The sequence below is a fragment of the Heptranchias perlo genome, chromosome 28, assembly GCF_035084215.1.
Source record: "Heptranchias perlo isolate sHepPer1 chromosome 28, sHepPer1.hap1, whole genome shotgun sequence".
Lineage (NCBI taxonomy): Eukaryota > Metazoa > Chordata > Chondrichthyes > Hexanchiformes > Hexanchidae > Heptranchias > Heptranchias perlo.
Window position 1 is genome coordinate 24,226,086 of NC_090352.1, and position 144,179 is coordinate 24,370,264.

Here is a 144,179-nt window from a genome sequence, read left to right on the forward strand (position 1 = left end):
GAGGTACAAATAACTTTATTTAATTTCAGTGGATCAACTGAATCCAATTTAATTACACAGTATATTTTTAAAACTACTTCATTTGCAAACAGCACCTTGCAAGGTCCTTCTGATTGCAGATTGTTTTTTTTATATTCGATTAGCCTCTAAACTAAATGAACGGGTTTAATTTTCAATAATGATACAATGGTGGTTTCTGGTCACTTAAGCATAAGGGGGAGCAACGGTTGTAAACAGGACTTTTAAACAAAGCACCCTTTGTTCCCTGTCCAGCACAGAATATTGCTGCTTTGATTTGGTGCCATAATGATACACAGAATAGGTTCTGAAATTTAATCTGATAAAAAAAATGGTTGTAGTACTGATAGAGTCAATGCCCTACAAATGCAAGTGTTGTTAAATGGCCTAACCAGCCAGTTAATTAGACAAAAACTCAGAGAGGTCTCAAGGAATGATCCGATTTACCAAAATTCCTTTCACGTCTTACTTTAATCCCTGCTGCTTATTAGCCTTTGGACAAGACTACACCACTACCAGTAGCATTTTTGTTCTCAGCTTGTACAGTGCTCATGTGATTAGCAGTGAACGAAACTGTATTAAAGATTTTCTTTAATGGCATGATCGTTGGTTCGATTTTGCACACATTATAGGAAAGTAGAGAGAGTGCAAGCAGGAGATGCGACATTCTATAAAACAGGGCTTATTATTTCACAGCAATAAATCATAGGGCACCATTGTAATCTTGGACTCACATCATCATATGGCATAGCAACCCTTAAAGAAAGAAAGAGTTGCATTTATATGGCACCTTTCACAACCTCAGGACATCCCAAATGCTTTACAGCCAATGAAATACTCTTGAAGTGTAGCCACTGTTGTAATGTAGGAAACATGGCAGCCAATTTGCGCACAGCAAGGTCCCACAAACAGCAATGAAATGAATGATTAGATCATCTATTTTAGGTGTTGGTTGAGGGATAACTGTTGGCCAGGACACCAGGAGAACTGTTCTTCTTTGAATAGTGCCATGGGATCTTTTACATCCACCTGAGAGGGCAGATGGGGCCTTGATGTAACGACTCATCCGAAAGATGGCACCTCTGACAGTGTAGCACTCCCTCAGTACCGCACTGGAGTATCAGTCTACATTATATGCTCAAGTCTCTGGAATGGGGCTGGAACCTACAACCTTCTGGCTCAGAGATGAGAGTGCTACCGCTGAGCCAAGGCTGAAAGAAGCAATTCTTCTTTCCAACGCAGGATGTGACGCTGTGAAACAAGATTCTGAAATCACAATGGGGGCAGTTAACCGCAGTTAAAAGATGATATATACCTTATACGCATTATGCTCCAGCCGCAAACCTTACCCGTTGCCAGCATAAACTTTCCGGCATGCAATGGTGCTAGGCAAGGATGGTCACTGATGGCATGTACTCGGAGTATATACCCCATGATTTCTGACAGTAAAACTCAAAAAGAAGTGAAAAACAGTCACTTGGTTGAGGCATTGGAGGGCTGTGGGTGCCTTTGGAATTATATCCCAGGAAAGGTGAGAAACAAAGCCCTACATATCATAAAATAGCAGATGCCTGAGATTACGTTCAAGCTGTAACATGTTCTTGAGGTTTGAATAGTGAGGGTGGACCTTACATTCTGGACAGTTGACCAGCAGAGCATGCTGCATGCCCCGAACAGGCTTCCCAGTGCAGCTCGCTGGCTCTGGGCTGGTGCCGTATCGGACGGACCAGAGGCTGACCCAGCTGAGAGAAAAATAGGTCCGGGGGCGGGGGGAGGAGGGGGGCTGGTGGGGCGGGAGTTGCATTTGCTGACGGGAGCAGAGCTCAGGGTGGCAGAGACCCATTTTATTCTTCTGGAGCCTGGAGGAGCACTACTGCTACTCCTGGCCCCACACAAATAATTTTAGCACTTTGTTTCTTCTGCTATTCTCCCAGGTTTTACCAAGCAGAGCACTCACAGTGGACGGTCCGCTCAGTTGGCTGTTAAAACGCTATCGGGGTCCCACGTACATCATAGGTCCCTGATTTGCATAGATTAAAGAGGCTTCCTGAGCACTTTGACCCCCCCAGTAGAGGGTCCAGGAAAAAATGGCGGCAGGGCAGGAATGGGGCGATAAGTCGCACATCTCTATTTTAACTCCCCTACTGCCCAGTTTCTACTGGACAGAAGGAGTTAAAATCGGCCCAATGCTGTCAACTGCCTCACAGTTTAAGGCATCATCTAATGCCCTGTTATATGTTGCAGTCTCACTAAATACTCCCAGCTATCGATGATTGTGTGTATATATATATATATATATATATGCACTTTTATTGCTTTAATAAAAAAATTCCCCCTTAGTGACTATTATTTCTTGGCAATCAACTACTGATTATCTATCATTCAATAAACTTGCGGTGATTATCTCACAATTGTTAATCCATCAGTGAGGACCTCATCCTGCATCAACTGTAAAGAGCTCACTGCTTATTAGTGTCAGTAATGAGAGTCACTGCCAATTAAAAGACGACCCAAAATGAAATAAGATTACCCTCATGAACCCCACAGTGTAAATCATAAAAAGTAAAGAAGGCTTGAGGGTGATTTCAAAACTATCTTTGTCATGGGTTCAGAAAACATCTGCACTCCTTTGATGAGATTATCAGCTTGTAGCTACTCTTGGTATCCATTATTCTTTATGAAGCTGAATTTTTTTTGAAATTGATATATACAAATTACTTTCACGTAACTTTAACCTCTGATACCCTATGTGATGTTGCATCATTTACATCAACACATAGAAGCATTGAATTTTACAACGTAGAAAAAGGCCATTTGGCAAATTAATCTCACAGTTTCATGAAAGGATTGAGAAAAGGAAGACTCATAAAATAGTGATTGGCCAGGGAAGAAAATGCACGTCTGTACTGGGCTCCTCATCAGTGACAGCATCATAATTATTAAAAGCTCTGCATGTACATTATTGTGTATCAGTGGTGTGGAGTGCACTGGCCACAGGGGTCTGAAAAGGATTCAAAATTGAATCAAACCACACCCATGAACTCCCCAATCAGGGACTTCACGGTAAAAAATGTTAAAAACGAGATCATTTTAAAGCTGGAACAAAAGTACAAGAAGTGGAACTGAATTAGAAAAGGGAGACTTAGAAAGGGATCTGGGGTTAATGTTTGATTCATCACTTTCAATGCCTGGGCAATGTGGTGAAGTAATTGAAAGAGCAAATAAAGTGCTGATACATATAGACAGAAGAGCGATGGACAAGATTCCAGAGATTAAGCTCAGGGTCTATAATGTGCTGGTCAGACCATGTTTGCAATATTGTGTTCACATCTGGTCAGCATACCACAAGATGTATATCCAAGCATTGACAATGGTACAGCGAAGAGCAGATCCTGGTTTTAATGGGGATGAACTATGAAGAAAGAATAGAGAAACTTAAGTTGTGCAGACTAGAAAGGAGGAGACTAAGGGGGGACTTCACAGAAGTATGCAAAATATTAAATGATATAGACAGGGGCCAAGGTTTTCCACTTTGGAGCTTATCAGCCCATTCGCTTCAATGGGCAAAAAATTGTAGCTTGTGAGTGCAGAAACCGAAAATCCCAGCCAGGATAAACTGGGATTATTAATCAAGAAAGCAGGACTAGAGAACATAAATTTAAATTAGTGAGAAGTAGTTTTATAGCAGATAGTAGGAAGAACTTTACTCAAGGAATGATAAAAGTTTGGAACAAAGTGCCAGGTAAAGTAATAGAGGCAAAAAGGTTAGGGATATTCAAAATGAAACTTAATGCTATAATGGGAGAATTAAGGTACTGGAGTGATGAACTTTGATGGGCCAAGGGATTCTTGTCCTTGACTTTCTTATGTTTTTATCTCACTTTGGTTTTCTAATGATAGTTCTTGAGCGTGAGTTTTCATCCCATTAAGTCCCACATTTTCATCACTCTCGTTCCCTTCGAGCTTCACTGGCTCCCTGTGCCCCGTGCCAATTTCAAAATTCTTGTCCTTGTTTTCAAATCTCTCCATGTCTCCCACTGCTCCACTTTAGTGATCTCCTCATGCCTTATATCCCAGCCTGCTTCTTTAACTCCAGACTTCTTCCGTGCATTTTAATGTAGCTCATGTGACATTAGCAAATATAATAGTGTGCTTACCACTACACTTGTAGCATTTACTCTCTGGTGTTTTTAATCAGCTTCTTAAAACCTTGAAGTGTGCATCTTTAGAACCCTAGAACATTAAATAGCAACACCCAGAAGACAATTGGGACTGATCTTCAACAATTATCATCCCCTCAAGAAACCCACTCTCAAACCCTTTGTCCTCATTAACTATTGCCCTACCTCCAACTTTTTTTAAAAATTCATTTTTGGGATGTGGGCATCACTGGCAAGGCCAGCAATTAATGTCCATCCTTAGTTGCACTGAGAAAATGATGTTGGGCCTTCTTCTTGAATTACTGCGAGCAATTTTGATACAACTGAATAGCTTGCTAGAGGTAGTTATGGATTAATCACTCCAAGGTGCTTGAATGTGTTGTTGCCTCTCATGCTCATCTCTCCTACAACTCGCTGTTTGATTCCCTCGAATCAAGTTTCCATTCCTGCCACAGCACCGAACCAATCCTAACCAAAGCCACAAATGGCATTTTCTATGACTGTGATTGTGGTGCATTAACCCTCCTCCTCCTTCTCTGCAGCCTTCGACATGGTCGATCACATCATCGTTCTCCATCGCCTCTTTTGTGCAGCTCCCTTGGACTGCCCTGCTTGGTTCCACTCCTACCTATCTGATCATAGCCAAAAGCATATGGAGCAAATATCTCTCCCCCACCTCAGAACCAATTCAGGAGTTCTCCAAGGATCAATCCTTGTCCCGCTCCTCTTTCTCATCCACATGCTGTCCTTTGGTGACACCATTTGCAGACAGGGGTTCAGCTTCTACATTTACAGATGACACGCTACTCTACCTCTTCACCTCTTCTCTCCACCCCTCCACTGCCTCTGTTCTGTCGTTCTGCTTGTCCGACATCCAGTCCTGGATAAGTCGTAACTTCCTCCAGCTAAACATTGGGAAGACCGATCCAGTTTGCAGCTTGTGCTCACGGGAGACCGGCTATACTTTCAACTGTAAATGCGGGAGAGCAGTATGCTTAGGCTCCTCTCCCTAGACCTGCCCAGCAGTATAACAGCAGCACGTTGGGGCAATTTTCCTCTTATTGTGCTTTGCTGTAAAGGATTGCCTGCATGCAGCGCATAGATTAAATCAGAGGGGGAGGATCACATGCACATAATGGAGCCTGCCCGATTTTTCATCCATTAATTTAAATGGACAGAAAGTCAGGCAGGTTTCATTACGGGCATGTAATCGTTCTGTCCCCAGTTTCCTCTATGCATTGCACCCAGGCAATCCTTCGGGCCAAGCACAATCTAAGGAAAATCTGCCCTTATGTGTTACATTGGCAGAAACCTCACTGAGTTACTTCATCAGCACAGTTACTTTTTATAGAACTGCTTTTAGCTGCAGTGCCATCTAATGGTGCCATATGGTAAACCCCACAGAGAGGTATTGAAATATTGGCCCCGACTTTGGTCTGGAGCATATACCGGGGGCGGGGGTAGGTGGAGTATTACCAGCTCGTTGACATCATCAGAAGGCCTGAACCATTCTGATGGTCAGGCCTCATTTAAATTTGACCGTCGAGCTGCCAACTCGAATCTTGCTGCTCATAGGCAGCTCATAGTTTGGGAGGACGGGAAATCTAGTGGCACCGATGCTTCTTAAAGACAGCCTGCAGCTGGGTGACTTTTTAGTGGTGGTTCGTGAGAAGCACATTGGCATAAGCTTTAGGCAGAATGTCGACAGCCAGAGGGCACCCCGTTTTTGCAATGCTGCCATGGCGGGTGCTGGTGGAGCAGGTGAGGTGCCAGGAAGGAGGTCCTCTTTCCTTTTGATGGCAGATGGGTCTCGAGACAAATCAGCCAACAGACGCTGTTCTTTATGAAAGCCGGTTCTATCAGTCTAAATCTCTGGGCTCTACAGCTGAGGAACCTAGTGAGATGGTCCTCCAGCCAGTAGTCTCATGTTCCTGTACTGCCACCTCTACTTGCTCCCCCTTACACATGCACTGTGACTCACCTGGTTCTACCTTCTCAAGCTTTCTATATAAATCCTTCAGGTTGGATGGAGCTGTGCTGGTGTTTGCAACAGATACAGTGAATGTCATAGGGTGCTGTGAGATGCTCCTTCCTTTTGTACCACTGGGACTCCTGGCTGGCCCCTTTAGCAAGCCTACAAAAACAGAAAAGGAACATATGTTACAATAGTGGCAGCAAGAGACTCCTTCAAACAACGCTGACACGACAACGTGCTGTATGTGCTTGAGTGTATGTCTCTGTGAGTGATTGAGTGAGTGAGTGAATAGGAAGACAAGCCAAAATAAGAGAATGACGGTACTAACTTTCAGCTTGTGGGACACCTCCAGCTTCATCCTGCTCCACTCCCTCTATGCTCTCCAACTCAATGATTTCTGCCTTGGTCTCATTGAAGGCTGTTAGTGGCCAGAAATTTGGGGGCTTTTGTCCAGTGCAGGTTCACTCCCTCCTGTTATGAGCCATCTTGTCTTGCAAGCATAGTAGTAGTGTTCAGTTACAATAGTGCACTCGGTCAAACCCAAATGCCCATCTTGCATTCCAATGTGCAAGAGTAAATGGAGATACATCATGCAGCTAGGTTGCATTGGAAGCATTTATGTGATGAAGCCTTTTTAAGTTATCATTGTTCCTGGAGTTGCAGAGGTAAGTTGCAGCTTCAATATGTTGCCTGCTGTAGTAACAGCATGCATGGTAATCAACAAAAGTGCAGTAAGGTAGTCTGAATGCTTTTTATTGGGCAGCATTAAATTTGTAATAATTTAACAGGCACAACACTGTGGCATGAATACTTGGACATGGTGTATGGTACTGATGTCTAGCTTTTTCTTGGCAGCTTTCTCAAGGTCTGTCATCTTCTTATGCATCTGGTCCCAGGTTGTCTGGGTTCTGGGCACAGCATTGGCCCTATCTGCCACCTCCTCACAGACATGCTACACCTAAGTCCTCTGGGGAGAGTGCCCTGCGGTCCTAAATAGTACACCTAAACTCATGCATTAGGACCTCCACCTTCCATCCATAAAGTGAGCTTCAGTTCCTCCAGAAGTTTATCAATCATCAAGAGGTTCCAAATGCTGGCAGTTTTTTTTTTGTTTCGTAATGGGTCCCTTGCCTTTAAATGGCTGCTGCAATTCTTTAAATAGTTGCAGCAGTGCAAGAAATCCAGCCTACCTGTGTTGAGCAATGAGAAGCTGCCCACTATGCAGATGGAATCTTAGAATGTATACCTAAGGAACACCCAAACCTGTAAAAAAAATATCCTTTATTAGTATTGGAAGCAGAAAGACCATGCTTGGAATACTAATCTGTTGAAATTACAGGCGCACTGACAGAAATCCATATTCCACATATGACAATGCAGATGCTGAGAAGCTTCACACAGATGCCCAAAGATTCATGGTCTGCAGTTTAAAAATTGGAGATAGAGTTTCAGCTTTGGGCGCAATCAGGAAATTGCACCCAAAATCCACTTGAAATTGCGCTGGATAGGTTAGGCCTCAAGGTTCTGCTAAAATGTATTTGCATAATCACAAAAGTAAAATCTTCCATGAACCAGCGCAATCAGGCAGCGTAATACAATGTCTTCACTTTTTTTTCCTTTCTATTAAAAAGTATTCCTTGATGTATTTAAGAGTGTAGTTTTATTAATACAGCTGACAATGGTTTTATCACCAAAAATAAACATTTTTAATAAGGGTGTCCAGTCCTCCACCTGTGAGTAGCCTGATTTAAAATCACTCAAAATGACTTTCAAAAAAGTTGTACTGAACCATTTAGTAGTTTCATTGGTGTACATTAATCAGTTTCTAAGTAAATACAATATTTTTTGATGTGGAAAAACTTTTAAAACGTACCCCTAGTGCCTGTGCGCCTAAAAAAATGAGCGCAATTTGAAAAGCCTTTCCGAACCAGCGCAATTGGCGGAATCTTGCAATTTCGACTTGGGGATGTGGCCAGTTTTGTAGATGATTCTGGCCAACTGAATCTTGAACCAGTGTAAAAGATTGTCCGTTTCAGCCCAGATAGCGATGATATGACTAACAATACAAACAAGCGGAAACTTGGCCCCCTACTGATGTACATAGCTTCAAACCTTTAAAGTTAATTCAGAGCACAAATGTTAATTTGTTTATCAGGGTTCCTTTGACCCCATGACAGTGCCTCACAGGTTAATAATACATAACGGGAGATGAACAAAGTCCAAAAACACAGGATTGAAAAACTCTGAGAAAACAAGTTTGAAATAACCAACAAACTGTAAATCAAACTTTCCTTGGTGAAATATTAATTGAGGAACAGCCAACAGTCAGAAAGGTAAATGATTTTAATCATTTAGTCCAATTGAGATTGGGATTTTAAAACATTACATGGTGGGGGGAGAAAGCAGATCACTGTCAATAGAAAAATTGAGTCTAGTTTTCAACAATGTGTGATTTGCTAGAAGGGGAAATGTTGTATTGTTTTTGCGTTGTATGTTTAAATTAAATTGTCCAATTGTCCAACACAATTGTCCAGTAGTTATACGGGGTGAAGATTTCCTCTGTGCCCTATTGCCTGGAATTTCTGCAGGGTTTCTCCATTGGGAGATCAGTAGAACCCATGGAGAAATGGTGTACTGGCTAAAAATAACCATTTATGCCATTTCTCCAGGCGCTTACATTAAAAGTACAGCACAGAAAAGGGCCATTCGGCCCAACTGGTATTGGACTTCCTGATTTAGAGTTTTTATCTGATAAGATTAATGGAGGTAATAATGTTTCTTTTTGAACTTTATTGTGAAATTCCTATCTGAAAAATAGACCTTTTGAAGTAATTTCTGGCAAGCGCATATCCAAACATATCTAAACTATTTGAGGGCTGGATTTCTTTAAAGTATTATAAACTGCAAAATAGTTATGGAAAGAGTCCAACGCAGCCTCCGTTGAGCTCTATATTAAGAAGCAGCAGATGATTTTTTTTTTCAAATCAGTGTATGTTACACTATTATTTTTAATAGCCTTGACAGTCTTGGCCAGCCACAAGGCCTATCTCAGGCCTCATGGGTGGAGCTAAACTATTTTTGCAGCTGACCCAAGATTAGGTATCAACTTTTGACACAAGTGTCAATATACCAGTCCCAAGGCACAGGAGTCGAACTAACCAAGTAATAGATTCCATTAACTTTTATCCAAGATAGAGTCAATATTTTGCTTGATATCCATTTTTGGTTTCACAAGTGATTAATATTAAAGTTACAGAGATGGTTTTCATACATTGGTTGCTCTTTGAACTCGTTTTATTTTTCCTTCAGCATGGAAGCATTGACTATCCCACCAGAACGTACACAAAGATGGTATTTGGCTCTCATGGCACCCAATGTAAAGGGCCCAAAATATGCCTGGCTCGACCCATCCAGACTCTACTGTAACCAACAGGTAGGTAGATGCAATAATATGCAATCCGTTACAACTAAACCATGTGTGTTAACATTCAATGGTACTAAAATAGTATATTACAGACAGTGTAATCTAGTAACGATCTAATGATAGCTCACCAGATAATTACTCCCTCCTAGTATAGGAAAACTAACACTATTCAAAAACTCAGGAAAAAAACATGTGCTTCAATTTATGTCTTATTTTAGGGAGACTATTATCTTGTTTTAAAAATTGTTCCAGTTTAGAGGAGCACTGCTGTCTGGTTAAAATGCATTTCAATTGGTCAGGTTCAGGTCAGCGCGAACTGAGTGTAGAGAACGATCCCTGTGTCGGAACGGGTAGGCCCAAGGCACACCCGATTTTAACTAGAGGCCTGAGCGGGGGAGCAGCGCCGGCTTCCCTGACAGGCCAAACCTGCCGGGAGCTGGATCGAGGGCCAGAAGAGGCCCAGCAAAGCAAGTTTTAAATTCTTTTTAAATTTCCTTGCGGGCCTGGAGGAGCAGGAGTGCTTTCTGTCCGGGCCCCACATGGAAACCTCAGGCCTCCCTTAATGTCGGTTTTCCCCCTTCCCCGGATTGCAATTGCATCCAGAGCCCACCCCCGGCTCTCCGCACCCCCACTTACCACTTACCTGACTGCCGGGGACCGTTCTTGTGGGTCCCCGATGATGGCTTCCTGCAGTTCTAATTTCCGCGCCCCCTCTGCCCACCGGACAGTGATTTCTGTCAGGGTCGGGTGAGACTCGGGGTCTGAGTATTAAAACGAGTCCCGGGAGTTAACATCTCTCCAGGCCTCGACATGCGAGCTTGTTGCTTACCCAGGCCCCTCGCACGGACCGATCCTGCTTTGCAATAAAAACGGGGCCTGTCTGTCTTTGCTACAGTTTACGTATCTATTCACAGTTAATAGATCTGTTTGGTAGCTTATAGTCCAATACATCTGCTAGAACATTTATTCTTCTGCTTTCCAAAGTCAAGGAAATCACTTATAGGAACATAGGAACAGGAGTAGGCCATTTAGCCCCTCTAGCCTGTTCTGCCATTCAGTGAGATCAATGCTGATCTGTGACCTAACTCCATATACCCTCCTTAGCCTCATATGCGTTAATACCTTTGGTTAACAAAAATCTATCAATCCCAGATTTAAAATTAACAATTGAGCTAGCATCAACTGCTGTTTGCGGAAGAGAGTTCCAAACTTCTACCACCCTTTGCATGTAGAAGTGTTTCCTAACTTCACTCCTGAAAGTCCTGGCTCTAATTTTTAGGCTATCCCCTAATCCTAGACTCCCCAACCAGCGGAAATAGTTACTCTGTATCTACCCTATCAGTTCCCCTTAATATCTTGAAAACTTTGATCAAATCACCCCTTAATCTTCTAAATTCCAGGGAATACAACCCTAGTTTGTGTAATCTTTCCTCGTAATTTAACCCTTGGATTCCAGGTATCATTCTAGTAAATCTACGCTGCGCTCCCTTAAAGGCCAATATATCCTTCCTAAGGTGCGTTGCCCAGAACTGAACACAATACTCCAGGTGTGGTCTAACCAGGGCTTTGTATATCTGTAGCATAACTTCTACCCCCTTGAATTCTAGTCCTCGAGATATAAAGGCCAGCATTCCATTAGCCTTAGTATTTTCTGTACCTGTTCATGACATTTTAATGATTTATGTACATGGATCCCTAAGTCTCTTTGGACCTCCACTGTTTCGAGCTTTTCACCCTTTAGAAAGTACTCTAATCTATCCTTTTTAGGTCCGAAGTGGATGACCTCACACTTGCCTACATTGAAATCCATTTACTTAATCTATTAATATCTCTCTGTAATTTTATGCTTCCATCCACACTGCTAACAATGCTGCCTATCTTTGTGGCATCGGCAAACTTGGATATGTGGCTCTCTATCCTATCATCTAAGCCATTAATAAATACACTTGGGGCAAGTGGTATTTGCAGCAGGCCAAATATAGTTACAAAGGTTTTGATTCAGCCCTTGGACTCACTGCATGTACCTGGCTTCTGGGCGGGTAAAGGCATACTCCTGAACTCCTGGGGAGGGGAGGATAGTAAGAAAGAAAGAAAGCAAGGAAGAAAGCAAGAAAGAAAGAAAGGAAGGAAGGAAGGAAGGACGATCTTGCATTTATAGCTTACTTCTGGGAAAGTATCTGAGGGAAAAATCTAAAACATGTAACAACCCCTTCAGTTTTCTGTCCTCTTTTCATGGTACGGACTCATGCAGGAATATGGTTACATGACACTGGGCACCCTTTAGTACCTTGTTCAAGTGACTATTCTTCTAAAGGGGAACAACACATCCAAACCCAATTCTGGCCTCATCCGACATCTTCACCGTTGCACTTTCCAGTAGAAGTCACTGGAAACTAATCAGGATCTGTAACCCAGGTTTATTTTCTCCTCCTTAGTTAGCACAGTGGGCCAACCGTAGTACTTTACCCTGGTTGAGATCAACCAACTCAGCACAGACCAGGAATCAAACCTAAGACCTTCTTGTCTGTATGGCTCAGTTACACACAACCTTTACCATCTGAATCACCTGAGAATTTATTTCTGTCAGGTTATGAAATCTTTCTATTTTCTCCTCATTTCTCCCGGGCTCCTCAGCTTAGGCAGCAATTACAGCCAAGAAGGCAACCAGGAAATTTGCTTCCAAGCTAAACCAATTCACTGTGAATAATGGGCTGGATATTAAAATCTTTTTAATTTTCTCTCTTTCCTATGCGGAGACACCCGAGTCTAAATTTTTTAATCAACATTATTTTAACACCAGCAATACTTAACATAATGATTTACCATTACCAAATAATGCCGTTCAGAAAATTTAGGCTCTGGTCTCCAATCAACACTTGGGGCATGAATTTCCATGAGGTTTCTCCTATTCCTCTGCTGTGACTCTGGCAGAAGAAACCCTGGAAAAACTGAGTAAATGATGTTTGTGCCATTTTTCCGGGTTTCCTGCAGTTCTTCTGCCGAAGTTACGATGGATGAGTGGGAGAACCTTTGTGGAAATTCATCCCTTTCATCGAGGTTCTGGTCTCCATTAGCCATAATCTGATCAAATGGCTGAACAGGCTCGAGGGGCTGAATGTCCTACTCCTGTTCCTATGTTCCTGTCTATCTGCAGCAGGGCAACTGGAATCAAGAATATGGGAAATCAAGCTAACAGGTTAGTAAAATGTTCCACAAAAAGATCAATTTTTATGTAACATTTGTTTTATGGGAGTTTAAGCTCCATCTTTTATTCATTTTTTAAGGCCTTTAAGGACTGCATTGAAGACTTGCTCCAGCCATTCCAGAATGACACCATAGACCTCATAGCTGGGATTGATGCCATGGGCTTCATTCTAGGTATATCTATAATGTAGGGATTTGGCCTTTTAGTTGCATTGCCTGGACAGGATTTTTTAAAAGTTATATCTCTGTAATGTTAAGTTCAGCATTTGTCTCAACATTAAGTTAGTAGAGCTGATACCAGGTTGGTTGCCATGATAATTCGTTACTCAGAGCTTATTTGTACAAGTTTCTTTAGCTTTGAAACAACAAGAAACATAGAAACATAGAAAATAGGAGCAAAAGCAGGCCATTCGGCCCTTCGGGCCTGCTCCACCATTCAAAATGATCATGGCAAATCGTCTAACTCAGTACCCTGTTCCCGCTTTTTCCCCATACCCCTTGATCCGTTTAGCATTAAGAAATATATCTACCTTCTTCTGGAATACATCTAATGACTTGGCCTCCACTGCCTTCTGTGGTAGAGAATTCCACAGGTTCACCATCCTCTGAGTGAAGAAATTTCTCCTCATCTCGGTTCTAAATGGCATAACCCGTATTCTGAGACTGTGACCCCTGGTTCTGGACTCCCCAGCCATCGGGAACATCCTCCCTGTATCTAGTCTGTCTAGTCCTGTTAGAATTTTATATGTTTCGATGAGATCACCTCTCATTCTTTTAAACTCCAGTGAATATAGGCTTAGTCGACCCAATCTCTCCTCATACGTCAGTCCTGCCATCCCGGGAATCAGTCTGGTAAACCTTCGTTGCACTCCCTCCAGAACTGTACACAATACTCCAGATGTGGTCTCACCAGGGCCCTGTATAACTGCAGTAAGACATCCCTGCTCCTGTAGTCAAATCCTCTTGCAATGAAGGCCAACATACCATTTGCCTTCCTAACTGCTTGCTGCACCTGAGTGCTCGCTTTCAGCGACTGGTGTATAAGGACACCCAGGTCTCGTTGCACCTCCCCTTTTCCCAATCTATCACCATTCAGATAATAATCTGCCTTTCTGTTTTTACAATCAATGTGGATAACCTCACATTTATCCACGTAATACTGCATCTGCCATGTTCTTGCCCACTCACCCAACTTGTCTAAATCACTTTGGAGCCTCTTTGCATCCTCCTCACAGCTCACATTCCACCCCAGCTTTGTGTCGTCTGCAAACTTGGAAATGTTACATCTAGTTTCCTCATCCAAATCATTGATATATATTGTGAATAGCTGGGGCCCAAGCACTGATCCCTGCGGTACCCCACTAGTCACTGCCTGCCACCTGGAAAAAGACCCGTTTATTCCTACTCTCTGTTTCCTGTCTGTCAACCAATTTTCAATCCATGCCAGTATATTCCCCCCAATCCCATGTGCTTTAATTTTGCACACTAACCTCTTGTGTGGGACCTTATCAAAAGCCTTCTGAAAATCCAAATACACCACATCCACTGGTTCTCCCCTATCTATTCTACTAGTTACATCCTCAAAAAACTCCAGTAGATTTGTTAAGCATGATTTCCCTTTCATGAACACATGCTGACTTTGTCCAATCCCGTTAATGCCTTCCAAGTGTTCTGTTATCACATCTTTTATAATAGACTCTAGCATTTTCCCCACTACTGATGTTAGGCTAACTGGTCTGTAATTCCCTGTTTTTTCTCTCCCTCCTTTTTTAAATAGTGGGGTTACATTTGCCACCCTCCAATCTGTCGGAACTGTTCCAGAGTCTATAGAATTTTGGAAGATGATCACCAATGCATCCATTATTTCCAGGGCTACTTCCTTTAGTACTCTGGGATGTAGATTATCAGGCCCTGGGGATTTGTCAGCCTTTAGCCCCATTAATTTCCCTAGCACTATTTTTTTACTAATACTGGTTTCCTTCAGTTCCTCCCTCTCACTAGACCCTTGGTTCCCTAACATTTCTGGCAGGTTATTTGTGTCCTCCTTTGTGAAGACAGAACCAAAGAATGTGTTTAATTGTTCTGCCATTTCTTTGTTCCCCATTATAATTTCCCCCATTTCTGACAGTAAGGGACCTACATTTGTCTTCACTAATCTTTTTCTCTTGACATATTTATAGAAGATTTTACAGTCAGTTTTACATGTTCCCTGCTAGTTTACTCTCATACTCTATTTTTCCCCTCTTAATCAATCTCTTTGTCCTCCTTTGCTGAATTCTGAACTGCTCCCAATCCTCAGGCTTGCCGCTTTTTCTGGCAATTTTATATGTCTCCTCTTTGGATCTAATACTATCCCTAATTTCTTTTGTAAGCCACGGTTGAGCTACCTTTCCTGTTTTATTTTTGCGCCAGACAGGAATGAATAATTGTTGTAATTCCTGCACATGTTCTTTAAATATTAGCCATTGCCTATCCACTGTCATCCCTTTTAGTAAAGTTCCCCAATCTATCATAGCCAACAAGAAACCCCCAGGGAGTCATTGACCGGCATGTTTAGGTGTTCAACAAAAATTGTTTTCATTCAATGCTGATAAATAGCCATTCTGGGTTCTGCTGTTTGCTCTCAGTTCTAAGAGTAAACCCAATCTAGAGTCCCTAGTGATTGGCAGCTTGGCAGGCCAAACTCCCGATGTGAGAGACAGCCCTAGCAGGCAGTAACAAAAAGCTTAGATCAACTGGCCTTGGAATAGTTTTGTTTGATAGTAGACCATATGCTTAGAGAGACAGTAAGGTTACATCTTTATCATTTTTTATGTGAAAGCTGTATTCTGTTCATTCATGTATTTTATTCTAGGCAGTATTTATTGCCCTAAGGGCATTAAGGGTCAACCACATAGGTTGGGATTGGAGTCACATGTCAGCCAGCCTACATGTGACTCCTTTCCTGATGAATATTAGTGAACCAGCTGGGTTGTTACAACAATCCAGTAGCTTTCCATGGTCACTTGTTCTGGTGCTGGGCCACAAATTACCAGATTTATTAAATTCAATTTCATAATTTGTCATGGTGGGATTTGAATTTAGGACCGCTACTCCAGTACCATAACCACCAGGCTTACTCTTACTCCATGGCATACACCAACTTGTTGATTTTAAATCAACAACAACTTGCATTTATATAGCACCTTTAACATAGTAAAACGTCCCAAGGTGTTTCACAGGAGCGTCATCGGACAAAATTTGACACCGAGCCACATAAGGAGATATTAGGACTTGTGACCAAAAGCTTGGTCAAAGAGGTAGGAGTGGCTTAAAGGAGGAGAGCGAGATAGAGAGGTGGAAAGGTTTGAATGATTGGGGCCTGCTCTGGCCTAATGAGCCTATTGCAAAACTTTTGCTCAGGCTCCCAGCCCCCTTGAGCCTGCTGTCTTCATAGGTAGGTGCTGAGCACTTTGGGTGCATTGTAGGCCTTAGACCTCTATGCTCAATTATTCAGGGAGTGGATTATATTCCATCATTATCTACATTATCTACTTATAAAACTTCTATGTTATTTAAGCATCTATTGCTTGTGCCCAATTTATCAACTGCTGGTTAGAAATTAAGGAACAAATGTGCCATCCATTCCCATTAGCAAAATTCCTATTCATCAATGTAACCATATCCCATTATGAGGTTAACTTAAATGCCATGGCCTCTTATATAAAGTATTTCTGAAAGGATATGTTAAATATTTGTTTGAATAACGTTTGTCCTTATTCCTGTGGCTTAATCCTGATTTCATTTTCCTTCTTTGAAAGAAGTTGGATTTAAAGATTTGTGCCACGCTGGTATAACAAAGTTGCTGCATTTGCTTGATGGAAACATATTAAAATTCTTTGAGGGTTTAGTCTCTTAGTAGAAGCTTAGTTGCTCAAACTTTCTATTTATTCCAAATTCACTACATTATTAAAAAATCAATTTAAATATATAGAAGAGGTCATGTTCCAAATATGTGCCAACCTGCCGCACATATTGAAATATTGTGGATGCCCTGCCCATGATTGTCCATCCATTCATTCTAATGCTCCGTAAACCATGGGCAGTGTGTGCATAAAGTTTTGACGTATGGTACTGCCCAGTGAGCTCCCCACCACTAGCGCAGGCTCAGAGAATTCCCCCAAGAATCCCTCCGTTTCCTGTTTCCATTAAATAATTCCACTTTCATCATCAATTAATTTCAAATTCTTGTAAGTTATTTATTAGTAAGAAGACAACTAACAAACATTTGTCAAAGTTCTTTAGGGAGTATGATCTGAAGTGCATTCTGAGAAAACGATCTGATTTAAGGGAAATTTGTCCCTGACCTGCAGGAAGTTGTTTAACTGATGATACTATACCCATCACATCCTAACACTGAAAGGGTCATTTTACAAGGCTTTGCTCCCATTGTGGAGCTTTGCTACATGGGAACCTGGATGAGAGATGGGGCTTTAGCACTATTGGGCTGATTCTGTGACCTGTACTCCCATCAATCAACTCTCTAATCTAGAGCGAAGTCTTGTAAAATTACCCCTTCAATATCAATAATTGTATCCTTCTCCGTAATAGGGAAGCTACATGTCTCTGGGTTTTCTGGAGTGCCCCAAAGCCCTGAATGGGCTGAATGTGGAAGAATATATTGGTCAATTCAGGCTGATTGCTGGTGTTCTCCTTCTTCAGATTGTTCAGCAGTAAATCCTGGACTCCTGAGCTTGACTTGGATTTGGAGGAACACTATAACACAAAACAAAATGTTATTTGAGGAAACTTTGGAACCACCTGGAGCACAAACTGAATTACCATCTGGAATACAAACTACAATACCACCTAGAACACAAATTACAGTACAACCTAGAATACAAACTGCATTACTACCTAGAAAGCAAATTACAGTACCACCTAGAATTTAAATTACAGTACTACCTAGAAAGCAAATTACAGGACCACCTAGAATACAAGTTACAGTACTACCAGAATACAAACTGCATTTCTACCTAGAAAGCAAACTACAGTACCACCTAGAATACAAGTTACAGTACTACCAGAATACAAACTGCATTTCTACCTAGAAAGCAAACTACAGTACCACCTAGAACACAAATTACAGTACAACCTAGAATACAAACTGCATTACTACCTAGAAAGCAAATTACAGTACCACCTAGAATTTAAATTACAGTACTACCTAGAAAGCAAACTACAGTACCACCTAGAATACAAGTTACAGTACTACCAGAATACAAACTGCATTACCACCTAGAATACAAGTTACAGTACTACCAGAATACAAACTACATTACCACCTAGGATACAAATTACAATACTACCAGAATACAAACTGCATTACTGCCTAGAAAGCAAATCACAGTACCACCTAGAATACAAACTAGAGTGCCACCTTGAATATAAACTAAAGTACTACCTAGAATACAAACTTCAGTACTACCTAGAATACAAACTCAAATACCACCTGGAACGCAAACTACAATACCACCTAGAATACAAACTGTATCACTATCTAGAATACAAATTATAGTATCACCTAGAATACAAATTACAGTATAACCTAGAATACAAACTGCAGTACTACCTAGAATATAAACTGCAGTACCACCTAAAATACAAACAGCAGTACCACCTAGGATACAAATTACAGTACCACCTAGAATACAAACTGTATTACTATCTAGAATACAAAATATAGTATCACCTAGAATACAAATTACAGTATAACCTAGAATACGAACCACAGTACTACCCTAGAATACAAACTGCAGTACCTAAATTCCAACAGTGATTTCAATTTCATTTTTATACACAGTACTGTACTGGATTGATCATAAAAGTACTCTTTGTTCTTTAAACAGTGTGTCTCCCTGATGGTCAAGTGCATAAATGCACTATGTATTGTGGTACTGAGTCATACAGACAATGAAAATTGCATCCCTAATCTGTCCTAAGTTAGCTGTTTGCAGCAAGGGTGGCAATGGCTCCCTGATAAAATGGGGAAATTTTACTCCTTTTTAGATTTCTTTTTCACCATTTCCCCATGCCACTCATCTCATGAAGATATTGATTCTTTGCTGGGTACAGTTCAATTGGTAATGGCTGCTCTCTGACTTGAAGGAGCAAAGATGGGGGCTTGGCCAGGGGACCGACAGGAATGAGGGCAATAATTGATTTATTGGGAGCAATGGCTCTAGTCTTACATACAGAGAATAGCCACTAGGTCAGGATGGTGCCTACATGAAAGCTCATGCCTTCAACTGAGGAAGAGTGAGGGCAGAATAATTTATCAAACACTGCTGAGACCCACATCTGCTCTTTTGTGATTTTAGGAGCAGCTATAGCCAACCATCTTGGAAAAGGATTTTTAACAATCCGGAAAGAAGGTCACAGCTGCATAAAAACCAACAGCAGGGCCTACACTGACTATACAGGTCGACGGAAAGTGTTGGAAATGCGCACTGATGTGGTTAAATCAGGTTGGTTTTTATTGATATACAATTATTTTTTCACCTCAGGATGTGGGTGTCGCTGACAAGGCCGGCATTTATTGCCCATCCCTAGTTGCCCTTAATTGAATAGCTTGCTAGGCCACTTCAGAGTCAACCACATTGGTGTGGGACTGGAGTAACATATAGGTCAGACTGGGTAAAGGCAGCAGGTTTCCTTCCCTAAAGGGCATCAGTGAACCAGTTGGGTTTTTATGACAATTCAATGCCACCTTTTTATTTCCAGATTTTTTAATATTTTAAACTGCCCTGGTAGGATTTGAATTCACTGTCTCTAGATTACTAGTCCAGTAACATAACCACTACACTACTGTACCCGCTACTTATAGTAGAATGATATAATCAGAACACAATCACAACAGAGGAAATGGGTCATGTTGTAATTTAAACCTCTCTCAATTATATCCTAGACCAATTGGAGCCAAACAGAAGCAATGTCGTACAGGTCAAGTGCAATGTTCTTCAGCTAATCAGGATGCAATCTAAAAGATCTCAAAATGTTGAAGACTAACCATCACCAAATTGTAAATCACTAATTGACATATTAATTCACAGCTCTAGCCAACAACAAACTTTATCTTTGACTGTTCATAGCTCAAGCTTTCCACCAGCTGCAGGTAAACCAACTGACATAAGCAAAATCTGAAGTACAAATTAGAAGTCAGCCTTGGGTCATCTGATTTGTAGGTGAAATTGAAACCCTTAACAGTTAAGTGCCTCAAAATAAAATGTATGAAAGGGCGTCCATGCATTGGAGAATAGGCATGGAAGAGAAACAAGAATTATGTCAAGCGCAAAAGGGGATGAGCTAGTCTACAAGGAAAGATTAGAGAAGATCAATCTCTACAGTCTACAGAGAAGAAGTTAAAGGGGAACCTCATCAAAATGGTATACACGGAATATTAGAAGGAATTTGCATCTACATAGCGACTCATTATATCCTCAGGACATCACAAAAATGAATTACTTTTGAAGACCGCCACTGTTGTGTTAAACACAGTTGCACACACCAAGATCTCACAAGCAGCAAATGAGATGAATGAGCAGCAGTCAGATGTTGGGTACTTCTCTTCTTCAAATAGCACTGTGGGATTTCTTGCATCCACCTGAGAATTCGAAAGACAACTGTGCTCCACTCCATCAGTAACGTAGCATCAGCTTAGACTGTGTGCTTAAGTACGGGAGTGTGGCTTGACCTCCCAACCTTTTGACATAGAGGGACGAATATCACCAACTTAGAAAAACTGATACTCCATACAGTAGGGCAGACTAGTAGGACCAGAGAACGTCAACTTCATATTAGTAAAAAGTAAATATGCGATATCAGAATTTTTTTTTACTTAACGGCTGATAAAAGTTTGGAATAATCTGTCAGGCAGGGTACTAGAAGTAAGGACATTAAGGGAGTTCATAATGTAGTTCAGTGCTAAACTGGGAGAGTTAGAATATTAGAGGGATTAGCTTAATGGGATGAATGCCTTCTTCTCATTTAGTGTTCAAAGGCTAAATGTAAAGTCTGTTTTTAGTAAATATGAGGCCTCAATGGAAACAAAGAATAAAGTAAAGCCATTGTGATTTCATAATTTCCACAAATAGACTTTCATTAAACATTTGACATATAAAATGCGATATGAACACAAGAATAACCTGGTACATGTCAGGAGCGCCTTTTACAATTAACAGTCCCTATACTTCAATTAAATGTTTACCTTCCTCCCTGAATAACTTGGCTAAACTTAACCTGTGGAAGTCTAAATGCAAATATCAGTCAAAAGTTGATATGTGTGCCTCCCTGAGAGTTCAGCTTGGGGGTTTGAATTGACAGTGTGGTTGCTGCCACGAATGGTATTTTAGCCATAAGTTGATACAAAAGACAAGTTATTGTTCAGAGGGAACCATTGGTAATCAATTTCTCTTAAAATGAGTGGCCTACCCTTATAATTCTCCATTTAAGCGATAACATTGATTTATAAAGAGTATATTAATACCCCCTGTGCTGAATAAACATGGAGGTTATTGACCATGACATTTCATTGAAGCACAGGAACTATTAATTGTAATTGTAAAACATAAACTATGCTGTGTATATGGACTTTCAAAAGGCATTTGATAAAGTACCACATAATAGACTTGTTAGCAAAATGAAAGGCCTTGGGATTAAAGGGACAGTGGCAGCGTGGATTGAAATTGGCTAAGGGACTGAAAGCAGAGAGTAGTGGTGAATGGTTGTTTTTCAAACTGGAGGGAAGTTTACAGTGGTGTCCCCCAGGCGTCGGTATTAAGACCATTGCTCATTTTGATTTATATTAATGACCTGGACTTGGGTATACAAGGCATAATTTCAAAGTTTGCAGATGGCACAAAACTCGGAAATGTAGTAAACAATGAGGAGGGTAGTGACAGACCTCAGGTGGACATGGACAGACTGGTGAAATGGGCAGACACATGGCAGATGAAATTTAATGCCGAGAAGTGTGAAGTGTTACATTTTAATAAGAAGAATGAGGAGATGCATTATAAACAAAATGGTACAATTTTAAAGGGGATGCAGGAACAGTGAGACCTGGGGGTGTATGTACACAAATCTTTGAAGGTGGCAGGACAAGTTGAGAAGGCTGTTAACAAAGCATATGGGATCCTAGGCTTTATAAATAGAGGCATAGAGCACAAAAGCAAGGATGTTATGCTAAACCTTTCTAAAACACTGGTAAGGCCTCAGCTGGAGTATTGCGTTCAATTCTAGACCCCACACTTTAGGAAGGGTGTCAAGGCCTTGGAGAGGGTGCAGAAGAGATTTACTAGAATGGTACCAGGGATGAGATACTTCAGTTATATGGAGAAATTGGAGAAGCTGGGGTTGTTCTCCTTGGAGCAGAGAAGGTTGAGAGGAGATTTGATAGAGCTGTTCAATATCATGAACGGTTTTGATAGAGTAAATAAGGAGAAACTGTTTCCAATGGCAGAAGGATCAGTAATCAGAGGACACAGATTTAGGGTGATTGGCAAAAGAACCAGAGGCGACATGAGGGGAAAAAAATTTACACAGCAAATTGTTGCCTGGAATGCACTGCCTGAAAGGGAGATGGAAGCAGATTCAATAGTAACGTTCGCAAAAGGGAATTAGATAAATACTTGAAAGGAAAAAATGTGCAGGGCTATGGGGAAAGAGCAGGGGAGTGGGACCAATTGGATAGCTATACCAAAGAGCCAGCACAGGCACGATGGGATGAATGGTCTCCTTCTGTGCTGTATCATTCTATGATTCTATGATTTTATGTACAATACCTCTTGTGTGCTGGGTGCCTCTGTGGTGCTCTATCTCTCTTGTCCTTTTTCCCTTCTCTCTTCCTTCCACTGATGGATGACTCATGTTGGGAAGAAGAGGTGCCACACAGAGGTAGAGCAAGGATTGTGCTTGTACTCGCTCAGCCTGTGGAGTTACTGGTCCTAGTTGTGTCACTGTGGGGAAGCACCAAGCAAAGAATAAGCACTTACCCACAAATGGAGAGGGAAAATCAAAGGAAATGGCACTCTGGTCTACTCTTGCACAATTCCTACCAACTAATTACAAAGTAACTTTGCAGGATGGCTTCTACTCTCAGTAGGAGATGGTGAGTGCTGTGGAGCAAAAGTACGTACCTTACCAAAAAAAATGCTTTGAAAATTGCGTTTTCAGGTTTACGAATCCTGATGGTGGACCAATGGATTGAGACCGGAGGCACGATGGAGGCTGCAATTGCACTCATTGAACAACAAGGTGGAACTATAGCAGGTAGAGAGAAAAAATAATGCCGATTTACCATTGCCAGTAGTACCGCCCATAGTAAAGCTTTCAACATGTTGCCAGCATTATTCTGGTGTTATAATAGAACAACAAACATCGCTGCCAGAAAAGTTATGGAGGGTCATTTGGATCAACGATGACAGGCATGCTGAAAGGGGAATGTTAAAAATATTCATTAAGCTCCCCCTCCCTGAATGTTGTGTAGATGTCCAACTGTGGTCTGACACTGCTGAGCAGAGACAATGACTCTTTCAGCCTCCCCAACTACTATCCTATCCAATGCAACATCCAGCCCATAATATTTTCGATCTGGATGTATTGTAATCACAATCTTCAGTTTGAAATCCAATGCAGTAGTGTTTTTTTGGAAGATAATACTGATTTTCAACATCATTCAATGCCAAATGTGATGTACCAAGTAATTCATTTGTCGACATATGTATAACATATGTTGGATAAACAAAATATGACTTTTGCAAGCTCCCATGCTTTTGCAGATTCCAGTATTTTAAACTGATGGGAATATGGATGTCCACAAATAATTTCTAATATATGGGACTACTATTACTGATGGACATTATCAAAATGGGCACCAAGATTCTTGGAGAATATCAGTAGCCATTTTGTAGTTGCTCATACGCATTGCTTATCTTAGAATTTGGTAGTCAGGGAGTGACAATAAAAAGAATAGAAGAGTAAGAGAAAGAAAGGAAACAGCAGAAGAGGAAGAAAAAGGAGAACCCACAGAAGGCAGTCTATTTAATCCGCACACATCTTTGTGCCATCAGCAAACTTAAGAATTGTTCCCCCAATCCAAGTCATTGCTAAAGATGCTGTACAGCAATAGTCCTAACATGGATCCCTACGGGACTCCTTCAGTAACTGGGCCCCACACAGACTGCTGAACAATTAGTGACTATCCTTCTTGAAGGGAAAGGAGGTAAATGGGATTTCTTTGGGGTTGAGTTGGTTCCAAGGTGACATACCTGTTGGTGGAATGAGGACAATCCTCTGTGGCAGACTTAATATTCTGAGCCATGAGCCAGGCAGGTTCACCGTATACCAGAGCACTGTTGGTTAACCAGCTAGCTTGGCTTAGTAATAAGACCTGGAGGCATAGAACTATCACTGGGGACTGGGATTCATCCCCCTCAGCTTCAAATAACCCCTCAAGCTAATCTCCTGATGGGTAGGGTGGTCCTGACTGAACAAGCAGTAGGAAGCTTACCAGTGCTCTGTTTGGGTAGGATACACAGACTGCAGCGGTTCAAGGCGGCGGCTCACCACCACCTTCTCAAGGGCAATTAGGGATGGGCAATAAATGCGGGCCTTGCCAGCGACGCCCACATCCCATGAACGAATAAAAATAAAACCATAATACCCGGGGGTCCTTAAGCCTGGTCTCTAGTCAACTTGCACCTAAGACCCCTGGACATAGGTAAATGGAGTGCGTCCCTATGGGGAGTGTGCATTCCACATTGGGCAAACACTAACTCTAACTGTGTTGATTGCTAAGTAGCTTTATTTGGAGAGTCTTCAGCATGGTAATGGGTTTATACATGTGTCAGACACCTGGCTGACCAAAGCAAAATAAACCAACCACCTATACAGGGAGTTGCAAGAATGAGGATTCAGGCAAAAGAAATCTAAGGAATATATTCATACAGGCATTTAAACATTCTTGCTTTGCTTAACATGACTGTGATTATGGGTAGGCTGATGGGAGCAAAACCCTGCAGTCATTTAAGAAATATTTTTGATGATGTAATGGGGGGTGGGTGGGCGGGAGGTGGGAGGGAAGGGGTCTGCAGGCTCTTTCTAAAGCGATCGGTGCGGATGGGTCATGCTGTCTTTCTCCTCTGTATCTGTCTTGTGATGTTCTTTGTTCCCTTTATAGGTATTGCTACAATCTGCATTGAGGACAGTGAAGGAGGAAAGAGAATTAAAGAGCCTCAGCAGGAGTATTGTGTTCAGTTCTGGGCACTGCACTTCAGGAAGGGTGTCAAGGCCTTAGAGAGGGTGCAAAAGAGGTTTACTAAAATGGTACCAGGGATGAGGGACTTCAGTTATGTGGAGAGACTGGAGAAGCTGGGGTTGTTCTCCTTGGAGCAGAGAAGGTTGAGAGGAGATTTGATAGAGGTGTTCAAAATCATGAACGGTTTTGATAGAAACTGTTTCCAATGGCAGAAGGGTCAGTAATCAGAGGACACATATTTAAGGTGATTTTTTTTTTATTATTCGTTCACGGGATGTGGGCGTCACTGGCGAGGCCAGCATTTATTGCCCATCCCTAATTGCCCTTGAGAAGGTGGTGGTGAGCCACCTTCTTGAACCGCTGCAGTCCGTGTGGTGACGGTTCTCCCACAGTGCTGTTAGGAAGGGAGTTCCAGGATTTTGACCCAGCGACGATGAAGGAACGGCGATATATTTCCAAGTCGGGATGGTGTGTGACTTGGAGGGGAACGTGCAGGTGGTGTTGTTCCCATGCGCCTGCTGCTCTTGTCCTTCTAGGTGGTAGAGGTCGCGGGTTTGGGAGGTGCTGTCGAAGAAGCCTTGGCGAGTTGCTGCAGTGCATCCTGTGGATGGTACACACTGCAGCCACAGTGCGCCGGTGGTGAAGGGAGTGAATGTTTAGGGTGGTGGATGGAGTGCCAATCAAGCGGGCTGCTTTATCTTGGATGGTGTCGAGCTTCTTGAGTGTTGTTGGAGCTGCACTCATCCAGGCAAGTGGAGAGTATTCCATCACACTCCTGACTTGTGCCTTGTAGATGGTGGAAAGGCTTTGGGGAGTCAGGAGGTGAGTCACTCGCCGCAGAATACCCAGCCTCTGACCTGCTCTCGTAGCCACAGTATTTATATGGCTGGTCCAGTTAAGTTTCTGGTCAATGGTGACCCCAGGATGTTGATGGTGGGGGATTCGACGATGGTAATGCCGTTGAATGTCAAGGGAAGGTGGTTAGACTCTCTCTGGTTGGAGATGGTCATTGCCTGGCACTTATCTGGCGCGAATGTTACTTGCCACTTATCAGCCCAAGCCTGGATGTTGTCCAGGTCTTGCTGCATGCGGGCTCGGACTGCTTCATTATCTGAGGGGTTGCGAATGGAACTGAACACTGTGCAGTCATCAGCAAACATCCCCATTTCTGACCTTATGATGGAGGGAAGGTCATTGATGAAGCAGCTGAAGATGGTTGGGCCTAGGACACTGCCGTGAGGAACTCCTGCAGCAATGCCCTGGGGCTGAGATGATTGGCCTCCAACAACCACTACCATCTTCCTTTGTGCTAGGTACGACTCCAGCCACTGGAGAGTTTTCCCCCTGATTCCCATTGACTTCAATTTTACTAGGGCTCCTTGGTGCCACACTCGGTCAAATGCTGCCTTGATGTCAAGGGCAGTCACTCTCACCTCACCTCTGGAATTCAGCTCTTTTGTCCATGTTTGGACCAAGGCTGTAATGAGGTCTGGAGCCGAGTGGTCCTGGCGGAACCCAAACTGAGCATCGGTGAGCAGGTTATTGGTGAGTAAGTGCCGCTTGATAGCACTGTCGACGACACCTTCCATCACTTTGCTGATGATTGAGAGTAGACTGATGGGGCGGTAATTGGCCGGATTGGATTTGTCCTGCTTTTTGTGGACAGGACATACCTGGGCAATTTTCCACATTGTCGGGTAGATGCCAGTGTTGTAGCTGTACTGGAACAGCTTGGCTAGAGGCGCAGCTAGTTCTGGAGCACAAGTCTTCAGCACTACAGCTGGGATGTTGTCGGGGCCCATAGCCTTTGCTGTATCCAGTGCACTCAGCCGTTTCTTGATATCACGTGGAGTGAATCGAATTGGCCGAAGACTGGCTTCCTTGATGGTGGGGATATCGGGTGGAGGCTGAGATGGATCATCCACTCGGCACTTCTGGCTGAAGATGGTTGCAAACGCTTCAGCCTTGTCTTTTGCACTCACGTGCTGGACTCCGTCATCATTGAGAATGGGGATGTTTGCAGAGCCTCCTCCTCCCGTTAGTTGTTTAATTGTTCACCACCATTCACGACTGGATGTGGCAGGACTGCAAAGCTTTGATCTGATCCGTTGGTTGTGGAATCGCTTAGCTCTGTCTATAGCATGTTGCTTCCGCTGTTTAGCATGCATGTAGTCCTGAGTTGTAGCTTCACCAGGTTGGCAACTCATTTTTAGGTACGCCTGGTGCTGCTCCTGGCATGCTCTTCTACACTCCTCATTGAACCAGGGTTGATCCCCTGGCTTGTTGGTAATGGTAGAGTGAGGAATATGCCGGGCCATGAGGTTCCAGATTGTGCTGGAATACAATTCTGCTGCTGCTGATGGCCCACAGCGCCTCATGGATGCCCAGTTTTGAGCTGCTAGATCCGTTCTGAATCTATCCCATTTAGCACGGTGGTAGTGCCACACAACACGTTGGATGGTGTCCTCAGTGCGAAGACGGGACTTCATCTCCACGAGGACTGTGCGGTGGTCACTCCTACCAATACTGTCATGGACAGATGCATTTGCGACAGGTAGATTGGTGAGGACGAGGTCAAGTAAGTTTTTCCCTCGTGTTGGTTCACTCACCACCTGCCGCAGGCCCAGTCTAGCAGCTATGTCCTTCAGGACTCGGCCAGCTCGGTCAGTAGTGGTGCTACCGAGCCACTCTTGGTGATGGACATTGAAGTCCCCCACCCAGAGTGCATTTTGTGCCCTTGCTACCCTCAGTGCTTCCTCCAAGTGGTGCTCAACATGGAGGAGGACTGATTCATCAGCTGAGGGAGGACGGTAGGTGATAATCAGCAGGAGGTTTCCGTGCCCATTTTTGACCTGATGCCATGAGATTTCATGGGGTCCAGAGTCAATGTTGAGGACTCCCAGGGCCACTCCCTCCTGATTGTATATCACTGTACCGCCACCTCTGGTGGGTCTGTCCTGCCGGTGGGACAGGACATACCCAGGGATGGTGATGGAAGAGTCTGGGACGTTGGCTGAAAGATATGATTCTGTAAGTATGGCTATGTCAAGCTGTTGCTTGACTAGTCTGTGGGACAGCTCTCCCAATTTTGGCACAAGTCCCCAGATGTTAGTAAGGAGGACCTTGCAGGGTCGACTGGGCTTGGTGTTTTGCCATTGTCGTGTCCGGTGCCGGGTGGTCCGTCCGGTTTTATTCTTATTATGACTTTTCGTAGCGAGATTTTACAACTGAGTGGCTTGCATTTCAGAGGGCAATTAAGAATCAACCACATTGCTGTGGGTCTGGAGTCACATATAGGCCAGTCCGGGTAAGGATGGCAGGTTTCCTTCCCTAAAGGACATTAGTGAACCAGATGGGTTTTTACGACAATCCGGTAGTTTCATGGCCATCATTACTGATACTAATATTTTAATTCCAGATTTTTATTTAATTAATTGAATTTAATTAATTAATTGAATTTAAATTCGCCAGCTGCCGTGGCAGGATTTGAACTCATGACTCTGGATTTTAGTCCAGGCCTCTGGATTATTAGCCCAGTAACATAACCACTATGCTACCGTACCCTGGCAAAAGAACCAGAGGCGACATGAGGGGAAAAAAAATTAGGCAGCGAGTTGTTATGATCTGGAATGCACTGCCTGAAAGGGTGGTGGAAGCAGATTCAATAGTAGCTTTCAAAAGGGAATTGGATAAATACTTGAAGGGAAAAAATGTACAGAGCTATGGGGAAAGGGCAGGGGAGTGGGACTAATTGGATAGCTCTACCAAAGAGCCAGCATAGGCATGATGGGCTGAATGGCCTCCTGTGCTGTATCATTCTATGATTCTATGTACAATACCTCTGTGGTGCTCTATCTCTCGTGTCCATTTTTCCTTATCTCTTCCTTCCACTGATGTAATTTGGGGGGGTTGCGGGGTGGGAGGGAAGGGGTCTGCAGGCTCTTTCTAGAGGCATCACCATGGATGGGTCATGCTGTCTTTCTCCTCTATATCTGCTTTGTGATGTTCTTTGTTCCCTTTATAGGTATTGCTACAATCTGCATTGAAGACAGTGAAGGAGGAAAGCGAATTAAAGAGAAATACAAGTGTTCAACCTGCATCCCCGAACACCTGCAGTCGCAGTTTAATAATCAATACCTGGAGACTTTCAAAGCATTTTAGGGAAAAATTCCAGTTGTGCATAAAAAATCTGAGTGAAGCATCATTTGGCTCCTGAAGTCCTTTTTTATTGATTTGCACATGACAGGTGTAATGATTAGAAGATACATTTCTAATGGAGAGACAGGAGTCAGTTTGTAAGTACAATACTCCAGACGCATAAGATGTAGTTGTCTGTCTCTCTGGTGTTTCACTTAGTTACACCATTCCCTAACATAAAAGGCAGCCAAACAACCTGCTTGGAGGCATTTGCCTCTGTTGCTGTTATGATAGCATTACTAGACACCATATCAGCGACAGAGGCAGATACCTGTGAAGAGATCAGAGTGACAAAGGCTCAAACCCTACCTCAGACTTCTGTACATTTACACTTCAGTGCAGTACTGAAGAACGCTGCATTGTTGGAGGTGCCATCTTTCGAATGGGATGTTAAACCTCGGCCCCATTTGCCTGCTCAGGTAAAAGATCCCATCGCACTTCTCGAAGAGTAGGGATTTCGCCCAATATCCTGACCAACATTTCTCCTTCAACCAAGAATGGCAAAAACAGATTATCTGGCCATTCATCTATTTGCTGTTTATAGAACCTTGACACGCACAAATTATGCATGAGCAGTTGTGCTTGGTCATAACACACATAGGATCACATTCTAAATTTAAAGGTTTTCTTTACTTTCCTTTTAAAAAAGGTGAACCTATGTCTCAGAATGACATAGTTGCTTACATTTCTACTGCAGACTGCGTCCTGTGTCATGATGTGAAATACTGCAAACTTGTGGATCTATAGGATAGGCTCTATGCATAGAAGGCAGCTAATCCAACGATAGCATTTTTAAAATTCGTTCATGGGATGTGGGCGTCGCTGGCGAGGCCGTCATTTATTGCCCATCCCTAATTGCCCTTGAGAAGGTGGTGGTGAGCCGCCTTCTTGAACCGCTGCAGTCCGTGTGGTGAAGGTTCTCCCACAATGCTGTTAGGTAGGGAATTCCAGGATTTTGACCCAGCGACGATGAAGGAACGGCTCATGTAATCCATGGAAAGATTGGTGTCTGATGTTGTTGAAGCTTGTATCTTTTACCATTGAAAGGGCTGCTTATGACAGAACTATGTGTCTACACTTTGTGGCATTCCCCTGAAGCAAAACCACCTTAAACTCAGCATTAAAGAAATATTTGAGAACAACCCAGGGCTACTCATCCATCATTTTTTTTTCTGACTTCCTCCCTCTCTGCAGGGTAAAGCAGTGAGTCTCTGCTCATTATCTATTACCCCCCACCCCACCCTTTCAGCCCACAAGCCTGGAAAAGATGTTTTTAAAAATACTACTTGAGATCCTGCAGTGCTGTTCATGGATTTATATGGATTGAAGTTTTGACTCTTCCTGCTGCAAATGGGTAATGCTTAGCACATCATGATTGGAAATGGAGTTCGTGCTCTCTCCCAGTTTGCTCCATCTGCCTCTAAACCTAATACAACACACATTCTGAAAAGTAGTTTCACTCTTGACTAGATGGCTTTTACAATAGTGAAAACATCTTTATTGCAGGAACATGTATCATTCTACAGAGAAGTGAAAAAAAAACTGGTGAACATAAAGCTGCAGCTTATAAAAAAAATTACGCTCACAAAAATGAATACACGTACACAGAAAATGATTCATCAGCCATGATAACCACAAACTTGGAGGAACCATTTGTGCTTTCTTCAATAGGTTTGCGTATGATACTGTGCAAGATTGCCATAGAACTGACCATGCTTCTTTTCTCTTCATTTTATCCCCAAGAAACGACCTTGTTACTGAGCTGTGGTCCTGAATCAACCTGCTGTTATTTTTTATGGAAAGATATAGAAATAAGGGTGTGAGATGAACAATGGAATAGAATGCGGATATTTGGTGCGTGAGAACCACTGCGCAAACTTTTATCTCCACCAATACACAGAATGCTAGCAATGCTGACAATGGCGATGTCCAGGCCCCAGGCTGTCCTGACATCAGTGCCATGTATGTTCACGACCAGCAGCATCAGGGAGAAAATAAAAAACGGATGTAAAAGGTGAAATATTTTGGTGGGGGTGCGGGGGGGGTGGGGGGGGGACTCGCCTGGGCACAGTAAATATCGGAATACGAAGCAGGTCAGAGCCTGTAAAGGAAGCGCACAATTTTCTGATATTCATTACAATCAATGATCCAGTGGGCCTGGACACAGACCCAGAAAAACCTCCCCTGATAGTCTATGGAAACATTAGAATGAGTTTCCAGCTGTAAGGTCCACCACAATACTGAAACTAACTGCACAGATACAATAGATTTGAGTTAAAGAATGTAGGAAGCTGCTGAAGGCAATGGGTTAAACCATAAAGCCATTTAAATCCAGGTTAAATGTGAACAACATGTACTTAAAGAGTAATACTGTTTTGGACGATTTTCAACCAATTGTTCTTACCCTTTTACGAGTATGAATTTGTTCTATTTGCCCTCATCAGACAAACCGCAGTCTACACATTCTATGTTTTATTGAAAGTTTCTGTTGTCAGACTGTGAAGTTTCATGCACAGCCTCAATTTCTGGAGCAATTAGTGGCAGCCAGCACCTTAAAAGTCACCAAGATGTTTGCTGAAGAGCTATTCTCATTTTAGAAGCTCTGGTGATAGACGATCTGATTGAAAGATTTTTGTTAGGCAAGGGTATTAAGGGTTACAGAACCAATGTGGGTAGATGGAGTTAAGATACAGATCAGCCATGATCCAATTGAATGGCGGAACAGGTTTGAGGGGCTGAATGCCCTACTCCTCTTCCTATGTTCCTATTCCTATGATGCCAATTTTCCTGGAACCTCTGCCGGGGTGTTGGATGGGCACAGCGTGCACCAATTGCAATGCACCTATCCGTGTTTCAGTACGCCCATAATTTAATGGGACAGGTCAATTGAATCCCCTGGTTACACCAACTGCACAGACTTGCAGGGTCTAAACACAGCAGCCAGAAAGTTTCCAGCTGATCCCTGGCATGATGTTCCTGAAATAAGAAAATAGACTTATCTGCAAGGTTGCTGCCCATCCTTCCCCAATCCTTCAATCGAAGAGCAACTGGACACAAGGTCTTAAGGCCTACTTCTTCTGGGCATCCCTCCAAATGGGCACTTGGCTACCGAGGGAACAAGAAAATGAGATGGGAGGGTCAGGCATGCCCTCTCCCACCTGATTTGAATGACTGCTCCGGCCTGCGCTGCAGTCCGCCTCTGACCCCTTGGGAGAGCCCCAGAAATCCTGGGGCATCGTCAAGGGGGCAGAGACCCATAACTTTGGGTTTCCAACCCTATTTCCTGTGCTTAGCATCCAGGGAATAAGTGTTCCCTGGCTGCCTACACAGGAAAATTTACCCCTCTGAATGCTGCAGGGGAAACTGGCAGTCTGCACTGTAGTTACATGGTTTTGCTTTATATTTTAAAACTGTAATGCAATTTGTAAGTCAAGTGTTGCAATAGGCTATCTCGTACATATAAAAAGGAAAGGAAATGTCTTTCATTTATATTCTGCTAATCATGCAGTTGAAACATCTCAAAATTATTTACACAATGAATTAATTTTTTGGGTTGACTTGTTAAGCAGACAGGATTAAGGACCTTATTATGGTGTTGAAAAACATGTAAAGATGTCCTAGCTTGGCAACAGGGTCCCCTTAACACAAAAACACTCAAACTCTGCAGTTCCTCACATTAGTACTGAGTAGATACAAACATCACAAGACTTTGGTTCAGTTATAGGACTGGAAATATTATTGATTTGTGATGCTACATGCAATCTTGTTGAGTCTTTACATATTGTCAAAAATGAACCAGATTTTCCTGGTCCTGCATCTGGGGCTATTAGATTGCCTGGGCATGGCAAATAGAGGAAAATCAAGCAGGGAGCAGCACATGTCCATAAAGAAGCCCACCCAATTTTCCATCCATTAATGTAAAGGGACAGAAAATTGAGTGGGCCCCCTTAGGAGGTGTGCTACTCCCTGTCCGGTTTTCCTGTACTTGCTATGACCCAGGTACAAGACCAGGAAAATCTAGCAAAATGTATTTTGGTGGACAACACACTGGCCTTGTAACTTTTATTTCAGGCCTCTGCTCTTTAATTTTGTTTCGGAGAGGCAATTGCTTAGGTTGAGCACGTCAATGGTGCAAGACACATCTCCTACAATGGTTTACAATGGAGTTCAATCCAGTTGGCATCAAAGTGAGCTTCAGCACATCAGAATGTTAATTTTTCCATTTGCACTTATAACGTGACAGGGGATTGACATACATGGCAAAAGCTTGACAGCAATTTCTTGGAGATATTCTCAAGTGGACACGGTTCCTTGCTGGACACTCTCCTGACTGGCATTTTGTCATTTTTAAACATTTTTTTGCATTATGAAGGTGATCAGTAACTGGTAACATTATTTTGTTGGCGTGAGAAATCTTTGGTTAAAAAATGAATATAGTGCAACATGTAACTCTTACATTGGCAGTTCAGATCACTGTCACTGACAGCAGTTAGGCTTGGATTTCTTTGCATTTATAAACAGGTTTTTGTCATTGTTGTTGATGCCTGTAAAGAAAAAGGTATTTGTAAAAAATACTGTTACTAGATTGTACAGCATTCTTGCTGATTATACTTTACTGAAATAAAAAGAAATTCAGAGGTATTTTGTTCAGATTATGGGAGAATGAATACTTACAACTTCTGTAATTTGCCCTCCCCTGTACCACAATCAGATTTTCTCTGTTCTCCTAAAGACACAGGTTCATTTTAACCTCCCCCTACCTGGTGTGAAAATGGCATTGGGTCACATACCGCCCCATTTACTATGGCATTTTGGCTGCCACCATTTTGGGTAAAGGCCTGAGATGGGCAGCTAGAGTGCCAACCTGTTTCAGCTGGGACGTCAATTGTAATATGTAAATTGGGTTCCTATCACATACATAGGACCTTGCAATTTTGAGGTATGAATGGGTGGTACATGCGCCATACACTCTTCACCAATTTGTACTGGGCATTGGAGAGCAGGGGAGTTCTCCCTGGTGTCCAGGCCAATATTTATCCCTTAACCAACATCACTAAAAACAGATTACCTGGTCATTATCACATTGCTGTTTGTGGGACCTTGCTGTGTGTAAATTGGCTGCCGCATTTCCTACATTACAACAGTGACTACACTTCAAAAGTATTTAATTGTCTGTAAAGCTTTTGGGACGTCCTGAGATCCCGATAGGCACTATATAAATGTGAGTCTTTCTTTCTTTTAACTACCGGTCCTTAAAGAGACCACTGGAGGTCACTCAGAAAACTATCAAAGTTTCTTTCTAACTCTGGGGCCAGAAAGAGCAGGATTGGTCCTCCTGGGCCCACAAAGTAGTCCAGCCCGCTGCCTGCCCGTTCAAGGCCTCCCCCAGGTCCGACTGTCAGCCGACCGATTTTCCACCCTCTCCAACCAGCAAGCTGATTCGGAGCGGCCAATTTGACATCCACAACTTGCCGGCTGCATGTAAAGGAGGCCTGCGGCTCAAAATGGCTCAGGCCTCATGGCAGTTACAACAGATGGGCAGTGGGCACACTTCACGCGCCAACTGCCTGTCTTGTGCCTCAAGTAAAAGTCTGCCCCGTTGGGAGTAATTTTCACCTTCACCACTTTGACAGTAAACTGGCAGAGCAGATCGCCTGCCCATAGAGCCCAGCAGAATTTTATTTCCATTGAAATTTTTTTTTAAACTTATTTCTAGAATGGGAGTGCGATTCAGGTTACCGCCCAGGCTGTGAGGTTGGAAATGACCCCCACTGGCTCATGCTGGGGAATGGTTCCACACCCACCTTGATTTCTTTTTTTAAAGAGTTATAGTCTCCCTTCTCGCCCCTCCACTGTCACCGCACTCTCCCACTTTGCCAACTGACAGGGTAGTTAGGTGACCTGCTCCCGTCTCTGCTAAGCATCACTATCTGTTAGGAGGTGTGTGGAGCTCCCCATGAAATTGGCTGCTCATTTTTATTTTCCTTTAATCTCGTGCCGAGGTGGCTGCATCACTTCTGACGACCCAGACAAGATCAAGGAACTCACGGTGTGGGGAGCAATATCATCTTTTAGAATAGATATTTTAATGAGCTTCTCCCCATCCCCAAATGAATCTCTTTTCATTGACTGCTGCTACCATGTCATCTACTGGGAACTGAACAGGAACGATACTGCTTTTTATTAATGGCTATACTTACGAACAACGTCCCCAATCTTCCTGGGGCCAGTCTTTTCTAGCTCAGCCAGCACATTGGCTTCAAAGGTCAAGGATGCAACCCTGAAGAAGAACTCCTTTACATTCTCTCCTGATGACCATGAAGAAAAACGTGTTAGCATTCGATCGAAGGGTCACAGCATATTTGACTGGTACAGTTTGTTTTTTCGAAATCCAACTTCCTCCTAGGTGTAGCAGCGCAAGGGTTTACCAACATGTCAATGCTATGGTGTAGTGGGGCATGTACCCAATCATGTGGGGAATTGCCAAGTGGAGAAGGCCAGGCACTTGCTCCTTAGACCAGGAGAGAAACAGAAAGGCCAGTTATCATTGGCACTCTCACACAGCTCCTAATGCAGAGCTCAAAACTACCACTGGAAGATGCCTAGAAGCTGGTCACTTGCTTTAATGGGTTAGGAATGATGTGTAGCCCTGGGAGACGCATGAAGAAAACAGAAAATAAAATAGCCCACTAAAATGTAACTGTCCACAGACAACTAAAGCGCATATCACAATATACTCCTGTACATTGATGACACTCTAAATACCAGGCACAATGAGGAAGAGTGGTGAGGAAAGTACCTGACTTAAAGTAGGATAAAGTGGAGGCAGATACAAGAGCAAGGAAGTCATGATGAACCTTTATGAAACACTGGTTCGACCACAACTGGAGTATTGTGTCCAGTTCTAGGCATCGCACTTTAGGATAGATGTGAAGGCCTTAGAGAGGGTGCAGAAATTATTTACTAGAATGATTCCAAGGATGAGGGACGTTAGTTATGTGGATAGGCTGGAGAAGCTGGGGTTGTTCTCCTTGAAACAGAAAAGATTGAGAGGAGATTTGATAGAGGTATTTAAAATCATGAAGGGTCTGGACAGAATAGATAGAGAGAAACTGTTCCCATTGGCGGAAGGGTCAAGAACTAGAGGACATAGATTTAAGGTGATTGGCAAAAGAACCAAAGGTGACATAAGGAAAAGCTTTTTTACGCAGTGAGTGGTTTGGATCTGGAATGCACTGCCCGAGGGGGTGGTGGAGGCCGATTCAAATGTGGCCTTCAAAAGGGAACTGGATAAGTACTTGAAAGGAAAAAATTTGCAGGGCTACAGGGATAAGGCGGGGGAGAGAGACTAGCTGGATTGCTCTTGCATAGAGCCAGCACGGACTCGATGGGCTGAATGGCCTCCTTCTGTGCTGGACCCTTTGTATGATTCTATAATATGCAATTTTTATTTTGTAAAAATTAGAAAATCATAACAGATTCTTTACTGAAAATGTTGGATTTTGTAAGGAAATCCATAAATGTTAGAACCAACTCATTTCAGATTTGGCAGGTCAATAATAGAAGCTCTGATAAAGTAAAGCTGCTTTTGGACTGATTGAAATTTTGGAGCGTGAAAAAATTTACAATGTGCTGAAAAATGGTCGAAGATCGCCATCTATTGGAATTATTCAGCAGGTAACATGTCTTACCCTTTACAACAACAACTTACATAGCCGTCAGGAAATTCCTCAGGGATTCTCCCAATTGGACATCGTAACTGATGGAAATCCCGTTTACGTGGTTTATCCAGAATGTCCGCCGATGTTACTGCGGCCGATTGGGTGAAACCCATGAGAAAATTCCCGGTGAGTGCCTTTAATGTAGTGAAGCATCCAAAGACACTTTAGAAGGGGGGAAATTTGTATACTGAGCAGGAATTGGGAGCAGAGTTAGGATAGATGACGGAAAACTCTTCAAAGAGGTCATGGTAGAATTTGTAAACTAGTTAAAATGTCACTAGTATGTATTGCTTCCAGATAAATTGATATTTGTCCAAAATGCACGCACGCGCACACAACACACTGAGCCTGCCAGGAGAACGTATAAGGTTTTTGGCACGATCTCCCCTCGATTTTGTGGCCGCTCATTTTCATTTCAATTTGTAAAATTACCCCTATAATGTTCAAATTTTACAATCTAAAATGGGGCGGATCTCAGTTTCATCAGGAATAGAACCAGGTATTGTACATACCTTGTTCTATCTTCCTCCCAAAATTTATGAAACTAAGAGTAAAATTGGAGAAATGTAGCCAATCCCAAAACGTTTACTTTGAACTTAAAAAGGCTGCAATCTAATTTTTTAAAAATTTAATGTAGAAATAACACAGCGGTTTTGAAAGGTTAGCGGTGTCACTGGGGATGATTTTGACTATAGCGATAGTGTAATTGGGGGCAACACTAGATCTGCCGCCCATTATACACTTCTCCCTATTTTCATTTTCACTGGAAACGAATATCGGGAGAGGCGTGAAGCAGGCGACTGATCGATATCACCCGGCTTACACTATCAAAAAGTTAAAATTACCTGCACTGAGTCTAAAGCTAAGGAATGGTCCATTCTCCAGTATTGCCATCTTTTCACTCAGTAATTGGTCAAAGAAATGACCAATATTACAGCATACATAACATGCTTTTTCACAATGAAACTAACCTAAACTCACTTTATACTCACCTGTTAGAGAAGACACTGCCCAATATTCAGCTTTTATTTCCTTGGCAATTTTGATGGCATCTTTCTCTATCAGGTTGTACTGGGCGGCAGACTTGAAAAAACAATGAATTGTGTAAATGGAATGAACAAAACACGGCCTAAATTCTACTGCACTACTTTCAGGCAAGTAGAGATATAAGGGGTCAATTTGATCTCCCGGGCAGGAACGTGGCCTAGCGAGTGGTCAGCCCGGGAGCGGCAGCAGGGAGACTCGACCGATTCTAAATACCCGGCCTCATTAGCATGCCCCTTCCCGACTTCCTGATCAAAAGGGTTGGGAAGTCCTTGGGAAGCAGCTGCCCGGCTGTTAAAATCGTGCGGCTTGGAATCCGTCGCTGGGGACCCATAGGAACAGTCCCCGGCACAAGGTAAGTGTCTACAAGGGGAATCCTGCTCCTCAAGGCCCCGTACGCCCCTGAAAGTAAATCTGAAAAATTTACTTTAAATAAATAATTATGAGGGGCATAGATAGGATGGATACAAAGGAGCTTTTTCCCTTCGTTGAGGGTTCTATAACAAGGGGGCATAGATTCAAGGTAAAAGGCGGGAGGTTTAGAGGGGATTTGAGAAAGAACTTTTTCACCCAGAGGGTGGTTGGAGTCTGGAACTCACTGCCTGAGAGGGTTGTGGAGGCAGGAACCCTCACAACATTCAAGAAGCACTTGGATGAGCACTTGAAATGCCATAGCATACAAGGCTACGGACCAAATGCTGGAATATGGGATTAGATTAGACTGGGCTTGATGGCCCGCGCGGACACGATGGGCCGAAGGGCCTCTATCCGTGCTGTATAACTCTATGACTCTATGACTCTAAGGCAGGATAGTGGGACCAAAAGTCATAAATATAAATTAGTGAAAATAAATGTAGATCAAAAACTAGGAGGAGCATCTTCACACAAAAGAAGATAAAGGAGACACAAAAGGGTAGTGGAAATGTGGAATTCTCTTCCCCAAGTGGATCCAAGTCTGTGGATGCTGGGTTAATTGAAATTTGCGAGACTGAGATCGACAGATTTTTGTTAAGTAAGGGTATCAGGGCTGTGGTTGAAAGGCAGGTAAATGAAGCTGTGGTACAGATCAGCCATGATCTAACTGAATGGCGGAACAGGCTCGAAGGGCTGAATGGCCTACACCTGTTCCTATGTTCCTAGTGCATGTGAAATCCTAACTTTTGAAATTTAACCTTTGGAGTATAGGAATTGAAATCAATTAGCTCTCAGTATTTGAATAAATTGTCTGCTAACTAGAGCCATTGGCTACTTACACTGAGGTCCTTCTTTGTCCCAACTAAGAACAACAATACAGAGGCAGGGTCATTTTCTTTAAGGGCATCTTTTAGCCATTGTCTGAGAAAAGAGCACAGAAACAATTATTAAAAAGATAAAAGTGACAACAGTTAGAGCTGCAAATAACGATGCTCCATCTCTGAAGTTGAGCTTTTATTCAGAAGGCTAATTTGATGTGTTAAAATATTTGTGATTATTTGTGAATGAGGAGAGGCAATATAAACTAAAGGGTACAATTCTAAAGGGGATGCAGGAACAGAGAGACATGGGGGTATATGTGCACAAATCTTTGAAGGTGGTTGGGCAGGTTGAGAAAGCAGTTAAAAAAGCATACAGGATCCAGGGTTTTATAAATAGAGGCATAGAGTACAAAAGTAAGGAAGTTATGATCAACCTTTATACAACACTGGTTCGACCACAACTGAAGTATTGTGTCCAATTCTGGGCACTGCACTTTAGGAAGGATGTGAAGACCTTAGAGAAGTTGCAGAAGAGATTTACAAGAATGGTTCCAGGGATGAAGGACTTCAGTTATGTGGACAGGCTGGAGAAGCTGGGGTTGTTCTCCTTGGAACAGAGAAGGTTGAGAGGAGATTTGATAGAGGTGTTCAAAATCATGAAGGGTCTAGACAGAGTAGATAGGAAGAAACTGTTCCCAATAGCAGAAGGGTCAAGAACCAGAGGACATAAAAGAACCAAAGGCGACATGAGGAACATCTTTTTTATGCAGCGAGTGGTTATGATCTGGAATGCACTGCCTGAGGGGGTGTTGAAGGCAGATGGCTTTCGGAAGGAATTTGATAAGTACTTGAAAGGTAAAAAATTGGAGGGCTACAGGGAAAGGGCGGGAGAGTGAGACTAGCTGGATTTCTCTTGCAGAGAGCCAGCATGGGCTTGATGGGCCAAATGTGCTGTAACCATGCTACGATTCTATCATGTTACATCTTTTATTTCTGTGGAAACTGCGCATTATTCCATGTTAAAACAAAATTCTACCAAAAATTGTCTGAATATTCTACACATCTTAACAAGAAGTGTCAAGGAGCCGGGATAGGGATGAGGATGGGGAAATGATAAGGTGTGTCTGTTGTGATGTCAGAGGTACCAGTGAAAGGTCCATTGCCACATGACCACATAATCCACCTCCAAACCACTAAAGTGCCAAAACTTGGGATTTCAAATCCAACTGATAGATCTGTAGACTCTACGGTCTACAGTTTCTGTACTCCTGTGGTTTAAGGCGTTTATCTTAGGGGTGTCTCATCCATCTTCCATGGAGATGCACCCCTGGTCGCAGCTGCCTCAGAGTCACTTAAATACCAGAGGTGGAGCTTAGCTGTCAGGCTTCCAAGGCCTGGCAAGGATGGAGACGCATGTTGCCTCTGTGCTGCCTGCACAAGCTAAATTATGGGGTTTCCTCTTCAACCTGTACAAGGCCTTGCTCCGTTAGCATTTGTACAGGCCCAGGTGCAAAAAATAATAGGGGCGCCCACTGCCGTTAGGAGAATGCTGGACACCTGGGTCTACTAGGCGGCCTCTGGGGCCAGCGTTCAAAGGATCCAAATGTAAGATGTACTTTGGAGCATGTATTTCCCCGATTTACATTTATTTTCTTCATACACCTGTCCCCAAACAGGCGAGTGTACCCTCCACTACCAGAACTGGCTGCCAGGAAATGGGGATGCAAGGAGGTGGGGAATGTGTCCCCCCAGTGTTTTTCTGACCCCATCTTATGTACTTGGTATTGTCCTTTGCACCGTAAAACAAGACTTCATTGCCACACATTGGGTTGGAGTGGACCGGATTAGCAAATCCAGCCACTATGATACGTTAAAACAAGATTCTAGCTTTGTTGGCAACACCAGTAACAACCAAACAGGAAAATTACATGGCAGATATGAATTCGGAGGCACAGTCTGCCTTTCCAAAATATGGAAAGAAAATGTACTGGAAACTTTCAAACAGAAATTTCTGGAAGCAATGACATGGATTGTTTTCAAAGGTTTCTTTTTAAAATGACAGCATAAAGTGAAAGTCTCATTTTATTACTCACTTCACATGATCCAGAGATGCTATATCGTTGACATCAAATACGATTATTATTGCTGAAAGAAAGATCGCATTATGATTATTACTTTAAATAGCAGGAAATGGAATGGTTAGCAAAGTACGTTCAACTGAATATGTTTTAATTTCTGTTTTAAGCATATGTCTTCATCACAGCTCACACTGATTCACCGAGAAGCAAGACTGATCTGTCATGTGGGTGGGTCCTTGTTAAAGGAATACACCAGGAAAGACTCAGAGGCGACACTGGTCATCGCCAGTAACGCTCATAGCGAATCGGCAGCACGTTCTATGCCGCTCCTGACTTCCTTTTCCATTGACTTGAAGTCAAGTGGAAGATTTGCCCATGCCTCCCACCATCAGGGAAAGCTGGTTTTGACCCCATTTTCTGTTTGCCCCAACTGGAGATGTCAGGTTTCCACCTTGACCCCAGTTGGTATTTCTAATAGAGACAGACCTCCAGGGGTAATTTTTCTTTCTCATATCTGGAGAGCCTCGCCAGAGTATTTACTATTTACAGAATAAAATAAATTGAAAACTTAAAATTGTGTCAGATGCTTTCGTTTACATTCCAGAAGCAATGCATTGCATGATGGGACAATCACACACTGTTCCATTGCCATAACACACTCATATTCTGGGTACAGTGGACACCACTCTAAGCTCCCCAACCTCAGTCCCAGCCTGAGCCCAGACAGATGAGGAGGAATTTCTTCAATCAGAGGGTTGTGAATCTTTGGAATTCTCTACACCTGAGGGCTGTGGATGCTGAGTCGTTGAGTACATTCAAGACTGAGATCAATAAATTTTTGGTCTCTAAGGGAATTAAGGGATACGGGAATTGGGCAGGAAAGTGGATTTGAGGTTGAAGATCAGCCATGATCTTAATGAATGGCGGGGCAGGCTCTAGGGGTCGCATGGCCCATGCCTGCTCCTATTTCTTATGTTCTTAGTAATAGGGCTGGCTGGAAAAGTTTTAATCCCTTCCTCTCCCCACTCTCCTTTCCTGGTGGAGTGGCATCTATTGACATCACTTTGTAACTGCCCACCAATGGCAAGGGCAGCACGAAGTGACCTGACCTATAATCTTTCTCTCCCATCACAACCATCCTGGATGAGGTTGAAAACTTGCCAAACCATGGCTGACAATCTCTGCCCTACCACACGATGGCACTGCAAGTTTTATTTTCATGAAGAAAGAATCCAGGCATATATTTTGTGAGGCCACTACAATTTTATCACATGGTATTTACAGTGTGATACACTGGTACACTGCGGATGTTGATAACAGGTACTTTAGACAATATGCTGTTTTGGGGAGGGGGGGGTTTGTCAAGATAAGTTGGCAATGGTCCAGCTGGGTCAGGGAATATCAAGGGCTCAGTCCACATAGAGAAGAGTCTTTCAGGTTAGGTTGTCACTGTTTGTGAGACATTAATGTGGGACTGTTGTTGGCTTGTGAATCCATTCTGAGTTGGCCCATCCTTCTTGGGAGTGGTGTGGGTCTGTAGAGAGTCTGAGTCTTGTAAGACGATTGCCTCATACCTCCCAAACTCCAGATGTACATTGCTCATTCCACTGACAGATGTCTCACAGATGTTTCATGGATATATTTTTTTCATAGAATCATAGAAAATTTACAGCACAGAAGGAGGCCATTCAGCCCATCATGTCCGCGCTGGCTGAGAAACGAGACACCCAGCCTAATCCCACTTTCCCGCATTTGGTCCATAGCCCTGCAGGTCACAGCTCTTCAGGTGCAAATCCAGGTATTTTTTAAATGAGTTGAGGGTTTCTGCCTCTACCACCCTCTCAGGCAGTGAGTTCCAGACCCCCACCACCCACTGGGTGAAAATTTTTTTCCTCATTTCCAATCTAATCCTTCTACCGATCACTTTAAATCTATGCCCCCTGGTTATTGACCCCTCCGCTAAGGGAAATAGGTCCTTCCTATCCATTCTATCTAGGCCCCTCATAATTTTGCACACCTCAATCAAATCATCCCTCAGCCTCCTCTGTTCTAAAGAAAACAACCCCAGCCTATCCAATCTTATCTCATAGCTAAAATTCTCCTGCCCTGGCAACATCCTTGTAAATCTCCCCTGCACCCTCTCTAGTGTAATTATATCCTTCCTGTAATGTGGTGACCAGAACTGTGTGCAGTACTCAAGCTGCGGTCTAACTAGTGTAATATACAGTTCCAGCATAACATCTCTGCTTTTATATTCTATGCCTCGGCTAATAAAGGAAAGCATTCCATATGCCTTCTTAACCACCTTATCTACCTGTCCTGCTACCTTCGGGGATCTGTGGACATGCACTCCATGGTCCTTCACTTCCTCTACACCCCTCAGTATCCTCCCATTTATTGAGTATTCCTTTGCCTTGTTTGCTCTCCCCAAATGCATTACCTCACACTTCTCCGGATTGAACTCCATTTGCCACTTTTCTGCCCATCTGACCAGTCCATTGATATCTTCCCGCAGTCTACAGCTTTCCTACACACTATCAACCACATGGCCTATCTTTGTGTCATCCACAAATTTCTTAATCATGCCCCCTACGTTTAAGTCCAAATTGTTAATGTATACCACAAAAAGCAAAGGATCTAGTACCGAGCCCTGCGGCACCCCACTGGAAACAGCCTTCCAGTTGCAAAAACTGGTTTTGTGGAGAGAAGTGCGCCTCACCAGAGGAGGGGGCGCAAAAGGCTAACAGTGAGAACATGTTGCGGGGGGTGGGGCTTGTTCTCCATTGGGTAGGCCCAGCAGACACAGGTTCAGGTCCGCAAGAATTGTGAGGCTTGTCGAGTTCTCTGGCCTCCTGCCCAAATGGTTGAATGTGAAGGCAGAATCAGAATATGTGTAATATTAATAAATAAAAATACTTGCATTTATATAACCTCTAGTCATGTTAAAATGTCTCACATCATGAATTACTTGGAAGTGCAGTGACTAATGTGATGTAGGCAAATGTAGCAGCTATTCTGTAACATCCTACAAACAGCAAATGAAATGGATGACAAGATAATTGGTTTTCTTTGATGACATTAGATATTGGCCACAAGACCAGGAGTACTCATTGCTCTTCTTTAAATAGTGCCATGGGATCTTTTATGTTCACTTAAGCAGGCAGATCGGGCCTCAGTTTAATATCTCACCTGAAAGACAGCACCTCCAACAAACCAGCACTCCCTCAGTACTGCGCTGTTAGATTATGCGCTGGTCTGCAACCTGACAAATTACTAATTATATTAGCCAACAAAATTCAGCATTTCACAATGTTACCAGAGTTTTTCTGATACTGCTAAAAATAAAACTTGTACCTTGTGCTCCTCTGTAGTATGTTGATGCGATACATTTAAACCTCTCCTGTCCTGCTGTGTCCCATCTATTAGAAAATACACAGATTTTTAGATATATTTTAGAGTTATTATAATTTATACTGCACAATTCACCTGTATCTGAATGTTGCTGTGTACTATCTCAATCCCATAATTTATAACAAACTAGTTGACCTCCCATGGTGATGCTCACAAGTTTTTTTTTATTTGTCTCTTCATGTAACTGTCTTTCTGGCTCTCTCTCTCAACCTGTAATTGTTTCTGTCTCCCGCTCTCTGTTTTTGTTTGTCTTCCACTCTGTCTCCCATCTTTCTCTCTCTGTATGCCTCTCTTACACTTTTCTCTTGTCATCTGTATCTCTTCGCCTCCAGCTTTACAGCTGCTCATAGATAAAAAGTAAAGGGTTTAAAAAAGAAAGGCTTGCATTTATATAGCACCTTTCAGGGCATCCCAAAGTGCTTTACAGCCAATGAAGTACTTTTGAAGTGTAGTCACTGTTGTAAAGTAGGAAACGCGGCAGCCAATTTGTGCACAGCAAGGTCCCTCAAACAGCAATGTGATAATGACCAGATAATCTGTTTCAGTGATGTTGGTTGAGGGATAAATATTGGCCAGGTCACCAGGAGAACTCCCCTGCTCTTCTTCAAAATAGTGCCGGGGGTCTTTTACGTCCATCTGAATGGAAAGGCAGGGCCTCGGTTCATTCAAAAGATGGCACCTCCAACAGTGCAGCATTCCCTCAATACTACACCGGAGTGTCAGCTTAGATTTTGTGCTCAAGTTCCTGGAAGTGGGATTTGAACCCGTGACCTTCTAAACTCAGCAGCAAGAATACTACCCATTAAGCCACGGCTGACACTATTCAATACTGAAGTACCTTTTCCTATAATTGTCTTGTGAATCTTCTCTCAGAACAACATCTCTTGCTCCCATTACCCTACTATAACAGTGATGTGGAGATGCCGGTGATGGACTGGGGTGGACAAATGTAAGGAATCTTACAACACCAGGTTATAGTCCAACAATTTTATTTTAAAATCACAAGCTTTCGGAGATTATCCCCTTCGTCAGGTGACGAAGGGGATAATCTCCGAAAGCTTGTGATTTTAAAATAAAATTGTTGGACTATAACCTGGTGTTGTAAGATTCCTTACATTTGTCCTACTATAACAAGGTTTCTCTCTAACTTCCCACCCTTCTTAGGATGATTTGTTTTCCACTGTCTTTCACCCCTTTGTTTGATCTCTCTTTCCCCAAACTCAGAACAGGGTCTCTCTCCATTTCTTCTGTGTCCTCGTAAGACCAGTACACTGGAATCATTTAATGAGGGCCCATTTTCCTCTTGTATAGATTGGAGCTGGCTGGCACCGTAACTGCTGAAAATGGCAGGAACCTGGAGTGTAAAACCCAGATCGTTCTCTCCTCAAAATTAAAATATAAAAGAACAGGATCCTAGAAGCATAGCGATTTCTTGTCACATCTTGTACAGAAGGACTAGAAAAGTTATGTGCTATATATAAAGTACTGTAACTCTAAAGATCATTCTAGTACACTATTTCAATTTAGACCTACTAATTTACTTCACATGATTTTCAGATAAAAGAACCCTCTTCTTTTAATTTTGGTTTTTTTTTGCTTTGCTGGAGTTCAGTTCCATAGAACAGATGCTGGCACCTCCAGTCCATCAGCCAAACGGCCTTTATGTATATGTAGCTGTGGCAGAATGTCATCATGCTATTCAACCTCAGGTGCATCACAGTTGAACCCAATCCTGTATTCATCATGTCCACACAAGGCACTTCCAGCCAGCTTGCTGGAGGCCAATCAGGGGTCACTGAATACCGATTAGAGGTCACATATATTGATGAGGGGTCACTGAATACTGATCAGCAATGGGAATCCTGGTCAAATTTTCCTTTCCCTAATCCAGGTACTGAGATCTACCTGGCAATCTTCCTGGTCTATATGGATCAGGTACTCACTGAGCCACTGTCAGAGCACAAAATCATATTCTTAACAAGACGCTATGCAAACAGCTCAGCCCAAGGAACTCTAGCAGGTCTGAGTGAGCCTTGCACATAGATTTGGTACGGTTTACACAAGCAATTATACAGGGCTAATCTAAAGGCCAAACTGGTTTGTTTCTTTACTGATCCATTGAACCATAAACATGGACATTGTTTGTTCCTGACAGTCAGAGATGAAAGTATGACGTTACTAAAATCATTTTACCTCCTCCGCTTTCCTGATCATAGGCTTCATTCTGCCTGGAAAGCAGAGGCAGTCGGTGCTGTAGCCTTCTTCTCAGCCTTTAGCACAGCTGTCCCATATTAGGCTTACCTGCCAAGACCTTCTGCCTGGAGACGGAGTGTTTTGAAACCACCCAACACTCCTGTTGCTGTGACAGACAGAATCTACCCAGAGAGGGCAGCTCAATCTGCCTGGATTTCCACTCAGGCCCCCTCAACTGGAGTCCAATGCTCCACTACTGGAGCATATAGACTGCCACAAAAGGACTGCATGTTTGTAAATGTTATTAAATCCAAGAGCTCTGCGATGGAGCACAGTAAAAAATACTTCATAATAATCAAACCAGGTACGACTCAATAGCCACAGTATACTTCTTCAGCTCCATACGTACAGCTGCAAACTGAAGGGGACTCCTAGTACTTCAAATCGCTCCATCTCAAAATCCACCCCAATAGTAGCTTTGTAATTCTTGTCAAAGGTGTCCTTACAGAACCTGAAGGGCAAATGGAAAAATAAAGAGATGTGAAATACTTGTGATCTCCGACAACAGCAAGTCTGATAAAAGCTGCAGGATGCGTTCAAGCTTGCTCTCAGGCCTGGTTCTTTGCTATTGTTGCCAGTGCTTTTCATTTTCCATAAATAGGTGTAAGTCATAGAAACATAGAAAATAGGAGCAAGAGTAGGCCATTCGGCCCTTCGGGCCTGCTCCGCCATTCAAAATGATCATTGCTGATCGTCTAACTCAGTACCCTGTTCCCGCTTTTTCCCCCATATCCCTTGATCCCTTTAGCATTAAGAAATATATCTATCTCCTTCTTGAATACATCTAATGACTTGGCCTCCACTGCCTTTCTGTGGTAGAGAATTCCACAGGTTCACCACCCTCTGAGCGAAGAAATTTCTCCTCATCTCGGTTCTAAATGGCATACCCCGTATCCTGAGACTGTGACCCCTGATTCTGGACTCCCCAACCATCAGGAACATCCTCCCTGCATCTAGTCTGTCTAGTCCTGTTAGAATTTTATATGTTTCAACGAGATCACCTCTCATTCTTCTAAACTCTAGTGAAAAAAGGCCTAGTCGACCCAATCTCTCCTCATATGTCAGTCCTGCCATCCCAGGAATTAGTCTGGTAAACCTTCGTTGCGCTCCCTCCATGGCAAGGACATCCTTCCTCAGATAAGGAGACCAAAACTGCACTCCAAATGTGGTCTCACCAAGGCCCCGTATAACTGCAGTAAGACATCCCTGCTCCTGTACTCAAACTCCATTCTGGGCCGTACTTACCGGTTGATTAAACACGTCTTCCCCACTGACAGGTCCCCAACCACAATAATTTTGGAAATCTTCAACCTAAAATTAAAATACATTTATTTTACATAACTCTTAAAAATGACAGAAAGGTGCATTTATGCCTTTTTAAAATATTTGACGAAAGCATTCCCCCCCAACCGCCCCCCCCACTATTCTTTGGAGAGCCTGACGATATTAGAAACACATTCATATGAAATTTCTCTGCCTGCTATTTTAACTGAGGTGTTGATCCATTTCAAATAAAGGAATTAATGTCTTAATTAAAATAGTGGACAAAACAATTTCACGTGAACACATTAGTGTGTTCATTAACAGCACACGGCAATTTTGACCTACTTTTGCCACCCATCCTCCCTACCCGAGGGAAAAAAGCCCTCGACCTATGCTGCCTTGTGACCAGCCCATAGAATGGAGCATGACGGTGACCCAAGGGCTTATCACTCACTTGCTCCTTCTGGGGAACCACTTGGCCCTCAGCACTTTCATGTGATGGTATGACTGAGAACTGGCCTTGAGGAGTCAATGTGGACCGTACAGTTTAAGAGGGTAAAACGTGTACCAAGTTACAAATGTCCACTTCCTTTTGCCTGCGTTCATGCTTCAGTCATCATAAGCACTGTGTATTTATTCACTTACCATCGGGCAAGAGTAAGGACTTCCCTTACCCCCAACCCAATTCTTTTCTTTCCTAACAACAGCCTGCAGTTCCCGTTCCTACGTTATTGCACAGATAATATCAATTGGCTAAATGAGCAATCGCACAAAGTCTTTCACCTCTGGTAGAATAAGAGTAACCTAAAAGCCAGCATTTGGTTGAATTGTCTCTCTCTGCAGTTTCAGGCATATTTGACCAGTATGCTAGAATTTTCCACAGGGGTGTATACAGCTCCCTATTTCCACTGCAATTGCATAAATATGTGGAAAATGGTGATTCATTATGAAAAACTAGACACTTATATCTCAACAGCAATATAATTTGATACCAAATTCCACAATGTTGACAATTTCACTCAGGGAGGTCATAAGGATAGGTCTTTTGGGCAATTCACTCTTCTGGGGCTAAGACAGAATCGAGGGAGCTTCATTCTGCATCTGGAATGGGCTGTGCTTGATCTGGGAGCATTTAATGTTGGCTCCACGTGGGATGCCAAAAATGAGGAGTCCATGAATCATAACCATCACCTGATAATCATTGATTACACAAACACAGTCTACCAGGCTGGCTGGAAAGAACGTTCTTATCAGACTATTCTATGGCAAAAGCTGGGAAAATGCGGATATTGTATTTTACACAACAATAAAGATGTACAGTATGTACAAATCCACAGAGGGTTACTGGCATTAGTACTTTACACCACCTTAGGGATAAGACCTCAGAAAATTGCCTGGCCAGCTGAAAAGGCACATTGGGATAAAAATGTGTGACTATGGGCCTGATTTTACCAGGCCTGCGGGTTTCCGGCGGGTTGGGTTTCGGGTGCGTGGCCTCCGCGCCCGGTGAAATTAGTGGGTTGCCCGCGCGATCGTAGCAGGCAATCCACTAATTGGAATCACTTACCTGCTCCTCCGGGCTCCGCGCTGCTGGTCTGCGCGTCGGGCGGGCTGCGCATGCGCAGTACGATCTGTCAGCTGGAGGCTCTCTAGTTAAAGGGGCAGTCCTCCACTGACAGATGCTGCAACCAATGGAACAAATTACAGCATGGAGCAGCCCAGGGGGAAGGCTGCTCCCAGTTTAATGATGCCTCACCCCAGGTATCATCAGATGGGGTGAGGAGGAGGGGGAGGACAGAGATCTTCCACCTGGCGGGCGGGAGGAAGCGGCCTGCCTCTGCCACCAAGAAGGCCTGGCTCGAGGTGGCAGAGGGGGTCACCTGCACCACCAACATATCGCCCACCTGCATACAGTGCAGGAGGCGCTCCAATGACCTCAGTAGGTCAGCCAAAGTGAGAACACGTAGTCTTTCCCCTACACTCCGTCTGCCACAACACTGCCCCCACCCCACATCTCCTTCGGCACCGCCAACACTACTCTGTCACATCACCCCTCATACCCACTCAAACCCCATCCTCATCTTACCTCCACCTACTCACCTCGCCAGTACTCACCCGCCACTAACACGCAACCCAATCCTCATACAATCTCATGGCTCTATCCCATACTCACCCTCTCGTGCATCTCTCTCACGGCCAGCCTCACTCAACCTGCCACCACCTGTGCTGCAGCCACAGGGCATGCATCGCATATGTGCAGTAGGCAGCGTAAGGCAAACGTGTCGTGAGCATGAAGGGGGTGCACAAGGGTGTCTGAGGGTTTGCCATGGGTGTTACCTATATTGAATTTCAGAGCAACAAACATCACACATCATATTGGCACCACCACTGCCATATCTCCGCGAATCCTGTCTGTTGTGTCCAATAATGCCCGCTCCTGGGTATCACTATGAGGACCCACCACTGATGCCACCCATTGTGTTACTGCAGAGTAGGTGCAGGTGTATTTGCAGGGCTCTTCCGCGCAGACGACTGAGAGACATCGGCGGTGTACCCGGCTGCACCCTGGAAGGATGCGGAGGAGAAGTTGTGGAGGGCAGTGGTGACTTTGGCAGCGACAGGTAAGCAGATGGTGCTGGGGCCAGCCAGGAGCAGCTCGGCATGAAAGAGCCTGCAGATCTCCACGACTACATGTCGAGTGAATCTGCACCTCCGTGTGCACTGCTGCTCGGAGAGGTCCGGGGAGCTGCGCCTCGGTCTGTGGACCCTGTAGCGAGGGTAGTGCCCTCTGCGACGCGTCTCTCTCTGTGGTAGCCCTCCCTCCTGCTGTACAGGTGGATGTGTCACAGCACTCTGTTGTGGAGCTCCACGTGTCAGAGGTGGACGGCGTGGATGGCGAGGCTGGTGATGCTGTTCGCCCTCCGAGGGGGTCATGACTGCAGCTACGGCGGCCCCCATCTGCAATATGTACATCTGAGGGGGTCCGCAAGGTAGGCACATGTCTCCGGACCCCGGGGTGAGTGTGCAGGTTGGTCACTTTGACCGTCCGGAGGGGGGTGGTGGAGGCCACACTTTGTCCCAAGTGACAGAGCGGCCTCCTGCAATGGGTGAGGGTCTCCTCCCCCCCCCACCTGTCAAATGGACCTTTGCAGCTGCCACAGGCTGACAGCTGCAACACGTCCAGTTCAACTAGGACTGTTTCCCCCAGTGTGTGAAACAGTCCCATGTTTCCCCAAAATCACACACAGTCCCTTAATCAGGTCAGTTAATGACCTGAACAAGCGAAATAAATAACCTCAAGTGGCATCTCGCTGGCTTTAATTGCCTGCGGGATTCCCACCAGCGGGGGCCACGCACGCACCCCCGCACGTCATCGGGGAACCCGGAAGTGGGCGGGATCGTGGCGGGTTCCCGTCACGTGACTGGATATCGGGATTTTCGGGGCCCCCCCGCTGGAAACCCACAGGAAACCCGACGGTAAAATCGAGCCCTATGTGTTAGCAACATCATAAATGCACCTATGAGGATCTCCATCTATTTCGTATTTATAGCAAATCATAAAGGTTTTCTTTTAGAACATCCTTACAATTAGAAATAGTGAATGGATGAAATCTACACAAATGCATTTACAACGTCAATACAAATAGTGACCTGAAGAATCCTCACTTCATTGCTTTTTGATTCAATGCCCAAAGCTGCTTTTCTAATGCACGAGAGCCGTGCTAGAAGCACTGGGACTTTACGTACAGGTCTCACACAACCAGTTGCAACCCAAAAGTAAAGCTCCTGCCAGCCTTAACAACACCCAGCATGTTTACTTTCAATTTGTAGTGAGTTGCGTGAGACCCACGAGTCAGGAATCGATACCACTAGCACGGGTCTTAATGCAACTCAAGAATCCCATACAGTCGTTCCTTTTTTTTAAAAGATGTACTTTTCCCCTCAGTTTAACCTTTGCTCAATGTGGCAGCAACTCCTGGGTTTATATTAACAAGGCCCAGTTACCTAGCTACACCTAACTGTGGCATATTGTAGCTTGTCATCAATAATAGTGTACACAGAGCTGTCTTAGCAACCAAGCATTAATCAAACTTTGACAACATACTGGGAGATCCTTCATGTTGAGCAAATAGATCCAGTCTGTATAATCCAAACCAATTTCTCCACAAATGGAAATTGGTAAATGGAATGTAGATAAACTCTTTCTGCATTTAACACATTACTTTTGTACTTTACAAAGCACAAGCATGCTTTCCACTCCCTAATTAGTAATAAAAAAGTGCTATAAGTATATCTATAATTATATGGTCAACATATAGAGTGTCAGCATCTACTGAGATTCAAATGCTGTCCTGTTATTGTGTTGCTGATAGCAGGCTGCAGTATGAATTTGTCGATTGATGAAGTTCACACAGTGCTATTTAATCTAGGTTTGTCCTACATATGTGAAAAGAGACTTCTGTTTTTTTTTGAAGACTAATACCCTGAAGAGCAACCCGATAACACTAACATTGGAGCGTAACACTCTCCCATAGAGGGACGGTGTCCGAATTCCAGTCCTGAACTCCATTCAGATTCCACACCCTTACATGGGTGGACTTTACCAGTTCTCGATAGGGTCTTTAGGAGTAATGCCTTACAGTAGGTGAGTGTTGTTGGGCAGAGTAAGAACAGAGCTAGTTGTGCAGAATGCGGTAAACGGTCATCTGCCTTCCGGCTGAAGGGTGAAAAGAAGACGGAGATAGTCCGCAAAGGAGAGGAGAAAGGAAGTGGAGCACGGTATGTGGTGTACCAATGTGTTGAGTGCCAGGAGTGGTTGGACATGGGTGTATTCCTGTGAGTTCCTGATCTCGGCCCTACTGTTTAAATAAGACTAGTGAATTGGCCGTGACATTTCCCATGGTCAGTTGATGAATACAATTTTTTTCTCTATAAAAGTTTGGGTATTGTGCCTAAAAACAAAGATAGATATATAGCCTCTGCTGCAGGTCTGAGAAGCCTGCTGGAGGGCGGATGGCTGCCAACTGCCGGGTTTCTACTTGTGCTGCAAAAACAACAGACAGAAGGCCTCAAGGCCCAAAGATCACTGGGGAAGTAGAAAAAAGGCATGATAACTGCACTACTTTGGAAGCAGCTGAGATCATTTGATGTAAAATGATTTTACATACCTTTTTAGGCCTCCCTTTCCTGGCTCCAATCCGAGGGGAGCCAGGAGCAACTACTGCCAACTTCTTCTTGCATCCTTCAAAATGGGTGCCTCTTCTCTCTTCATCACCAACTCTGCTTGTGCCTGCTGCAGGCACAACACACCACACCACACGTCTCCCCCCGCCCCCAGGCTTCATGAGTCTCCTCCCCTTTTTTGTCTCCTCTGCCCTGGGAACTAAGCACTTTGCAGGCACATTGAACAGGAAAATCAACCTCACAAATCTGTGTAGACAGTTATAACTCACTCAACCACACAAACTAAGATCAAAGGCTGCAATATATGAAAAAATCACTGATGCTTCCAAAGCGGTGTTGTTATTATGTCTTCGCATGCCACAGGCAGCTTACACATGTTAAAGCTTGCAAGGAAGTGATCTTTCCTCTTCATTGCCATCCATTCCCCCTTCCCTCTCCTCTTTATTGTCAGTCATTTCTCCCTTTCCTTCTCCAATTCATTGCCATCCATCTCCTGCCATGCATCTCCCCCTTTCCCTCTCCCCTTATTGCTATCTATCTCTCCCTTTCCCTCGCCCCTTCATTGCCGTCGAACTCTCCCTTCCCCCCCTCCCCTTCATTGCCATCCATCTCCCCCTTTCCGTCTCCCCTCAGTGCCAATCCTACTTGAGTATTGAGTTACAAATGAAAGTGATTTCAGCTGTTAAATACTTTGTGGGGGAATTCCTGTGTTGGTGAAACTTCCTACCTGCGATAACCAGTGGCTGAGATCCTTTCCATTAGCCACAAAGCTCCAGTAAGAGCAGCAGTGGGGGAGAGGAGCCGAGTCCACGCTGATTTTCATCAGCAAATGCTGACAAGTGGACTGGGCCCCCAAAATACCATCGCCATGAGACTCTGCTGGTTGGCACATATACAGACAGCAGTCTCCCAACAACTTAAAAGTTCTACTCAACTTTTCTCAGTTGAAACAAGTAGAATGGACAGGGCTTGACACTTAAATGTGCAAATTCCTGAATTGTTTTTAGAACATTAGCACCCATCCCCCACCAATGGTGTGCAGGCATGTGTAAACATACAGGCAGAACAAATGGCCATTTGGTTTCTGTTTCATCAAAACGTCTCAATGCCCGTACAGAAGATCATGTGGCCGAGTGTGAACAGCTGCTTGTGTTTGCTGCAGTTGTGCACGTGTTGGTTTTATTCTGACAAACTATCATCGATGACCTGATGCTGAAAGGTTGCTATAGGCCTCACTTGCAAAGTGCCTTTAATGTAGTGAAAGATCCCAGAACATTTCACAGCGGGGATCGGCGGGAGTTTGGTGAAGAGCTAAAGGAGGCGACCAAAAACTTTGAATTCCCCCCCCGCCCAAAAAAAAGCAAAAATAACAGGGTTCTGACAAAGGGTCTCTATTCAAAACGTTAATCTGTCTTTTTCTCTTTTCTAATACTGAGAATTGACTGTGATCTTCCAGCATTTTCTGTTTCTACTTCACATTTTTTTGCATTTGCTGTTTATCTTTCTAAAGCTGGTTTTAATTTATCTTAAAAATTCTTCCTGTCTTGGGAGGGCACTATGTGCTGCTCTCCTCCTTTTAACATTTCCGTCAGGTGTTGGTCTCTGTGGTGAAATATGGACCCAGATGCTCTATAGAGTGTAAGCATGCAGGATCATCACCTGCATTTACAGGAACAGGCAGCCCTAAACCGATGGCAGATTCATAGACCCACATTATCATGGATTTGCAATACCATGAGTTCCCTGCAGGTCCAGCTATTCATACTTAACAATGCAACCAACAGCGGAATAACTGAATGTCTGCACTCAGCTGCACTTATCTAAAGTGCCTTATATCTAATGTTGTCAATGAGTTGACACCAGGAGTAGCTGATATTGTGCAATGACCATTGTAGATGCAGAGTTGTTTGAAAATATGGTGGCACAGAAAATTCAAACTCGAGCATTAGGTGCCATGAAGTGGTAGAATGCAGATTCATGTTCACCTCTCTCGCTGTAAAGAATCCCTAACTTAGCATCTACTATTGTAGAGAGGTGCCCAAATGGAAGCCTTGCTCTCAACACATGAGCAGAGGAAAAATCTGAAGATCACCCTGAGCCACTGTTGCACACTTCCTAGTTATCAGTGATAAAAATCAGCCAGGGCTTCTACTCCTGTCAATTTTCCTCTTTGGATGCCTTAACAGGTGAGAGTTGGCTGCATTGTCCCTCCCTTTGGATATCTGCATGGCCCTGGGGAACTCCAGGTATAGACCCACCCTGGCTGGGGTGTAGACGTGAGTGCAACTCCACGCCTCCGGTTGATTGGGGTCTGGGGCCAGGCAATAGCACCAGCTTTCACCAGGTACCCCTATATTGGGGCTCTCTGTGAGGGTTGCCACAGGAAAATAAAGTGGGAGGCTGGAAACGCCCCCTCAATAACTACACTGGACCTGCACCTACTACAGGTGCAGGTCCAGTTACATCTGTAAGGGGAGCCCCAGGAAATCTTGGGGCAGCACATTGGAGCAGAGATGAGATATAATTGATCTCAGTCCCTTTTTCCTCTGCCCTGTGCCAGGTAAATGCTGATTCCCCAAGTGCAGAGCAGAGAAAATCTACCCTGTTGGGTGTTGTGGAGAGTTCAAAAGAGAGGAGTAAAAAAAAAATTTTAAAATTTTCTCCCTTCTCTTGTTCCCCTGAAGACACTGCACTCAAGTGGCCATCGTTCTTATTTAAGGCTTGACAGAAATGTTGGTGGGCCAATACAGCGTAGCCCAACACATGGACACTTCCAGCAGGGTCACCTGATAACTGTCAGGAGTAAAAGCCCTGGCTGATTTTTTCCGACTCCCTAACCCAGGGGTACAGTGTCCATATGTAGCTCCTCCACTGCTGCCCTGGCTGAGATTGTGCGCCGAGATGTCAAGTGAGATCAGGATCAGTTGTGATGGCCCAAGTTATCAAAAGACCTCCAAAACAGATGGAGGAAATTGGCAAAAAAAAAACAAAAGCCCAGATATGTCCTTGGGGACGCGATGCTGGCAATTAGGCTGGGATCACATCCGCTGGAGTCTGTGAGAGGTCACCTCATTTCAATGCAGGTGGCAGGTGTTCACTTAGTATACTTTGACACCTGCCTGGCTCTGGATGCTGTAGCCTCGCTGCCAAGGCCGTAGGGTGTTCCCTCCCCCACCCTCTGGAAATAGTCTGAACCGGCTCCCATTAGCCTCTTTTGTCAGGAGGCCACACTGGAAAAAAGAATTACATTACCTTAAAACTTTGGGGTTTAGGACAAAGCCCCAGTCTGGACCCCCAATGTGGGCCCCACAGCCACCGTTGAAAAGGCTGGTATGCCTCTTCCTACTGGCTGTACCAGCCTCCAAAGATATGCCAACCATCTTCTAGGCCAAGGTTTGGGGATTCCCAATGTAGGGAGTCCCTGCCCCCTCTCCCTGCCCGCTCTGCATCACAGGTCTTACTAAGCCAAGCAGGCAGTCCCAATGCAGGCTGGGACCCAGGTTAACCGGTTCCTGGTCTAATTTCTGGACCTTCCACCACATTCTTGCTGGAGTTAGAAGGGAGTGCACCGGAAGGGCCGATGAATCCCGATCCCAAGCACTGTCTGCTGGGAGCTACTGTCACCAGGGTTAAGATGCCATGAAGAATTACTGGCCTCCTACAATCATGTCTAATTTATTTGATTTTTGCTGAGACACACACTCAAACATCATAAAACTTCAGCAGTGAAGTGCAAGTAATTCATAATCAAAGGTCTGTCCACACACTCCCCGCCCCATGACTGTCACAGGCTAAAGACTATTGCCAGGACCTCCAACATTGCCACATTCCTCTTTGGTTAGCTCACTTCAATAGACATGTGACCACTTAGCTAAGAAGGTAAAGGCTACCGCTGATGGAAACAAATTATGACACAGTTGTCTAGTGGAAAATGCTGTCATTTTAGTCATTAGTCAGAACTCTTCTATAAAAAAAATCTGCTGCTGCTTTTCACGCTTCAGTCACTTGCAAGCGAATGCCTTTGAGTTGGAAGATGTGGAGTACAGCCAAGATTTCTGTCAAAGGGTGTTCCTGGGATACAAACTCAGCATTTCTCAGAAAGAAAATTTCCTCTTCCAGAAAAAATACTTCAACACTGTGACTTGCTCCTAACTTCACTGACAGGAGGCCCAGTGATTAAAGCCCATTACAGTCTCTGTCTATTACTGATTTGGCCTTATCCACCTTCAGCTTCTCTACCTGTGGTCATTAAATTCCCCAGTAGAGAACTGTGTTAGTATGCATACAATTAATAGTGTCACTGCCTTCAAGTCACCTACTGGCCCAACTCATCCATAACCAATTGCCACAGGCTATTTTTTTTGGCCCAAATTCAAAAACCTTGGCAATGGATAACATATAATATAGGACTGATGAGGCTAAATGTGCACTGTCACCAGTAATGTCTATTAGGGAGGTCTAGACTGCATGTATGAAACTGTTCAAAACATGCTATTATGATACTGTGGCAAACCTTACTTTTGCAGCCATTTGGCTACTGTGGAGTTTGTTCCCTCGACTGAAATTCCTGGCAGCAAATGACCCTTTTAAAAAAAAATGGTTTTATATAGCATTTACCTGACAGCGCTGTTGACGATGGCAGTAGCCCCAACTACTGCAGCAGTATTTTAAATTAAATCAGACGGCTCTGCCTCTAAACACAGCACAAAGAAGCACCTCAAAGGGTGGTTTTCCACCGTAAACAGCTACCAATAGCAGCCTTCACATTTTCTGGCCACAAGTGGACTAGGCCACTGGGCAAGGTCCATAACCAGGAATGAAAGTCGTGATTCTTCACTTTAAAGCAATTGCACATGCATGCCATTGCGGTGTGAATGGTCGTTTTTCTGTTGTTGCTGGTGTTTTGGAATCAACCCCCGCAGTATAAACAGGAGAGATGAGATTCCACAGCAAACCAAAGGATTTATAGGCCTTTTTTTATATATTGGTGTCAGTGGGATGTTTGCACCTTGTGATTCCCAAAGCATGAGTCTCACTTAGCCGGCAGCAACACCAATGTAAAAGCTGCTGGATGCACTAAATCCACTCACCAGAAAGACACACCTTTTACCAGGTCTTCCCAGTGGCCAGATTTAATGAATTTCGCAGGTTCATGTTAGAATTACCAATGACCGAGCTAGACCTGCACTTCAGGAACCAGTAAAGCAAATAACCACTAAGACCACGTAAAAGGGCCTTCTAAGTTCTACTTAAAGCAGTTGTGTATAAAGGTGACATTAAAATACCACTGCAATGTTAATCCTGATTCACTCTGTAGAAATTACTTCACCTCTCCTTAAGGAAGTTTGACTCTGGGAGTAAATCAGGCCTTTTGAAGGAGGCCAAGCAGATCCCAATGTGCAGTGTTGCATATTTGCTGACCTTATGGCGGGTTTCTGTGAGCCTCTAAGAGCCAGAACTTTACAATTAATTCCTGTGTTGTGTAGCAGGATGAAGGCCCAAAGTTAAGGGTGAATTTCTATTGCACTTGGAAGGCTGCTTTTATACTGGTGCCATTTCAGATTGGATTCAAGGGAGAACAACATCCATGAGCCAGCTCCTGGCATTCACATGACTAAATCTGGCTCTCTTAGCTCAGTGGCAGAACGGCAGACCCAAAATAGGTACCAGCTCATGGATGCTGGTCTCCCAGAATCCGAACTAAAACAGCACCATTATAAAAACAGCTTGACAGGACTTAATTGCAGCTTAACAATTCCAGCATGCTAATCCCCAGCCAGACCAAACCAGCAGCACCTCAGCGCCAATTCCAACCCAGCAGCACCTGAATGCTAATCCTAGCCTGGCAACAATGGGGTTTTTGGATTGAACACGAGGGTGAGCGATCACACCAACTGCCCAATGGCTCCAACCAAGCATTTTCAGGGTTGGGCCTCATTTGTATATTTTCAGCTGATAGGCAGCTCCAGATCGGTTGGGGGTGGGGCAGAGAGGGGTTGGAAATCTGGCGGCCTCTATGCAGAGTGAGCCGGAAGTCAAAACTTAAAGATGGTGGAGAGAGACAATCTTGGTGCACAGGCACTGAGCAGCCAGCAGCGGGTATAAAGATTCTTCTGGGACCAGGAGCAGGATTCCTGCTTCTCCTGGCACCGCAAAAATCATTTATATAGACATGTTTCCGCTGCGACCTCCAGTAGTCCTTTTGAGGACCACTGTTTAGACCGCTCCGCATGAACTAAAAGGAATGTTGTGTAATTGCAACAGACCTGGACTGGATTAGACATGTAGTTTTAAATGTAGTTATAAGTAGTTATAAATGTCATATTAATGGGGGATGACTTGGTGCAGGTTTCATTTACATAGTGCTTGCTTTTTGAATCAGCCTGCATCATTTAATGAGAAAAAGCATTAACGGCAAAGGGCCAGTTCATGAAAACAATGAACTTTCACTGCTAATTGCAGATGCAGTCACTTTCAAACGTAAGTAAAAACTGAAATATTCTACTGGAACCGTGGATCATTAATAAAAGCAGTGAGGAATCCCTCAGTGTGCATTCTATTTTAGAACTATAACAATCATTTCTTTCTTTAAATAATGATTCTTGCTTTATATACACTTTACGAGTTTTTTTTTATTCGTTCACGGGATGTGGGCGTCGCTGGCAAGGCCGGCATTTATTGCCCATCTCTAATTGCCCTCGAGAAGGTGGTGGTGAGCCGCCTTCTTGAACCGCTGCAGTCCGTGTGGTGACGGTTCTCCCACAGTGCTGTTAGGAAGGGAGTTCCAGGATTTTGACCCAGCGATAATGAAGGAACGGCGATATATTTCCAAGTCGGGATGGTGTGTGACTTGGAGGGGAACGTGCAGGTGGTGTTGTTCCCATGCGCCTGCTGCTCTTGTCCTTCTAGGTGGTAGAGGTCGCGGGTTTGGGAGGTGCTGTCAAAGAAGCCTTGGCGAGTTGCTGCAGTGCATCCGACTTGATTCTACTCTCCTTAAACTATAAGTCCTCCAAAATGCCCCATCCCACATTCCCATCCGCACGAAGGCCCAATATTTTCACCATTCATCTCCTTGCCATGCTTTACTGTTTTTGGATTCCTGGAAAATCAACTTCAAATCCTTCCACAGCAACACCCTCCATGATTTCCTCCAGCCCCATGTCCCTGCACAGACCATCCACTCCTCTAAAACTAACCTCTGATCAGCAGCCCCAGGAGCAATTAAACTCTGAATGAACTCACCCAGTGTTTACTTAACAGACTTAAGACAGTTTGGGCTGAAGGGAACACAATACCACCTTAACAGCAGAATACTACATTGTGTTTTCAATGGTGTAATGCTCGTGACCTTATTATTTAAATGGCATAATACTCTAGTCCTTATAAAAGAGTATCACCTGACTTACCATAAACAATGCCACTGGACATCTGCTAGTTTTAGAAAAATTAACATTTAAGGACTTGGTGTCAACTGGATTTATTCTTACCTAATTCCGAGCTGTCATTATTTTCTATTCCAATTTTCACAGGCCGTATCCTTTAATTATGGGAGATGCTTAACTGAATTTAATCTACTTGAGGAAATTCCCGGAAGAGGCTTACCCAACTGTTCCTGTTCTGTCATCTTGGCAGGCACGCTTCACTTTGGGATTGAATATGTCCTTTGTATGGAGAGCTGCTTCTTTCGTGAAGCACTGCAAAATAAGTTTCAAATCACATTAAAATGATATTCTTATTTAAAAATTGAAGATAGTCTTTAACTAGACTCAATCCCCAAGCTGTACTGAGTTAGCTCAGTGGTAGGGAGCAATAGTTCACTGCCCCTCGACTAAAAAGGGAAAAAAAGGTCAAGGGGTTTCCATAAGAACATAAGAAATAGGAGCAGGAGTAGGCCAATCGGCCCCTCGAGCCTGCTCCGCCATTCAATAAGATCATGGCTGATCTGATCCTAACCTCAAATCTAAATTCATGTCCAATTTCCTGCCCGCTCCCCGTAACCCCTAATTCCCTTTACTTTTAGGAAACTGTCTATTTCTGTTTTAAATTTATTTAATGATGTAGCTTCCACAGCTTCCTGGGGCAGCAAATTCCACAGACCTACTACCCTCTGAGTGAAGAAGTTTCTCCTCATCTCAGTTTTGAAAGAGCAGCCCCTTATTCTAAGATGATGCCCCCTAGTTCTAGTTTCACCCATCCTTGGGAACATCCTTACCGCATCCACCCGATCAAGCCCCTTCACAATCTTATATGTTTCAATAAGATCGCCTCTCATTCTTCTGAACTCCAATGAGTAGAGTCCCAATCTACTCAACCTCTCCTCATATGGGATTAACCGAGTGAACCTTCTTTGTACTACCTCGAGAGCAAGTATGTCTTTTCTTAAGTATGGACACCAAAACTGTATGCAGTATTCCAGGTGCGGTCTCACCAATACCTTATATAACTGCAGCAATACCTCCCTGTTTTTATATTCTATCCCCCGAGCAATAAAAGCCAACATTCCGTTGACCTTCTTGATCACCTGCTGCACCTGCATACTAACTTTTTGATTTTCTTGCACTAGGACCCCCAGATCCCTTTGTACTGCAGTACTTTCCAGTTTCTCGCCATTAAGATAATAACTTGCTCTCCGATTTTTCCTGCCAAAGTGCATAACCTCACATTTTCCAATATTGTATTGCATCTGCCAAATCTCCGCCCACTCACCCAGCCTGTCTATATCCCCTTGTAGGTTTTTTATGTCCTCCTCACTCTCTACTTTCCCTCCCATCTTTGTATCATCTGCAAATTTTGATATGTTACACTCGGTCCCCTGTCCCCTCCTCCAAATCGTTAATATAGATTGTAAAGAGTTGGGGACCCAGCACCTGATCACTATCTTGTGGCCTCTGCTGGACAGTGTATGTGTGCGGACATTGCATGACGATAGGATTAGGCTTGGCTGTGATGAACAAACAACTGGCACTCACCATTCATGCTCACACATGAAGAGTAGCCACATGTACAAGACACCAATGGCTGACCTGCAACAGAGACAGTGCCTTCAGGAAGGAAGTGAAATAAATGAATGAATACTTGGGTGAGTGGATTGAGAGAACTTTTGGATCCTTTCTCTCCCAGCCCCATTTTGCAATTTATTTTCTGTTCCTCCTTCAGGTCACACACAAGCATGCACACAGTCACCCATCATTTCCTAAGAAGACAGTCAATATATTAACAGAGTTCTCCTGATGTCAGTGAGAAGAGAGGCAGTGAAATGGAAGTGGACGTGCAATCAGCTCTCATGTTTGCTGAACTCATCCTTTTTGAGGATGGTGCCCTTTGATCCATAGAGAACAGCCCTCCTTTCCCGCATTTCATGAATAAGAACCTCCAGCGTTTTGGCTTCAAATCTAATAGTTTTCGCTCTGATAGCCACAATTTTACATGGATCTTTTAGCACTAACCCCTCGCCTGCTCTCTCCTGTGCAAATGCAAGGGTTTAAATATCTTCTTAATCCATTTAAATGTTGCTCAACATTCCCGGTGCCCCATCAAACAGCCAGCTGTACAGGCGGTAGATCACACAGTTTTACATATAGTTCAAAATTATATTAGGGGTTCATGGGCAAGCAAGTGTTCTCGCAAAAACTCATGGTTAACCACTGAATAGGACACCAACAGTAATTTCTAGGCTTATATATTCATATCCTATTAGGTATACATTTGTTAGAAAAAGGGATAGTAAAATATTATATTAAATTTGGTACTTTAAACGTTCAGGTATTGCTTTGCTATTTTTGGTCTGTGGGCTTTAGGAGATGAATAAGTGACTGGAAGACCACACAATAAGAAATAACCTTGGCTGTAACTAGACAGCTAAAGTTGTGCATACCAATAGAGTGAAAGAAGCCCTCTGGTAAGTGAGAAAAGCTGTCTTGTTGAAAGGCAAGTCCAGACTAGAACCGCAGTAGCAGAAAAAGGCTCTTTGATGGAACATTCCAAAACTTTCTGACCGAGAATAAAAGCTCAGGTTCATTTTGGAAAGGCAATTTACTAATATTTTAAATGTAGCAAAAACTGAGACTGAAGTAAAAATGCTGCTAAGTAAATAGAGATCATTTAAACCAATTCATGTACAGACACATGGGGCCCCATTTTAGGTGCAGTAAAACTCGTGCCACCCACTATGCTGAGGCTTGTGGCACTTCAATTTCCCTGACTTTTTATTTACATTGCCATTTTTCTGTGTGAATAAAAACAAGGGCCTTGAAATTATAGTGTGGGACTGTACGAATGCCTGGCACATTCATCTGAAACTCTTCGCCGCTGTTTTGGCAGAGATGACAACCAATTATTTTAAACAGGTTAATGCCTCTGCTAAAATAGCTGAGAGAGGAAATTCAGACAAACACATCAAATGTTCATACTGACAGCGTAATTTCAAGGCCATTGTTTAAACTTCTTTAAGATAAAGTCACACTTGTAACAGCTTGAAAATATACACCAGTGGAGACATATGATAGAAACATAGAAAATAGGAGCAGGAGTAGGCTATTCGGCCCTTCAAGCCTGCTCTGCCATCCAATATGATCATGGCTGATCCTCTATCTCAATACCATATTCCCACTCTCTCCCCATACCCCTTGATGCCTTTTGTGTCTAGAAATCTATCTAGCTCCTTCTTAAATATATTCAGTGACTTGGCCTTGATGGAGCTCAAGGAGGGAGGAAAACACCCTTCTTGAATGTGCTCTACAAAACCTGACCTTAAGACCTTCTACCCATTCCCCAAACTTTGAGAGATCTTTCTTCATGTTCATTTAGCTCTTTAATTTTTCAATTTCTCTTCTTTTTCTCCCTTCCTCTCCTGAATGTGCAGACTCATGCTGGAGCACAGCCCTCCAGTCCTTCACCCAAGTACATCCATGAGCATAGATAGTGAGCATCTCTGCTGGCTATCAACCACAGAGGGCATCACAGCCAAGTCCAATGCTATCCTTACATTCATTACACATTCATTTTCCAGCATGGTTACGAGAAGATAAAGCCTATTCAATTCTTCTAATAAGCAGATCTTGTCCTCTGTAATCCACAAGAGGTATATGTTTATTGATAATCTGCTCTTTGCAGAGGGGTGCTGCGCTGCACCCCCTTTTTAAGAGAGAAAACAGCTCCGTAAACATTCCTATCTCAACCGATTTGAGAATTAACTATATCAATATTGGAAATAACTAGATAGATTGCTGATGATGCTATACAATCGCACGGTGGGTTCGTGTATGAACTATTTGATTGTCACTTATTTGGTCATGATATCATTAGAACCCAGCTTTTATTCATATATCTAAGGTGGCATTGCTCACTGATGGAAACTAGAATGTAGTTTCTGGTGTTTGCTGTCAAACTCTTAGATCCTGATCAGACACTATTGCCCTGTTGCTTCAGCTCAATGAGCTCCCACCATTACTGCTCGAATTAGGAGCCTGACAATCAACTCCTGCCACAGCTGTATGAATCGCCGTATGTTATCCATCCTGTAAAAAAGTACATTTCAGGAATCTGTTTCTCATTTTACAGTCCGGTTGGTTGCAGCTTAGCCAATCAGGAAGCTAACTATAATCCCAATATCGCTAATTTCTACAATCCTGCAATCATACCAAGATGAAAATGTTATTATTGAGATACATGTTGTGTTGTGTTCTGTTACATATAGTTTTATAAAAGGTTCAGGAAAAGTGTGGACGATGATCCAAACAGGAGTGAGAAGTCTACTTTACCAAACGTAGATCTGGTATGATTCGGTCTCTTCTGACTGGTGGAAGTACACTCATCATTGGCAGCTACTCTGTGTAGAGGAAATAAGATATTAAAAATTGTGACATTTGTGTATTGAAAAGAGATTTCATTTACCTTGTAGTAAAACATTCACTGTTTCATTTGGTATCTATAACTAATATAAATAATCTAAATTCCTTAATATAAATAATCTAAATTCACAAAATAAAATAGTCGCATATCATGTACTGATCACATTGCATGAGTTTATTGTTAATAAGTGAGAAAGCAATGATGTGTGCTAAACACCTGTATTCTAAGATTAGGTATAGCACTATGGACGAGGGTAGGGTAGCTGAGTGGTTCTGGTACTGGACTAGTAACCCAGAGGTTGTGAGTTCTAATGCCACCATGGAAAGTTACACAATTTAATTTGGGACGTCTGAACAGATAGGATGGCCTTTATCTAAACCAGAGAGGCACTTTAAGAAAAGGGTAAATAGTGGGGGAAAATTTAAACTAGTTAGGGGGTATGGGAGGGGAAAAACCACACTGCAAGTCAAAAAGTGTCAGAAAAAGATTCACCAGAATGATTAAACTAAAGGATGAAATTATGAGGGAGGTTGGATGAACTTGGCTTGTATTCCCTTGTGCTTAGAAGGTTGAGAGGTGATGTAATCGAGGTGTTTAAAATGATAAAGGGATTTGATAGGATAGACACAGAGAAACTATTTCCTCTGGTGGGTGGATCCAGATCAAGAGGGTATAATTGTAAAATTATAGCTAGGCCATTTAGGGGTGAAATCAGGAAGTATTTTTTCACATAAAGGATAGTGGAAATCTGAAACTCTCTTCCCCCAAAAGGCTGTGGATGCTGGGTCAATTGAAATTTTCAAGACTAAGATCGACAGATTTTTGTTGGGTAAGGGTATCAAGGAATATGGAGCAAAGGCAGATAAATGGAGTTGAGGTACAGATTAGCCATGACCTATTTGAATGGTGGAACAGGCTCAAGGGGCTGAATGGCCTACTCCTGTTCCTACATTCCTTTGACACAGTGAGGAAGATTTTCGTCTTAATGCCTGGGCAGTAATCTGGTGAGGAGAATTGCTGGCCCTTTTTAGAAACCATCTGATTTTCATTCTTTTGACTTCAGTGGAATGAAAATCAGGCAGGTTCTATAAAGGTCGGCCAATCTGCCCCACCAGGTTACTGCCCAGGCGGTGCAAGCAAAAATCTACCCCCGTTTTGTACAAATATGAAAACCCTTGCAATTGGTTCATAAAACTGCTTTTAGAATAGAAGGATTTTTAAGAATAGAAAAAAAACAATAGCCTATCCCTTTTTGATAGGTCAACCCCATCTGCTGCCTTAATATCATTTAATACATCTCTTCAGATATACATCTAATTGTCTCCGGAGCTCATTTATACAATCTGCTTCAATAGCCTTATACTGTATATAATTATAAAGGCAAGCTCACCAATACTGCACTCCATCTGAACTGGGTCTCCACTGAGATTGAGGGATCAGTGAATTTACCCTATAATGAACATTTTAGAGTGTTTGTGTGCTAGAGTAATACACTTTGCATTCTCAAAGGACCAAATATCCCTAAATATTATCTTCAGAACCTACCTCAAATTCCATCCCCTCCCCGTTATTGACTTCATCCCCCTCCCTAATCACTGTCTCAGTTGAACCAGACTGTTTGCAACCTTGTTTGACCCCAAGCTGAATTTCTGACCTCATATGCTTTCCATCACAAAGACGTCTACCTCCATAACATTTCCCACTTCTGCATCTACCTCAGCCTATCCAATCTCAAAACCCTTCTTCATCCCCTTGTCCCCTCCAGAATCAATGGGGTAGAGTTTCCCTTTGTGTGATAGTGTAAAATGGGTGACAGTGAATTAGCCAGTTTTACATCTCTCCCGATTTTTATTTTGATCGAAGTCATTGTTGTGTACCATGGAGCCTTGAGGGCCACATAGAAAATTAAATCTACGTTCCAATAATTTTCTTACATCTCAAATTGCTGATGCTAACAGATCTTCATGTTCTCAGTTACATTTACCCACTAATGAGGCAATAGTGTTGAGGATAGCCCTTTTCAAGTTTAGAGATTAGTGACGAGCTGATGACTAGCCTCCTTGGGAGAGAAATAAGTGGAGTCTCTTTAGGGTAGAAATGGTGCTAAGATGATATGCCTGGCAATGGAAGTTCAGAACTAAGCCACTCCTGTGTCAAACTTAGTAATCCAATATCTACAGCAGGCAGGTCCGCAGTGCTCCTGGGCACTGTTGGCAATTAGACCAGCTAGTCTGGCTTACCAATGGGATATGAAAAGGTATTCATGTCACTGGGGGCTGGAATTCTTCCCACTTAGCTCCAGTTAATCCTGCAATCCAACGCCCAAATGATGGGGATGTCCTCGCTGGACAAGCAGCGGGAAACGTACCAGTACTTTGTAGTAGCCTGGAGTTCCCTGATCCTTGGCTCTGTGAACTCCCTAGATTTAAGTAGTGGGTACGTCCCTACAGAGAGAGTGAGCAACCTGTACCAAGAAAACAAAAATTCCACACGGCAGATTCCTCAGCCACTTGGTTGGAAGACTCTTAAACATGTTGACTTTACCCATTTCACATACCCAGATCATCAAAATAAAACCTCCAGGCCAAGAAAATTCAAACAGGACAAAGCAGCAAATAAAAAAAATGAATACAAAAAGGACTGAAATGTTGGATAGTCCGATTGCCAGAGCTTGCAGGCCGCATCTGCAATCCTCCCCCCTGCAGTTTGGACACCTCATGCTTTCCAGAACTACGACGTACGTACTCCCAATCAAGTTGTCAACAGGAGGTTGCAATGCAACCCTGATATTTAATTTCCTGGGAACAACGTGCAACTTAATATAAATCGCTTTTATACTGGTTCTCGTTTAGCTTGGATTTTGAGAGTCTGGTGTCCCTGAGCTAACTCTTCGCGTTTCCACTACTAAACCCTGCTCCCTTAGTCTCGCTGAAGAATCCTAGAGACAGTTTTTTCCGGGAAAAACTGTAGTCAATAATAACCAGAAAATCCGGGGGAGGGAGGGTCTACTATCCAGGATTAAAAATGGGACCTGGCTTTTTGACATCTAAACTTTTGTTTGTTTTTCCTTGATTTCCCCCATCTTTTCCCCCAAATAAAGATCTTTCCCCGCCTCCTTTGTCTGTTCTCCAACTATTCCCAGTCAAGCATTCCCACATCTGTGACCGGAGCCCAATCTCAAACCGTCATTCTTATTCCTCTCCGGAAACTACAAAACATGACTTCCTCGGGGCTGGAAGGAAGCCAAAATAAATGTTACAATGAACGATTATTACAAAGTTTGTATGAGTGGGTTATTAAACTGACTCCACGGGAACAACTGGCCTCTGTTGCAAAGCCACCGTTAATGTATCTTCCTCGTTTACAATTCCATCATCTTGGCACAAAGTACCAAAATTTGAGGCCAGTATTTTTTTAAAACAAAATAACAAATGTGGGTTGTTTTACACGATTTTTTTCCAACTTTGCGTCAGTAAGTTTCGATACAATTATATCGATATAATCGTCACTCTTGCTACAAGTGGCGCCTGTCTTCAGTAAACCTTAAATAAACAAATAAAATCGCTACACCCGAAAGGTTGGTTTCTTTTAAGAGAGAAAAAAAAAATCACAGTTATGTGCGACAGATCTTAGTTTAAAGTACCACAGTTCGGCTCGAATTCCTTCCAAAAGAACTGGGAGCTAATCGTGGAATAACATCACTCTCACTGCGTGCCGCAGATCAAACCGCACACTTTAGTTTTGGGCTAAAGTTTTTATTTTACCTTGTTAATTTCTGTGAAACTGACACTCAATCCCGCGGCGTTTTGTTAGTTTCCGAGCAGATCGGCGGGCTCGGCTAGATAGATGTTCGGCGATCGCTCGCTGCCTTATTCTTTTTTTTTTCGCCGAGAAGAAGCAGAGATCGTACCAACGTGGCCGGATTTTTTTTTTTTGGAGAAGGAATGACTTGCCCCAATTCCCAAATCCCCGCAAGGCGCCCCAGCTAGAGTCGGCAGCTGTTTTCCATTTCACGTTCCAGGACTCCCTGCTGCTTGATCCCAGGAATCTCAGCAATTACTGAATGTCTCAGCTAGGGGAAACGAAGGAAAGAATGAGTGTGTGTGAGAGAGAGAGAGAGAGAGATCACAGGTATTGGGAGGAGTATCGTTGTAATTTCTCAAATCTTGAGAATTGGAGCAGCGAGACTGCACGACACGCATAAAGTACTTCAACGGAATTAGGTTTACAATACGTTTTTCTCATATTCAGCGTTAAGCCTAGAAATTACTGTTAGTGATAATAAACCAAGGGAGGGTTAATGCAGTCAGGTGACATTCCTGACTGCTATTTCTACAGAGGTGTTAACCCATTTAAAATAAACGAGTTAATACCTCCATTAAAATAACAGACGGAGAGATGCAATATGAGTGGTGAACCATTGGTCTGCTAATATAGCCAACAGTAATTTCGTGCTAATATTATCCTTCGGGAAAAGGGGGCTTCCAAACGGCAAGAAATACACGTGTTATCAAACCACGAAGACGGTGATGGATAACTGACATTAAACAGTTGTTACAGTGGTTCGTGCATTTGCTGAAATATGAATGCAATTACATATATTTCAGTGCTGAACCTTTTAATTTCAGCACAGGGGTAACTCTACGCGGAAAGCAACCCAGATGTAAGTACTTAAAGGGGGCTTACTGCTGCTGGCAGAATATACTGAACAAAATCACTACATACATTCATACAGACACAGAAAAAATGTATCAGTAAAAATACTCTCAATTCCAATTGGTTACTGCTAGTGTATTTGCTACCAGAAATAAATAGCTAATATTTTAGAACGTTTCCCTGCGGTGAAACACGCAATGGAAAAGTTACATAAAATATTGTACATATCTATCCATAATATTAAAAGTCTTGCATCTGGTGTGCACTTGCTTTTTGTCACACTTACTTCCTGTGTCACAATGTATTTGTCACACATTTCCATCATGCCTTGGTGTATTGCCTGGGTATTACTTCTAACTGTAAAGTATAAATACTTAGCACTTACATACACTCCTTCCAATAGGAGGTGTTGCTGCTGCTCCTCAAAGCTCTGTCTTTCCAGGTTTATTCCTTTAGGTAGCGTTGCAGAAAGTATTATTAATTTAATATTTATTTCTTCATCATAGGCAGCCATGTTCCCTCGAGGTAAGTTAAATTTGACATTTATTTAATTTTTATAGCTATTATTTTCAATATATTTCCCTTGTTTCAAATTTATTTACTTTTTAATTCTACCCTGGGCCTGTCTGCTCACTTCTTGCTGGTGTCCATTTCCCTGGGACTTCCCAAACATTTGAAGCCACTGGACCCTTTGGGACTTTCCTGCCCTGCTGCTCTTCACTGGTTTCCCAGAAAATTTGTGATTTAAAGTGCTTATTGAGTAATAGTCTATTTATAGGGAGACAACAGAAGTGAAGAGATGGTGGGATGAGGCAAGAGAGGAGAGAGGATACAGGGTGATGGGGCAGGAGGGGAGAAGAGCAGAAGGAAGAGAATGGAGGGGAGAGGAGAGGGAATTGTGTGGAAACTTTTGGAAGCCATTTTCCATCTTTCTGTACGGTCCACCAAGGCCTGAAGGCATTGGTTCCAGTATCTCCTCATCACAGGGAATGCGCAGGCCAGCAGCCCGAGAGGTGCGGTAAGAGGCCAAGTCCATTTTAACGCCAGGGCCTCATTAACATGGATGCGGTGAGCTCCCTGCCTGAAACTGATGTCCAGAGGCAGCTTGCCTGGTCCTGTCTGGTGACTATTGGGCGACCCAAAAGCTGCCCAACTGGCACTCAGTTAAATTGACGGTGGGGTGGGGTGGGGGGAAGTTAGGAGGGTTTTGTTACCTCAGAAGTGGGTGAGCCTGGGGCGCCAGCGAGCCAAACTTTCTTTGTGGGGCCCGGAGGAGCACTACTTTTGCTCCTGGCCCCCCAAAGATAAGTTTAGTATTTAGCTATTGGGGCCTCTGCTTCTTCTCCAATTGCTTCTACTGAGCAGAGCGTCCGCGATGGGCACTGCACTAAGTAGGCCGTTAAAATGGCTTCGGAGATCTATATAAGTGATAGGACCCCAATTTGCTTATGTATACAAGGCTCCTGCCTGAGTCAGGCAGTGCCTCAACCGCCCAAGAGAACAGCGGTGTTAAAACAGCCACGAGGCAGAAACAGAGTGGTAAATGTACCGCTTGGATTTTAACTCCTGTTCCGCCTGGTTTCCGGTGGGTGGAAGGAGTTACAATTCCACTTTATGTGTCACGACTTTGGTTAACAATATATCCCTGCTCTCCAACTTGTTTACTAACAAGTATCAATTCACTTGAAACAGCTCCTGTGAAAATATGAAACTAAGGTGTAGAGTATAGTCTTCCTTTCCAATGCAAATGCATAGTGTCAAAATCTCAATAGACATGCAGCCAAAGAGCTGTGTCTGGGTGTTCTACAATGACAAATTACTATTTTTAAGTTGATACCATATTTCACGTCTTTTTTAAAAATCCTTTTTATCTCTTGACTATCAGCAGAAATAGAGTATAATGAATGCAGGGGCACATAAATTAAGAAATAAGTTTAAACTACATTGTCACTTGTTTAAATATCCTTTATTATCCATTCCTTGTAACTTTTGTGTTACATTTAAATGACTTAATTTATAAAATTACTATCAAATTTTACCACATGAGTGCCACCTACTGAATTTTCATGATCTGAAATGGGTTTTGTCAGTTTAGTGATAGTCTAAGGGTATTTAACCTTAGAGATGATCTACGGTTTCATTATATTCGTCAGACCACATGCAATTTGCTTTATCCCACAGCTAAACATTTGAAATTGGTTTCTCAACCTGGCTGTTCCCCACTTCACTTCATCTTATATTTCAGTCAATAAATGCAATAGTATTATTACAATTCCAGTTTTTCCCAACATCTTTCACATGTTCATAGGTAGATTGCAGTTTCATTATGCAGGGCCGAATCTTTATTCCCTGCCATTTATTAGTTAACGTCAGTCCAGCCTTAAAAATTAACCCTAATCACGGCAAATCATTTACTAGAAAATACTTAGCGAGCCATCACATTCTCCCACCATGTCGGAAAGTAGAAAAATGAAACACTACTAGACCACTCTATACAGGCTAAAAACTACATACAGATTTATGTAGAGATAAAGTAGCACAGAGGTAATAATATATACGAGACACTAATAATGGTACTAAACTTACACTATATATAAGTGGGTTGAATATTTAAAACAAAGGGAACAAAGTTGATGTTCATTCCAGCTAGTTCTTGGGAACACAAGTCTGGATTTTCCTCTGCAATCCCACCCCACCTACTGCATGTAACTTGCAGCAGTGGGCTGGTGTCCTTGTCCATGATGGATTTCTCTGCCATCTGCCTCAGTTGCTGCCACTTCACAGGGCTGCCAGGAGACAGTGACATTAGGCCTTGGGAAGTGGCAGTAAAGGCTCTGAGGTCCCCATATAGATAGAGAGGGCCTAATAGTGACCTCCTCTTCCTCTACTCCAGCCTCTACATATTTTCCTTCGTAGGCCTTGGTCTCTGCTGAGGCCTACTCGCCTGCTGAGTTTCTGATATTTGGAACACTTCTACCCCTTTAACTGCCCGGCCACTTCCTGTACATTTGCACAGGTGGACTTGCTGAAGCACCATTGGGATTTTAGGGCCGGGTAATAACACCTGCTGGGAGTCCACCAAGCATCTGTAGTGAACCCCGATCCAGGAAACTGGTTTGGGGTTGCAGCAGTGCCAGAGGAACGAGTAGAAGTCCCACCTCTTGGCCATAGTCTGATGGTAAATCGTGTGAGATGATATCTCATTGTCCCTATTGCCTCCACCACATATTGCAGCACAGCGAATAGGAAAATTGGAGATCCCGAGGGGGTCTAGATTATGAAGATATCATTTCCATTGAAGATGGTTGTTAATAAACAGTGTCCAAGCAGATACACATCATACCAAATAATATGTCATGATATTGGAAACGTGACTCTGGTGATGTTCACATTTTGCCAGCTTAATAACAAAGCCAATTATATTTTGAGACAGCTATCATCAAAATGTATTCATGCCTCATGGCGCTACTGGGGACCCCATGGACCCAAAGAGTGGGCTATACTTTGGGTAGCTCAACAACCCAACAATGAAAATCTATTTAGGACAGACATACCCATTGAATAAATTGACAAGTGTAATTGCAATACAGCCAGCCCTGAACATGAACCATCTGCATATTAACTTTGCCACAGAACAAAGGAACCAAGCACTCTCAGAAGTGGATCTTGTGTCCACTACAATCTGGAGTGTGTCCTTATCTGCCCAATTTCTAGGTAAACATTAGCAAGATGTAGGGATCAACAAGAGAACATTTTCCACTGTACACCAGCTTATTGGAATGTATCACCTACCATAAGGTGATTGACACTCTATTAAACAGAAATTCAGGTTATTAACCAACAGACAACTTATTTTCCATAGAATGAGTAAATGAACAATAGTCAGCGCGAATTCACAAACTTTCTTATCCCTCTCGGTACACATTTCAAAAACAATAAAGTCGCTTCCCTAAGCTATCTCTCAACATAACTGAATAGGCCTAAAGATAAGAGTGCTCATTTCTTACAAGGCAAAAGATTGCTATAGTGTCAAACTAGCACAGACTTTCTAGTGGTCGGAGACTGACTTGTGAAGTAAATCATTCCAAATCTTTCGAAAGTATACTGAACAAAGCCCAATCACAAAGAATTGCATTTCCTGTCATTAAATGATTAGGCATTATTTGACAGATATATATGATATATATTGTATCATTTGGGATGAAAGTAACTGCATTTATTTTGGGGTCTATATGTGCTTGTGTGGGGTCTCATTTCTGGATCACACTCATACTTTTTTGTAACCATCTCACAGCAGTATTTGTTTATGTGGGAGCATGTTACCTGCTGCCCCCTGAAGATGGTGTGTGGTAAGAGCAGAAAATAGATGGATTTCATATTCAAAGAAAATCTCCCATTATTTCCACAGTTCTTGCTTCAGCCTCAGCCCTTACCCAAAAGAGCGAGGAGCAGCAGGGAAAGTGCAGAGCAGCACTTAGTGAAGGGTGGGAAGTGGCAGCATCGGTGAAAGAGGCACTGGTGTCAATGACACCACGCATACATTTAAATCCGGAAATGCAAATTTCCCACATTCCAGGAGCTGCAGTGACTGTTTAGAGCCTTTCTTTTTATTCGGTCATGGGATGTGGGCGTCGCTGGCGAGGCCAACATTTATTGCCCATCCCTAATTGCCCTTGAGAAGGTGGTGGTGAGCTGCCTTCTTGAACCGCTGCAGTCCGTCTGGTGAAGGTTCTCCCACAGTGCTATTAGGAAGGGAGTTCCAGGATTTTGACCCAGCAACGATGAAGGAACGGCGATATATTTCCAAGTCGGGATGGTATGTGACTTGGAGGGGAACGTGCAGGTGGTGTTGTTCCCATGCACCTACTGCTCTTGTCCTTCTAGGTGGTAAAGGTCGCAGGTTTGGGAGGTGCTGTCGAAGAAGCCTTGGCGAGTTGCTGCAGTGCATCCTGTGGATGGTACACACTGCAGCCACGGTGCGCCGGTGTTGAAGGGAGTGAATGTTTAGGGTGGTGGATGGGGTGCCAACCAAGCGGGCTGCTTTGTCCTGGATGGTGTCAAGCTTCTTGAGTGTTGTTGGAGCTGCACTCATCCAGGCAAGTGGAGAGTGTTCCATCACACTCCTGACTTGTGCCTTGTAGATGGTGGAAAGGCTTTGGGGAATCAGGAGGTGAGTCACTCACCGCAGAATACCCAGCCTCTGACCTGCTCTTGTAGCCACAGTATTTATATGGCTGGTCCAGTTAAGTTTCTGGTCAATGGTGACCCCCAGGATGTTGATGGTGGGAGATTCAGCGATGGTAATGCCATTGAATGTCAAGGGGAGGTGGTTAGACATTCTCTTGTTGGAGATGGTCATTGCCTGGCACTTGTCTGGCGCGAATGTTACTTGCCACTTATGAGCCCAAGCCTGGATGTTGTCCAGATCTTGCTGCATGCGGGCTCGGACTGCTTCATTATCTGAGGGGTTGTCACGCCATTGTATACACAGGGGCTGAAATCAGGGAAAAACCCCCTCCGGCAAAATGTAAAATACAAATTTATGTACCTGTAATGAATCTGTAATCAATCATCTGTATTGATTGTGATGCAATGAGGCACCCTAGAGTGCCATGGACTGTAATTATGTACGATGTGTATCTGTATTGTTGGAATCATATTTGAACTGTACCTTATGTATCTTGCAAATTGTATAATTGTATTGTGTATGTTTGGAATGCAATATGACAACTGTATTGTATGTATTGTTGCAAATTTTATGAATAAAGTATATTTTTTGAAAAAAAACTGATGAGTCAATTCCCCAAGGAGTGGAAAGTTTGAATCCTCTTCTTTAAATGCATGTCACCATGAGTAACGACAATTCCCCTCTCCCTGATTCTGCCATATCTCCCACTTCTCACTCTCTTCACTGCTGCCGATTCCTTCTCTCCAAAATAAGACTCTGAATGGAGTCAAGATAAATCCTATGACAGATAAAATTGTACCTAGGTAAGCATAGCATCATGTGAAAATGATATGTACATTTTTGTGTAGGGGCAACTGGAACCTATGGAAAAAAAACTGAGCATAGCAATAAAAGGTAATTAGCCCCTAGACTGATATATATATGCAAAGCTAGAAAGAGATGATGATATATACTGCTATCTTCATGGGCAAAGACTTGCACTGGAAAAAGTTGACATGAGTGCATTTGGACGTAAGATTTTTAATATATTATCTTACAATCTCCTGTGGCATTGCACACAGGGAATCAAGACCAAGTGTAGTCTTCAGTTGAAGGCTGGTGAGAGGCTAGGGATAATTGGACTAAAGTGCACAGATGTAATTCATTCCCATTTTAAAGTCTTCTGTCATTTTTATATTTCCATTACAAATTTGTATGTTCACATTTATAATGCACACTGCCTGTGTAAACGGTCATTACAGGGTGATAAGTTTACATAGGCAATTCCATTATAATTGAAAAAGATGACTGGATGTTTGTGCAGATGTAAGATTAATATATTAACAGGCATATGCATATAGATAGATTTTATACTTAAACACACATATTTATAGTTTTATTATACTCGGTGAACCGAAGAATCTTCCCGCCATGTTTGATAAAAGTTTCAGAGCATATAAAGGACCTTAGAAGATGGTGAGATATAACCACTGAAGTTACTCATTCATCAAGTCCCAAACGCCACTAAACTCAGACCAAGGACTTCAACTCCCACAGAGCCTTGCGCGATCCCCCTCGGAACTCTCGCGAGATTTGATGGGGCGCCTGCACTTCAGCCCGGGAGACCCCGTGTCCTCTCTCTTTTCCTAAGATGGCTCCGAAGGCGAAGAAGGAAGGTGAGCGCCGAGCGGCCAAACCTGCGGCTTTAAACCCGAAAACACCCGGGGGTGGCGCCCGCTTGTGTGTCACGGCTCAACTACAATAAGAGCCGCTTTTAAAAAAATCTTTGTTGTGGCTGAGCGTTCATTTTTAATTTGAGCTGCGGCCCGGATCCGGCACACGGTAACGTGGTGACGGCGGGGTGGGGGGAGGTTGAGGGCCGGGGCTCGAGTTCTGGGTGTGGGACAGTAACCTGTAGCGATGCGGCCCCGTGTCTGACGGTCAGCATGCAGCCGGCGGTCTGTTGGGCCTCGCGGATCGGGCTGCTTCAAATCCAAACGTTATCGAGCCCGGGTCCACGTTGCTCTGACGGGAACGCCGTGTTAACTGAAAATGCTGGAAACGCTCAGCAAGTCGGGCTGCAACCGTGGAGACCGCAGAAACTAAGGTTTTTGGTATAGAGCCTTTAACTGAACTGGGCCCAGTTGTGTGATGTAGAACTCATTGAAGAACCCGGTTGAAGTTAAATTCTGGGGCTGGGCCTCGGGTAATGCAGGTCCCCACTATGGGCCTCGTGTGTAAGTGGATCTTGATTAGTGCCGATCTCCCGCCCTGTAACTAGCAATTTGAAATGCTTTGGTATGAATGTAATGTGATCCTACGGTAATACTGCGTGGATTGTTCGGTGCAAGTGTTTCTGTGTGAGTGGGATTACTATTAGTTTAGGGATCGTGTCTCGATGAGCTTCAGACCTGTCGTCAAGGGGTTCCCTAGAAACACCAGCAACTGGGTCTGTGAGTTCAGTGTCCAGAACCTGATGCCATCCTGTCGCTTGGCAGTTTTAGTATTCAAAGTGCAATATCTCTGCTCATTTTTAACAGTTAAACAATATAATGTATAGAGGTAGATAATTAGGTCCTGAGGTATTTCCTGGTGCGTTTTAATTGATTGCTAAGATGTTGAAAGTCAAATTGCATGTAACAAACTTTGTATAAGAAATAGGTGTTTGTGTTCTTGCTAAAGTATTTTTGTATGGTATGGGAAGTATAATTGAAGATTACTTTTCCTCTTTAGCTGTCCCTGCCAAGACTGAGGCTAAATCTAAGGCCTTAAAGGCTAAAAAGGCTGTTTTGAAGGGAGTTCATAGTCACAGGCAGAAGAAAATCAGGACAACACCTACCTTCAGGAGACCAAAGACACTCAGGCTGAGAAGGCAACCCAAGTACCCCAGAAAGAGTGCTCCCAGGAGGAACAAGTATGTCTTCAAACTGCTTAAAATTTTAAAATAAACTTTAGTTAATTTTATTGTATTGACTGTTAAGCATTTTTTGTAGTGGAGAGGGTGACACTCCCAATTTATTTTCAGGATGCTTGACATATTTGATAGTTCAGTGGAAAAGCAGATGTACAATAGAAAAATTGATTCATGGCAAGGCAGAGGTACTTCATCTCAAAATATATGATTCTCAACTACATGTTGAGTGGAATTCTCTTTCTTGCAAACCCTGAAGACAGCAGCTCATGATGGAGTGTGGTTCTGTGGCATTTCCATTATGGATTGCTAGAAAGATAGCAGCGGATGTTCTCATACCTCTTCAATCTACGGGCATTGAGGCCAGTTATAGTGCCCCCAAGTGCAGTTCCAGTTAAGATTCCCTAACTCAGCACTGACCCAGGATCAAATTTGGGCACTTTCATGGGCTTCCATTGTGATGCTGTGCTTTGTTTATACTGCATTTATTCACTGAGCCATTAGTGTTCTCTGGTCATCTGTTTCAAAGCTTGGAATAGTAAGATGTTGGTAGCTTTAAGCTGTTCTGTTTTGCATTTAGACTTCTGTATCTTCTTACAACTTTCATGTCTAGATGTCAATGCTTTTGACTGGAGGGAAAAAATGGAAAAGTCATGAGAGTCCATTAACTCATCCCCACGTGTTAAGAATCTGTAGGAACATATCTGGTGCAAATGATGTCTTTTAGCGATCAAAGCATGAGAATTTATGATTATCACAATTTTATACTGATGCACCATAACCTGTAGATATAGGCAATGTAGTTTAATATTGCTACTTAGTAATATCTCCTGAAATGTTGAGTTCCCTTTTCCCAATAGAGGTTTGTCTGCCTTTTTATGAACCACATTTTAAAATTCAAAATTTTCTGCATTTATTCAGGTTGGACCATTATGCTATCATTAAGTTCCCTCTGACCACTGAGTCTGCTATGAAGAAAATTGAGGACAACAATACTCTGGTTTTCATTGTTGACATCAAGGCCAATAAGCACCAGATCAAACAGGCTGTAAAGAAACTGTATGATATTGATGTAGCTAAAGTCAACACTCTTATCAGGTGAGCAATGGAACTCTGAAATTAAATATTGAATGTCTAAGTGCCGATCTGTCTTAAAAACAACACATGGAAAATATAGTTCCAAATACATCTCAAACTTGAGAATGTATAACTGAGTCCATGAGAGTTTAGAAGATGGTCTTAAATTGAGGGGAAACGATGGATGACAGTATAGCTTAGGTCAGTGGATGCTTGTAATAAGGCATTTACGCCCCATATTTAGCAGGTTTTCTGTTTAATGTCCATTTGAGCTTCCAGCTTACCTGCGTGGAATGTTTGGTAGTGTTGCCTCTGGGCTTTTAGTAAAGTGTGCCTGTGAAATTTTTATGCTTTGTCCATTTGAACTTCAAAATGGTGCAGTTGGAATTAAAGAACATTTTGAGCTGTAACACTAAGCTAGTTGCCAGTTTGGTGACAACGCTGCTGTTAGTGTTCCTCATAAGATGAGAATGCTATTCAGAGGCTGTGCTCTCCTGGCTTCAATGCAGTAAATGAGTAACCTATTAAAATACTGTAGAACAATTGGTTGTGTGTTGCCCCCCCTTTGGGAGAGACATGTCACTCGACAGCTGTCAGGGTTGAAATTGGGAGCTCGTATGGTGATTTGAAATGGCCTTTGACTGTTTAGTAACAATGTAATCATACTTTGGGGGTTGTAATATATAAAGTAATGGCCAAAGTTGGAGAACATGCTTAAAGGAATGTGTAAATTTCAAGAAAGTATTGCTTTGTGTTACAATGTGCAGAAATTATGGCAGATTTAGCCTGAATCTTGACATTTAGAAATGAGTCCCAAATATCTTCATTGTACTTTGAAGGCTGTGTGTGAACTAAAATTTGTCTCTGGTGCCAATTTTGATGGAAAGTTCATTGTATGAGTGACCTATTGGCTTAATTACATCAGAAAAATTGACTACTTTTGACCATAAAGAAAGACTTGCATTTATATAGTGTCTTTCATGACCTCAGGACATTCCAAAACGATTTACTGCCAGTGAAGTACTTTTGAAGTGTAGTTACTGTTGTAATGTAGGAAACGTGGCAGTCAATTTGCACACAGCAAGGCCCCACAGACAGCAATGAGATAATGTTTTATTGATGTTGGTTGAGGGATTAAATATTAGCCGGGACACCGGGCTTTTCTTTGAAATAGTGCCGTGGGATCTTTTATGCCCACCTGAGAGGGCAGACTACTTGCCTTTTTGCAATTGAGCAACTGTATTCCTGGAGTATTTCTGTGCTTAAATTCACTTGCATGCTACTTTACACTGAAGCATGAGTATTTAGTTTTTTGTCCATTAACTTTATAACAAATTACTATATATGTGGGAGTGGATGGTCGTCAGCGCACATATAAATGTAGTTAGCCATTTCTCCAGCACTTACTGCCATCAGTCGCAGGGACATTTTTGGATTTTGTACTAGGAACGTGTGTTTTTTAAAAAAACATTTCTCCCTCAGTATTGGGGTTTGCATGTAGACACTGTCTGCTGAAGTAGAATATATAGATCTTGTTCTGTCATTCAAGCAATGTTGATAAAATGCAGAATGGAGTAATCCTGGTGAAATGGGATCTTTTTGAACAATAAAATAATGCCCAGTATTGGATGATTTTAGATGTTGCATTTTTCGGAATTAGTAATATTAGAGCCATATGACTCCTGCTAAGTAAAGACTGTTTCATTTTAAAATGGCAGTCTTTTTAATCCATTTGTGGCCTTTCAAAAATCCGAAGGAGCATATGTGACTTGAACCTTTTGATCATGTTAGAAGTAAAAACAAGCATGTGTGCATTCCATAGTGAGATAGAGCTTTCCGGGGAAAGAAACCTAGTGATGTTCATTGACTCATTGTTCACCATGTCTAAACTTTGGGGTGGCAATAAATAAATGTGTTGCTAGGTTATATTGCCAAATGATCTGAGTTAAACTCTGGAAATTTCAGTGATGCTGTACATTGCTTTGATAAAACTATACCAGGAGTACTGTGTTGAGATCTGGTCGCCATGACATAAGTGAACTTTGCAGACCCCAGAGGATGGTGATGAAGCTGATCCTTGATGTTCAGAGGGATACACTTTGCAACACACTAAACCAGGGCTTGACCTTGAAGACATCTGAGGGTGCTTTTTATAGAGGCTTCCAAAATGGGATAAAGACTAGGATTGGTATTCTGGAAGTGTGAGATAAATAGGCTGATGGGCCAAGAGTTTTTGTCCAAACTTAACTTATGATCCTGGTAGAATTGTGAAATGCATGTGGATACCGTTGAGTCATTGTGCAAAATGATGAAAACTGTTTCACCTGATCAATGTGAAGAAATTGATTCAAAGGAACCGCTGATGCACAGTGACATACTTTGGTTATCCATTCATCTGTTCATTTGTCTCTGGTTGGTTTGTAATGATTGGTCTCTCTTCAGGCCTGATGGTGAGAAGAAAGCTTACGTCCGTCTGGCCCCGGACTACGATGCATTGGATGTTGCTAATAAGGTAACTGCTTGATTGTTTTTAGGCAATTTTCTCCCCTCCCACAGCTGGTGACTAAGGGGAGGGTACAGTTACCAGTAGTCCTGTGCTCCTTGTTTATAAGCGCTGGCAGGTAACATGACTGGAAGACTTGCAGCTAAATCCGGCCAAGCGGCACTGCCCTTGATATAATTTTTTTTCCTCTTCTAATTGGCTACTTTCTGCTCTTGTTCACTAAATTATATGCAAGCCTTTCTCTAATTTTAATTTTCTTCACAATTGCCATGTAAAAGGCTAGAGTTCCCAGGTGCTATCATGCAGCTGGGGATCTCATTTGTGCAAAGGAACAAGCTGCTGGTTTCCTGTAACCAATGATGGCCCCAATATGTAAAATGATGGCCCCAATATGTAAAATGAGACTGCATGAGTGATGGCAGGTGGGGAGAGGTCTTGAGAGGAGGGGAGAGTGACAAGAGAGATCATTTTGTGGGCCAAGTAGAATCTCTGGCTCAACTGAGCCAGAGGATCATCTTGCTTTTTTGGATGCTCATTACCACATACATGACTGCACATATTACCCTGAAGCTGCCTTCAAGAAGGTGCATGTGTTCTCCAGAGTGGTGTTCCCTTCTTGCTACCCATATGCAAAAGTGCATGGCTTTGGCTCAGTGCTTCCCATTGAGACCTAAGTTTGGTAACTTGGTATGCAGAGGATTGTGGGTACAATTTTTTATAGTTTAAGTACTATTGGAACCAGAGTCAGTCTTGTTGCTCACTAGGATGATATTGTTTATCTTGCATGGTCATTGTGAAATGGTGTATTTTATATACTTCAACTGGGGTAGACTTTTGCTGCTAACTCTTGTCTTTTTTGTGTTGCAGATTGGCATAATCTAAATGGGTTTCAAGAAGAACTGTATAAATATTGCAATAAAATTTTAAAATACAAAATGAGTTGTCATTTATTTTGGTACTGTACATGTTTTTCCTTGGTTGGTTGGAGCAATCTTATTAAACCCTCAATGCTTCAGTTAGATCAGTTAATCTTCTTGATGTAGGTAGATTAATGGAGGTGATTTGTAGTGTTGTGTATGTGTATTTGAACCCCAAATTGAGCTTCCATCTCTATATCCTCTGCATCATTCTGCTGCTGAAATCCTCATCCATACCGTTGTTACTTCCAAACTGAACTATTCTAATACTCTGGCTGGCCTCCTATTCTCCATCCTCTCAATGCCAGCTTATCCAAAACTCTGGTTCCTGTATCCTATCCTGCACCAAATCCTATTTACCTACTAACTCTGTCATTGTCAGCTTACATTGGTCCCATTTAAAATTAACATTCTTGTGTTTAAATCCCTTCGTGGCCTCACCCCATCCTATTTCTGTAACCTCCAGCCCTGTCATTGATAGCCTGGAGGCAGTCAGCCTCATAATGCCCTGCACCTAAGGACCTGAATTAAGCAGTTACCTCTGATGAATAAGCATGGTACAGAGAACTGGTGTTGGACACCTAGAATGCCAAGGTGGTTGGTATGGTGCCAGCTACCTGCAAAGTGCCATGACACTGATGCTAGATGTCTAGTATAGCTAATAAAACTGAGACTTGTGATCACAACTGCTGGAAGGCATTACCTGAAGGCCAGGTATCAGAACAATGCACTTGTATAAATGCAAATCTTTACTACCTAGAGCTTAGTACCTACCATGTTAGGTTGCAGCATAGCAAACAGCATCTGCTGGAGCTCTACATTGTCTTGCTGTGGTTGGATAGACATTTGCAATAAAGCATTTTATGGTGAGGTGCGCAGCTGAAATGGCCTGTTAACAGCTGCTGCCTAATACCAAGGGTTCAGCCATGCCTGGTGATGGAACTTTGGAATCTGGTCAACCCACATTGGCAGACTTGATGATAAATAAACTAACCAGAGTTGGCTCACACAGGGAACCTGGAATGGTAGACCGATCACTAGGTCCTGAGATTCTTCGCACTTGGCTCCGGAGAACTCTGCAGGCCAAGGGTAAGGCTGGAAAAGCAACAGGAAGCTTAGCAGTGATTTGTTCTGGTACACTGGTTTTAGCTCATTAAACTCCAGCAGTATCTCTGCACAAATGTTGGCGGGATTCCTACAATATCTGTACCTAAACTCTGGATTTAGGTAAATAGGACGAGTCACTACAGGGACAGACTCGGGCAGATTGTTCAGTAGCTTGAATAAAAAGCTCTTAAATAGGGAGATGGCCTTCCATGTGTGGCAGCTGGCTCACCAAAGAAATGGGTTGGCAAAATAATAAATCTTACTCCCTAACATATCAGTGATGTTAACAGATCAATTTTGAATCTAAAACGGACATCTACATACTATTTACAACAAAAGAAAGTCTAATCGGAGCGGGACAAGAAAGAAAATGACCGAAATCAGCTCATGGTAAACCTGACCCGTGTAATATCGGAAGGAGATTGGTGTTGCACGGCATAGGAGGATGACTTCCGCTTCCTGTTGGGGCGGGCCCGGTGTTGCTGGGCAACCGGGGCCGGGGTGGGGGAGCCTCGGAAAGACTCTCTACATGCGGGCGGTAGAGTGCAGTTGCCGCAGGTTAAGGGCCTCCTCCGTCCCCGATGTGAACTGCGAGTCTCGCACTGATCCCAAGCCTCGGGGATACGGCGGTTTAAATGAGCAGAGAGGCCCGCGGTCAGTGCCCGGCCAGAGACAACTCGTGTCCCTGTGGGCTGGATGAGAGAACTCAAAAACATTTTAATAGTAAGTTAAGGCCTTTTTACTGCAGCTCGTTAACGGCTCATATTCTCAGATGTACCTTGCTGTATTGATCATCTACAAGCACCAGTAATTCTCTCTGCCAGAATATTCCAGCTTTCATTGTGGGTAATCTCACTAACACCCTGCTCTCCCCTGTCAATACTTTGGGTTCTACAGGTGCCAGCTGTCCTCTGCCATCTCCCCAAGCGGCCGTTCTTCATGTCATGTGTGAGCCAAGACGATGAGCGCTACTGCCGTCATATCCAACCCTCCTTTCCTCTCCAGAATCCTTGAATGTGTTATCACTTCAAAAATCTGTGCCTATCTTTCCCGTAACTCCATGGTTGAACCTCTCCAATCAAGTTTGTGCCCCTGCCACAGCAGTGAAACGGCTTTATAATCACAAATAATATCCTTTGCATGTGATTGTGTTACACTATCCCTCCTCGTCCTTCTTAATCTCTCTGCAGCCTTTGAAACGGTCGACCATGTAATCCTACTCCAATGCCCTTTATTTTGTCCAACTGAGTGGGACTGCCCTTGCTTGGTTCCACTTCTATCTATTCAATCATAGCCAGAGAATCTCCTGCAATGGCTTCTCTTCCCCATTCCCACACCGTTATCTCTGGAGTCCCCCAAAAATCTATCCTTGCCCCCCTGCTATTCTTCATCTACACACTGTCCCTTGTGACATTATCCGAAGTCACAATGTCAGGTTCCACATGTATGCTGCCAACAAGCAGCTTTACCTCTTGACCTCCCCCACTGCCTCTGTACTGTCAGACTGCTTGTCTCGCATCCAGTCTTGAAAGAGCCGCAGTTTATTTCAATTAAACATTGGGATGACCAAAGCCATTGTCTTCAGCCATCCCCCCCTCCCTGGGAACGGTCTAGGGCTAAAACAGACTATTCATAATCACAGTGTCATATTTGACCCTGAGCTGAGCTTCCAGCCCCGTATCCTCTCCATCACAGACTGCCTACTTAAACCTCAGTAACATTGCCTGTCTCTGCCCTGCTTCAGCTCATCTGCTCAAACCCAATTCCCAGGCCGACGTAAATGCTAGTTTAGGTTTGGTGTCTTTTTATTGCAGGAGGAGTGAGATTTAAATCTTGGTGTGGCTTTCCAAATGGCTTTTGCCAGTTTCCAAGCTTTTATCAGAAGCCTGTGCATCAAATTTTAATGTTGGTTGAAGTTGTATTTGTGATTTGGATGTTGTGCACCGTCCATTGTTTATCAGTAGAGTTGACTCGAGTTAGTGTGGTATTTTTAGTGATGGAAATTGGAATGCAAGATTTGCTGTTGTCCACACTAAAATTCAATTTAGTGAATGTGTCTCATTGTATATTCCCCACTGGTTCTCTTCAAGGCCACGTTGTGGTTGCAAGAGCAGATAAGGCACCTTTCAAGATCACTGCTGCTTCTGTTCTTACCCACCTGTCAGGATATGTATGATGACAATTTCACTTTAAATCTTTCCCTCATCACTCCCCCCAATTTTGAATGCCGATCTTCCACTCATGTCTCCTCGCAGCAGAGATAACTGAATTATATTGACATTAATATTTAGGACTTTCCCCTCAGTTTTCTCCCTTGCTGCATCATTGTGTCCTGAGTGCTGCTGGAGTACAGTTCCATGACTGCCAGCTGCCCTGTGGCACCTTGTGGGGCTGCTGCTTTATATGGGAGCCTGGTTAATGTTTGGAGGATATTTGATTATTGTGGGCGTCATCCTGTGCTCGCCTAATATTCGCACACAGTGTACATTAGGGATCACTGAATAGTGATTAGGAATGGTAACTAGCCAGTTTACCCTCCCCAGCTCAGGGGCACTGAGCCAATTTGTCACATCTCACCTACTGGCTGAGGCCAGTTGCCTCTGCACAGACAAGAAATCAAACCTGGGGCCTTTTGGTTGGTATGGTTTAGTACTACATTTAGTGGTGCGTTTTCATACTAGGCTATCCCTATTATTTCAGCAATGAGCAATTGTATACAGTACTTTGACACAAACAATTTGTTTTTGACAGGTAGAGTTTTTAAACAGGCAAAAATGTCATCTGTTATTTTCATCGAAGCTGCCAGGCGTCTGAGGAGGAATCTGTGGCACTTTTCACCGTTACGGTTTGCTCGTCATTGTAGCTACAAAAAGGAAATGTCCACCGATGGAGCATCACTCAAACAGAACCACACAGCTAAATCTGAGAAGGCATCAAAGTCAAATAAGAGCCACAAATACAACTTAAGTAAGTCAGAACTGGATGCTAACAGTAATGCAAAGAGATTAACTGAGTTGCCGGAGAGCTTCCAAGAGCCTGCTGCATACAGAATGGCAAAGTGGCCTGAAATAAATCTTTCCACTGGGACTTCAAGGAAACGAGATGATGTTGCTTTTATTCAGCGGTTTCGAAAAATTTCCAAAGTCACAAATACACGATCAAACTCTAAATCTAGCCCTGTCCGTAACTTGGAATTTCATAACCTTAGAAATGACGATTTTATAAAAAGAAAAGTGCCAAAGATTTCTAGATCTATTGAAAGGGAGACAAATTCAGAAATGTTATTTGGCATTGCACCCTGCAGTCTAGCCTTTTCCCAAATACGCAGAAAGATTTTCAGGCTGTTCGTTAAGGAAAATCGAAGTCAGAGAGCTGAAATGCAGGGAATCTATCAGCGAGCCAGGGAAACCGGAGTGCCAGTACATCAGGTGATGAGAAAGGTGCTTGACAGGTTATGTGAGGGCCGAGTTCACCAAGGCATTTGTCTTGAGGTGACGCCACTGGACTATGTGAACTATGATCAATGCTGTTCAACAGATATTGATGGTTCTGAACTTGAACACAGCGACAAACCGATCTTGTGGCTGGCATTGGAAGGAATCCAGGATCCCATGAATATGGGAGCTGTGCTTCGTTCAGCATACTTTCTTGGAGCAGATCTTGTTCTAGTAAGTCAACAAAACAGGTAACTATATTAAGGCTGTTGTATTTTAAATTAACTATCAATTTGCTTTAAGGATTTCTATGTTTATTTCTGTAAATGGTTGTTTAACACAGTCTAAAATATCCAGAAAGTGAGGTTTAATGCAGTTTTCATTTAAATTTTGTTATGAAATATATATGAAACCCCATATAAGTAGGGAAATTGTAGTGCATGCATATGAACATTAATAAATAAAACTTTTCTTTTCGTTGGGCTGTTGAAGATAGAAATATGAAGCTTTGATGTCCTCATGACCCTAAAAATGGCGGTCCTGCAAACAGATCCCTTGGTCTTTGTCACCTCTGCTGTTCATTCCACTGAGATGGATGAATGTACATAAATGTTAAATAATGACTAATTTTAATTTAAAAAGAAACTGTCATTAATCTTAGGATAGGTACTTTAAATTAAAATGACCATATTTTAGGATACCTGTAGTACTTTCATCGTGAAAATTATTTTTTTTGACAGTCAGCACGAGTTTTATATCACACAAATGGTGCTATAAATGCTGTGAATGTGTCCCCAAAATTGTCCAGTAGGTGGCACTCAAATCCTGTTTATAAAAGAAGAAATGTCTCTCCCCTATTTCAGAATAAGCCAGTTAAAGGTTATTTAATTACTGCTGGCAAGACTCCTCATCAAGCTGGCACAGTCCCACCATTGAAATGCCCAAATATACTTTTACAGCGATGTAATCGGAGAAAAGTTCTTGTTTGTCATCGAGAATCTACAAATAAATTGAGGTCAAAATTGTTCTTTGAATTTGAGTTCTTGCTTTTAATATTGCTGGCATCTACCACGTAAAACTTCACAATTTTTTGTACGGGGGGATTTGCTGGAAAAAAAACTTTCAGGTTGATGAAAACATTTTGAAATGATAGACCTGCTGTTAATCATGGTGATATCAGGACAGCTACTGCTTCATTCAAATCCTCTTCCCGACTTTACTGATTGACAGCAGGCCTGCTGTTAAAAATATTTTTAGCAGATTATTTTACCCACATAATGATTTGCATTTATTTTGACATATTGCACTGTGATGTTTTGCATTCTGATATGAAAGGACAAGACCTGATCTCAATATGATTCATATTTATGGACATAGGCTGCATAAAATTTGGTCCCTCCAAGTATTGGGCCAGTAATTTTAAACTTGTGACAGCTTGACTCAGTAGTAATACTCTCACCTCAGAGTCTGAAAGGTATACATTCAAGTCCTGCTTCAGGACTTGACCACATAATCTAGACTGGCACTTCAATGCAGTACAGAGGGAGTACTGCATTATCAGAGGTGCTATATCTTGGATGAGATGTTGAACTAAGGCTACGCCTGCACGTTCAGATGGACGTGAAAAATTCCATGCCACTTTTCTGAAGATCTCCCAGTGTGCTGACCAACATTATATCCCTCAATAGAAAAGAAAGAAAGACTTGCATTTTGTAGTGCCTTTCACAGCCTCAGGACCTCCCAAAGCGTTTACAGTCAATGAAGTACTTTTGAAATGTAGTCACTGTTGTAATGTAGGAAATGCGGCAGCCAATTTGTGCACAGCAAGGTCCCACAAACAGCAATGTTGGTTGAAGCGACCATAACAGATTAGTTAATCATTCATCTCAGTATTGTTTGTGGGACTTTCCTGTGCACAAATACCAACTTCAAAAAGTAATTAATTGTCTCTGATGCACATTTGGGCGCCCCGAGGATGTGAAAGGCACTATTTCTTACCATCAAGGCTGTAGCAGTAACCTGTAGTTCTGAGCGTTTCAAAAGCAACCAAGTAACATCAAGTCTTTTTACAAAAGAAACTGCTAATACCCTGAAGGCAGTGACTCATGTCAGGGTGTGATTCCACATGGCGCCTTCAATACTTCACCCAAGAAGCGGCTGTTCTTTCGCGAGCATCGCCATTGAGTGTAGGCAAACCATTGTGTAACTATAGAAGGGACTGTTAGTTCTTTGAAAATAACAGTAGCAGTGTATGTTAAACGTGTCTGTGTTTAGAAATGAATTATATGCTATGGAATATGTGATAAATGGAGAAATAGCAATTGAAAGATTCTGTACAATGTGGAAGTTCGGTATTTGGAGAAAAACGGAGTGTTTTTGTTCATTAACATTCACCTTGTATTGTCTTCCAGTTGTTCTCTAACACCAACTGTGAGCAAAGCTAGTGCTGGAGTTGTAGAAGTTATGACTGTATATTGTACGCCTGGTTTGCCGCAAGTGCTAAAGGTAACAGAAATTCAGATGTACAAAGTTTAGTAGTATGACGATATTTTTAGGAGTATTTCTAAATAACTTTTTGTAATGTTTCCCAACTGATGTTTTCTTTAACTTCAATACAGGCAAAAGCAGCCCAAGGCTGGCAAATAGTAGGAACAGTTGGCAAATCTACAGAGGCTACCTGTGCACCAATCATCCCTTGTACAGAATTCCAGTGGAATAAACAGACTGTCCTGGTTCTAGGTAATGTAGAATGGCTGTTAAGTTTGCAAGTGTCGGACAAGAGTGTTTAGATTTTAAAAAAAGATTTTGTTGACAAAAAATTGGATGTTTAGGCTCTACGTTTAAACCTGGTTCAATAATGCCCCTTTGCAGAGGTTTTCACAGGGAAAGAGGTTTCATTTAAAATAAAAAATCCTGTAAAATGGCTCCCTCATTCATCAATTATAATGGGCCATTTATACATTTTCAGCAGCAATTCTGCTACAAAAATGCAGAATTTCTTCCTGATTACAACTATTTAATTGATGTACAGTTTTATAAAACTGGTTTGTCACAGCTGTATAAGCTTTTGAAAAAACACCATTATTTCTTGTTCAAGTTTTCACAGTCCAGAGACTTGAGCACAAAATTTAGGCTGACATTTCAGTGCAATACTGAGGGAGTGCAACACGGTCAGAGCTGCCATCTTTCAGATGAGACATTAAACCGAGACCCCGTCTGCCTACTCAAGCGGATTTTAAAAGATCCCACTGCGCTATTCACAGAAAAGCAGGGGAGATCTCCCAATGTCTTGGCCAACATTTATCCCTCAACCAACAGCACCAAAACAGATTAGCTGGTCATTTATCTCATTACTGTTCGTGGGACCTTGCTGTGCGCAAATTGGCTGCTGCGCATGTCTACATTACAATAGTGATTACACTATGAAAGTAATTAATTGGCTGTGAAGTGCTTTGAGATGTCCTCAGGATGTGAAAGGCACCATATAAATGTAATTTATTTTTTTCTTTTTCTTATGTCTGTATGTCATGTACTGATATAAAAGATTACAGGAAGGGAGTGAAACTGACCACTGTAGTATTCTTTTGGTTTATGGTAGTCATCATACATTTAAAAAAAACATGAAGATAAAGGCACGTGGTGAAGAGTAAAGGGAGCTTTATTCTGCAGCTGGCTGTGGTGTTCCAGACTTGAGGTGCTTGATGTGGACAAAATATTCTGCTCCTTAGCATTGACACTATGAGCACAAAACTCCCCTCCAGAATTTTTGAGTCAACATAAAGGAGTTACAATTGCACATCAATCAAAAAGTGACATTATAACTCAGGAATTAGTTTCCAATTTGATGTCCAAATGCTTGGCGGTCACACTGGCTGCAGTATGACTCCAGTCAAAGTGCCAGAGCAGTTCACTGGACCTTCTGGGAACCTTTAATGTTGCAAAATAGGCACTCTCACCCACACTCTCCCAACATTAAAAATTAGCTGCTGAGAGAGCAGAGCATGTGTCAAAGCACAGAGCTCCTTTGTGACTGGACCTTGGTGTTGGTCAGACTAAGCTCGATCTCCAGTGTCCCAGGGATCTGCCAACGGTGCATTGCAATCTGTGGACAATGGTTTCAGATTGGCAGGTGCAGTATAATTGCAGCCAGCAAGTACCACTTTGAAATAGTTATTTACATGTCACCAAATCACTATCCTTTGCTTTACATCTCAATATTTATTTTGCAACAGTTCATCTCATACATGCAAACTTTTTTTCCCGCCCCTCAGGAAATGAAGGTTTTGGCCTTTCCGATGAGTTAAGCAGCCTTTGTCACGTAATGCTGACAATACCAGCAGGTAGAGGCTTGCACCCTGGGATTGAATCCTTGAATGTGTCCGTTGCTGCAGGTAATTGTTAGTGAAATCATTCTATATCAACTTGGGAAGTTGCTTTTAGTGTAATTTTTTTCTCCCTAGACTGAAACAACGATTGTGCACATTGAGGACCAAACATTATGAAGAATTACTTAGTTAGCCCTTGGGCATATACTTCACATTGAATAATATTCAGAAGGATTCTGAGTTGCCAAATGTACACTGTGAAAGGTGTAAAGTTATACTTTTATTCAGAATTAATATATGAACCACTCTTTGCTGATGTGCATTTTATATCAGAGGCACCACATTAACTTCTCTAATTATTTGACTGACACGAATGTTTGCTTGGTAGCTTAAGTCTTATTTTGCTATTTTAGGTATTGCAATTTCTTTGCAGTATTTTGGAATTTAATATTTTATGTATGTAATTTTGTTGTTTGTTGTGAATAATGGAAAGGAATTGACACCTTCTGGAACAAAAACTGCAATAGATGATTTGTGTTTATGAAAAATATGGAGCAGGTTAGTGTAATTGGGCATGTGTCGATTGATTGGGTAACCAGATGCTCAGGTGCCAACAGTTGTCTCAAAAATTCTTGGCTGCCATCTTGAAAATCTCCTTGGTGATCATGGCTTTCAATATGGACGGTGTATCAGTTTTGAGTTTCTATGCTAAGATGTAAGGGGTAATTTTAACCTAACCCGTCTGGCGGGAAACTGATGGGATAAGATCGGGTGCCCATTTTACAGCCTGCCCAATTTACTTTCCATTGATTTCAATATTTGTGCAGCTCCCAGCAATCGGCTCGGAGTAGCATTGGCAGGGAGTTGGGAGCTGACTGGACTTTTGACCTATTCTTTCTCTCTCGGTTTAGGTCCTACGTACTTTCTTTGTTGCCATCTATTTACTACTCTGCTTGTCTTACTCTTTTGCCCACTTTGTGTCTTTTTTCCCTGCTGACCCCTCTTTCTCTTGCATGCGGCCCACTTTGTGTCTCTCACAGCTGTTTCTTTATTGATTTATTTGAAGGGGTGGGGGATCCTGCCTGAGTTGGGATAGAGCCAGGATAATCGAGAAAGTTGGCCCGACAAACTCCTGACCAGCTAGGTTGAGATGGGACTGCAGGTGGGAAGAAATAAAACAGAAGAATGGCTGTTTTTTAAAAAAAAGAAATCCAGCAAGTCTTCCACCCATCCCCTGTCGGTAGGCCACCTGGTTCCCACAAAATCTAACAGATTGTAATAAACCAGTACGGCTGCTTGGGAACATTGCAGGCAGCTAATTGGAGGAATGGGCCACCTTCCTGTGGACCAACCAGATTAGTAGATTGAGACATGACTTCACCCATGTTCCAATCCAAAAATGACACCACATCAAAACTCAACATTTTTAACAATAAAGATTAATAGGTTCTTGTGGTATTCAATTTGTACCCAGTTTTGTTCTGTTCTTGTGAAATGATTCTCCTTTTTTCCTTCTACAGGAATTCTCTTACATTGTATAACCAGCAAGAGAATGAAAGGGTGACCAAGTCTTACGTCCCCACACTGATCTCTCCACACTATTTCGAGGCTGAAGTGATTTACTTTGGATCTGAAAATAATTTGGTGGCTGACTGTATTAACACCTCAGGGCTGGACCAGTTTAAGTGCTGAGTACTTTTGTCCTATACCAGTTTGTCATTTGCAATATAATCTGAACCTAATACATTCAGAGTAAATAGTGTTGCTGTATACACTGATTTTTGTACTAATGATGTGGAATGTAAAAATTTATTTGTATAAATGTGACCATCTGCACAAGTTAAAATTTGATCTCCATCTGCACTACTGTGTAGGGGAAAAAGTATATTACCTTGAGATTCCTTTGGATAAGGTTGGGTCACTTTCATGTGATCTTGTATATTGTAGTCAACTGGGGAGTTGAGTGAAAATATTTACTGTGGAATGATAATGATTTGAAACTTGTAACAATTACAGTGAAAATACAACTTTGATCTTAAAGGAGCCGTTTGCACTTTAATTCTGGCACAACTGTCTCTAGAATACTTGCATTTAGCATTTTAAATGCTTCAGAATCTTTTTTAAATTACATTTTAAATAACAGTCTATACTGCAGGATCATGCCAGTTGCATTCTGGTGTCATAGCTGGAAACTTGTTTCTGTCTTAACTAAGGTGATGTTAGGTCTCACTGCGGGAAAGCTTCAGGGGCTGATGGTTATTTGTCTTGTGGACAGATAAAATTTATTTTCTATAATTAGGGAAAGCACAAAATAGATTAAGGAAATAGCAATTTTTGTACCATATCACATAGATGTATTTTTTACCCCCTTCCTTGCCAGTTTCTGCCTGTCCTCTTCTGAAGATCTTGTTTCCTTTCTGGGGTACAGTTCCCACCAGCCATCGGGAATGATTCCAGACACCAGCGAACTCTTGAATATATGAGCAAGGGGCACACTTAGCACAGCTCCCATTTCTTTAAGCAACTTTGGGCAAATGCCATCTGGACCAATAGCTCGATCTGATTTAAGATACCTTGTTCTCTGAGATCAGATCTGCATCTATTTTAACATTAACAATTTTAGTGTTAATTACACACTGGGTAACTGAGCACAGTCTATAGGAGTAAAGAATGATGCAAAGTAGCCATTTAAAATCTCCGCCATATCTTGGGAGTCCACCAGAATCTGTCCTGAGGAATCCATCAGCCACCCTATGCAGTCCTTGATCACACTCTGACTTCTAACATAACTAAAGTAGATTTTACTATTGTTATTGCAGTTATCCACAACCTTCTTTAGTACTGACCTTTTAGCATCTCTGATAGCTGCTTTTGTTACCTTAACCTGAGCACGATATCTATCCCCCATTATCGAGGGTTGTTCTCTTTTAATCTGTAAAAGTATTTTTACTTAATTCTGATTAGTCCTTGTACATGATCAGTAGCTTGATTTTGACTTTAGGGACATATTATGGCTTCCTTTTTCATTAGGATGGTTTAAAAGATATTCTGGTTTTAATTTATATTATTACAATTCCCACTTAGTAGGGTTGCCCAATCGAACCAATTTAAGTCCTCTGCCATCTTTGCAAATTTAGCAATCTTGAAATCCGTCGCTAGTATTGAATTTTTGTCAACTCTCCAGTATCTCACCCAAGTGGCCATTATTTGTGTATAAGCCCTTACTGAGAGTATTGACGGGCTATTCAACCACAGCCAAGCTTGATCCTGTCCTTACCCACCAAACGCGTATGCATTTCCAGCAGGGATTTCAAGATAACAATCAGGAGTGGGAGGTCTATGTTATTTCCCCCTCCTTAACCTAAGAGTGCTCCTACTGTTTCCCTAACTAAATAAACTAACCCACAAAATGGGGAATGACCCAGGGATCTTCCTAGTCTGTATGACTCAATGCTACATTAGTTGGTGTCTGGCTGTTGGGGAAACTATGTACGTAATTTATAACAGTTGAAATGGTAAGAGGAATAACACTACTTTGAATGGAATTTTTTTTTCAATCCAAATTATCTTTTGATTCCTCTGGTACATTTGAACTTGTGACAAAGGCAGATAGAGAGCTTGCTCCCAGTCGTATGCCATGCCCATAAATGGTCACCCGGATGTGTGAGGTATGGCCAGATGCGATGCTTTCCACTTTTCTCCCACTCCCCCCGGCTCCAAGCAAAGAGACTACAGCCTTCACTAGGTGTCCCCTGACATAATTTGTGCATAAGCCCTTACAGTGAGTATTGACGGGCTATTCAACCACAGCCAAGCTTGATCCTGTCCTTACCCACCAAACACGTATGCATTTCCAGCAGGGACATCTTAGAGGTTTGAAATTCCTTCCGTCCATCACAAGTCAGCAATAAAGGGAGAGATCTGTTTTTCCTTTTGTCTCCTAGCCCCTGAAAAATTTGACTTCTGGTGGGCGCGTTCAGTTTGCATTAATCACCCTCGGGTACCTTGCACAATCCTTATGTGAGCCTAGACAATGAGTGCCAGCGAGTTATTCGATCATGGGAAGCCTCAGAGCCAAAATTGATACTGTCCTCACTTGACATCCACCCAGATACTTTCCATCAGGAGTTTCTGGATACCAATCGGCAACAGCAACTCTGACTGATTTTTTTTTTGCCTTCGCGATTGCTGAGAACAACTAACTCAGCTCAGACTGGGAATTGAGCCTAGAATCTTCCTGCATACACTGGACTGCAGCTTTACTCACCAGGCTGACAACTTTGTTAATTTCTTTAATAGACGATAACATTTGTGAAGTGGTTTGTATTAATTAAAAGGAAAACTTTATGACTGGGCCTAATGCTCCAGCCAGAATGCGATTAGTGGCCAAGAAATCAAGCTGTATGGTTACTGTGGTCCAAAGATCGAGTCAGATGTTTTAAATATAGTAGTAAGAATGCTAGTGTGTTTCATATAGAATTACTGTCTTTTACCAGCTCCCCCTTCCGCTCAGAAATTTATTCAGGGAGTAGCTGAGCCACTAAGGTCCCAGGTTCAATTCAAGGTCTATGCTGAGTTAGCTGATCTCAGCCGGGGCAATGGTAAGGACATAACAATTAACCTAAGCAGAGGAAATAAAAAAAAGCTTAGCAAAAAAGGCTACTAAGTGAACTGTTTTTTTTTGTCAAATGCTTTTTATGTGGATGTGCTTGAAGTCTATGGTAATTCAGTAATAAAGATGAGATTGGCTGAGGCTGATACTAAATTTAGTTGCAACTGAGCAGTGAACGAAGGATTCTGGCAGTTTAAAAGTTGTTGGTTACAATGTTTACTCTTCCAGATAGTGGTCATTAATGTGAATGTCACGCCTGTAAAGCAACAAGGACTGATTTTTGTTACTACAGTCTGTTTTAGTGCCTGATGGAGAGTCTGCTAACTTTGCAAGTCAAAGGATAAAGTGGGATTGAAGCAGTGATATATTAGCGTGGTAAATTGGCTAGCTTCGCTAACCATTTGGTAAGTTTTGCCATTGATTTGCACCAAACACCCTCTTTCTCCTGCATTGCACCATATAGAAATTATATCGTACCTGCTTCCTGAAGTTTTATTTGAATTTGTTCCTGGGCTGTGGGTGACATTGACAAGGCAGTATTTATTGCCCATTCTTAGTTGCCCTAAGGGCATTAAGAATCACATGTAGGCCAGACCGGGTAAAGATGGCAGGACACTCCCTGAAGGACATTAGTGAACCAGTTGGGTCTTTATGACAATGGTTATTTGTCTAGTGCCAACTCACAAATTACCAGATTTATTGAATTCAGTTTCACAACTTGCCATAATGGGTTTTCAGCTCACGACCTCTGAATCGCTAGTCTATAACTACTAACCTATGGTACCCTAGTGATTGGTGTCTATACACGAGCAGTTTTCTCTTTGAATTTGTGGTGCTGATTGCTCTGTGGAGCCACGTATAACTAAACTTTAATAAAACCAAAAATAATGTTAGATCAATACATTGATTATCCAATGAATGTGAGTTGTGTTATCATTGAGCCGATTGAATACACTGACAGTTACCATTTTCTACCTGCTTTTAGCAGGTAAACACAAATCTATGGTAACTTCATTTATTTCAATCAGTGATGGTCCTTTTGGTACAAAGGATTGTTAAATATCTTCGTGTGTCACATTCTGGAAAGGTCTTTGAAAGCTGGTTAGAATTAGGATTATTTATTGCCCCGGCAATGTAGGGCATGTGGATCCTTTTCATATATCATAATTATGTATTACATTATTATTAATGTTATGGTCATTGACTAGTTTACTAAATCAAATGAGCAATAGCTGCAGGACAATAAGGATATGTTCAAGTTTGTTTTTTATTCGCTCTCTCTTCCTCTCGAAGGTGCTGACTCTTGCCTTTCAGTATCTTACCCCTAGTGTCCATTTTTCATGTGTGAGCCTTGATAGTGAGTGTTGGCAACTTGTGGAGGGTATCACAGGCAAATCCTATCTTGTCCCCAATCAACAATGACATGCATATTTACAGCACAGGATCATAATCAGGAGAGGGAACCGTGGCCGAATTTTCTTTCCCATACCCAGGGCACACCAGCCAATTGTATTACTTCTACTGCCACTCTGACTTGGATCAGCTAAGGGGATGAACTTAGGGCCTTCCTGATCTGCAAGGCTCAATTACTGACTAGGTAAACTCATCAAAGTGTTAGGGAAGCCTAGCTTTAAATTTACTTAAATAAAATGTCTTATCACATATCTCAAATGTCCCAAAGCACTTGAGTGTAAATGAATTACTTTGCACTGAAGTATGTAGGCAAATATGGCATCTAATTTGCAAACATCAAAATCCTAAAACAACTGGTAATCTGTTTTGGTGGTGTTGGTTGTGGGAGGAATGTTGGCCATGACATTGCAAGAACTCCCGCTCTTCAGTTAACATTGTGGGATCGTTAATGTTCACCTGAACCTCAACACAATATTTATGCAGCACCTATAATGTGAAAAAACATGCCAAGGTGTTTCACAGATGAGTGTAAGAAAAACATGTTGAACCAGGAAAGGGAGAATGAAATTTTGATGGAAGAGATGGTTTTTTGAGGAGGTTTTTAAAGGAGAAAGAAGGAGGGACAGGGGTCTAGGGAGAGAATTCCAGACAGTAGGACCCAGGCGTTGAAAGTCTACCACCAATGATGGGGTGAAGGTGAGGGATGTACAAATGGTTGGAGTTAGAGGAATGGATTGTTTGGATGGGGTTGAAGGAATATAGAGCTGAGGAAGATTGCAAGGATAGAGTGCAGTGAGACCATGGACGGATTTAAAGACAAGGATGAAGATTTTAAATTTAATGCATTCGTGGATAGTGAGCCAATGTAGGTCAGTGAGAAAATAGGTGATCGATATGACGGACTTAGTGCGGGAAAGGATACAGTAGAGTTTTGGACAAATTGGAGTTTATGGAGAGTGGAGGATGGGATGCCAGCGAGAAGAGTCGCAGTAGTTGAGTTTTCAGGTGACAATGGCAAGAATAAGAGTTTCAGTGGAGAAGGGTTGACGCAGAGGCGAGCAACAGTGTGGAGATGGAAGTAAATGGTCTTTGCGATGGATTGGATGTGGAGTCTGTAACCTTACTTGGGGCTGAACAAGATGGCAAGATTACGAACACTGTGGTTCAGCTTGAGACAGTGGCCGAGGAGCAGAGTTTATGGTGGGGCTGAAGATGATTGCTTCAATCTTCCACATGTTGAGCTGGAGGATGTTATGACTCTTATAAGACTAGATGCCATATAAGCAATCTGACAATATGGAGGTAGTTGAGAGAGGTGGTGGAGAAGTAGAATTGGGCGTCGTTGGTGTATATGTGAAAGCTGACCCTATGTCCGTGGATGAAGTCACTGAGGGACAGCATATAGAAACGGAAGAGGAAGATCCAAGGATAAATTGTTGGACTCTGGAGGGCGTGATGCGAGGGATGGAAAAAAGCCATTGTTGGAGATCTGCTGGCCTCATTTAATCAGGAAGAGGGGGACATATCCTTGGTTTAATGTCTCACCCAAAAGACAGCACTGTTAGGGTCTTTCTGCCCCTCTTATCCGAGATACTTCTGCTTCTGTATTTAGATTATTCTCGTATATAAGTCTTGGTTCCCAATGGTTTCAAGAGTATCATCACTGGGCCTGATATGTAGATAAGTTTTTGATAATTCACCCAGGATAACTAACAGAAAACCTATCTGTAAATTACTGTCGTTACTAATTCTGTCCTATGCCTCCACAGAATCTCTTAAATTGAAAAGCAGTAGAACATCACAACATTAGACCTTACTTAAAACTTTTAACTAGCAATTGAATTTATTAAATAATAGGTGAACAAGCAAATATATAACAATAATATAAAATGAGTAGTAGATATATAGTAACCAGCTCCTCAAAAGGAAAAAAAAATACACTACTTCTTGTAGTCTTTTAGCTGTCGGAGCCAAACTGTCCTAACCTAACTTCCTCTGAACCTAACTGCTTAAATACCCCCAAAAGCGGTTGCCATTATTTTTTGGATTTGAATACCTGTCTGCTACATTGAAACGCATCTGCTAGTCAGACACGTAATTGAGTAAATCCTGCAGCATGTTTGTTTGAATTTGTTTTAGCTCCTCCCACACCCTTCGGAGACAAAAACTTGCAACATTAGTATTTAATAAGGCTGGGGGCATAAGGGGTGAATTTCCATGGGATTCCCCTGATCGTCCACTGAAACTTCGGTGAAGGAACCACGGAAACCCTGGAAAAACGGCGCACACACCAATAATTCTGATTGCAACTGATTTTTAAACTCCATTTCTTGTGACTGCATTAAAGGGACCTGTACCGAGCTGAGACGGTACAAAAATACTTCATATTTGTCACAAGCACCTCCAATAATGCAGCACTCCTTCAATACTGTGCTGGAGTATCTGCCTGGTTTATATTCTCAAATACTTAAATATCTCAATCAAGCATTTTATGTAAAGGAGATTTTTGCTTCAGCTACAAGAAGCCCAAATCACACTTTTAGAAAAGTGTTAATTTACCATGTATGTCATTAAATAACCACATAGGTTTGGAGTACAACACAAATTGCATGGATTAAATGTAGAACAACAACAACACTAGTTTCAGCACTCAATAAAATCAAAATTAACTTAATAAAAACCTTCCAAACCATTTCCAGATTTAGTGAGGTTTTGTAAAAGTTTTGTGAGCATCTTGGTGCCTGTGACTTCAACAAGTCCAGTCTAAGATTTTGGCATCACTTCCAAACTATTGGGACAACCTGTCCAGCTTTCACATCTAATTATTGTTTTGGCCTCGGAAGGGGCTCATGCAACTGAAGGATTGTGAAGCACTTTTCACTGCCCCCCGCCCCCTGTCTTCATGTGTGAGCCTAGACACTAAGTGCTTGAAACTCTTGATGGGATGGGGCGATCTGGACATAGCAAAAGTTCCACCTAACTGCTGTTGATGTCCCCGACCCTGTCCAAAGTCCTGGAGTCAGGATCATTTAAATGTTTTGGGTATTTCCAGTGCAACTGGGGTGCTGTCCTTGGTGGGGGAGGAAGGTGATTTTACTGAGGTACCTTTCAGCAGTATTAGTGGGCAGTGAGGCTCTGAAAGGCACGTGAAAAGTTCACAAAATGTTATGTTGGCTTCTTTTGCTGGTTTTGTGCAATTGAGCACTCTGAATTCTTAACTCCCTTCCCCACAGCCTAAGTAATGCTGCACATTAGGGACTCATGCCTGCCCCCTCCTCCTCCTCCTCCCCTATCCACCTTTCTTAAGAATTCCAGGGCCTAGGTATTGGAAGGCTGTTTGACCGTAGAGGGCATCACAGCCAACCTTCCCTCTAGTCTGTGTCCATATCTGTGTACTTTGCAGCAAAGTTCACTGGATAGTGATCAGGGTGGGAAACCTAGTTGATATTCCTCCACTCCCCACTTTTCGCCCAGCTGAGGAACGTTGTACCAAAAAAAAGAACTTGCAATTACATAGCACCTTTTCCCATCCTTAAGATGTTCCAAAGCACTTCACTATCAAGGAATTACTTTTGAAGTGCAGACAAATTTGCACACAGCAAGGTTTTACAAACAGCAATCAAATGAATGACCAATTAATGTGTTTTTTTAATGCTGTTGTTTTTAGTGTTGTATTTGGCTAGGACACCCGGAGAACTCCCTGCTCTTCAAAACATGCCATGGGATCTTTTACACCTACTTAAATAGTTTTTTGGATGGAACTTTGAACTGGTGCGTGCATACTCTGGTTTAACATCTCATGCGAAAAACAGCACTTCCAACAATGCAGCACTCCCTCAGGTACTGCACTGAAGTGTTAAACTAGATTATTTGTTCAAGTCCTGAAGTAAGGACTTAAACCCACAATTCCTGATTTAGAGGCAAGATTGTTACTAACTGAAGCCGATTGGAGCAACCCAATTGCTATCCCAGCTGCAAGGAACTAACTCATCACAGATGAGACTTTGAACTGGGGACATTCTGGTCTGATTGGTCAGGTAGTACACCAGGCAACAGTTACTCATGAAGCCATTCTAGAAATTCTGACAGTCTTGTGATGGTTTATGTTGTAATGAAATCCACCGATTAATCAGAGAATGCCTAACATGGAAAGTGGAAATGTAATACAAAATCCACTCGGGCCGGACTTAAGCTAATATATTGTGCAGGTTTTTGCCCATGTGAAGTTAATGAGAAGAAGGTTCAATCCATTGTTAGGGCAGTGTGACAGAAGCGTAACCTTGCATCCCAAAACCTGATGGGGGAGTGCTTGATGCTGATGCTGATACTGGATGAAAAAATGTTCTATTCCTCCTCATCTTAATAAGCAAAAAAAAGTCAAAGAATGAAAATGACTTTGCCTCTACTATAAGATTCATTTGTACATACTATCTATACTGATCTAAAGGCTGAAAAATACAGAGTCACAGCAAATTAGATTACTCATGCAGATAATTCTTATCTTTTTGGTTCTCCCTCTTTCTGCAGTTTCTCTCCCACAGTGAAAATACTCATCCTGGACAGATTTACAAGTGTAATAAAAACAAAACCATTTGAAAGCAAGATTATACTTATACACTTAATTATAGTTTTCTCATAACAAATCATATTTTCATTGCCTTGATGCATTACTTCAAGCCATCACCCTCAGAAATATTTCTGCTGCAATATCATTTAATCTGCGGACTGAAAATGGTTGATTAGCGGCAGGCTGTTTGCTTTTCAAAGCGTGAATCTTAGCACAAGGTTTTCAAAGCTACTCTTGTGCCTAAAAAGGAATGGAAGAAATGTTTTTGTTTCCTGGGGGGACAGTTTCCTCTGGTTGCTGTGTACAGTGGCAGTGTAAACAAGAGCGGGAAGATTTCCTCTGGCGGGTATTGCTTGTGAGCGTGTTCAAGAATTAAAACGTGTTAATAATTTCACTTGAAATACAGACTAGAGGAAATCTTCCCACATTTGCTTATGATCTCAATACGCAAAATGATGACAGGAATTCATCCCCACCGGTGCCTATATAGGTTAAGCTTTCTTAGAACCAAAGGTATGATAGGATACAGGTAACTCCAGCTTGCAACTGGCTGTGGTCCTGAATCATGCAATACTACAAATAGTGCATAAACAAAATGTAAAACAACTGCACCAATATGTAAACCAGTATATATAAAATTTATATTGCATATAAAAAAAAAAGTCACCCAACAACCAACCCAGCTCCTGTACTTACCAACACCAAGGCTCTGTCCTCCACTCACTGACTGGAAAATGTGCAGTTCTGAGGAGAAAAATCTAAAAAAAATACAAATGCATTACCCTTCCTCACAGCAGGGTCTTTCTCTCTCTCTCACCCCCAGTACCCCTCACGGAATCTCACTCAACAAGATATCACAATAAAACCATTTTCAAAGTGACAAAACATGATTCCAGAGAGGGACATAGTTGTGTTTTTGCTGCCAATACACAAAGCAGCTTAATTGCACCGAATCTGAAAATCAAACTAAGGAAATGTGTTAGCATCCAGGGGTTACTTTTTCTGTCACCAATTTTCCTTGGCTCCTCACCTCTCCTGAATACAGGGTGCTGGTCGCTGGTCACCCTCCAGTACTTCCCCTAAGTGGCCATTATTACATATTTGAGGCCTGACGGTGACTGTTGACAGCTTATTTGACTGTTGGACAAATCATTTCCCAGCCTGATCCTGTCCTCAGAAGTGTGATTATTTAATGTATTTTTTGTGTAAAAATACATTGTATCCTCGGTTGGATTTCTTATCAATGAGGTGTCAGCTGTGGCTCAGTGTGTAGCATTTTCGCCTCTGAGTCAGGAGGTTGTGGGTTCAAGTCCCACTCCAGAGACTTGAACATGTAATCTAGGCTGACACTCCAGTGCAGTACTGAGGGAGTGCTGCACTGTTGGAGGTACTGTCCTTTGGATGAGATATTAAACTAGCATCTCCCAAACTATTTTGTCTCCCGCCCCACAGGAGTGAAGGCAAGCACTCTCGGGGCCCCCTACTAACGTAAACATTAGATATTTGTTGATAACTTACAAAACATAAAACAAATTTCAATAAATCACAAGTATAAAAATAAAACATACTGTTTTCCTAATGATACTGGCTCCTACCCTGCAGGTCTTTACTGTAAAGTAGCGTTTCCCAAACTGTGGGGCGCGCCCCCCACGGCGCAAAGAGGTCGGAAAAATAAAATATTTTCAAAAAAAACGATGTTGAGGTGTGTCCCAAAGTGAACACTTTGCCGTGTTGCCTACTCGAGTACCGGTTTGACACTCTGCCTCCCACACACAGCCCTTTGGTCAATTACTGGAGCGACGTCATTGCCATTTCATGGGATTTCCCTGGTCATGTGAGTGGATTATCGCAATCTAAGGCAGTGTCCCAAACAGTTACACGTATAGCGTGTAGGGAGCACGGGAAAAGTGTTCACTTTGGGACACACCTCAACATCGTTTTTTCTGAAAATATTTTATTTTTCCGACCTCTTTGCGCCCCCCCCCCCCCCACTTGTAACCTATCGAGGGGCGTGCCCCACAGCTTGGGAAACGCCGCATAAAACCAAGTGGGTGTAAAAGATCCCATGGCATTATTTTGAAGAAGAGCAGGGGAGTTCTCCCGGTGACCTGGCCAATATTTATCCCTCAACCAACATCACTAAAACAGTTTATCTGGTCATTTATCTCATTGCTGTTTGTGGGACCTTGCTTTGCACAAATTAGCTGCCGTGCTTCTTACATTATAACAGTGACTACACTTCAAAAAGTACCTCATTGGCTGTATAACGCTTTGGGACATCCTGAGGTCGTGAAAGGCACTGTAAAAATGCGAGTCTTTCTTTCAATATACCTAACATGACAATGCATGTGGCTTGGACATAACCTTTGAATAAAACATAGTTGGGTTTCATTATTAACGTTTTTGCTAGCTCATAGGTGTACAGTGTGATCTGGTGCTCGGCTATACAAAGTAAGAGTCCTTTACGGCCAGGTTTCTTCCCTCCTTTCTTAGAGGTACTGACTCCAGTACAGTTCCATGAGCACCAATGGCTGTCAGTATTCCACTTAGGTGACCGTTCTGTATATATCTGTGTCCAAACAGTGAGTGTCTCTTTTACCATTGAGGGGCATCGCACCTGAGCCAAATTCTTACCTGATACCCAGGCATGCACACCTTCCAGCAGGTACAGCTGGGTAGTGATCAGCAGAAGGAACCTTGGTTCATTCCCACCACCCCCCCCAACCTCATCTTGGCCTTAGACACTGAGGCCAATTATAATACCCAACTGCTGCCTTGGCTGAAATCAGCTGAGTTAGGTATTGTTTTCTTCTCTTGCATCTGGAATCTTCAATCTTGCTCTGCATATCCCATGACAGGAAGGAAAATGTTGACAGCAATGTTTTTTCCAGTGTTGATATAAAACACTGTACATCATAGAGGCAATACATTTCTTGGCTTTCTAAAGATGATTGATACTAATGTTACTGAAAAATACTTTTGTAGTGCTTATAATTTACCACAATTTCAGATTTAATTTAAAGTGATGTCTATTAATATTATAATATGCTGGTTTGGAAGAGCCAACGCTGTTAGTGATGCAGTAAAAAGTACATTTCTAGACATATTGAAATGAAGGAAATATGTAATCAATGAAGCAGCACGCCATTATATGTAATACAGTTTGCTTTTTCTTTTTCTGTTCTGCTGTTATTTGCTTTGTAAATGATTGTATTTATTTTTAAGTTTCTATTTACCCATTATATTTTTCTGTTTTAATGGTTAAAACATACATACACTGTAACATAGTAATGTTTTGGGCAGGAATAAAACTATTGGTCCAGCTAGCCTACCCTTCCAAACAGCCCATCAGTTTCTTTACCATGATTTTGAAACTAATAACCCTGTAACCCTATTCCTGATAGGAATTCAATCTATTTTTTAAAACCCGCCATGGCTTTCTGTTCCACCACCCCTGACTAGTAATCTTTTCCACAATTCTATCACCCTGTTATGAAAAAAAATGTTGCCTAAATGTTTTGTTTTCTTTTAACGTTCTAGACTTTAAACTGTGATACCACCCATCCCCCCCCCCCACCCCCGGGCCAGTCCTTGAATCCTGTGCCCAACCGAAGAACTTTTCTGTATCCAAATTCTTCATAAAAATCTTAAAGACTTGTCTTAATCCCCACCCCTCCTGCCCCATATCCTCCTCTACCTCTCCAGAAATGGTGGACAATCTTTCCTTCTAACTCAGCCTCTAATTTTAGGAATCTGCCTTGCAGTCCTCCAGTAGACTTCCTCCTGCAATTCTACATCTTCCCTGCAACACAGAAACCAAAACTGAACACAGTACTGCAGATACAGCCTCGCCAAGGCCAGATGCAACTTCATCGTAGCCTACATAGACTTATAAGTCACAGCCCTATTGATACATTCCAATATTTTATTTGCTTTCTTCAGTGCATGCGAATACTGAACCAATGGTTTTAACTACTTTTTTTTTTAATAGTTACATCTATCTTTACTATTGTCCCCATTTTAAGAGTGTTGTTATACTGCAGGTATCAATGTGACCAGTACCTGTGCAGATTAACTTGAGATTGGTAGATCCAAGTTATATTACTGGGTCTGTGACACGCTATGGCCAGGAAAAGCAGACTCATCAAAAGGACAGTCTGGTCTCCTGTAACATTAAAAAAAATGAAAATTAAACTTAAAAAGCTCCAAGGCAGTCTGCTTGCCTAAATTTGATTCAGAAGATTTCATACCTGAATTGCACTGCACAGTTTGGGTCAATACACAGGCACAATCACTTCATATCGAAGCAACGTGGTGTAGTATAATAACTGGCTTTGCGTATCCCTAGCTGATTCAATGCCAGCCAGTTCTTTTCTTTTACCTTATACAATTGCTTTCCCAGAACACTGTCAGCCTTATACACTGGAATTACTCTCTACTATGTGACTTGCTAGTACAAAAATGACCAAATCATTTAAGACACAGACTGAGTATCTCCTTCAAATAGATGACCAAATTTTCAGTACCTAATTCCAAGTTAAATTGTTATGTGATATAATGGCAATGCTTGGAGCATTTCGAAAATTCATAGCAACTTAAAAGTTGCAGGTTGAAATGGTTTTTCTACTGATGTCTAAAAGACTAGTTAAGTTCATCGTGTACTAAAATAATTGTTTATCAGTTGCTTTCCTCATTTCTACCCTGGTCTTCAGAAGGTTGTCTTTGGGCAACTGTCACCATGAAGAAGTGACTGGCAAGTTTTTTTTTAACATTTGTTTACAAACATACAATACAATGATGTATATTGTATCAAGGCACACCATTGTGTTTCAAGTAACATCATGATGATGAAAATGATGCAGGATCTTTTGCTTTCCTCCCTCCCCATACAAAGAATTATCCACTCCAGAGACTTGAGCACACAAATCTAGGCTGATACTCCAGTGCAGTACTGAGGGATGAGACGTTAAACCTCTCTGCCCTGTCAGGTGGACATCAAAGATCCCACGGCACTATTTCCTAGAAGAGCAGGGGAATTCTCACCTTATCCGGCCAACATTTATCCCCTAACCAACATCACTAAAACAGATTATCTGGTCATTATCACATTGTTGTTTGTGAGATCTTGCTGTGCGCAAATTGGTTGCTGCATTTCCTACATTACAACAGTGATTACACTTCAAAAGTACTTCATTGGCTGTAAAGCGCTTTGGGACATACTGAAAGGTGCTTTATAAATGCAAATCTTTTTTTCATTCCATATACTTGAGCACAACATCTAGGCCAACACTTCAGTGCTGCTCTGTTGAAGGTGCTGTTTTTTGGATGAAACAATAAATTGTCTGTCCTCTGAGGTGGATGTAAAAAAATCCTTTGGCAATATTAGAAGATGAGTAGGGGAATTCTCCCGGTATCCTGGCCAACATTTATCCCTCAACCAACAGCACAAAAACAGATTATCTGCTAATTTATATCATGGCTGTTTGTGGGACCTTCCTGTGTGCAAATTGGCTGCTGCATTTGCCTACATTATAACAGTGACTATACTTTAAAAGTACTGCATTGACTGTGAAATACTCTGGGATGACTTGAGATTGCGAAAGGCGCTATATAAATGCAAGTCCTTTCTATGTGTGTTTGCATCATGACATCATTTTGGATGGAACTGACCAGAACAGGGGGTACGTAATCCAATGTCAGATCACAAGACTATGGAAATCTGAGTCATCAGAACTCCAGAGGCCATCTCTTTTATATTTGTAAATGCCACTGACAGCAAAGGTAATTTCTACAGCAGTTCAAAGGCCTCAAAAGGCACTTTTATGTTATGCATTAGGGTATTGGGAAAGCAGCGCTGAATTAGAAGCACATAACATCTGAGTGCTCATGTCCACCTTTTTACTTCTGCACAGTGCAGCAGTGACCTGTGGGCCAAAGGAAAAGAGGTACTTGTTTTCTGCACCACCAGCGGCCACTCTCAAAAACTCAGGAATAGTGAGGTTGCAGATGCCATCGTAAGGTACTGAGTTAAGGGTTGGATGCCATCAGTGGTGGGAGCATGGTGCTCCTTCTGATGACGGTACCTCATCAACATAAAAGTGCCTTAAAGCAAAGTGCAGCTGTTTTGAAGTTGTTTGCAATTATTTTCTGGTGCTGGTACCTTCCTGGAGAAGGTGCTTACACCATTGGGAGCAAAACCACTTCATTGGCTTATACTGGACAATTGGCGTTGGCTCCATTGCTTGGTTTGCCATATTTTTCAGATGCCTGTCCCCCTGAAGGTTCACCATTAGGTGTAAATGCTGAAGGCTGAGGTGGTGTTGCAGTGTCATTGCCTTTATATTGGGATAAAACAAAACTGCATGTGGGAACAACAGAAAATTCTGGAAATACAGAGCAGGTCCCTATGAAATATGGTTACTATTTCAAACCGAGACCCCTTGTTGAAGCAGGCGATAAAAACGTGACAGCAGGAATCTCCCAATATAAATAATTTGCTAAGTTAGTTAATAAAGCCTGGTCTGGAAATCCTTTTCGCTTCAGTCTATTGAATTAATGGAATGCTCTGCAGTTTATTCACACACTTGTTTTGTTGACTTCCTGTGAATTATTTGGATTTTTTTTTGGATGTCCTTTAATTACTTTTGTTTCTAAAGCACTAATTTCTCTGGAACATCGTCCACTACCCGAGGAAGACCATTATTTTTGGTTCTTCTTCTCAACCTCTCCTTATTGATCGAGCCATCTACCTCTTGTACCATTAATTAAGGTTGTAAATGCAGTGCCACCACTGGCACGGTCCTTTATTGGATTTGAGAGACGTAATGCATTTAAAACTAAAATGGCTTTGGGCAGGAAAAGGTGGTCTTGATTGCAAGCGAGTCCAGCAGTAACGAGTTGAGTTTGTATTGGAGTCTGACAGTGAGAGCGAGAGAAAAAGCAAACTGCGATGTAAACAATGGCTGTTCATTCATTACAATCTGTCTCTTCTTACCTGAATAAACGACACCACTGGGTAAAGTTTGCAATTCTCCGGTTGTAATGTGGTGATAATAGCACTTTGTAAATGTAATCAACCTTGGGTCTTGTTAGTTCCACAGGTGCAATTAACATTACCATCTGCTAAACTGTGATTAATGGTGTTTACAAATAGGCTACAACATGTTAAATATTGTTGTACTTTTCTTTCTCGCTTTCTAGTAGAAAGGGCAGAAGAGTTTAGCATTTTCCCGGTGGAGGGTACGCTATGGGCTTCTGTTAATTAGCAGAATATTTCTTTGTTGTAATTATGGAAACTATCATTAAACTCTGTACCAGCTGTAGTGTTGACAAGGTCAATGCAGAGGTCAGAGCAACTAATAGGGATTTGATATAACCTGTGTCTCGTCACTAATTGATGAATATGGATAAAGCTCTATGTGAAACATAACATATGGTACGTTTAAGAAAACACACATCTTTTATTTTTTTCTAAATTCCCTCTGAATTTTGATCATCTGCTTAGCATTAATGTTCTCAATTCTAATTTGGTTTTGTACATATATCTAGAGTGAACAGTATATTGTTGTCTGTCTAATTCTTCTTTTGACACTAATGTGAGGGTTGACAATAATGGAACATTGATCTTTTGTAAAAAAAAAATCCAGCCTTTCAAATTTATTTCTGCTTGAGGTGCAGTGTAGGTCAAGACAATTGGCATTGTACAGAATAAGCCAGTTAAAGGGGAACACTGGAAATTTTATTAAAATATTTCATGTGATTGATTGCCACGTACTAAACAGCATTAAACCCCTGTTGTAGTGGTCCTGAAGCAAAACATGAAAATAAAATTAAATGTAGGAAAAGTTATTTGACAGACAGAATTTTAATTTGCCAGCATACTCAGCAAATGTGTATGAAACAGCCTGCTTCTTTAAAAGGAGTAGAGATGAGAGGGGATCAATCATTTTTTTCACTGCTTTGAGCAGACATCGCAACTGCTAAGATATTGTGACATCACTAATCTTCCTAATCTGCCTCTGTTTATTCCTATTTTCTGACCTATTCCAGGATATAAAATGTACTATTCAAATTAATTCTTTTTATACCTGCCTGGATCCACTTAGCAGACTCAAGAAAAGAGACTTTGTCACTTTTGCATTATTCAGTTAGGTGTACTCAGTGGAAAAGTATTCTAGTGAATAAGTGCCTGATCTGCATTGTGTGTGTGTGTGTGTGTGTGTGTGTGTCTGTGGCTGTGTGTGTAGTGTGTCTGATTCTGAGTGGTGTGTGTGTGTGGTGTGTCTGTGTGTGTGGTGTTTGTGTCTTTGTGTAAGGTGTGTGTGTGTCTCATCTGTGTGTGACTCGGTGCGTGTGTGTGTGTAAATTAAGGCTAGACAACTGGTACTGTATTCTTTCAAACTGAGAAGGTTGAGGTAGGATTTCATAGCGCTGTTCAAAATAACAGGAATAGACAAAATAGGTATAAATTATTTTCACTGGTAGGTAATTGAGGACAAGAGGCAACGATCTCAAGATAAACACTAGATACATAAATGGGGAGATTAGAAGAAACTTTTTTACACAAAGACTTATTGGAATGAGGAATGCTTTGCTACAAGTGGTGATTGATGTAAAATCAATTGCAGTATTCAAAAAGATACTGGATAATTACTTAAAGAAAAATATAAAGGATGTGAGGAGAAAGCAGGAAAATTGCACTGTGTAAAATCAGCTCCCAAAAGTGACCAAATTTAGGGCAGATAAATAAAGAGCCAAATAGCCTGTTGCTGTGTTAAAATTTCTATATTTATATTGTGGTCATCAATGAAAAATACTAAATGTTTCATATTTACACCATCAGCTTAAATCTTGATAATCAGTAAGGTGGAAATGCATGAGGGGTTTATTTAAATCTAATATTTACAAAGCTGCTCTTTGACTATTTTAATTTTGCTTCTTTAAGTAAATGTATAACCCAGTTTTCAAAGAGTTTTGATATTAACATCTGTTTTGAATAATTTCCACATTAACATTTCGGAAAGCTTGTAAAGAATAAAACTTCATCAGGATAAAAGTTTTTGATAGATATAACTAGCATTCCACAATGGATGATATGAGAGCTGTCATTTGTAAAATTACTTTTCTGTTCGTAAAATGTGCAAATATTTTTTACTGGTGAGGGCTAATTTGAAAATCTTGCTGTAGCATTATTTTATTCAGCCATTTAATAAGTAGAAAAATAGCTTTATTTGAAATCTCCCAATAGCCTATAGAAACACCACCACCCAATGTTGTGTTAAGCCATACAGACCAGAATGTCCCATGTTTGATCCCTGCTTTGTTCTTAGCTGGTCACATGCAGGGCATCAGTTGGGGTGCTGCAATTGACCTCAGTACCTGGACTAGGCAAGGGTTCCTGCTCCTAATCACTAATCCTTGCTGGACAGTGTGTGTAGGAAGTCACTTGAAGACAGGATTTGACTATGGTTGATGAGCCTGCTGGCACTCACTAGGCTTACACATGAAGAATGGCCACTAGAGTGAGGTACCAAGGGGCTGGTGGTACCTGTGGAATCACACCGCAACACAAGCCTTTAAGAGGAGAGAAGAAAATTGAAGGGAAAAAAAAACTGCTTCAGCACGTATACAGTGCTTGTGGCGTGATCTTTGAGGTGCTTGTGCACTACAGTACTGTAACATAGTTCTTCCACCAATGGCTGGCTTCTAAGGTGCAGCGATGACATCATGGAGCCATGAAAATGTGGATCCATGAATGTGTCTTTGGATCAAGGGCTACAGTTTAATTAAAGTAAATGCAAGGAGCTGATACCACGCATTTAGATTCTGGGTCCCTGTATTAACAGTGAAGCCCAGCAACACTGCAAGGGAGCTCCACTCCCCTACCCCCTACACGGATTGTAAAAAGGGAAGAGTGAGACGTGGAAGTGACTTTCCCAAAACATGGTCAAAAATCTTGTCAAATGCAAAAGTGCCTTAAAGTAAACATATGATAAAGCCTTATTTACAGCCTGAGGATGCAGCGGAGGTGGTAATTAGCTTGGGTAAAACTGTGAACATGTTGACAGACAGTACAGCTTGGTGTTTGTAATACGTATATCTTCTAATTTATTCCATTGGGTAATGTTCTCCTCATGTTCCAAAAGCATAATGCCTATTTTCTATGTTATGAAATTTTTTTTTATTCGTTCATGGGATGTGGGCGTCGCTGGCGAGGCCAGCATTTATTGCCCATCCCTAATTGCCCTTGAGAAGGTGGTGGTGAGCCGCCTTCTTGAACCGCTGCGGTCCGTCTGATGAAGGTTCTCCCACAGTGCTGTTATGATGTTATATTTCAGTGTTTCCATTGTATAAATTTATGTTGCAGTGTGGAAGTCTCAGAACATCAACATGCTGCACCACAATAAGTTATCACGAGCTGTTGTTTTGTCTACTTCAGTTTACTATATATTGCATTGCTATATGTCATAAAGAAAAGTGAAAAGCAAATATGAACTCACAAATTCAATGTATATACTGGAGAAACTGTGAGCCTCTGCGGCCAGTGTGGAGCCTCACTAGATGGGAACATGGGACTTCAATGTTGCAGCCTGTCTCATATCTCCAATCTGCGCTCGTGTCAGCAAGATTCCATGCAGCAGCAGAACTTCAGAATTTATAGAAATATAGAATGATACTGCACAAAAGGAGGCCATTCGTCCCATCATGCCTGTGCTGGCTCTTTGAAAGAGCTGTCCAATTAGTTCCACTCCCCTGCTCTTTCCCCATAGCTCTGCAAATTTTTCCTTTTCAAGTATATATCCACTTCCCTTTTGAAAGTTACTATTGAATCTGCTTCCACCAGCCTTTCAGGAAGTCCATTTTAGATCATAACATATAGAATAGTGTAAAAATATTTCTCCTATCTCCCCCCTGGATTTTTTGCCAATTATCTTAAATCTGTGTTCTCTGGTTACCGACCCTCCTGCTAGTGAAAACAGTTTTTCCCTATCTACTCTATCAAAACCCCTCAGAATTTTGAACACCTCTATTAAATCTCCCCTTAACTTTCTTTGCTCTAAGGAGAACAATCCCAGCTTTTCTAGTCTCTTCACATAATTTCTACCTTAATATAAAAAGCATCTGTTAGTAAGATCAAGACAATCATTTTTCTTACATTTAAATTGTAACCTGGGTTGTAGTTAAAGGCATATGTAGAAAAAAAAGACAGACTTGCATTTATATAGCGCCTTTCACAACCTCAGGACATCCCAAAGCACTTTACAGGCAATTAAGTACTTTTTGTAGTGTAGTCACTGTTGCGATGCAGGAAAAGCAGCAGCCAATTTGCGCACAGCAAGCTCCTACAAACAGCAATGAGGTCACGATCAGATAATCTGTTTTAAATGTTGTTTGAGGGATAAATGTTGGTCAGGACACTGAGAGAAATCCCCTGCTCTTCTTTGAATAGTGCCAAGGAGTCTTTTGCATCCACCTGAGAGGGCAGACAGGATCTCGGTTTAACATCTCATCTGAAAGGTGGCACCTTTGACAGTGCAGCACTCTCTCGGTACTGCAGCCTAGATTATGTGCTCAAGTCTCTGGAGTGGGTAAATGGAGTGTACCTATGTTTGATTTTTGGAGGTGTGAGTATGCTCACTGGTGAACTCTGGCTCATTTTTGTCTAATAGGTAATAGCAGTGAAGTTTTTATACCTTGACCAAAGATGGTGCAGGAAGATCTCAAATCAGCATCGATCGCGTGGATGCGTATGTTAGCGTATGCCTCCCAAGGTGCAATGCAGCTGCCTCTCTTAATCTCAACAGCACTGGCTGCTCACTGCTGTCAAATCGGAATTGAGCATGTGATGTCATGACTGATGGGAGATGGGAGTTTGTGAGTAGAGCTGGCTAACAGTGAATGGAGCGCAGGTAGAGAGTTGTTCAGAAATAACTTGGCCTGTGAGGGGTGAATGTGCAGGGCCAGAAGGTACCATTGTGAGATTGGCTGTTCCCAATCTAAAAAAAGACATGCTACATTCTATCTCTTATAGCCTGAATCGCTTCTTTCACCAAAGCACTATACAGTTCCCTTTTAGATTTACAAACAATATCCACTGTCTTTCTGGACAGTGTGTTCTACACTTTCACCAGCATCTGTGAACCAGTAGAATATAACTGTCTGTTCATCTTCCCTCATCTGAGCTTGAGCCTAGGTCTCCTAATTACCTCTGCACTGGGAATTACTTCACAGTTTCTTCCATGAACACTGATTATAAAGAAATCCTTTAGAATATCTGCCAACCGTTGATCACTTCATATCATGTCAACCTTGGGATTGCTCAGGGATCCTTTTGTTTCCCTGATAAATATATTTAGAAAAGACTTTCACGTTGTGCTTTACATTCCCTGCAATCTTAATCTTGTTTTCTATTTTAGTTCTCCTCACCAGTTGCTTAATTGTCTTAACCTTATTCTATATTCATCTCTATTCTCCGATTTACCTGTAAATTTAGGAAAGTTATTTTTCTCTCTTATCTCCCAAATTGCTTCACTGTTCAACATTTGTTTCTGTCTTCCTCTGCTACACTGCCCAGTGCAATATGCTTACTTTGTATTCTGAGTCATATTTTCTTGAAGTACTCCATTTATATTCTGTACTCCTCCCTTCTTATAATGTGTTACAGTCTAACTCTCTTACGGTGCATTTATGTTACAACTATAGTGTTGTGAAACATGTTTTGCTATGCAGCTATAATGCAGTACAGCCTGAATCCAGAGTTGGAGCCCGATTTGATAATGGAGCAATGATAGGAAGAAAGAACGTGTATTTATATAGCGCCTTTCACAACCTCAAGGACGTCCCAAAGTATTTCACAGCCAGTGAAGTACTTTTGAAGTGTCGTCACTGTTGTAATATAGATAAACGCAACAGCCAATTTGCGCACAGCAAGGTCCCACAAATAGCAAAGAAATAAATGACCAGTAAATCTATTTTTTTTTAGTGATGTTGGTTGAGGGATAACTTTTGGCCAAGAGACTAGGGGAACTCCTCTGCTCTTCTTCAAATAATGCCATGGGATTTCACGTCCACCATCATGGAAAGGAAAACGAGCAGTTTCTATAACAGGCACCCGACCCGCAACGGCAGTTTTACACTCCAGCGGTAAGTTGAAGATTACCCCATGGTTTTTCCAAAGGCAGTGTGTGGTTACCTGAGAGAATATTTACAATACAGTTTAAAAACATAATTTACATATGTGTTGAATTGGTGGTGATAGTTTATCCTACATACTTTATGCTTCCACTCAGATACAGGTTTATATTTCACCATGCACACAAGCATCAATTAGGCTGCACAAATGCTGAGAGAACCAATTCTTTGCCATGAGCATTTAGTACAATAGGACATAGGTGCAATCACTAATCGAATGATGGTAGAGACATTGGAGGTCTGTCCACATCCAGTCCCCACCCACAGGCCTTCACTCAAGGGTCATTCAAGTCTATTGATATTCTTAACAATAAATTTAAATGGAACTATGATTCAAATTTGGTGTTTCTCAAATGTCTTTGGACTGGACTCCATCAGACAAAGTCATGTCCTCTTGCTAAGGATAATGCTCGTGGTAAATCGGCAAAAAATCTCTCTCTCTTTCTCTCCTGTTTCTCTCTCTCTCTCTCTTTCCTCCTCTGCTGCTGTTTTTCTGTTCTGTTACTACTTTCTCCTTTTTGCCTCTGCATTAGTTTGCCAAGGCTGTTTGAGCTGGCTTTATCACTGCAGCGTTTTCTCTCAGGACTCTGTGGGTTCCTATGCACCTCTACTGCATTCGCAGTTAAAGGTCTCTGACACTCGCTTCCCTGCACCCTGGGCAGCATTGGCCTCAGTACCCCTGGGCTACGCACGGGAACAATCAACCACGGCTCTTGTTTCTGATTGCTGTTCAGCTGCCCCTGTTTGGACATTGGGGGGAATCAAGCTCCACCGTTACATTTCCAGAATGTACAATAGTCTGCCGACACTCATTGTCTGGGCTTACATGCGCAATGAGCAATTGTATGAGGTACAGAATGGCTGATAAATCACTGGCTTTACTGCCTTTAGGAGTGAAGGAGGGGAAAATACAATTTATTCAAATTCACCTTACAGTACAGATAAAGAAAATCAGTTCTTGTTACTACTTATAAATTGAATCATACAGAAAAGTCGTTTGGCAGGGGTAGACAGGCTAATTACTATTTATAATCAGAATATTATGTTTATTGCTGTAATATTTCTGCTGCAATAGAAGTTTAGAACTTTAAACACAGGCACTAGGTTTTCTCTGGGTTTGTAAATTGGAAAAAACTGCTGCAGATGATGGGAGTCTATTCATTACTGAAAGGTAATTAATTTGAGGAAAATTCTCCTCTGGGGGGAGGTACTTACAAAAAAAACAATTGTATTCCTACTGGAGAATATGCCAGTCATATTTGTGGAATTTTCTTTTGTGGATGATTTTAAATAAAACAATACAGGAATTTTATTCATTCAGGTCATTTATAATTCAACTTTACAAATGCTTGATGTGGTGACAGCTGTGAATTTTTATAGAGCACTGAACTGAGACATTAATGACTTCCTCATGGATAGAATATTTTTCTCAGCAAATGTAAAGCTATGTGTTCCAAATATGGCGGCTTTATGCAAACACAATAATTTAAACATTATCTCTGTGGGGTTTTGACATTTAATATGTTGGGAAAAAAATGGCTTTTAATGAAAAGCTCAGTGCAGGATTTTGGGTTAAAGCTTAAAGTTTTGAAAAAAATATATTAATGCATGTTTATGGAGATTTAATTTTGAGTATAGTGGATGACTTGTCTTTCTAAAACGGAGTGCTAAGTAACAGATATCGCCAATTGCTTTTTGTGGCTCCCAGTGATGCTTGCGTTATCCTGTTTTCTTGAAGAATCGAAGAGTGAAGTGTGGGTTTGGTGCTAGTCAACAAGTGTGGCACTGTCCTTGTTGGCCTGACTTGGATCTAAAGGAAATTAGGCAGCTGACAGGGTCATCAATAGCGACTGCTGCCTATTGATTGGGGCATTGATTAGAATGGGAGCTGAAGCAGCAATGCTCAAGAAGGACTACTATGGTTCATCACGGTGATTGGTAAGACTATTGACAGATTGGATTTTCTATCAGGATCCAATGATGAGAACAGACAGCAACTCACTACAAGTGGGTTTCAGCTAGAGGCAGCTGTCTGTCAGAATTAAACTTCCTGTGGACAAATTATTTACAAACACTGTCTTTATTGAGCTTCACCTGTAAACTGAATCATACTGTAGACTAGACGAGGAGCTGGAGGCGAACTTTATACAATTCAAGCGCAACTTAATCTGTTATTTTCTGCACTTATTAACCCTCAATCTGTTGAACAAACAGGGATTTTTTATAGTTTGCACAACACAAGCTGTAACTATCTCTTTAAGAGATTAATATATGTTTAATTGTACCTATGATTTTTTTTTCAAAAAATATACTTTATTCATAAAATTTGCAGCAATACATACAATATAGTTGTCATATCACATTCCAAACGTACACAATACAGATTATACAATTTGCAGGTTACATCAAGTACAGTTCAATGAACACATTGGACATAATTACAGTTCATGACACTCTAGGTGCCTCATTGCAATACACTCAATACACATTTTTGATAACAGGTACATTACAGATTCTTTCCAGGTTCATTACAGATTCATTACAGTTACATTACATCAGTTAGAATTTTACATTCTGCCCGAGGGGGTTTTTCCCTGATTGCAGCCCCTCGGTATACAATGGTGGGAAGGCTCTAAACGGTTGCCTTTCCCCACAGAGCCTTTGCGGCGGCCGCACCCATCCTCAGTGCATCCCTCAGCACATAGTCCTGGACCTTGGAATGTGCCAGTCTGCAACACTCGGTCAAGGACAGCTCCGTGCACTGGAAGACCAGCAAGTTTCGGGCAGACCAAAGGGCGTCTTTCACCGAGTTGATGGTCTTCCAGCAGCAGCTGATGTCCGTCTCAGTGTGCGTCCCTGGGAACAGCCCATAGAGCACTGTACCTATGATTTAGCCCTCTTCCATCCAGGCATTTTTTAGTATGGACTCCATGGTTCTCAAAATAGCTTTTGAGCCCAGTGCAGCCCTACATTACATCTATAGCGAGTCAATAAGTCTTTCTAAAATGGCTGACTTTAAAGACTTCCCTATAGGTAGTCCTACTACCCATTTGGGTGATCTGTGGAACCGTCTAGAATAACAAAAGTTATAGTGTAAAAAATACGATATCGCAGGAGAAATGCTTATGGCATATAATGGCCTGGGAATATTCAAAGTCCATACAGCTTATTTACATATCTGACAACTTTAAAGTGCTACACAATTCACACACACTGATGAATGCTGTAATTATGATGAGATCACTCTTGCTGCATTGACTAAATTTCCTTCATCTATAAATTGGGGTATAATTGGGCACTTCTGCCTCTCTCTTAACATGCACAAACAAACCTTTTGCGATTTAGCTGTTATCTCTGACGGTTAACAATATCAGATTTTCAGGAGGTAGTTTTTTTACCCCTCCCCTTTTCTCCTGAATGTGCTGACTCTTGAGTGAGATGGTTTCACTAGCACCAGCCACTCTCTGGTACTTCACTATAACGGCTGTTCTTGATGTAAGAGCTTAGATAGTGAATATTCTCACCTCATATTCACTCGCATGCACTTTTCAACGGGGATCACGGGACAGCAATCAGGAGAGGACTCTTCCTCCTGTCCCTGACCAGCCCAAGAGTACTGAGGCCAAATATAGTGCCCCTACTGCTGTTCTGATTGAGGTCAGGTAACTCGGCTCAGACTGGGAATCAAACCTTGGACCTCCTGGTTTGTACGGCTTAGTGCTACACTAGGTTGTGCCTTTTAACAACAGAACCACCAGGAGAGCAGAATAAATATTAAGTACTTAAATATTAGTTGCTTAAAAAAAATTGTATTTTCGTGAGGTTTTGCGAAATTCAGAATCTTTCAGGCATTGATTGGGAAATGGATACAAATACATTGTAAAAGCAGAAAATCGGTATTAATATGGATGTTCATTTTCGATGGTCGTTGTGGCTAAACTGTGTACAAGCCAGTAGCCAAAACATCCCATGAGGAGGGAAATAAAAACTGCATTATGAACTTCACAGAGGAAAGAATTGTCAGAGTAAGCAGAACAGTTGAGTAATTGGGCAGATAATACAGCCACCAAAAGGCAATGAAACCTGAATGTCATTAGAAAGTGCTCGCTAATAAAGATTATTCAGCAGTACAGTGCTTGTAACACTGCTTTCTGCCAGTTTTTACTGCCGTCACATATCAACAGATGTCAGTCCGAGGAGACAGTGGGTGAAGTCCCCAGAATCACTAAAAATGGCAAGGAGCGTGTAAATAATATAGTATTGCAGGAGAGATGCCTGCTACAGATGGGGGACATCACGAGCTGGGAATATTCAAAATCTATGCAGCTCTGCTCTTCATTTACACATCCAACTTTAGGATGCAAGAAAAACTGACCTAACTCATTTTGTCCCATCATTGTGATTTGCTGGGGAAAAAAAGTGTATCTTAAAAGTGTCACTGGGCACAGAGATGTAGTAAATTTGCAAAGAGACTCCCATTGAGGTTTGAAAGTACCATTTTGGGGTTTCCGTCGCATTTTTTAAGACTGAAAATACATCATAAATGCAAATTTGTTGCATCTCACTGATGTATTAAAAATGCACATTGCATATATTTTAAAAACCTCTTCCTTTGTTTTGTAATAACAACTTGCATTTTTATAGCACCCTTACGTGGAAGAATGCATCAGGGGGGCCTTACAAGAAGGCAAGGAGAATGCTGAGAAGGGTTAAGGGGGAAGGTTGACTGAAAGTTGAAGAGATAGATTTTCAAAAGGCTTTTGAAGAAGCAGAGAAAGGGAGCAGTGGGAAATGGTTTTGGAAAAGAGTTCCAGAGAACAGCGGCATAGTCACTAAAAGAGTGGCCGCTGAAAATGGAGAGGAGGGAGTGTGGAATGAGCAGTAATCCAGTGTCAGAGTGATGGTGATGAAGTGAGATGTGTTTATGCATCTTATGTACGCATATATTAAATCATAGTTGCTTTGAATACTAAGAAACATTAGCAGCTTTCTGAGTTAGTGTGTGAAAAGGCCATTACTTTGAATTCAGTTCAATTTTATAGTTCATATTACAGAAAGTGGCAAAAAAAATAGATGATACAGTATAAATAGAACAAAGCAAGTTGATAAGAAGCTGATGTGGCAAACTTGTGTTCAAAAGCGACTATCATTTTGCAATTTAAAAGCAGATTGTCTCTCGAATTCCAGATTAGTGTACTTTGTAAATTCCAGTCAGATGGTGTTAATTGTTTTAAATTCCTTTGGTATATCAAGGTACTATTAAAGAATTTTACATAGTATATTACTGGTGAATTGGATTTCCAAGCAGAAACACAATCACAGACTTTGCTGCACTATCCCAGATTTTATTCCCATAAACATAGTGTACAAGTTGTGCTTTCAGACTTGTTTTACGTCCCATAAATATAAAGGAGCAAATTACACACCGGAAAAGTTTCAATTTTATAACGTAACTAAAAGAAATGTGGATCAAGCCATAAGTCTGGGCGGAATGTTTAAGCTGGTCAAAAGAAGGCACAGGGACGCCATATAAAGATCTACCAGATTCTGTACAATGAGGCAGCATCTCACACAAAGCTTTGATTTGCAAAATTCCTGGTGAATAATTGGGATGTTTAAAATCAATGTGCTGTAATTCTACGCTTGCTGTACTAATGGCATTTTTGTTGTTTACAGGTAAATCGAATTACATCCCCAGAATACCTTTCACACCGTCTTTGAAAATCAGTGCATGACACTACAGGTGGAGGTTCATTTACATGAGAACGCATAGTTTATGCAAAAATGGTAGGAATATTTTCAAAATTGGCCTAGCTGTGTTTCCTTAAAGCTGAGGTAATGGTCATTACGTTTGCTGTGGTTACAAGCCTTTTCCCTAACCTGTGCTCCCCAACATTTGTAGAAGGAAGATACAGGCTAATAAAAGGATGCTCTTAACCAGTAACAGACCTGTACTTCATAAAGATGAAAAATACTTTATAATTAAATAGTAAAAATAATGCCCCTATCAAGAAATTTATGCAACAGATAGTAGGGATCTGTAACAAATGTGTGTACTCATTGCCTGTTGCGAACAGGTTAACCCTTTCTCATCCCCCAACATAATGAATTACTGGTGCCACTGATATGAAGATACTTTGTGCTGATCTGTTATGTAAATTTAATTCAAATCTATAGATTGATCAAGGCTCTCTAGAGTACCTATATATAGATATAAAGTTTGTGCTGATGAATGACTTTAAATAGGAACATAAACAAAATCTGTGGACTTTGAATAAAATATACCTCAATGTGATATAAGTAACCTGGCAGTATCTGGTGTATTTTATTTCATGCCAACTTGAGCCAGTGATATTTAGGGTGCAGTTATGTCATATTCAGATCTCTTCTTCCTGCATGGCTAATTTTTAATATTATGACAGCACAGGCTGGAGTGTCTACTATCCTCAAGCAATAAAAAGATCGAAAAGCAAATTTACAAAATCCCCCAGGAGGTTTAGTTGACTGCTTGGGCACTTATAAAATGTGGCGACACACCAAGCTGGAGTTATACTGCATTGTGTGTGAACTTCAAGTGGTGTGAGAGGTCGTCTCACATCTCTCACTTCAGTGTGCTCGGGAGTCAGGTTGCAGACCAATTCCCGAGTTCTAATGTCACTTTTACATGGATGCACACCCAAAGCTGCTTTGTATCGATGTCAGTCATGATGTGGAGATGCCGGTGATGGACTGGGGTTGACAATTGTAAACAATTTTACAACACCAAGTTATAGTCCAGCAATTTTATTTTAAATTCACAAGCTTTCGGAGACTTCCTCCTTCCTCAGGTAAATGTTCAGGATCCTGAACATTTACCTGAGGAAGGAGGAAGTCTCCGAAAGCTTGTGAATTTAAAATAAAATTGCTGGACTATAACTTGGTGTTGTAAAATTGTTTACAATTGTATCGATGTGAAAGTGGCAGTTTTTTTTACTAAAAGTGAAATCTTTGCAATATTCATCTCCAGAAACAGAAAACTGAAGTATTGGAATTTTGGAATTTTGCAGGAAGACAATTTAAGAGAGACAAATCATATTTTTTTTTCTTTTGAGCATTAAAATAGTTTGTTTCTTTAACAAAAAAAAGGATCTCGTTAATTTGAACTAACACAATATTTGTCCTGTTGGATTGACTTCCCTACTGTTAAAAACTGTAGGGGACAAAAGTTATACTTTAAGAAATCATGCAAGTGCTTTATTAATCTGAGCAATGGAAGAGAACATTCAATTGGCAGATTCAGATATTGTTGAATTTGATTCAAACTCGCCCTGAGGCCTTTTGTTAACTAATTATAGAAAACAGAAGCCACACATCTTCTTGTCTTGCAGTCTTGATAGCACTGCAGTCATCAACCACTCTGTATTTAATTAGTGTTGATTGTTGTTAGCATGTTCAATAATTATTAATTAGGTTTGGGAAGGGTCTTAAAATTCCAGCTGCATGCCTGGAGCAGTGTTGCATAGTTCACATTTGTGGTTAGGAGGCTGACTTTTTGGTGAAGCGGGTGTATTTCAAATGGGCAGCTCAGGGGTGTGAAGCAATAAATTTATCATTGTATCCTGGATAAACCTAATAGAATTAGTCTTTGTTCTGTTCATCTGGAAACCTTTAATTAACAACATAATCAAAAAAAAACATAAATGCTGGAAATCTGAAATAAAAATCAGAAAAGGCTAGAAATAGACAGTCAATCAGTTTGCTTCTGAAAATGAAGGGTTATGGAAATGAATGGTGTCATTACATTTGCTACGTTTACCAGCCCATTCCCCACAAGGAAAGTTTAGGCCTCCCCTGCCTCGGACTCTGCCCCGCCCACCTCTCCCGCAAGACCCTCCTCCAACCCCCTACCCCACACCTACCTGCATGCTGATGGGTGGTCATGGCTGTTAGATTTTTCAGAGGCTGGCAGCCACTTCCCGCCTGTTCCGGGTGGGAAGTGGACTGGCTGCATGTTAATAAGGCCTGGGAGTTAAAGTAGCTTGGGCCTGATTTCTACATTAGCGGGTAAGTTTCCATCTCACCTCCCCACTCACCTGCCCAAAACCAGCCCAGGGCTGAGCAGTTGAAAATTTAACATGGGGATTGATCATATTTGTCATGTGAATAATATTTCCATTTTACACAATGCATCGCTCCAACTGTGCTTCAGAGCTGATGATTTACAATGAGTTGTGCTTCTGTGAGAACAACAAAGCCCTGACCTCAAAGCCTAGTAACAGCCACATTACTCGACCTCAGACAGCCTTTAACAGTAATACTTACATTTATATTGTAACTTTTCACGATGGAATGTCTTAAAGTACTTTAACAATGAATGGCTTTTGAAGTGCAGTGACTACAATTATGAAAGCAAAATGTGCCAGCTGTCTGTGACAACAGCCACCCACAAAAGGGCAGTGAGGCGGATGACCGTTTAATCCTTTCCAACATAAAGAGGCAGCAGCTCCTTAATTTTAACATTTAATTTATTTAAAGAATTCAACTTTGGCAGGGGCACAAAACAGTGGTTGTGTATTGGCCGCCCATTATACACCCCAGCCAATTTTCCTCCTCATTGACTTTGGGCAGGGTGAATAACGGGCGGTCGATCTGCAACTGCCCATTTTGAACCCCCTCTGAAGTTGAATGTTATCCCCATGGAGTTCTCCCTTTCTGGATAAATGCCCTGTGTATACTGGGTTAGCTGACCTCTGCTGGAGAGGCAGTTGAGACATGACAACTGTTGGCAAGAAACCAGCTGGAATTGGCATTCTTGATTGCTTTAAGTGACTCTTAATAGAAAGGATATATTGTCAATATTAGGTAAGGACAGGATCTGGCTTGGCTTTGATGGCCCCATGGTTTAATGCATTGCAAATACTTGCTGTCTAGGCTCATACTGGAAGAACAGTCACTCAGGCAAGGTACTAGAGGCTAAATGGAATTGCACTATAACAAGAGGACTCTACTGTAGGAGAAAGGAGAAAAGGAGGGAATATTTGGGATAGGGGGAACTTTTTGGAATGCTGCACTGCAAAACAGATGCACATCAAATAGTACATTATATAGAGTAGATGTTGGGGAATAAAAATGTCTTAAATAATAAGTCACTCATGATGTCAGTGTCAGCTCAGTCATGCCTGAAATGTTGGTGATCTAAACATCCTGATGTTGAATGACCGGTTATTCATTAACCACTGCTATGGTGTATTCTTTATATGTCTTTCCGCTGCATTAGTCTAGTCAGAGCTACCTTTGGTTATGTGGTGCATTTAGGCATTTCAAATCACACCAGTCCCTCCCCACAGTCCATATCTTTCAGATTTCACCTGCGGTAAAGGACCTACGTGGTTTTCAAACATTGTTCCATAAAATCTAAGTTAGTCCCAGTAAAGGTATAACTATGCTGCACATCCTTGGGTGCATTGTTTCTGTATGTGGAACTCTCATCATTGTGCTTGCAAGGTTACAGTAATGCCAGCGTCAAGCATATTTGAAAGATATGTTTGATAAAAGCTTTTATCTGTTGGTCGAATGATCATAGCACAGCTCTTGTAAAATTAACCTTTTACAAGCTCTATAGGAAAGGAAGTACAGGTTGCTTCCCAGGTGATCATGTTGGTTCCAGTTGGGGGATCACAAACTGAAGCTGGTACTGAGTAAGATTTACACCGTTCAAAAAGGATATATTATGCCTGTCCAAAGTGCTTTCTGCGGCTGCTTTGCCGACCACCTCAGTAAACGTCATGAGTGCTATGCGACAGAAATAATAAACTTTTCTCTCTGCTATACCGTGCCAGTTTGCCTTTTGTTGTGCCTAATGACAGCAATGATGGAATTGTCATGGTTAGGTGCCCACAGTCTCATAACCAAGCTGCTGCTCAGTGAATCCAATCTCACACTCCATTGTATGGATATTCTATATATAACCTGCAGCCAAATGAAATGTGAAGGAAAAAAATCAAATCTAATTACACGGCATTGATTTCTCTCCAATTTTGCTTCTAATACACTTTTTTGTCTCCTTGATTCTTTTTTCTCCTTGATTCTCCCCCACCCCATCTGCCTCTTTGAAAATGACTTGTGATACCGCTATACCTAGATTAAACCACAGTAAGGGACAATAAGGTGCAGAATTTTTTTTAACATAGAGAGGTACAGTACAAAGTACAAACAAAATGTGGTCTGCATCTGAGAAACAGGTAGGACCTGGCTTTATTTTTCCCTTAGTTTAACTTGTACCTGCAAGCATTGTGCTGCTGTCTTAGTCTGAGGGTATGAGCAATAAAATAGCATTTGTAGGCCTCATCCTCTTCTTTTGAGGTATGTGATTGATCAGTGGAGAGGGTTTAGAGGGAACTGTTTTGTTTTCATGCTTTGACTGCTGTTGTTGGGATTGCAAAATCTTTGTGAACCAGGTGCAGGAGAAGTGGGAAGATGCTGGTTCTAGCTAAGATAAAGGCAGAATCCTGGCAACTAAAATTGATACACTAATAGTGTTAAGGTCAGTAGATTGTTGCTTTTAAAGTGTGTGTGTGTGTGTATATAAAATATGTCTCTATAATGCTACTATAGACTTAATGGTAAATGTGTTTTTTAATGATCTGGCTATAATGTCTTTGTGCCTTGCAGTATTAATGAAGTTAGTTTTTATATTTTGTAGCTATATGCAAAAGTAGAAAATCAATTAGGAGAATGGCAGCGACACTTATAATATTGTTACCTTGCTTATGTTTGGTTAGTAAACAAAACTGTGACCCATTGAAATCCAGAAATGCTTTAGTGTGCTGGCTCAAAAGGTTTAAATTGTTGACTCTAAAACAGTTCATAGTGTTCAAACACAGGTTACGGTCCATATAGACCATATAGGTTACCCATCAGAAAATAAGAGACTTCAGCAATACAAAGTCAGGGAATCACTTGAATTACAGTGATGATAAATTGATTTGCGCAGAACTCGTGTGTGAATATGAACCATTATAAGTTGGATGAATGCATTTTATAGACGGTTGCAGGAACTGGTGGCGTGCAGTGGAATCTACATTCCTGTTAAAAATCCTGCAGGCAACATCTGTAGGATTATCCAGTTTATTGTGATACGTACCACAAACTACTCCTTATACGTACAACTAAGGTTATACACAGCAGCAGACGATCTAAAATGTGATTAATCATATGCAAGGACTAAGTGCTTCATAATACATTCTATTACATTTTTAGTTCCCTTGTTTAATACTGGGCTGTTTCTTAGATTTTCTTCCACCCCCCCCCCCCAGCCCGTACTGGTGCTGTTTCAGTTCAGAAATGACTGCATTCTGCTGGATTATTCATTATTCATTCTTGGACTTCTCTGCTGATTTGAAAAGCAGTGTACTGTGACCAAAGATCTTTTTTTTCCCCCCTTCCAGTGTTGTGATTAGTACTCCAGGTCATGTGCTCAGGGGCCTTGCTCAGTAATAATTTCCAACTGAGTATGTATACCAGGCTAGATTTCACAAAATGCTGGAAAATAAAGGATTGTTTTTTGTGTCGGGGGGAGGGGGGGATGAGGGAGCTGCCTTGGTTATGAGCTTCACTGCTTTAAAATCAAATATCTTGTAGTGTAAATCTTGACTACAGCCAAAGCAATATAGCTTTGTGTGTTGCAAGTAGAAAGTTGTTGTCTGTGATAGCTATCAAATCAATAATTAATCCAGCCAGACATCCCTTTCAGTTTTACAATACAAGATACTCTATATGGAGGAAGCAATCTCAGTGACCAGTGAAAATCAGTGAGGAACAGTGGCTTCTTCACAGGCAGCTGGTAGTGTAACCAGATTTAGTTAGCTCTCAGGTGTACCTTTTGTGAGTTGCTCGTAAACTATGAAAATCCAAGAGTTTATTTTTTTTGCGTTTATAAAAAAAAACATTTAACTCTAAGTGGATGCCACTTTCTGCCTGTCTGATTGACAAAATTCATAATTGCTTTCCTGATTCATTTTCCAGAAATGTTACATCAAAAGAGTAATGGGGGGTTGGGAGGGGATTCTTCAAATAAAGTGTTAGGCTGGTTATCGTGGCAGGTGTCAGAGTTATTGTATGCATTATCATTCTTGTGTGCAATTTTTCAAACTGACTTATCGTACCATATAAAATGCTGTCTGTCTGTTGTACACAAAATGACACATTTAGCTTTTTAAATGGCATGTCATGTGGTGAATTTTCCGATTGAGTTGTTTGGTTTGAGGGCTATCCAACTTGCCGTCAGAAGTTCCTTTATTCTTCTGTTGCTTTCTGTCTAATTTTATACCTTTGTAAATGATACTCGCTGTCATTTATTAGTTAAACTCCTGCGGTGCTACTCACAGTAAGTTGAATGATACTTTTTATAAGGACAAGGCTATAGACTGTACTTTATAAGGCTAGGAGCTATATACTGTGAAATGCACAGTGTATTATTCTGCTGCTAAAGTGATACTGTATCCTTAACGGATACAGTATCACTTTAGTCCCCAAAGTTTACTTACTGTTGGATGAGGTCAGTCAGAGTTTAATTGCAGTTTGGTGAAGAAAGTTTGAAGATTGGAAGGTTTTTGTAAATTTCAAAACCCAGGATGAAATGCTTGTCTTTCCTTCTCTATTGTTTTAAAATTGTTTTGTATCTGTAACATAGTGTGACATCTGGAAAGTGATGTCTGGATGGATTAGACATGCCATTTTTAATGTACTATATACAGATGGTAGATGTATATCATTGCCTAATTAGCACTCCCCCAACCCTAGCTTTCTTCCCAACTCTACTCCTGAGAGCACTTACTCCATTCAGACACAGTTCCAAAAGTACTAATAGGCCTCCTACTAATATTATCCAAATGTGCTATTCTTCACGTGTGAACCTAGACAGTGAACGGCAAACCATTCTACCATGAAGGCCATTGCAATCAAGCTCAATCCTGTCCTCACTTGATGTTTACACACATGCACTTTCCAGCAGGAGTCACAATTGGGACTGGGAGCCATAGCTTTTTTTTTGCCCCTCTCTCCCTCGGCCAGTGGAGCTCAGGCCAATGGTAGAACCCTTCTGTTGTCCTGGTTTGAGATCAGCTTATTCAGCTCTGGCTGGATATTATACCTGGGACCTTCTGCATGTTAGTACCACACCAGATTCATCTACTAAAACATTAGGGAAGCTCACCTGATTATCCCTTTAAGCTACCTGATTACTGTAACCTTTTCTGCAAGAAGACCTCTGTAATCCAGTTTATGTACCAACGGTAAACTTCTTGGTCACCTATGATTATGCCAGCAATCAGATTTTTGAAGACGAGTAAGAAAGACTGCCCAAAACTTTAATTGTCCCACTGTATCTGTTTTGGCTCTGCTTTCTGTTGACAAACATCATAGAATATCATGGCCTTCACCTGATATGTTTGTTAGCATATAATAAAGTTGGTGGTGGAAGATCAACTCTACAGTAACTTAACAAATACTACTTGGAATGGGTTCAGTGGAAGGATCATCGGTTCTATATATCCCTGTTCCTTTAGCATTCAAAATCATATATTGATTTTGATAAAATTACAGCTCGATAGCCCAGAATTACTGCTATAGCAGAATTCGGGCACATCTTTGACACGTTGGGACTTCTGCCTGCCACACCGGTGCATCTATGACCCCCATTTGGAGGTCCGCCATTAGTCGGGGTGGGGGGTGGGGGGTGGGTGAAGAATTGCTGTGGCGGGCCGTAGAGGTCTACTGCAGTGCAGCCCAGCCTGGAGCTTTCTTGCATTGAGCATTAAGGCCTGTGCAATCAATTGCTCTTTGCACAGGCTTTCTGGATTTTCTGTCGGAATAGCAACGCTGAATGCCTGGGACAAATAGGAATCCCTTGCATCCAGTGGACAGGCACATTGTATGTTACCAGTCCCTATCTGTGGGATATTGGAGGGGACATAAAAATGGCCGGGATGCACAGCAGCATGTCCCTGACCATTTCCTGCCCCCCATCCAACCTTCCAGTTGCGGCAAAAAAAAATCGGCAGACGGAGGTCAGGAAATTATGGCCAATATACCTAATGTCATCTTAGTTGTTGCTGAGCATGCTCCCATGTCAATAGCAACAGCCTGGTGTGTTTTTGTATTTACAGCCTATTTTATTACAAATGTAAGGAATCTTACAACACCAGGTTATAGTCCAACAAATTTATTTTAAAATCACAAGCTTTCGGAGATTATCTCCTTCGTCAGATGAATATTTTATTACAAGCAAATAAGGGAGTAAATAGCACAGGAGACCTTTTTTTAACACTCAAAAACACTTGTGGTGATGAGTTGAAGCCCCAGCAGCAGCTGACACTGGAGAATCAGTCATTTTATACAAAATTTCACCTGTTACCAACTGGGCCGCAGGACTGGGAGTGATCTACCCAGGAAAAAGTCCTGATATATCAGTTGTCTTGAACCATCTGTTATTGTAGACACCATTGCAATGGCACTAGTGGCAGAATTTCCATCCCTGTTCAATCTAAGTTGTAATTCCTGTCCACCCCACCACCCAAAAGTTAATAAAATCCAGTTGTTCTGCATTTTCTTAAAAGCAATTTTTTATTCGCCCAGTTATAGGGAAAGGCTATTTCATATCTCTCGTATATTCTCATTTTGCTCTTTTTTAATCCTTCATGGCAACGCAGTTCAGTCTCCAGCTGTTGATGTCCGTTATTCCCACAATCTCTGCCATTACCATTCTGGAGCGAAGAGGCAGGGTGTGCTGAAGTGGTTCTGAAGGTGCATCTTTGCCTAATTTCTCTTCCTCCCATCAGCAAGAGAGCCTTCACTTGGTGCTTTGCAAGACCACCTCGCTTTGATTGGCAACTTATCATCTGAGTGCAGCCTGACTACAGAGTGGAATTTAAAGCCACAGTGACCCTAGTAATGAAAAAGTAAAAGAGTAGCTGGAAGTAATTAATGTACGTTGTCAATGTGTCTAAATAATATAACTAACCATTCCTGTTTTTGAGCAGTTGCCAAACAATGTGCCGTTTGTTTGGAGCTGCTGTGAGGAACTCTCCTGCCAATCATCTTAATTGTACTCTTCAACATGTTGCATTCATTGTAAATTTTTTAAGTAGCTCAGATGTTTTACCTTACAAATTAGTAATCTCTCCAGGATAGCCAATTTTTCTTGAAGTCCAGGTATTTTTGAAGCCTTTAAGTACTTCCTATCACCATTGCTTCTGGGTTTTTATATCACGTAAGACCCTCGGTGACGATGGTCAACCCCAAAAACCGTGAGGATATGATACTTCACTGATATGAGGTCTGGACCCAATGTTCTTACCTCACCAGATAATAGTCCAGAGATTCAACAGACTGGTGAATGCACCAGCAGCAATTCCGACCAGAGAAAACTCCCAGGGGTAGATTCTCGTCTGGGCCCGTTTTCGAGCCTTCGCAGCGCCCGCTCGAACCAAAAGGCCCGAGGAGCGCCAGGAATTGGTTCTCGGGCCTCGTCTACATATTCAGAGCGAGCTGTCGGTGCCTGCCGAGCCTCCACGAGCAGCTCACCCCACGAGAAACATCAATATCGCCGGCAGCAGCTCTCGGGTAAATCCCGGGAGCGGGATGATCGCGCGCCTGTGGAGTCGGGGGAGCTCGCCTGGCTCCACAAGAAAAGTTTTTAAAAAATAATTCTGAAACTTATCTTTTGTTGGCGGCCGCGGGGCCTGCTGAAGAATCTTGAGCAGGACAGGCCCGACACCTTCCCTACTCATCGCTGATTAAGCAAGGGTTCCTTAAGTAGGCCTTAGACCATCTCACTGCTAAATTGGTCTGCTTTGCGCCCATTTTACACCCGCAAAACGAGCACAAAGCATACGAATTTCAATCCCTCCAAGTGCTGCAAATATTTACATTTAATTAGTGATTTGCGCTGAACAAATCAAAGGCAGAAAACTGAAAAACAACAAAAGGAGACTGACGTGAGGTAGAAAATCAGGACTTTTCTTTGGAAAGCTGTAACTGGACAGTGATCGTGAATTGAGTATTCTGCGTATTTTGAGTCCTCACAGGCTATGCAGACAATTTTGTTTGAGCTCCTGCGCCATTATGCTAAGTGATTGCAATGTCTTAATGTGGACATTTTGTGACATATGCAATGTGATTACTGAAGGAATTAAATCAAATCTACCATTTGTAAGAAGTGTTGTAATTTTAAAGTGAGAAGAAATGCGCTGACGACAAAGTACGGAACCCCTTGGAGACTCCCTAACCAATATCTGAAATGTACAATTGTAATTACTCCAATATGATCAACAATGATAATATTTTCATTGTTACAGCATTTTTCCACATTGAAATGTCTCAAGGTGCTTCACGCAATGAATTATTATTGAAGTACAGTGGCCATTACGTAGGCAAACGCGGCAATCATTCTGTGTCGGCGATGTTCCCTAAACTGGGATGAGTTTAGTGATGAGAATGACTTGGTAATCTGTTTTTTGGTGGTAATGATTGAGGGAGGAATGTTGGTGAGGATACTGGTGGAACAATCGGTGCTTTTACGTTATGGGAGTGCAGCCGACAGGAGAAGCAGTTATCCCTGCATCAATACTCTGAGAACCCACTGCATTGTGGACCGTGGGTCTATACATGTGCCATCAGATTAAGGAGGCCACTTTCAGTAAGGTACACACCGGGAGCTAGTTCACTAATAGTGTAGTTGGGTCTCCATATTCTGCAGTGGAGACTCATATGACTGGCACCCAAATGTGAAAGTAAAAGGAGGAAAGTGATACGTAGAGCTCCTTAAATTCATTAAAGTATTAAGTATTTTTTTGCCGATTTTCTCCCCTCACGATGACATTGGCTACTGTTGGGAGTACAGCTCCACGGGTGTCAGTAGTTCTCTTGCACCTCATCCCAGTGGCCATTCCTCATATTTGAGTCTAAACGGTGAGTGTTGACAGGCTATTCCACCATAAAAGTCATCACAGCAGAACCCGAACATCCATATCTGTGCATTTTCCATCAGGGTTACACAATATCAGGAGTAAAAGCCATTGCTGACTAACGACTCCTACACTGGAGATTCCAGGGACATTGTAGTACCCCTACCATCAACCTGGTTGAGATCATCTAATTTAGCACAGACCAGGGAATTAAAACCTGGAACCTTCAGATCTGTAGGACTCCATTACTTTTACCCACAGCTTACCAATGAAGTAATCGAGATCTTATTAATTATATTTACCTGGATGGGCAAACAGCAAACAAAGCATATACAACAACAACGACTTGCATTTATATAGCGCCTTTAACATAGTAAACATTGCTCCTCCCATAGCATCCAGAATATTGTTACCCCTTCTCAGAGTGTATTACTGACCAACTACATTACATTAGACTCTTATTAGGATGCAATAGGAGCACACGCAGCAGCTGACCGGAAAGCTATAAAGAGGGCCTGCAGTGATTCATTGCTGTTTGTATACATATTGATTATGGTCCCATAACTGCTGCAAATCGTGATTTGTTTGCTTAGAAATTGTTTATGCTTCCATGGCAGCCACGAGGTTGGTAGTGATAAGCTATCATTTAGGCTGTTCCCTGCACTGATTTTCACCCCTGCTTTAAGGACTCTGAGGATAAGGGCAGCTGATCTTCAATAACATGACTTAAATCCTTCCCCATTCAATGAGAATGCTAATTTGGGCAGTACAAAGATTCAGAGATTTTCAAATGTTTCCTAAGAAGATTAGTACTTCAGAATATACATTGGTGAAAACCTTTCTTTATTTAAACAGGAAATGTATTGCCCTTTACTGTCTCACACAGGAATCACTTGGATTGTGATGTACGGTCAAAAATTATTTTATGAAACAGCTGAGAAAATTTTAAAATATACTAGTCGATTTCCCACGGCATTGCACAGGATGAGTCAAAGCCAAGTGCAGTATTCAGGTCAAGCAGGGGTAGAGTGCAGGGAGATAATTGGACCAAGGCAGGGGAAGGGGAACAGGGAGGGAGAGGAGGCAGATGGGAGGGCAAAAGGAGGGAGTAGAAATGGGGTGGGGGTGGGGGAGGGGGAGAGCAGCAGAAAGGGAAGGGGAGAGGAGGGAAGAGGAGAGGGAAGGGAAAGGACGGGAGACAGGTGGAGGTGAGGAGTGGGCAAATGGGGAGAGGGGAGGGAGAGGGGAAGAAGAGGGGAAGAAGAGGGAAGGGAGAGAGAGAGAAGAGGGTGAGAAGGAGAAGGGTAGTAGGAAAAAAGGGAGTGGAGAAAAGATGGGGAGGCGAGGGAGAGGGGAAGGAGAGGAGTGGAGTGGAGCTTCATTGGGTACTAGAATCAAGAATGCCTGACCAGTTTCATGGGAGTTTCACGAGGCTTTAATTAATGGTGGCCCTTAAATTGATCATACAGAGTTGGTTAGAGCTGTAGTGTAAGCATGACGCAGCAAGTAGGTTGAGACGATCATCAAAGGAAATGCTGAACGAGCGAGGAAAACAAAGACTGAGATCACTTAATTTCTGAAAAATTGTGTATCATATGCCAAACAAAAGCTTCCATATGGGATGAAGGGGGAGTTCAAGGTCAGTACAGGGTGGCTGTCACATAATGTTAGTTGAGCCCCAGTGTATTTAATGGATCAAATAATGTGACCCTCACATTGCCACCCACAGGCATAATACCTAAAGCACGTTGTGGCCACTCACCATTTTTTATGTTATATAGATTACATCACCGATGTCTTCTGCCTGAGCATGTACATATATTAGGAGATGTGATAACATCCTACAGATTTCTACAGTAAGTTCACACAACCACAAAAATTGATAAGCGAACGGCTGACATTTAGACCTCAGACACTTCCTCTTTGATGATATTTGCTCATTTGTTGAGTTTCCTTCTTTTGTTACACTTTACCTATCTGCATTGTAAGGATTGTTTAATTCCTTCCACATTATGCTCCTCCTCTCCTGTACAGAATCTTGTTTCAGTGAGGCTCTGTGCTGACTGTGAGGAATAGTTTCCTATTGTTTACAGCTGAAATACACTGTCCACTTTCTATACTGATGCAATGTTTAACAGCTGAGGAAATGACTTTCTGTTGAAGTTGTACTTTGTTCTCAATGCTTTTAAGGTGGTAAATGTTTTTAAAAATGTAGAATAAATGTAGTTTATTGAAATAAAAGGTGGCTTAATCTTTTCACAGCAAATGTTAGTAGAAGTTACATACAGAAAGACTCAAAGTAATAAAACCAAGCAGAGTAAAGATGAGCAATAAACTTGGCTAACCTACTATTAGTGAAATTAGTATGATGCAAATTGGATCCAGATAGGACATAAGCACTGCTAACTTAACAGCTGTGGCTCAGTTGGTAGCACTCTTGCCTCTGAGTTAGAAGGTTGTGGGTTCAAGTCCCACTCCAGAGATTTGAGTACATAACCCAGGCTGATACTCCAGTGCAGCACTGAGGGAGTGTTGCACTGTCAGATTTGCTGTCTCTCACATGAGCCTTGTTTGCCCTCTTAGGTGGACGTAAAAGATCCCATGATGCTATTTTGAAGAAGAGCAGAGGAATTCACCCTGGTCTCCTGGACAATATTTATCCCTCAACCAACATCACTAAAAAACAGATTATCTGGTCATTATCACATTGCTGTTTGTGAGACCTTTCTGTGCCCAAATTAGCTGCTCTATTTCCTACATTACAACAGTGACTACACTTCAAAGTACTTCGTTGGTTGTAAAGCACTTTGGGGTGTACTGAGGTTGTGAAAGGTGCTATATAAATGCAATTTTTTTTTCTAAATCTCTCAAAAAAATTTAAGACAAAAATTAAATATTAATTATTTTAAACTAAGCAGTGTGATTGTTTAATTAGTTCCCAGTTTTTAAACCACCAGCTGACATTTCATGGCATTTAACTAAAGGCTGACTTTGGTCATTGAGACTTTTATGTCTGTTTCTGTTTTCTCTCCTGAGTCACAGACTGCCATCAAGTACTTCACCTAGGTAGATATTTTAAATGTGTGTGGAGACCGCGGTGACAGTCAATGTTGGCAGACTGTTACCATGTCATAAGGGACATGGTAAGCCAATCCTATCTCCATCTGATGTCTACATGCATGCATTTTCCTGTGATCAAGAGCTGGATATTTTCACTCCCCTCCTCCCAAGCATCAGAAAGCAAATTGTAGAACTCTTCTACTGCAGTAGCTGAGGTCAGCCAACTCAGCACAGATCAGTGATTGAACCTGGGCCTTCCTAGTTAGTACAACACGGTACAGTGTTTTTATCCAGCGGGTCACTAGTTCACCAGATAAAACTTTCCAATTGAAAACGGATCTATTTTTTTTTCCCTAGATCTTTCTCATAGCTTGTAAACCATAAGTTCATAAAGGATGATAGGGTCTGGCTGATTTCAAAATAATTGAAATGTTCTAGATGCGAGAAATAGAAGTTTAGAGGGGGTAGAGTGTAATCATTTATTCTTTTTTCCTTGCAATAAAAAAAATTAATTGATGTATTTAAGGGTGGTAACCTGGTGCAGTTCTTTAATATAGCTGAAAATGGGTTTTTCACAAAAAATAAGCATTATTAAGAAGTGTCTCGTCCTCCATCTGTGAGTAACCTGATTTTAAATCACTGAAAATGACTTAAAAAAAACATTTACTACTTTCATTGGTGTACACTGGTCAGTTTCTTAGTAAACTAAATATGTTTTAATATGTAATAACGTTTAAAACATGCTTACTATTACCTAAGAAAATGAGCTTAATTTGAAGACCCTCCTTGAACTGCTGCAAATAGGCGCAATCGACGGAAACTCGCCATCCTCGTTATTTCGATTGGGAGGTGGGGCCAATTTTATGGGCGGGGCCGGCTTCAGGCACGATGATTTTGAACCAGTGCAAAAGATCGCGGAAACTCGATATACGCTTGGCGTAAATTGCGCTTGATTTTCCACAATTTTCCACAATCTTTTATGCTGGTTTGGGCGGATTGCATTGATAAAATCAGAGCAATCTGGCGGGAACTCTACCCTCTTATTTATATAAATCTAAAAATGACTTTGGTGGAACATTGGGTTATCACACTGTCCTTTCACTCTGCAACCTGGGTTTGAATCCAGCCAAGAGTGATAGGATGAAGGTCTCCTTCACTTGCAAATTCTAAGGGTGATATATGAACTTAGTTTGCAGCAGTGACACTGCAGTGCCCAGTAGATGTGAATTTATAGTACAAGATTGGCCACAGTTTAATACTAAAGCATTTAGGTTCCTCTGTCCATTTTTAGCACATTGTTTAACATGTTTATGTTAAATTCACATCTGCATTATTTTAACCCTGTCTTTAATCCAAAGGGAACTTACTGAGAGCATGTTAACCAGTGCATTAAAAATGGTGTGCATAGGAAGTGAAGCCCCAAAATTGGCTATTTACCTCAGAAGGGTTTGTAAGGTTGGTTGGATTGGAAAATGGGTGGGGGTTACACTGGTCAGTCACTGCTGCTTTTCTGAGATTGGAGTTAAAAGAACATTGGTGGGGCAGAATAGAGTGAGCTTTGCTCTGTATCTTTACTTGCTGACACCAGGTGCCTCAAAGTGGAAAATGTTCCATTCTCCAACACCATCAACTCAATTGATAGAAATCACCAACAAAAAGAAAGAGAATCTTTGCAATTGCAAAAAGTAAGAAATGCTTAGTTTGGCCTGTACAGCACTGGCATGGGTGAAACTATTATATATTAGGCTAGAAGCTTGGTTTGGAGGCAAGCAGTCATGATGAATCTGGGCATAATGATGGATTAAAGCAGTTGGGCTTTTCTCTTTGGAAAAGAGGAGACTTTAAGGGGACCTAATTCAATTTTTTTCAAGATTATGAAGAAGGTAGAAAAAGTTGATCTGGGCAAATTATTCACTGAGGTTCAACATAAAAATAGCAGCAGCGTGTGAACGAGTGGCACTTTGAATGACGTGATTGATTTCTCCGCTGAAATAAATTGTGTACGTCATGTATACACCTCTATGCCCATGAGTTGTTTTGGCAGAGCTGGGAAAATCAATCACCTCATTCAAATCATCACTTGTTCGCCTGCTGGTGCTGCCATGTTTTTTTCCCAAGAGATGGTAGTCGGGATATCGTCAAGTCTTTTCTCTATCTTTATTAGTGAATGCATTAAGATTAGATGAATCATTTAAGCAATAATGGTCAATAGGTTGCACTGTCCTGGGATGCTGAGGTTGATCTAATGGATTGGATGGAATCTCTCAATCAGTCTTCCTTTGTATAGTACAAGCGATTCCTTTATTTACTTATTTATTTTCTCTTCCTCCTTGCTGCTCTGTGGTCTCTCCAAGCAGGCACCATCCTGGCATAGGAACTGTGCAGGTGACACTCCCTCCAGTTTTTGTTCCCTTGGTATTGCTACTGTCATGCTGAAGGGAGTGACTGGTTGACAATCCATATCATAGTTGAGCATCTTGTGAGAGTATTGTGAACTGATTCTGATTGCCTTGAACTAATTGAACACTGCACATTCAAACTCAGTCAAAATTCTGGATGTTGCAACATTGACCAAATTTACAGGTGCCAGACCGTTCCAAAAAAATCTTAGAAATAAATTGTTCTGAACACATTAAAATTAGTACCTATCCGGCACAAATACAAACAAAGCTCCTTTACAGACAATTCATATACACTGGGGTCCTTTTTTTATTTGTAAACAATTTTACAACACCAAGTTATAGTCCAGCAATTTTATTTTAAATTCACAAGCTTTCGGAGGCTTCCTCCTTCCTCAGGTGTGGTTGGGAAAGGGGAAAGGAGGAGAAAGCATTGTGAGCCTCAAATCAGGCAAGAGTTGTTTCAAGTTGGTTTCATCTGTGTATAAAGCTGTTTTTCATGTGCTGAGTTGGTGAAAATGTTACAATGAAAAGCACAAAGGGATTGCTTGCCCCATTTCCTGTTACCCTACCCCTTCCCCCATCCTCTACAAGATCAAGTCTTATGTGCTGCTAAGGAAACAGAGAAAGAGCAAATCTAATTATTTTGATGAGCCAAAAAGTAATTTGTGAACATTTTTATATCTGCTGTTGTCATTAGCCATGTATGTAGCCTCTGATTTAGTCTGATGAGAGGAAACAAATTACTCTATGTATTTACTTCAATGATTTTCCAAGTAGGAGATTGTCTCTCAAAATTAGGAGCTGGTATGACCAAAGGATGCTTATATGAGTCAAATTAGTAGGCCAGGGCCAGGCCAGGCTAGGAGGCAGGGGATACTTAGACCTCCAATTATGGAATTTGTTCATATTTGAATATTAATTTTACATTAGGATTAATAAAAGTGCTCAACAAGTCTACAATTTACTATAAACTATAAAGCATTTAACTTGGCGTACAAACATACGAAAATGACGGACAGGAAAAGACCATCTGGCCCATCAAGCCTGCCCCACAATGTTGTGATGCATGAAGCATCACGGTTAGATCCTGCCTACTTGCAGCCATGTAATCTCCCGGGAGAGGCAAAAAAAACGATAAAAACCAACGGCTAATTAGGAAAAAAATAATCTGAACAATTCCTCTCCAATCTCCTTAGTCGATCAAAACTAGTCCAAGAGACCACGTTAACCATGCTTATGTTACCTGGCATTTCACCTACCTTTTATACGACGTGATCTCTGCCCCAGCCAGGAACAGGTCCAACTTTCTTTTTAAGGTTTGCAGACAGTTGGCACTTACTTCACGAGTCGGCTACTTGTTCCAAAGGTCTACTATCCTCCGGGAAAAGAAGAATCGCTTAACATCTAACCAGCCTTACCCTTACGTAACTTATACACATGACCCTTGGTCTTCCCCAGTCTATCAAATTGAAACAATCTATCAATAGGAACACTATCTAGCCCTTTAACTATTTTATATACCTCTATAAAATTTCCCCAAAGTCTACACATCTCTAAAGTGAATAGACCCATATTTTTAAGCCTATCTGAGTAACTAAGGTTGTTTAAGCTGAGAATCATTCTTGTGACCCTCCTCTGAACCTTTTCTAAAGCCTTGTTATCAAGCACCATCTGAAGGGACCAAATTTTTAGTGTTTTTACCCTGTGAAAGAAGCACACTTGTTTCATGATCTAAGTGTCACTGTGAGTTCCACAAAGGCAGCATCAGCCATTAAGAATTCACGGTTTCACTTGATAATTAGCCGACCAACAACAAAAAAAGGTTTGGTAAAACGGATTGTGCCAAGATTTAATTTCTGTGGCCAAAACCAAATTAAATATTAAGTTAATGTTTGTGTATATGATAAAAAAAAGGCATAATAAATGAGCAACCAGTCGATTTAAATAAAGTAAATTGTGATTGTTTTTGTTGCTTCTTGCCACATTCTAATAAACATGCTGGGAAGTACAGTGTTATTTTTTTGGAACTCCTGGTCAAGGCCACTGGTTTGTGGTTTTCGAGGATAAATTAACGGAATCATGGAATGCGATCCATGATGTCAGTAAAAATGTAGGAATCCAAATTGGAATGTGACTTATTCAATAACCATAAATCAACGGCCCTAGTCATATTCAATCAATTGTCATTTTAGGATGATTCCTGTTTATGTACAGCGGAACACTGTAAAAATGTGAAATGTTTGGTTAAACCAAAATAGTAACAGAAAGCATTGGATAAACACAGCAAGTCAATCAGCATCTGAAAGAAGAAAACGGATTAACTTTTTGGGTGGAAACCTTCATCAAATCTTCATCAGTTCTGATGAAGGGACCCACTTGAAACTTTAGACTGTTTTACTCTTTCAAATGCCCACTGACCTATTGTATATTTCCAGCACTTTCTGCTTTTAATTTCAGATTACTAGAAATCTGAGGTTTTCTTTTTATCTTATGGTAAAAGTGAGGTTGCTGAAAGGTTCATCATGTGTGACAATTTCCTTCATGGTCATTTTAAACACATAAGGAATACAAGCTGAAGTTCATTGCTGTTATGTATAGTGTGGTTTAAAGTTTTGTTTTATATAGGTTTGTCAGATACTGAGAAAAAAACAGAAGGCAATGTAAAGCCACAAAGTAGTCTTATCGAATGTGTCCTGCACCTGGATTATTCAGCTGTCTCTTAGATTGTGCTGTGAATACATTCACTCATTCACTGAACTCACTATCATGTTGTATGATTAAATGAAATATAAGTTGTTGTGTGGTATTTTAACGTCTTCTTCACAGACATTCGTCCACATTTAATGAACTGTAGCTCTTTTAATATAGGGGTATATTTTCCTTAAAGCACTCCTACTAAATCCCTCTCTGTACTTTACACAGGCGTTAATCAGTTTCCGCACAGCTGTAGTCAACAAGGCCTTTGACTGGACCTGCCCCATCCCATGCCTCTGTCTCGTCCCCTCCCCCTCCTCTCACAACGACAAGGTCCCCTTTGTCATCGCCTTCCAACTCATTTGCCTCTTCATTTTCTGCCATTCCTGCCACTTACAACATGATCCACATCAACAGGCACCTTCCCCTCTCCTCTCTTTTTTGGAGGGACCATTCCTTCCAGATATGTTTATTCATTCTTTTACCATCCCAACTTCCAGCTGCACGTTCCCATGCAACAGCAGCAGATGCAACATGTTCACCTTTCCCATGCCATCATCCTATACTTTGGTAGACCAAATGCCGATTGGGTAACCACCTGGCCAAACACCTTTGCTTTATCTGCAAACCTGATCTGACCTCCCTATGGCTTGCCAATTCACCTGTCCCTCTCATTCCCACACAGATCTCTCTGCGTTTGTCCTTCTACACAGATCTAACCAAGATGGACCCAACCTTGATGAGCGGTATCTCATTTTTCCCCTGCAACTCTCTGGTCAGAACATTGAGCTTTGAATCTTCTGAGTTTCTTCTTGGAGGCAATGGATGCTGGGGATGTGTGGCAGGTCCGTGAATATCTTGGGAGGAGGGGAGTTGAGTTAACATTGTCAACCCTTCATTAGAACACGCTTCTGGCAGGCTGTCTGTACCTGCGGTGTTGGCATATCTTTTCTCTTTCTGGGTGTTTTTATAGCAACTTCTGCTTTTATTTCAGATTTCCTACATTCACAGTTCTTTTTTCCTCATTTTCTGTGTTTTTAAAAAATCTACTTTTGTTCTAGTGTTGCCTCAGCTGCAGCCCTTTGAGTTCACTCTCCACAGGGCTAATGACCAGGAAGTCCCTTTTTGTTTTAACCATGTCTTCCCAGCAGCTGGCTGTGGCAGGTCCGTTGGGTTTGTTTTGAGGTTGCCACAGGCTTGAGTACGAGCCCATGTGCCATGCGTCATCAACACTGGAGCCCTCTGGCACCAGTATTGGAGCAGTGTTCATAGGCATCTTTCCTATGCCTTTTCACCATTGAATTTAGCTATTTTCACACTTTTTTGTTCTTTTAATGCATTTTCAACACCTTACTGAGATGACCATCCACCAGTTTTCAGTTCTTTTGCAAAAAGCAAAAAAGGCTGGAAATACTCAACAGCTTAGGCAGCATCGTAGAGAGGACAGACAAGATATTTTGGGTGTGGACATTTCCTCAGCACATTCTCTCCACAGATGCTGCCTAACCTACTGAGTATTTCTAGCATTTCCTGTTTTTGTTTCAGATTTCCAGCATCTGCACTATTTTACTTTGTGTTCAGTTCTTTTGCAGTATTTTTTTAAATGATTGGGCGTTCAATTCATTATTTCTAGGAGTATATATTCCTGATTCATGACTCCTACCTGTTCTCCTCATCATCAACCACCTCCCCCCCCCCCCTCTTTGTTTTGTTCTATCTTACTTAGGCATTTGCTTATCACCCAGTTTTGATGGAGGGGCTGTACTTCATATATTGACCTGTCTCTCCACTTTACATCTGCTGACAGACTTGCTGTGTATTTACAGCATTTTCTGCTTTTCTTAACACCATGTTTGGGTTTCCTGCAGCACAGCTATTTGGAGCCTGATACATATCTAAGTTGTGCTGCCCTCAGTGCATAAAGAGTAAGCTTTTGTTTCGGCACAGTCTAAAATGGGTTTTGAAAACGTACATAACATACAGTTTAGCTTTAGTCTAGAGATGTTGCAGATTGGCAATTTTTCATCCCCAGCAGATAAGAAAGTTCTGAGTTTCTCTGCATATCCTTCAACGTCCCTGCATTCTGGCAGGGAAGAGGTGCACATGTCAGTCCTAATGCCATTTTCTAAAGGAATGATTTGAACTTGTGCTGGGGAACAAACCTGTCACCATCTGGAGAATGAACACAGCTCAATTGCCATGGCAACGCTGGCCAGGCACCAAAGCTGCTCTCCAGTGTTGCGGTCTTGCTGACCTTAAGTGTTAGAATTATTAGCTTTAGCCAAATAATATAATTTGTGTTAATAGACACTGTTTCCTTTCTGCTCTCAAGCAAGATCTCCCCAGAAGGCTGAATGGTTGCTTAATTACACTTTTAGCATAAATTGATTAATGTGCAGTATATTGTACACTTTTGTTTAAATACCCCATTTATTAACACCCTAAATGTATTTTAATTTTCCTCAGCTATCAAATTAGCATACCGCTTCACAGCCTATAGCATGATTTCCGCAGCGAGGCCTGTACAGTTTATGCTATATTTTGGGAACACCACAAGATGGAGCTCATATGTAAACATTGCAAATCCTGCGATTGGCTTTCTGCACAATGAATGGTTTTGATTACTTTCTACATATTTTTAAGCACCTACACTGACCATTATTCCCCCGATGTATTCAACAGACGTACGTTTTCGGCTTAAATAAAATCATTTTTTTTTGTTGCTGAACCTACTTTTAAATTTCAGTCAGGGTACAATCAGATTTCATTTCCCTGCATTGCAAAAGTCTCTTTAACATTTTGTTATTTTGGATGCTTGTTTAGCCAGTGTCTTTTTTGTTTCGAAAGCAACTATATCTTAGTCCAGACAACGTAAAAACGTGTTAGGCAAGCGTTATGTGTGGTACGGATCTGTGTTAATAAGATCTGACAGTATGTTTAAGAGAGAATAAATAAAACACGTTTAAAAATAAGGAGCCATTAGAGATAAAATTTCCAGGTGCTAATTTATGTCCTTGAATTACACATTAATTTGAAATGAATTTCCCCATTGTCAGTGCCGGGTAATTTACGTCTGACCTAATAGCTACTTTTTAACCTAACGTTTAGTCCAAATAAGACAGAACCTAACCAGCAAGTAAACAGCGGCTTCTATTTATCCTGCCAATTTCAGTTGGTAAGAGGCGCGTTGAAATTAACTCTCTAGTTCTCTAATACCAGGGAACGTGCGCACAATGAAAGGGAGAGATGGATTGTAGCAGACTATTACCGCCACCTAGCCCCTGATTACTGCCTGATCAAAAGTGGCTGCCGTTTGCATTGGTGAATTTTGGAGTGTGCCTTGACATTGTTTGGCTGCAGTCGAGCAGATTTTAGTGAATCAACAGTAAAAAAAAGAGGATGGCCCGTGGAAGGAGGTGTCAGCTCACTCCTCTGCTTGAAAAGGTGGTGTGTTTGTTAAGAGGCTTTTCTCTCCGCATTAACTAACACCAGCGTCCTCGAACTGCTGCTCTGAAGGTGGCACTCTGTTGAGCCGATAAAGGTGCAATAGACGTCAGCTCACTACTTTCAAACACAGGGGGAGAGATTTGTGCAAATTAACGGTTTCTGTCAGGAGAAGCAAGCCAAACCGGCTTCTTGTTGGTAATCAGAGGAAGGCTAAACACCAGTCTGAAATCAGCCCACATTTTCTTCACCAAAAAGCTCAGAAAATCGGATGATATCTCTACCTGCCACAGAGCAAAAGGCTCCTTTCCCCCCTCAAACCATTCATTTCAAAGCCTGTAAGATGATTTACAAAAAAAAAAGCTAAAAAAAATTTCAAGGGTTACTAACAGTGGATTTCACGGTTGCAGCACAGTTCCTCTGACTTCATTCCCTACGCCGACG

At 41.9% G+C, this 144,179-nt stretch overlaps 4 protein-coding genes and 1 non-coding gene across 6 annotated transcripts; 4 read left to right on the forward strand and 1 right to left on the reverse strand.

The window, feature by feature from the left end:
• Window positions 1-9,249: 9,249 nt before the first annotated feature.
• On the forward strand, window positions 9,250-29,280 carry zgc:174895. Its single transcript, XM_068008231.1, has 6 exons — window positions 9,250-9,315; window positions 9,463-9,586; window positions 12,862-12,955; window positions 19,141-19,287; window positions 22,994-23,089; window positions 29,101-29,280. The coding sequence occupies exons 2-6, from the start codon at window positions 9,464-9,466 to the stop codon at window positions 29,235-29,237; spliced, it is 597 nt and encodes a 198-aa protein (XP_067864332.1). The 5' UTR covers window positions 9,250-9,315; window position 9,463; the 3' UTR covers window positions 29,238-29,280.
• Window positions 29,281-30,748: 1,468 nt separating this feature from the next.
• On the reverse strand, window positions 30,749-69,434 carry rab34a (RAB34, member RAS oncogene family a). The gene is made up of 12 exons (XM_068008230.1): window positions 69,077-69,434; window positions 65,222-65,289; window positions 61,065-61,156; window positions 48,261-48,326; window positions 47,365-47,466; window positions 44,706-44,770; window positions 41,367-41,418; window positions 39,292-39,373; window positions 37,987-38,077; window positions 35,474-35,581; window positions 33,730-33,817; window positions 30,749-31,056 (listed from the first exon to the last, which is right to left on the reverse strand). Exons 2-11 carry the CDS (start codon window positions 65,276-65,278, stop codon window positions 33,750-33,752), a joined length of 783 nt encoding a protein of 260 aa, XP_067864331.1. The 5' UTR covers window positions 65,279-65,289; window positions 69,077-69,434; the 3' UTR covers window positions 30,749-31,056; window positions 33,730-33,749.
• A 7,288-nt stretch (window positions 69,435-76,722) lies between these two features.
• rpl23a (ribosomal protein L23a) lies at window positions 76,723-82,562 on the forward strand. Its single transcript, XM_068008232.1, has 5 exons — window positions 76,723-76,811; window positions 77,869-78,049; window positions 78,968-79,144; window positions 81,566-81,635; window positions 82,494-82,562. The coding sequence occupies exons 1-5, from the start codon at window positions 76,787-76,789 to the stop codon at window positions 82,506-82,508; spliced, it is 468 nt and encodes a 155-aa protein (XP_067864333.1). The 5' UTR covers window positions 76,723-76,786; the 3' UTR covers window positions 82,509-82,562.
• Window positions 78,753-78,823, forward strand: LOC137299305 (small nucleolar RNA Z17). The gene has a single exon (XR_010957875.1). It is a non-coding gene; the product is annotated as a small nucleolar RNA Z17 (small nucleolar RNA).
• Window positions 82,563-83,554: 992 nt separating the features above from the next.
• mrm1 (mitochondrial rRNA methyltransferase 1 homolog (S. cerevisiae)) lies at window positions 83,555-93,452 on the forward strand. Of its 2 annotated transcripts, none has more exons than XM_067967935.1 (6): window positions 83,555-83,632; window positions 86,402-87,335; window positions 89,496-89,589; window positions 89,703-89,823; window positions 91,356-91,475; window positions 92,930-93,452. In XM_067967935.1, exons 1-6 carry the CDS (start codon window positions 83,566-83,568, stop codon window positions 92,971-92,973), a joined length of 1,380 nt encoding a protein of 459 aa, XP_067824036.1. In that variant the 5' UTR covers window positions 83,555-83,565; the 3' UTR covers window positions 92,974-93,452. The 2 variants fall into 2 exon arrangements, with proteins under 2 accessions (XP_067824036.1, XP_067824035.1); XM_067967934.1 differs by lacking the exon at window positions 83,555-83,632 and adding an exon at window positions 84,140-84,373.
• The last annotated feature ends 50,727 nt before the right edge of the window (window positions 93,453-144,179 follow it).

Coding starts and splice junctions, on each gene's coding strand:
- rab34a (XM_068008230.1), bottom strand. CDS start 65,278: ATGATGAGTGTACTTCCACCAGTCAGAAGAGACCGAATCATACCAGAT. Junction 44,771..47,364: donor GTCCCCTTCAGTTTGCAGCT/GTACGTATGGAG, acceptor ATTTTCTAATAG/ATGGGACACAGCAGGACAGG. Junction 41,419..44,705: donor ATACTACAGAGGAGCACAAG/GTACAAGTTTTA, acceptor TCTTTCTTTCAG/CAATAATAATCGTATTTGAT.
- mrm1 (XM_067967934.1), top strand. CDS start 84,286: ATGAGCAGAGAGGCCCGCGGTCAGTGCCCGGCCAGAGACAACTCGTGT. Junction 84,374..86,401: donor AACTCAAAAACATTTTAATA/GTAAGTTAAGGC, acceptor TGTTTTTGACAG/GTAGAGTTTTTAAACAGGCA. Junction 87,336..89,495: donor CTAGTAAGTCAACAAAACAG/GTAACTATATTA, acceptor ATTGTCTTCCAG/TTGTTCTCTAACACCAACTG.
- rpl23a (XM_068008232.1), top strand. CDS start 76,787: ATGGCTCCGAAGGCGAAGAAGGAAG. Junction 76,812..77,868: donor TCCGAAGGCGAAGAAGGAAG/GTGAGCGCCGAG, acceptor TTTCCTCTTTAG/CTGTCCCTGCCAAGACTGAG. Junction 78,050..78,967: donor AGTGCTCCCAGGAGGAACAA/GTATGTCTTCAA, acceptor GCATTTATTCAG/GTTGGACCATTATGCTATCA.
- zgc:174895 (XM_068008231.1), top strand. CDS start 9,464: ATGGAAGCATTGACTATCCCACCAGAACGTACACAAAGATGGTATTTG. Junction 12,956..19,140: donor TGCCATGGGCTTCATTCTAG/GTATATCTATAA, acceptor TTGTGATTTTAG/GAGCAGCTATAGCCAACCAT. Junction 19,288..22,993: donor CACTGATGTGGTTAAATCAG/GTTGGTTTTTAT, acceptor TTGCGTTTTCAG/GTTTACGAATCCTGATGGTG.